The 104,551-nt window shown below is 37.4% G+C and overlaps 1 protein-coding gene and 1 long non-coding RNA gene across 6 annotated transcripts; one reads left to right on the forward strand and one right to left on the reverse strand.

Moving 5' to 3' along the window:
* Positions 1–3,419: 3,419 nt before the first annotated feature.
* Positions 3,420–29,002, forward strand: LOC141962428 (uncharacterized). 4 transcript variants are annotated; one of them, XR_012633945.1, is made up of 9 exons: positions 3,420–3,624; positions 4,927–4,992; positions 9,316–9,465; positions 11,929–12,187; positions 17,382–17,603; positions 18,732–18,841; positions 21,320–21,540; positions 22,713–22,874; positions 28,724–29,002. It is a non-coding gene; the product is annotated as an uncharacterized LOC141962428 (long non-coding RNA). The 4 variants fall into 4 exon arrangements; XR_012633943.1 differs by lacking the exon at positions 28,724–29,002 and having other exon boundaries at positions 22,713–24,080; XR_012633947.1 differs by lacking the exon at positions 28,724–29,002 and having other exon boundaries at positions 22,748–24,080.
* Positions 29,003–29,490: 488 nt separating this feature from the next.
* Positions 29,491–95,779, reverse strand: CALCRL (calcitonin receptor like receptor). Of its 2 annotated transcripts, XM_074910563.1 has the most exons (14): positions 95,574–95,779; positions 94,904–95,046; positions 60,409–60,508; positions 59,226–59,370; positions 58,261–58,371; positions 57,214–57,326; positions 54,622–54,713; positions 48,889–49,015; positions 47,163–47,316; positions 45,894–45,954; positions 45,705–45,771; positions 39,683–39,901; positions 39,296–39,337; positions 29,491–33,171 (listed from the first exon to the last, which is right to left on the reverse strand). In XM_074910563.1, the coding sequence occupies exons 3-14, from the start codon at positions 60,457–60,459 to the stop codon at positions 32,950–32,952; spliced, it is 1,404 nt and encodes a 467-aa protein (XP_074766664.1). In that variant the 5' UTR covers positions 60,460–60,508; positions 94,904–95,046; positions 95,574–95,779; the 3' UTR covers positions 29,491–32,949. The 2 variants fall into 2 exon arrangements, with proteins under 2 accessions (XP_074766664.1, XP_074766663.1); XM_074910562.1 differs by lacking the exon at positions 94,904–95,046.
* Between the last annotated feature and the right edge of the window lie 8,772 nt (positions 95,780–104,551).

Raw genomic sequence — 104,551 nt, forward strand, 5'->3', positions numbered from 1 at the left:
AAACCAGACAACTTGAATATACATATCATTTGCACATGTCAAGACAATTTCAAGGCAGTTCCATGCCTACAAAATAAAAGTATAATACTTTACTAAATTCAACGCCCTCTATTTTTATGCTTAATGTATAAAATAATGTTGTTCATGGCATGAAATAATTTGCTGTTGTGCTTGACTTGCACATTTTAAATACTTTTCTCACTACTCTGCCTTTTTTACTGTTTTTCAATTCAGCTGACTTTATCACCTACAATTCATAACACTTTTGTCTGAAGGAACTTTCCTTGCTTTAGAGACAATGGCAATTGTTTCGTATTAATTCTAACTTTTAAACAAAGCCAAAGGGTAGCCTTTCTGCTATCAAAATATTATCAGTACATTTATGGTATGTGGTAGGAAAGCTTCAGGCTTAATCTGAAGCTATATTCTGCAGGATTATGGATGTGTATATGCACACCAAACTTAATCCTACTGGAAATAAAAAAAACCCAAGAGCAAGTCCTCACATCTGTACATCTGTCCATTTAGCTCAAAGCAAAAATTTGCATTGATATTTCTGAGAAGATATAAAGTATTTAGCTTGTATTTTTCCCTTTTAATATTAGCTATATGTGTAAGGGTTAGACTGCATTTGGGGATAGTTTTGCCTAAGAACTAAGTCCTCAAAGTGGACTCTAGACATAAGGATAATTTACCATTAAATAATTGGCTATAACAATCAATCAGCTATCATCTTATTCCACCATGTGAAACATATTCTTTTTACTCAAAAAGAGGAGGTAGAGACATGCTAGCTGCTGTAAAAGGTGAAGCTGAAAGGAAGAGATGCTTATTTGAATTCCCATGACTGAAGGAGAGACTTGATTGCTATACTAATTCTGTATTTGATCACCCCCATATTTCCCTCATTGAAAATGGGAGTTGCAGTATCACATTTTGCAGGACTCCAATCTTGTTAGTGTATGTTAGACAATGTTCTGAATCTGATGACTGAATCAAATGTCAAAAGGTAGAGGACAAACATTTAATTTCTGATTCCTAATTGGGTTTAGGAGATCACTGCATTGGAAGCAAACAGGAAGCTGCTCTGAACTGTGAATGTTCTGGAGTTACAAAAATATTTTTGATTGCGTCAATGCACAAACTGCTGTGGTTTCACCAGCAAAAGTAAGTGTTTAATATGTCAGTTTGAAATTTTAATTACTTCATTTCATGCAGTTCTTCCACAGGATTCATTAGGCCTTTGTGAGCTTAGCCTTAATCCTTTGTATAACTCCAGAAAATTGAAGAGATTTATTGTTTAGTTTTCCTTCCAAGTAACCATACTGTCCTAAAAAGGCAAAGATGTCATATGATGGGTATTTTATTCCAGGGATAGATACAATTCAGGACAATGGAGGACTTCACTTTTAAATAATGCCTTGAATAGATTCCCCTGCTTCCTCTGTCTCCTCCCACCACAATCCTTTTATATGCTGATAAATATTATTTTTTTAAATGGCAAAGAAACGATAACATTCTTGATCATTATTTGGGTTGCTCCTGGCTTTATAATGCATTAACATCACCTCTTCATCCCCAATCAGATCCTAAATTTCTGCCCCCCTCTTGTTATTTCTGATTCTAAGTAACTTATTGTTTATTCAGAATGCAGAGACTTCCATTAAGATGTCACAATTGTCATGTATTTTGAGGCACACCAGTTTTCAGATATTTTGTCAAATAGATAAAATGTATGTGGCTGGCTAACACTCAGTTGCAAAGCAATGGAAAAGTTCTTTGCTTTTGTTTATAAAGTTTTTTGTTTTGGCAGGTTCCTCACTTATATGTAAAGGCCCTGTAGTGTTCACTGATGATCTCACAAGTGACATATGTCTCATCCTATTGCCCATATTTTCTTGTTTTACTTCATCAGTTATGTCATTCGTTGACGCTTTTCCTATTGCATTCTCATAACTTTTCTTATCTCTTTCCACATTTGTTTCCTTGTGGCATTGCCTCATTCAGTGCATTACACCCCTCAAGTTCCTTGACAGCTTCTTAGATTAATTTATTTTTTTCTTTTATGTAAAGGTTTTGTTTAGCCTTTGATTTATCTTCCTCTTGTGCCAGTTGCTTTCCTGCAATTTCAGTTGTACCGTGCTCTTTCAGTGGCGAAATCTGGCCCAGAGAAAATATTAGGTACTACTCCACTGCTTTGGCTTTTATGGTTAATAGTATGTCAATTGTAAGAAAAGCTGTTGTTTACACCTATCCCCTGAGCAAGGATTTAATGTTTAATAAAGATCTAATTGGAACTTCCATTAATTTTAATAGGATTTCCCACTGGGAATGTTAGCCCCAGAAGACACTAGTATTTTTAATGTGCTCATTCTAGTGTTTCTTACAGTTACGGACAGGATCCGTAGTGGAAATATGTTAACAGGAAACAGGACTCCCATATATCCATAGTAAGTCTTGAGGGGTCCATAATCCTTTGCAGGTTCTCAGTATAGTCAGGAAGGTCTTATCTAGGGTTCACATGAAGCAGAAGTAGACATGCTCTGAAGAAAACCAATAACAAAGACAATTCTGAGAACCTGTTCTTGAGTGAATTTGACTCTAGGTTTATTATTAATATTTGTAAATATGAAGGAATAGAAAGGAGTGCCTGAATGAGAACTGTTGTTAGGAAAAGCAAAACTCACTGCAGAATAGGAAAAAAACCAACTAAGGAACTAAAACAGACTAAGAAACAAAGAGTAAGCAGGTGCAGACCTTGAAAAAAGGAAAGAGTGAAGTTTATGTAAACATTTTAAAATTTAAAAATTTTCTTCCTTATTGTTCTAAGGAACCAGAATATAATTTGCACTGATCTGCTCACCTCCTCTTTGATGTTTCTAACTGCCAAGTTGCAACTGGCAGCAATTCATTTTCAGTGATGAGAGGGTCATTTTCTTCTGAGTTTGAATTGTCTTCTTTTTCTTTGCTTACCTCTTACATGGGTCTCTACTTCTTCCCTGTTTGGTTCAGTAAGAATTTAGGAACTATGTATTGCAGATTTTAGTCTTAATAAAGTAATAGTGTGGTGAATATTTTCATTGTTATCAGTAAAACAAGCAATCATTTAGAAAACCCAAACAAAATCCAAGCCACAGGGGGGCTAGACATATATAGTAAGAAAATGCTTTTTCCATGAAGAATTTATATTTTGAAGGGACGCAATAATAAGAGAAATGTCATTATCTCATTTAAGAATGTGGGATAAAGACCAGAGCAATGAAGTGACTTGCCTAATGGTTTAGGTCTGAGCTAGGAATAGAATCCAGACTGCCTGAATCCCCAGGCAGGGCATTAAAACAGATTACCCTTCTCTCCTCTGAGGGCTGCCTGTTTAACAGCCTGGATTTGATGAAGTATGCACTGTATATTTTGCTTAATGAATTGTGGTTTATCATAATGGGGGTCTTTTCTTTTTTTTTAAAGAATTAATGTTGTAACTCATTAATAGTAAAGTATTTATGGGTTCAATGTGTCACTTCTGGAATGATACTTCTTCCCAATAAAAGGACTGTATCCTGTCACGGTGTTTATTTTTCAAGGAATAAGTACCAGAAAATGCTGCACGGGAGGTTCTTTTCTGTGGTAAGTCATTGCTTTAATTCTGAGAGCGTCTTGTGGAGGTGAGGAGCTGTGAGGTAGGAAGGCAAATCCTCACTTTTCTTTAAAGGAAGCAAATTACCCTGGTTTTGGAGGATTATAAATTTATTTTCCTAAGGCCTACTGACTTCCAACAGAGAGTTCATCTGCATGGGAGCTAAACCTTTTGGGGCAGGAGCTCTCATTTTGTGCTTGCACAGCACTAAGTGCAGCAAAATTCTGGAGTGCTGTAGCAATAAAAATGTGGGATAATAGTAATTCACTGGGAAGAACACTGAGTAGACTATAAAATATATGAAGCTAATATATCCTTTCAAGGACGTTATATCGAAAGAGAGAAATCCTTTCTGCTACTACTGAGTTCAGGAACTTTCTGTATTTGTTATCAGGACACATGCCATTCAAAAAATAGCTTTGTGCAAAGGGCTACCTCTGTTCTCGTTCACTGGGATAGTTTTCCCTGGATTCATTCCTGAGTTTGCTTTCAGTTGCTTCTAATTCCCATTTTAACAGTTATGTCTGAGTGACCCAGCACTGCAAAGCAACTTCTGTTGAAATATGTTTTTTCTCCACTATCATGTAAAAACTTTTAGATGTAGGGAAGTTTTCAGGCTCCAATATGAAACCACAAAACTTGTCTGCTCCCTTACTGGAGTTTGCTCCAAGGCGTTATGAACCTAAGACTAACTTCTACCAATATGGAAGCTGAATTTACCTGTCTTTGTTTTTGTGCAATTTTATGTCAGTCTTTTAGAGGAAGCATTAATTTCCTCATTTTGAAATATTTTAGCAGAAAGAGCCCTTATAATAAGTGATGTGAACGAGTAATAATTGATAATGGATTTCTACCTCTGTGTATCAAAATCAGCAATGTAGTGACTTCTTTCAGAATCTTTAAAATTAGAAGAAATCTGGAGTTTCTTTGCTTTAAAAACAAAACAAAAACCTCCCACCTAAATATCCTAAATATTTGTACTCTTTTTTTTTTAATAAGACAGGAAAAAGAGTTCTGTTTATCGTTTGCTTGCTGTGACCATGTTTGTCTGATATAAAATATTAAACACTGAATTATTTCTTGGAACTACATTCTTAATTACACAGTTCTTTTTGTCTTTAAGAAAAAATCCCACATCAAAACAAATAACATTGAACAAGTCAGGCATTAGTTTACTGTCTAAGCATACCAAGGTAGCAAACTGATTTTTCAACATACCAGGATATGTAAGGAAGCTCTTATCACTGCCATCTATACCTAAATCTGGTTTTGAATGTTTAATTTTTTCTTAGGAATCTGATTCATCAGTTGTTCTCAGCCAAGCACCACCTGACTGAACATTGTATGTGCATATGAAGGTGGGTTCAACTTTGAACGTTATAAATGGATTTTATATATGACTGAAAAGGTTTTACTTACACCATGAAGATAATGAAGAGTAGAGATTTTTTGTGTGTTATTTGATGTTGCTGCAATGAAACAATCTACTTAAAACATACTTCTGGCCATCCCTTGTGATGTTGGTTGGCACTGAGAGAAGAGAGATCATCCTGTAACAGCAGAAGTTTCACTGTTTAGTTGGATACTTGGTTGTGTAACAGCAGAATTTTTGGTGTTTAGTTGGATACTTGTTTGTGGAACCAACAAAAAACCAGATGTGGAACAAGGTTCTCAACCAGCTCATAGAAGGGAGAAGGCAATCAAGCTATTAAAGCCAAGTCCTTGATGTGCTGGCCAATTTGTCCTCATGCACTGGAGAGGGAGGATGTGGGATATTTCTTTGAAGAACAGGTGTAAAGACTATTTTGCAAACCACTCTCTGTGGTCTTCCTAATGGCATTAGCCAGAGAGCCACTGGTGAGGAACCCTCCCTCATGAATGGAGACTATATAGAAATTAGACCATATTAGAAACCTACTTGCAGTAGTTGAATTTTGATGAAGTTGATATGTGAGTCCAATTTCTCCCCTATCCCACCAGCTCTTTCTTAAAGAGGCCTTCTCTACTGGTCAAGAATAAGTATTTTAATTGTTTAGGATTATTCATTAAAACCTTGTATTTGTTTATATGAACTGAAAAATTGTAAAAATGAGTAAAGACATTTACAGGTATAATTTCTTTTTTTTTCCAGACATGCCTTGAATATTACTCTCTTGAGCAGACAAAATTACTCTGCAAATTTTTGTAACTCCTTTGCATTTTTTTTTTCTTTTTCACTCAACATATGGCCCCATTCTAGCTGCTTTATTTTTTCATTGTTAAAAATAGACTTTCTACTGCAACATTTTTTTAGTTCTAATTAAGTCTTATAAAAATTAATTTGTTACAAACTGTACATATGTGATTTCATTGCAAGATAGAAACATAGATTAATTTGCAGTATAGGAAATGTAGGTTAAACCACTCATGATATTAAAGTTTGCTGATAACTCTTCTTATAAAATTGTATTTTCTCCTCCATATATCATTATAAAACTCTGATTTTGGTGATTTATTTTCTTTTTTTTAGATGTCTGCCTCAGTAAAATTTCATTTAAAAATACAGCCAAAATATTTTAGACATTTCCAAGGAGTTGGAAAGATGTGCTGAATTCCAGAAGAGTTTTAAATGTCTCCACTGAGTTTGAAATCTCTCCAGAGATAGTTGCTAATATTGAGGAAACATTAGGTGTTGGGTTTTTTTTTCACGAATCAATGAGGTTTCAATAGATGCCAAAGCATGGTTTTTACTGAGTTGATATTTTAACAATTGACTAATTACCCTGCATGCCTTCTTTGTAGCATATCCAACTTGAAACCTTGTTATTTTACATTTCCATTATGGTTGCACACATAGTCCTCAGCTGATTTGTAAGTGTGCTGTGCTGAATATAGTACAAGCACCAACAATCATTGTCTGCTGCAAAGAGTCATGAAATTCCGAAAGTATGTCCTGACCCTCTTAAAAAAACAGACCTTTTCACAGCACCTCAGAGAGAGACCCCTTAAATTATGATACTTAAAACTACTTGCAATACCATTAAAGAAATCACAGGGGTTAAATTATTCCTGTTCTTTCAGTTTTTGGTAATAAGAGACCTCATGGATTCTGTACTTATTTCTTTAAGTACTATATTTATGGCAGTCGTGATCAAAACTTCAGGGTTTATATCAGTCTTTCCAAGTTATATTAACTTCATGTGCATATTACTACCTAACATGAGCAGGAGGAATCATCTTTGACTTTTTTTTTTTTTTTTTTAAACATTTGTTTTCAGCAGCATATGAATTTGTATGAATTTAGAAGCAATTTAAAAATTTTTCACGTCATCTTTAAGAAAAGTTAAAAGTCTCCTGGGATATACACAACTCATGCAGTGGGACACTGAGCTGCTGCTGTAAAAGATAAAGAACTGGAGAAATCAAAACAGTCAGGCAAATACTGTCTCATACTGGCAAAGATTGAATTGCAGTATGTTGGTGGTTTTGTCCACAATATTTGTGATTAAATTCTTATCCTGATGTAAATTAGATAACAGCGATGAAGCTACACTGACCCAAACCAGCTGTAAAGCTTTTGGTGATTTCCATAAATTATGCCCTGGCTTCCAAGCACTCCTGTTTTTACTTTAAAAAATCAAAGCCCAACCAGTGACTTTTGGCTGTTCTGAGACATGGCATCATAAACTCTTGTCACTCCCAAAACATTTTACACTCAGCAGAGAGGTGAAGTGTATTGACTGAAGTATACAGAGCAGCTTACAACACATTCATTAGAGATCTAGGATCTGTTCTCTCTTTGATTACGAAATAGAAGTATTCATACATGTATGGAAACTCTTTTCATGATTTTTGCAAAGTGGAACCATTTCAACGGGCAAAATTTACACCTACTCAAAGGATAATATTCCAAGAGCTCTGTACATTTCTTACAAGTGGAAAATAGCTTGAGATTTATCAAGGTATAATAGATTATAGCAGAAAGAAGCAGGGATTTGTTGCTAAAAAGTTGGGTCATCTGTGATCAGAGAAGGATTTCATTAGGGAGAAGCATTTATGTATCTGTGTTGTTTTACCGAAGTTATATTATGAAACTGGAGTAACAGTTGCTGCAAACATCAGGATTGTAGCAAAAAAGGTTTTAAAACATAAACGAATTATAATTTAAAGAGTAAAAAAAAAAAGAATTAAAGTAATTGAGTACATTTGTATTTTTTAAAAAAGTGTGTGTTGGCAATATTTCATAAATATGAATGATAACTATATAAATAATAAGATGGATAAGCCTAATTTAATTGAATTTTGTCTTTTACTGTTATCCTAGTAGTAGTTCATGTTTTTTGATCTTCAGCATTTTTGATTCAATATAATATAATCTTTTCCATACTAAGAAACAATCATTTTACAAATAATTTTGTTGCTGGAGTCAATAGGATTAATCATTTTAAGGATGTGCTCTATAAAGACTTTCAAAATTGCACCCTTTGGCTTGCACTTTGTGTGACTAGGGAGCTCTCTTATCTTCCCTTTAAAGAACAGTGCCGGCTTCTATTAATTTGCCGGGAAACCACTGTTCAAAAACCTAATGCATGTAGTAAGTAAACAAGGAAATGTTAAGAAAACAGAAAAATGTTTGTAGAACTGCCAAGTTATTTTAAGCTTTGGAAATGATCTCATAATATGGAAAACTAAAAAGGAATGTAAATGACTTATTTAGTAAAAAGTGAAAAATGACAGAAGTTGAACTGGTATAATTTTTCTTCCTGATAGAATTTCCAATGTTTTTGATGAATGATTCAAAGGAAATTGTTGTGCTTGTCACTTAAAACCATAAGCAATTATCAATTCTCTGATTTTTGGAGATTATGTTGTTAGCAATTTTCTCATTCTGGTGTATCAGTATGTCTGACAATGGGTAATGCAAACAGAGCAATACAAGAAATAACCTATTGTAAGGTTTTTTGTGTGTATTTCAGAGCATAACTCCTGTCCCCACTCTCAAATAATATAATCTTTAACTGCAATCTCTTGTTTAACGCTGGGGATTGTTCCAGACAAACCCCATCTTTTCTTCCTTCCAGTATTTGCAGCCATTTTCATCAGCCACCCTGACAGACAGCAGACAGATTACTCATCTGAGTCCTATTCTCCCTCCATCTACAGTAACTAATTAAACAGTAAATTAACACATATATTAATGTATGATATGCCTTGGTAACAGTGAATGAGGTCCTGTAATTATTCTTTGTACTTCTGTTCTTCTTGTACTTATTTTTTATTCATTGGATCACTTATTAACTAAGATTATAAATTCTTCTTTGATTGTTATCAGAAAAAAAATTATTTGATCTGGGGAATTTATTGTTTAATAAAGCAGGATAATACTCAGGAGAATCAGTGAAAAGAATCTCTTTTTCCTGAGAGTAATATGTTGGACAGTTTTGAATTTCCAAAAACATAAGTATCATCTGGTTCCTGGGAAAAAAAATCTTGAGGTGTTATAAATTTCTTCTTCAGCAAACAGGCAAAGTTTAAACAAAATAGAAGTGCTTTTGACAAAGCAAAATGAGTTCCAAAGTTATATTGCAAAATATAAGTGCATGTTATTAATATAACAATTCTGCTTTTAAAGCAAATAGTGAAACGATAGTTTAGAAATCATGTTTTTTCACAGTCTTCCTGGCTTCTCTTTTTTTCTACAGCTGGATTCCAGTTGGTTAAGTATTTGATATCAAGCTCATTTCTAAATAAATTCTGAAGAGCATCTTGGAAATTATCAGATGCTGGAAGATCAATCTCAGATGCCCTGAATAAATGACAAAAAGCTTGAGTTTGATGCTTCTGAAATACAGGTATTGGCTGATAGAGCAGAATTACATTACCATATCAAAATATTCCAGGTTAATTTTTCAAAGACAAAAATGATATCACATAAAATTATATTTTCCTGTCTAAGTAGGATAGCAAATGAAAATTCACTTTGGCTTTTGTTCGATTATACATATGTCTTGGGAATAATTTAACTTAAGTACTTGACCTTTAAAAATCTGGAATTCAGTTGCTAAAAAGTCTATTTAGCAAACTCTACTGTCTCTTGTCAAAAAATGGGCTGGGAGTTTTATATGGCACATAAAGCTCTATTTTTACAATGGATAACTTGGTGAGTTTCCCATCAAGTCACTATCAGCCTGTGAACATTCAGTAGTTCTATCCACAGGAAGGTTACAACCAGGGACAGAGTTTTGTAACTGATGCTCAGAATTATGTGTACAGTTTGTCATTCTCTGACAGAAATATTCCATGCTTATTTTGGATCTCTTATGACATAATGAGCACTACATATATTATAATCAAATCCTTCAGAATCAACATGCAGATATAACAGGGTGGACGTAAAGGCATAAACTCTGGCCTCACAACATGTCAGCTGGTAAGATCAGCTGATCAGTAAATTTGATCCAAAGCTTTTAAAGGCACTTTCCTGAACATTTCAAAGCAACCTATTTTTGCATTGACATTGTATATCAAAGAAGCTATTTCAGTGTGATTCATATCCTGGTGTTTATAAACACTGTGATAATTTCTGCACTGAATGATGTTTCCACTAAATGTGGAAGAAATGAGCAATATATGTTCTTAAATATTAACATGTTCCATCTTGAAATTCAATAATTGAGTGTTTACCATTCTGAGATCAGTCTTTGATGACTCTCTCATTAACGTAACTCACCATCATATGGTGCTGTTGCTCTGTACTGCTCTGTTGGTTTCATAGGCTTTGCCAGGTGGTGACTACACCAACCTACGGACAGCTCACTCTTGCTGTCCTAGCCACCCCAGGTCAGTTTGTGCAGAATATGGTCATTTACCATGCCCATCAGTCAGACAGTATCCTTCTTCTCACCTCTTTTTTTTCTAAACTTTTGAATGACACTGTTTTCCATTGTATTTAGCTAACAAGCCTACAGGCTTTTCCCCTAAGGCAAATTATCAATTAATTACTGTTAACTTGAATACAGTAGCAAAAATGAGTTACCTTATTATCAGCTAGAATTTTCTGATTTTCATTATTTTTTTTCAGTTTGGGTTGGGTTGTTTTTTGTTGGGTGGGGTTTCTTTTTGCAGGGGGGAAGCAGTTGGGGTTGGTTTGTTTCTTTGCTTGCTCGTTTTCTGATAAAACTTCAAACTCTGACGTGTAAAGGCAGTGTCTCTCCAGATTCCTACAGCATGTAGTCCTCATCCTTTATGGAGTTTTGAATATTACAGAATAAAAATAAATGGTGATAATAAATAATGTTCTACTCATTTAAGCACCTATTATTACTATTAAGGTGGAGTTAATAGCAGTTTTGTGTGAGAGATCGTTCTGGGTGAAAAAAAACCAACCCTAACAATAAAAACCACATCATCTCTTACTGCAGCCAAATATTTGTAAACTGAAGTTGCTGAGAGCCTAAATGATAACAGTCATCTTGCAAACAGATGGGACAGTCCTGTGTTTGTGAACTTTTGTCCTAGGAAGCAAGAGGGTAAAGGAAAGGAGGAAGGATAAAATAGAAGAAATGCTCAGTAATATTACTTATTGCACAGTATTACCTTGCAATTATTGTTTCCTTCAGGCACATGTGTCTAGTAAATCTCTAAAAATAGTCTCAGAGTAATTCAGATACAGCAGGTAGGTGTCATTTTGAAAATTGTCATTAGATGTTTGTATAGCTGTTGGGTTGTTTCCTTTTCTTAGCCCAGTAAACAGAGTGACAAAGTGGTGTTCTAGACTATTAATGATAAATGGATTAAACTGTGTTCTACAAAGAGAAATTTACACCCTGTACTTTCAACTGAACTGAAAAAATACTTTAAAATTTGAAATAAAGACAGTGCACTTTTTATCTCTTTAAAATCTTCTACTTTGAGTTAAATTAAATTCGTAGGATTTGCGGAGGTGTCAGTGTGGTCTGAAATTTAGGTGAGATGGTAATGTATTTAAGAATGATCACTCTGCTATGTGGTAGTGTTAAGTGCTCCTCTACTTTAAGGAGTGAACTTAGTTGCAGAATATTTTAGTTTTTGATGTTCTAGAATTCTCTATACATCTTGGATGACATTAATGCAGGGTGTTGATATTCATTATTCAGGATTTTTTACATCCTGTTTCATAACTGGCAATGCAACACTGTTTCATACACAGTGAAATTGTTACCACTTTTGAATCTGGTTAGGTAGGAAATATTCTCTACAGAGATTCATACGTGAAATCTCTCAGTGGTTTTGTTCATTACCTTATGCTTTCTGAAATATGCTTTATTATTTTGCAGAATCCTAACATGCTCATCATATCTCCCTCAAACTCCACTGACACTATTCCTCCAACCATTACAAATTGTCCATAGGCTGTCACTATAACTGCTGAGAGACATATCCAGTACGGGTCAGCTGGGAACAACCTGAAATTAGTGCCAACTGTGTAGGTGCTTCTGTATCCACTGCCTCCTGCTGCCAGAACTTGTGGGCTCAGTGTACAGCCCATGATGAGACTGGAAACAAAGGCTTTACCGCTTAAAGTAACCATCAAAAGTAAGTGCTATTTTAGGATAAAGCTTACCGAGTTTGACTCTGGATACTGCTGCCTCGTTCATGGTTCAGTTTCCAGTACCAAACTCAGTGTCTCTGTGTCCATGCACAGTTTGATGTCAGGTCCACTCTACCAAAGAGTATGAATATTTTAGGTTTAAAAATAGTTTTCTGTCTAAAAATTTTTATGCTAGCGAACCAGCTCCTTCATGGTGTATCACTTTAGTAGTTTAGGGAAACACTTGTTTACTAGGGAAAAATTTTTATAAAACCTGTTATTTTACAAGTTGAGGACTTTGGTGACCAATGACCTCTAGCTGTCTTCACTGCAGTCTGATCACTGTGCTTGATGCTGTGGACAGGTTCCTGTAATGTTTGTAATCTCACTAATAAAGCTCTGCATTTACACAGGAAGAATTCCCAACATTTTAGAATGCAACAATGAAATACACTGAGCAATAATGTGATGATGTACTATCACAAACACACATTTGCTTGGAAAGCCATTGCAGTTGTTGCAGCCCCTCTGTGCAGTGTTCTGCTCATGTGGGTACTCTCTTTAAGCACTCCATTACAATCTGGTCACTTGTTCAACAAAGGTAAGTTTAAATTAGTTTAAGCTGTGTACCAGGCTCAGACCTTGAGCCAAAGTGACTGAGGTATGCCTAGAAAGGTCATCATGCCTTTCTTCAGTAGAATTGGGCCAAGGGGGTGGTAGATCTGGTAAAGAACATTTGTAAATCTTATTACTTCCACTTGAGAGGCTATCATCTTCAGTAACACAGAAGTTTTAAAACTAATTTAAGAGTGTTCCCATAAAGGATTGATAGCCTTTAAGCATTAGATTGATTATCAGTCCTATTTGTGTAACTATGCAGAAAGAGAATGCTTCCTAGTCAGCAGAACTTTTGAGAAGGTTTTGAAGTTTATTGCTCTAAATTCAATGAGCATTTTAAAAATGCAACCAAATGTTCTGAATTAAAGTCATAACATTGAAAAAGTAGTTATTATAAAAGTGAAAAAAAGAAAACTACTTTCTCTGGCTTGGTTTCTTATAGAAGACAAAGCACGACTACAAAGGTTCGTTGGCATGATGGCAGAACATGAAAGAAGTTTATTGAGAATGGGAACTACTTATAATAAAACATCAGGAATGGCTTTAATAGAACTTCCAAAATGCTTTTTGAGATGTTTGGAGTTTGCATGTTCTCTCTGATTTCAGGTATATTAAAAAGTCCTACAAACATATTCAGCACTATTTAGCTTTATGTTCTATAGGTATCATCATTTAGCCTGCTTTTAAAATTCTGTGGGAATAGTCTTAATGCTTGTTTCATTGTGAGTTTCAGATGAAAGTTGTGGTTTCTTGGGGTATCTTATAAGTTACATGTTTTTTAAACATATTTTATGAAAATGCAATTTATTACCTGTCAAACCTGAGCAGGACTTCACTTTGGGGAGGAAAACAAAAACAAAGGTTAATGTCGAAGGTATCTTTGACAGTGGTTTGCTGTAAATGGTTTTACCTCTTTGAATGTAGAAATCTGAATGCTACAATAAATTCATAATGTTTTTAGTTGGCTTATACATATTGTTTAGGAGTAATGTAGTAACATAGGTTGTCTTAGCCAGAATAATACTGCACCGGTTGTGACCAGCCAAGATGACTGTGTTATTCAAGCTCTCTCACTTATTTATTTTAGAAAATTAGTTTGGCTGCTTATCAGGAAGTGACTTAAGAAAGGAAGCATAGTAATTCAATTATCAAACACTCCTTTTTCTAACTCTTGTAACAAAATGCATATGAACTCAGTGTAAGAAAAACATTTATTTGCAGCTTCTTGTCTTCAATAACTCATTATGTTGCATGCAGCATGCTTCACCCTAGAAAGTTTATCTGTGATGGGGGAGGCAGGGAATGACAAAATCTAAGAGCACCTAAAATATATCGTTCTGTTGTAGGCAGCGATATTATTTCCAGGTGAAGTAGCTCAGTTATCTGTTTGGATGAAATAACTCCAGCTCTGGGCCTTGTACCCTTTGCTCCTGATTGTCTTGAGACAAGCAATCAGAAAATCTCTAGCTTGGGGACCGTATTGCCCCCAGGGCTGCTCTTGCTTTTTGTCAAACACTGAGTTTGGATTGCTGAAATTGCAATGTGTCCTCTAAAGATTGTTGTTAATACATATTAAGGAACTGAAAAAATGATAAAAATTGGAGAACATTCAGAGCGAGTCACTGTTCAGAGTTCACACTCTCTTTCTGTCAGTGAGAAGGAAAGCAGCCATATAAGAGTAAATTCACAAAAATACATGTCAGGCTGCAGAAGTATCTTAAGAGGAAATCTAGCTTTGGAGAAGGCTTCTGATGTCTATACATTTTGGGGTTTTTTTGCCAGCTTTTACTTTCTTTACTTCACACATACAAATTCACACAAAATAATTATTCATCCTATGAGTTGAAAAAAAACCCCAAACAAACCAGTGCCAGATTCATCTGTGTTTTCATTTTGGTAGACAAGTCATCTTCACTCCACTTTCAGTATTATGCATGGTTTCAACATGCAGCTACCTAACCTCTATGAATAGTGTGACAGATAATAAGTTCATCATATATTGTCGAAGTTGGAAAGAACTCATTATTTTTTCATATCATTTTAAAGTATAGGGACCATCTGGGAGGTTTTGTGACAAAGAACATGTAGCCTTTCGTATATGCTTTCATGCATGGTCAGCAAAGTGTCAGCAAGATTTGTTTAGTGCCCATTCTGCAGGTAACATGACAAAAACTGTAAGCAGAGCCTAGCACTTCTGTGTCCATAGTTGGATAGCTATCATTCTGGGGACAAGTATAAAGAAACAATAATAGGTACTTTGTTGTAGGAGAGAAAAAAAAATCATCCAAAGGGCCATGTTGTATGAACAGACTCAAAATAATTAAATAAGAAAATTAATATTTTCACTTCTTTAAAAAAAATATCATTTGAAAGATAGCTATGTCAGATATTTTGCCAACAGTTAGTACTTTTCTGCACTAATTCAAAGGAGTATGCACAATACAAATTTGTGACTTTTTGGACTCTCCATTGCAGCAGGCTAGAATTTCACAACTTCTTAGCACTTCAGATATGTTTCTGAACACAAGGCAAGTGTAATAGTATAGGGACTTAAAAACCTAAAAGAGGAAAGAGGAGATCATCAGAGAGACTCAGAATAACATTGTAAAGAGGCAGTAACACCAGCCTATAGCTAAACGATAACGTAATTTATGATACTGGATATAATAATCTTGCGAAAGAGGTGAAGGCACAAAGCTTTATAAGTAGGTCAAAGTAAGCATCCTGCCTGCCTCAGCTGACAGAGCATATCAATTCCTTTGGAAGGGTGCCTCTATGGAGAAGTTGTTGCCTAACCTAGCTGCATGAATCAGCAATCTGACACTGCTGCTTTGCAATGGGATGAGAGCTGGACCGAGGTCTTAGTCACTAGTCTGAGTAGTTATGTTACTGGGACAACAAATGTAAAGTGTAAACTTCAGCTGTTCAGAGAACTTTCCAAGAAGAATATTGGCACAGTCCTCCTATGAGTAAAACTGGAGTTTTGCAGCTTGTGCATCACAGACACTAACAAATCTTAGTGCTATTGTGATCAGATAAAGCAAAATATTTGTAATCTTATTGGGTTGGGCTGGGGAAAAGATGTCTGGAGTCATGGAAGGGCCACATTGTTTGAAACTGTCTGAAAGGAAAGAATTTCTATTGCAAAAATTGTCCTGGCAAATTCTTCTCCTTTCCAAGATAGACAGATGAGTGTTTTAGATGCAAAAACATGATTTTCAGATTGAATATAAACCTGAAATGGTTTAAGAATTTTAGTGTACTGACTAAAAGGACAAAGCCAAAATCATCTGTCTCTTTTGAGTGACATCAGAAAACGTGAAACAAATCCACAGTTGTCTTATTTAGCCTAAAATATCAATGCTATGTACAAGATTTTTTAATAAAATCTCATACTATTGCTCAAGGTGGGAAACTCCAGAATGTTATTAAAGATGTTAAGACAGCTTGCTGTTATGTCTTGAAAGGTGTTACATGCCTAGCATTATATATGCTGTTATCAGACTGAGTGCTGTATGAGCTGGGGGAGGTGTTTGTTTAAAGCCATCGAGGTGATGTGTATTTTCCCTAGTACCAGAAATCAGATACATTTAAATAACCTGCTTAATTGCAAGTCTTTGTACCGCATAATGCTAAAATACATGAGAAAAACTATGAAGTAGACATTAGCTGGTTTTCAGCTGAAATGGGACAGGGCACCCACCAGAAGGGATTCATCGACAGTAGATCTGCCTTGTTATATCCAGTGTGTAAACGGAATAGTATGGAAATGCTGGTAATGTGGTTTTATCGCTGAAAGGCCAGTGTTGTGGGAGAACTTTGTAAAGGCAGCTGGGGCTGGAGCTGCAGGCAGTAACATAAACTACTGAGGCATAATTCTTGAGTTCATTCAACACTGCTGTTACAGACTCATCATAAAGCTTAAACAGTGCGTTTGAAGGGAGTTAAGAATAACTAATCTATCCAGAGCTTTTGAAAGATGGCTCTAGAACCTGAACAAAATAGCTGGTAGGAAAGTAGGATTTTGCATTTAGAGCAGATCTGAATATTTATAAGATAGACCTACTCTGCAAGCAGGGATTTAGAAACAGGGATCTGCACCAGCACTTAAAGCACGGGTGAGGAGAATAGCTTTTAGGTTACTGAGTTTGAAATGATATTACACGTTGACAAAAAGAAAATGACGGGGAGAAATAAATCCAAGGTATATTGGCTATAATGACAAGAGAGGAGGGAATATTGGAAATTTCAGCATTTCAGAAGTTTGGGGTTTGTGTTCCATATTTTTTGATGACTGTTACATATTTTGATTTTGTGTTCCGTATTTTATCATAGCCTCTTCAAAATAATGACCTTCTCTCCCGGGAAAATAATTTTTTAGATAATAACTTCAACTTGTTCTAAAAGTAAACAATTATTTCCTTCACTATTTCCTCTATATTTGGAAACTGTCATGCAGTAAATAACTTTTTTTTAAAAATTAAATGGATTAATTTTTTAGAGGGGAGTTTAGTTATTGTATTTCTTCTGGAGTGATGGAAATGGAGTTTAGTCTTTAAAATTTGTTTTATTGCCATTCAGTTTAGATCTTCTATGTGCTAACAAACCACCGCTGATGGAGACCCCAGCAGCAAAATGAACAAACAGCACCAATTCTGCATCCTGTTCCCTATGAAGGGCACTGATTTCCACCAAAGAGTGCAGGCCTGGCATATTTCTGTCAGATTTCTTATATGACATACTTTTCTCATTTGGATGTATCTTGGGCAATGACAAAGGATCATATACTACAAGCTTGCACAGGTAAGGCAGTCTTGAAAATTTCAACGGATTTAATTGCTTAGAGCTTTTTGCTGATTGAAAGCTTGTTGATTAATGCATTAATTTGCTGTTATAGAAAATCATATTGAATGAGCATGACCTAAATTGAGAAAAGAATGGGTTTGTTTCTCTGTCTCCAAGTAGGCTGCCTCTTGGGTGAAGATTATGATGTCAGATATGCTGAAGTATATTGAGTTCAGAAGAGTTGTATGGGAATAAAGCCAAAGTTGCTGGGGAATTGGCTTGAGTATATAGCCTTCTTTAATGCTCTTGCAAACACTGGTTGCAATTTCTGTGCTTTTGTGCATTTGTAAAATACACATACGCTCACACACAGATTTTTAGTGACACAGTTCTTCAAAGTTTAAATGTAAGCTTTCTGCAATGTTTTTTTCATTGTGTCTTTCAGCAAACCCAGATATCTCCACTTCTTTTCTCTAGAAGAATGGTAAACTACTGTAGTACATTATCAATGTCATGACTATTTGCTGAATGGTGGACCATAACAAATATGGAGTTATGTGGCATTGTACAAGAACAATAATTTTTTAGCATAAAATTATTAAAAAAAGATTCTTCAAGGACCTACGATAAGGGATCCTGATTCATAAAGACAAAATGTGCCCTTGAAGTCTTGAAGAGCCTTATTTTTTCTTCCCTGTTAGCTCCTGATGGGATGACTGTGCTTGGAGATTTGCCAGAGTAGATATCCAGAAAAATTATTGACGGTTAAAATGTTTTGTTCCAACATGAATAAAGCAGAATAATGAGAATAAAACCACAAAACCCTCTTTTATTCTGGAGGAACAGTGTCCAAAAGGGGAGTTCTGGAATAGCTGTTGTGGTAAACAGCCAGTGTAGGAAGCACTTGCTGCTGGGTACTGTAGTGGCTTTTTAAAAAAACCTTTATAAGGAAGAACGTTAGATGTTGAAAAGAACATCTTGGCTCTTAGAGCAGAGCCAAGATAAACTCAGAGGAGGCAAGAAAACTAAATAACTAAATATTTAAACAAATGAGGACCAGAATATGTTTGGCTCTGTCCAAATTCTCATGAGAGGTGAAAGTCTCGAAGAGCTCTTCTCATGCAGATGTTCCTATATGTGTTACAGGAAAGAATAAGAGAATAATGCAGCACCAGACAGTGTCAGCTAAAAAGGAAACCTGAACTACTCTGCAGTCAAGATGGCTGGGTGGTCACAGACCTTCACTGAACTGACAGGTAAAAATAGATCTTGTCATAAGTATTTAGCTCTGAGAGTTCATGTCCTGCCTACGGCTTTCTGGAGCTCTGGCAGTTCAGGTGCGCCACTTGCCCTCCCATTGCAGGCTTCATTAGGTCTGAGGCTCACATTTTCTTGGGACTGCAGTCTTCAGAGGCAGTTAAACTATCTGTGGATGAATTGACTTTGAATCTCAAAGCAAAGTGGAATAATTTTAATGACACATAGTTGGAGGAGATATAATATTGTAATTCCCTATCACATGGCCATGTTAAGTATTTACAGATGATGAAGAAAGCTTGCAAAAATAAAATGACAAGTTCAAAACCAGTGGGGAGAAGCAAGATCTATTTTGCTGAATTGTGCTGTCATCACTGAAATGAGAACATGCTGCTCATATCGTCTATTTGTTACTGAGAGGATCTTATGTTCTCCATTTTTAAATGGCTATTTATACTGAAAAGCAATACTATACATCAGGAAAAGTCTGTTTGGCCTTTCTCTGCATTCAGAAGAACATACTGGATCGTATTTCATGTATCTTTAGTATATCCCTTGAGCTGCATTGTTTGAAAAATAGAATATGAAAATGGTGATACAGTAATCTCTACTAGGGTTATCCTTTAAATTTAAACATCACCCTTATGCAATGAAGTTTAATCTTGGACCTGTAATTATCAAGCAGCAGTGCATTATCTGGACTGTTCAGAGTCACACTGGGTCCAGAAAAGGAGATTCTCTACAGGATCCTGTAGATGATTGCAATGAAGCAGCAGTGATAAACACCCTCTAATTTTAACAACAGAGGGGTACCATTTTTGCCAGATACCTCTCTGTTCTTTTCAGATGCACCCTGAAGCCAGATGTACATATATATTGTAATACATCAAAATTTTCAGTGCATTATGGGCCTAGAAAAGGCAATAATTTGGGTATTAGGGTTTTCTGAAAGCACTGTTAATTTGATTTTTTTCATTGTGTATTTTAATGTACTTCAGAGCATATTCTTTCCCTTTGTGGTAATTCATATTCTCCAGTAAATGTAAATTATCTGTGACTTCAAGAAAAGAAAAGAAAATAATCTTTAAGTGAATGTTGCTAAACACCTGTTTAGCCTGTCTATCAGTATGGACAGATGACTATCATACCCTTGATTAGAGGACATGCTCCTACTGTCAGTTTTAAAATCTGGTGGTTTTCCTGCATGTAGGTGATAATAAACTTTCAGAGACTTCAAATAAATGCTTTGAAAGAAATGTATAGGACTTCAAACAAAGATAGTGCGGAACCTATATGAGAATTACAATGAACACAGAGGTTGCCGGGTCAGCTGGTCAAATGCAGTCGAGTGCATTAGTTGAAATCTATGGTCTCAGCGGTTAAGAAGCGGGTGAATGGAACATGCCAAAAAGGTGTTCTGTGTGTAGACTACATAGATGCTACTGATGTGTGAATGTGACACCAATACTTATTCAAGGGTTAGGTGGAAGCAAGCAGAGCAAACTTGATTTTTTAAAATTTATTTAATGACGCAAATCCACATTTATTTAATCCAAACCTATGCTAGTACTGTAGAATTTAATTGGTTACAGTTCAGAGTGAGCCATTGCTAGAATAATAATTTTCGTTATATTCATATATTGTTGTTTTCATCTGCAAGCAAAGGAGACATTATTAAAAAAAAAAAAAGTATTTTCAACCTTTAAAAATATTATGCTCTCCTCTAGACAGTTAGCTTGGTCTAGATTTAAACTCCTTTTCTTAAGTCTGTGGGAACTTTCCCGCTTAGTCTAGAAACAGGGGATATTGTTTAAACTCTGCAGTAAATACTTTCAACAGTAAATACTGATTTAACAGAAATAGGGATGATTTCTTTATCTTGACATCCATTGTAGGGAACTGGGCTGGATGGCTAAGGGGTTCATCATTTAGAATCATTGTAGTTAAAGCCAGATGATATGATATATTATGTTGTGAATAAAAGAAGGAGACAGGGGAGTTAAGGAAGGAAAAGGAAAAGGAGAAGCATGTGTGAAGTTGCTACCCTATCCTTTCTTTTAAGCATATGGGCTGTGCCCAGTGATGCTCAATGAAGAAGCCTCAGGCTTTCTTTAAACTTCTCCTCTCGTCAGCATATGTGTGTGCCTGGAAAGCAAGTGGAGAATGTCTGTAAATAGAGGGATATGCAGGTTTTGTTTATTCTGAATTACAATTCTTCTGCAGTGATAGAAGAGAGACTCTTTTTGGAGTTCTTAAATCACTGACAGTTCGTATCTGTACAAATTTTCTTTTTTTTTTTTGGTAACACTCTATAGGCTTTGCATGCTAATATTGTCTTTGTGTATTTGCAGTATTGCCACTGGCTGGCAGACTGTTCATAGTGTCTATGTACGTTTAGTAATCACATGCTTTATTTTATGCTTCTGCTGGATTAGAAAAATGATGAATTCTTAGATTGTCTGGCTTTCAACTTGCAGCTGCCACTGCATGCAGAAACTGATGGGGATTCCTTCTCCCTTCAGTTGTTTCAACAGCATTAAAAAGGCATAAACAAGGAGTGATTGAGGAGAAGGCCAGAGATTCCACAACACAGCAAGGAGAGTACAGCCAGAAAACCATCTCAGTGTATTCTTCTGTGCAGAAAGGCACAATGCCAGTTATTCCACAGTGCCAGAACAACTTTACTGAGGAAATGCATGTGAGTTAAAGACTCTCTGAGGCTTTGCTTCCTTCATTCCCAAGCCAAGTGTACCTCAATTGAAATAGAAAGTCAGTGAGTGCTAGTGACTGGCCTGCTGCTCTCCTCCTGTGGTCTCAGTGCAGCTGATGGGGTTGGGAAAAGGGTGCTAGGCTGGAGCAGTATTACCCCTGTTCCCAAGAACTTGGGAATAGCTGTTGGAAGGGAAAGTATCTTGCAGGGATGTGGATACCCACTGGGTGCTGGTCTTTGGTGAATACTAAGAAATGAGGGGAGGATTTTATTTGGAAGAATAAAAAAAATCATGCCAATGCTAGTGTAGTACTGAGGTCAGCGGTGGTGGGAAAGAGAGTAAGGTGTAAAGCTCAAAATATTTTGCTAGCATGCACATAAAAAGTGTATTTTACCACTTTAAGTGTGCTTATTTCTAAAAATACACATTGCAGGACTTCTTTTTAAAAAAAAAATCTTTTTTCCATTATATAATGAAATAACATAACTTTATGTAGTACTGTTATAGTCTGCAACAAAAATACATTTCCAGAATTCTGGTGCTAACATGTTTCCATTTTTGCTTTCAATATTTTCTTATTTCTGTGAAAGCTTCCTTAATCAACTTTCTTCATTAAGAATTTCATATATTTCAATTACAGATCATTCTAATCAGCTTTTTAATTACGGCTAGAGCAGGCTATTTACAGCACTCCTGACTGTTATAAACAAGACCCTGTGGGGAAAAATAAGAAGAAAAGAGGTGACTAACTTTAAATGAAAATGAAAAATAGCTACTGTCATCTACTACTCTGAAAAAGAAAGGGAAACATTTTCTATACCTCGTAACAAATACAGACCTGGACTGGAAAATACTCTGTGTCAGAGTCCAAACCTTGAAATTATCTGAAATTAAATTAATTTTACCAGAGGTATTTGCTATGAAGATGTTGAAGTAATTGATATTCTTTCTAAATTCTTGTAGTTAGTCCATTGCATCACCGGGATAAAGTGTATCACAATTACGTTAATTTGAGATGCTTTTCGTAAGAGAGTTGTGAATATGAAAAACAAGGCAGTAGCACTGTACTATATTACAAACCTCAGAATAGAAATACAACTTTATCATGATTTTTCAAGTCATCTGAAATCTCTTGCAGTCAATTTTGTTCTTGTTGCAGATTCTGAAGTATCCATGGTGACTATCTTCCCACAGAATATCGAAAGAGACCTTTGAACAAGGAAACTCCTACTGTCATCATCTGCCTGAAATGTGACGGAAGGAGCCAGTGCTTGAAGGCAGAGTTAGGAGTCTGTTAGGAATGACAAGACGGGAGTCCCTTGTGAGTAACAGAAACAAATTGGGCTATGGACACTATTCTGTGGAATATATGGCCGCAGTTCCTTCCAGGAAACCTAGCCAAAACCACTTTCGAACTCTCTGTTAAATGCACGTATTTGGCTCATATTCAAGGTTAGCTAAGTAAAATGTGATTAAGTATTTGTGGCCCTAGCTCTTCACTGATACTTAAGGTCTTACATCCAGTGGAACTTAGAGGACAAATTCATTGCCATTTGTCTAAGTCTACAAGTATGTGGTATGAAAGGTAAAAAGACTCTGATTTTAGAACTTTCTGTAGCACAATTATAAAAATAGGAACTAAGCAAATACATACTTGTATTCAAGCCTATTTTCTACTTTCATAATCTGTGCATTCCTTACGTATGTATTTGCTGTAGAAGTTTAGGATTCATTCCTAAACTCTGCCCCAAACTCTGGTGTTCTACTGATTAAGGATACCTGTTAAAAGAGCAGGCGTATTTTACTAGTGATAACCAATGTAACAGCGTAATACAGAAAACATGCAGTAAGAAAAAGCAGAATAGTGCACTTAAAGCAGCAAACAGGAAAAAAACAGGGTAATGCATTAAATCATTACTACACGAGAGAGAGAATGGAGATTAAGAAAGATCCGTCACCACCTGCATACTTTACCATCACCCAGCCCCGCAGTGGCTGGGCAGCCCCGGTCACAGCGAGGGTTTGCAGAGCCTGTCCTGGCAAGGGGGAAATCCTACGCGGTGCGTCCACCCGTAGGTGAGGCTGCCAAAGTCGCTGTGAGCGGGTCCAGCTTTATATACCAGAGATCGACAGGCCAGAACAGCCGGCACCTTTGTTTTGAGTGGAAAATTTCTGGTTTCATTCTCCTGTTGGATTCCACCCAAAGCCTGGCCAGGGCTTGGGGGAAACCAAGGGAGTTTCTGACAAGGCCAGATACTTGGGTTCTCAGCCTTGAACAAGGCTAAACAAGGGAAGTTGGAGACATTCTCTCCTCACTACTGACTATATTTTGTCTAAGCTGCTTCTGTCACTAGCGAGTTTACATACTTTGTTAATGATTAGAGACTAAGTTAGCAGCTTCGGCTTGGGGCCTGTTGTTGAGGCTTCAGTACTTCAATGCTTTAGCACTTTTTACATCGCATAAGCGCGTTGTTAGAACTTGGTACAATGCCTACTAGCACAATGATTCTCAGTTATAAAATGTACAGGATTCATCTATAGGTCAACTCTGGCTTGGGCCGGTTGTCCAAGCCTTAGCGCTTCACTCTGGTCACAGGCCCATGGGGACTTCAAACCATTTCTCTACATAAAAGAGTATGCTCTTCCAGGTCAGAGAAAAGGGAACATTGTTACCTTACACTAAGAAACAGGAAGCTTGTGTTCTTGGGCAACTCTAGCTCCTGCAGAACTCCGTTTAGATTGCCTGTATCCCAGGTGACTGCACCTACCATTAAAACTTGCTTTAACCAGACAGCACCAGGGATCCCAGCGCCCGTGCTCACCTCTTTTTCCTTTGTGGCATTTTTTGGTTTGTCACTGATTGTGGAACCTGAATTTCAAGAAAAGCATGATCGTCTTAAATTAAGAATTAACAATAATGTGTAAGCACTTTTTAAAAAAACATGCTTTAGAGGCTTTGATTTTCTGTATTTATATTCTGTTAAATTCAGATAAAACAATGTAGTAAGCTTTATGTGAGTTAGCACTAATCAGAAGATTTCCTCCCTTTGTAACAGTTTTCATTTAGAAAATGATGAGTTTTGTTGAGGGGAAAAAAAACTTTGAAGCGGTCACTAGAATAGTAGTTGTAAATATCTTTATAATTCAATGTGCACATTTTTATTTTGGGTAGTGATAAAACTGAGTTTAATTTAAAAAGCAGTCCTATATGTCATTTTTCTCAAATGAAGCATGATCTCCATGTGGATGGATCCAAATTCTTCATTTAGACAATATGTTTTAAAAGTTATTAAAAATATACAGCTGTGGAATGATAGATTATAATTCTAATTATAAACAGGGCGCTGTCAGCTCTGAACTTCCACTGAGGCTCTTGTTACAGTTTAGAGGCAGGCTCCTGAAAAAGAGAACATTCACTGTGTATAAGCATGAAGTGAGAGGGAAAAAACTTTTGCTTTGTTCATTGATTATTATTTATAGGAGTAGTATATATAAAGATAGACCTTACTCAGGCTTTTCTGTGAGATTTGAAAGAGGTTGGTGTTTTTTATAAGGTTTTTGTGTCCAGACCTGTGTTTATGTGTTAAATGCATTTCATGTGTTATGCTGTGTCAATATAAGAATTATCCTGCTGTTCCTAAAGGGTTTCTAAACTCTATATTAGTTGCTTCTGGCCTGATAGCTAATGTTGTATCTCTACATAATCTTCATAGCAGCCTTCAGCAGCCACATGCCTGTAGGCTGGAATGTGTCTATCGGCACATCCACCTGCTTTCCCCCATCCTCCACTTGCCTATTCTAGTTTCAAGTACGGGTTTGAACACAAATTGTTGCGCCAAACAAAACGTGATATGATGCAGAGTTTTGCATTTAGTTTCAGCTTGTCCTTTCTCAAAAGGTTAATAATGACTCTCAGTGAATAGAGAGCCCTCACTGTAGTCCGGCACTAGCTATGATTACTCTTGCTCATGTTCACTAAGGTTTTAATTTTAACTCTGTTACTTTAATTCTATTAATTTATCTTCACTGTGCAGTAGATCAGTTTGCAGGCTTAGTGTTAACAGTGGGAATTTCTCACTTTGACACGTATTTGCTCTACTAGTTTGTGTCTTCCCTGCACATTTTTTTTTAGAATCCAATAACTATGAAAAGCTAAATCTTTGGATTAGAACTTTTACTTCAGTGGTGACTGCCCTGCCCTGACAAGACTGTGTAAGATATACTAGTAGAGCACTTGTAATATTTTCAAAGGATGTAATCTTCGTATTTTGCAGAGTGGAATGGTATTCTGAGTCAATAGATGATATGAACATTGGTTGGGTTTTTTTGTTTGTTTGTTTTCTATGATATTTGTTTGCATGTCTGAATATGATAAGGCTTCCTGTTCTGTAAGAGCATTTCCTCTTTTAAAATTATGTATAAAATGTAAGAGTTGCTGTTTACTCTTATCTATGGAGGTTAGAATGCTATGTTTTCTTTTTCTTTCAGGAGCAAAATACTGTGTTTAGATGCTTTTAGGCACATATACTCCAATTGCAAATGGTACCGTGGGTATCATTTGTGTTACTTTACTGCTGGGCATAAGGACAAAATGTTGTAGATGGTAACATTTGGATTTGGGGGATTGGCTTTACTTCATTTTCTCTATAGTTATATAAAAGTATAATTGTTAAAGTAATAGATTGAACTCTGTATATGCAGATACAGACTGTATCACTGAGAAGTAGTAAATGGTAGTAGTAGGAACTGATAAATAAACAGTAAGCTATATGCTTAGCTGGAGTAATAGATATAAATTAGTATTAGTAGAGTCTGTAACAATTTCCACTGACTGACATTTGGTTTTAGGAATTAGAGATTGACAAATTAACCTGGAATTACAGGCTCCTGCTCAAAAGTCAGGAGTGGGAGTTGGGAGGATTATGACACAGTGTTAAGATCCCTGTGTATTCAAATATTGCTTAGCTCAATTAGGCAGTCTTATTTTTATTTTTGAGTACATTTCTTTAGCTCAGGATTGCTTATAAACCTTAGCTGAAATGAGATTTCAGAGTGAAGTTGTTTTAAAGCCTCAGGACAATGATTTCTTCCCTTTCCTTCTCCACCCTCAACCACTACCACTCATTCTTTCCTGACATCCAACCTCAAAAAGATTCTGTCTCTCTTAAAGCAAACAGAGGCACAGTTTTAATTATTTTTAAAAGGTTTTAAAAAATACTGCTCTTGCCAAGAAATAAACAGAGCTAGGCTAAACAACTGAGTAAACAACTTCTGTAATTCAGTTTCCACACTATTTTGAGCATTTTTAAAGTCAGTCACCATTCTCTGGTTTGTACATATCTTCCCTTCTAAATTGTGAAGTGACCCTCGCTCTGCTGTCTTCTAGAGTTGTTACAGCTCCATGTGCAATGACAATATATTCTTCTTTCTATTATTGTCTGTCTCCTAAACCCACCACCCCATAAAGTCCTTAAGCTATGTAGTCTTTAATTGTTTTTATAAAAAAGGGTAACCACCCATTTATTTATTCTTCTGAGCATGTATTCACTCTCATGCTTTCTTTTTCCCAAAAGGAAAAAAGTAGCTTTTTTTTTTTCCCAGTACTGCCAAATAGCCAAGGTCCTCCATCATTCCATGTCCTAAGCACAACTTCATCAATTGGACACAGGCTACATCCCAACATTATCACTGGTTAAACCAGTTAATCCATCTTCCAGCTTTTTCACATGGACAATGAGGTATGAATTATTACTACTATGTGTAAAGATCTTGAAAAGCTTTAGATTTAAAACAACAAAAAAAAAAAAGTGCAGTGTACTTACCAGCATTTATGTGCTGGTTTGGTATATTATATACTGAAGGGATTTATGCAACTTAGATGTATATAAAAAAGTAAAAAAGTTGAACTAGTCACCATAGCTTATTCCAGTTATAACTATTTTATCACAGCTCAACAGAACTGAAACTTAATTACCAATTAAGGTAAGATTTCTAGCTGTATTCCTGTCTCTTCTGGGTTATGTTATCACCCATTTGGAAATAAATTACAGGTGTAGGGCCATGGCCGCTCCTAGTCTACAGCAAGGCCGTTAATAGCCTTAAATAGGATTTTTTTTTCCCCCTCAGTTGAAGTTTTTTGTGCTATTTTAGCTTTTAATCTTGTATCAGAAAGAACCTGTAAAGTCATCATATGTGCTCATTTGTAAATCAAATCTCTAAAATGAGGAAATTCAGGTCCAGTGCAGTATTGAACTGCTTTTCATGGCTATAAGCTAGCTAATAACGAAGAACCATGTTTGTTTACCTAAGACTTTTAACAATTCTAGATAGTGATTTCCTGTATGCCTTTTAATAAAAGTTTGCTGAAGGAGAGGTTTGTTGGCACTTCCTGAGCTGTGATCCATACCTTCAGTTCACTCAGACATACAGTCTAGGAGCATCAGTCTGAGATGAAAAACAATGCAGACAGGTTATAGGTTATTCTGAAGTTGTTCTGCCTGATTTTTAGCAGCTGTGGTAGAAAAATCACTGAAATGAGTTACTGTTTCAATTTTTTTTTTTTTTTTTTTATGGTTCACTCTGGAAACAGGTAAGCAGTCCAGTTCTAAAATGTAATGGGATTTGCTCAAATGCATACAAAAAAGGACACCCCAGTTTCAGATGACTAAATTAAACAGAATTCCTGCAGCTCGCACTTGAAAACAGATGCCTGAATTTCATGTGTTGTCACTGTAGGTGGAAGCACACTTAACCCAGTTAGTTAGCTTATGAAACTTAGACCTGCAACAGGGTAAGGAGAGCTGAGGTTGCCAAATGTAACTACAATTATAATGCTTCCCCACTAGAGCTGCTACACCCATGTGGCTAGTGCCCGTGCTGAAGTGCAAGCTGGGTGAGCAGTAACTTCAGTTGTAGATTAAGTACTCATATACTTTGGCATTTCTCTTCCTATATTAGAGTGGTTTGATCATCAGCTGATACCATTCAGAAGATTAGCAATTAATTACATCTCTCAATCTCTTTTAATTCAGATAAGCTTCAGTATTCAAAGAGCAGACTCAAGTCTACAGATAGAAAATATACCTGTCATTCATAGCTTTTGTGCATGCACCATCAACTGTATTGGGGGAGGAATCTCACTCATTTTTTCTATTGCTTTGCTTCTTGTAGGTGTTACAGAACAAAACAGCTTCTGCACAGGTAAGTTTTTTTGGTTGAGATGTTGTTGAACACCATGTTGAGAGGAACTCTATCAAGACTGATGAAATGAAGAAGAGAGACACGCTTCCTGCGAGCTCATGATGGAACAGAAAATTTGGCTTCTTAAGTATTAATAACTTTTTATTAAAAGGCTGATTCAGGAGACAAGAAATAGGAATATAGAGCTTTTGAGTAAATAATCTTAAAATGACTTCTATTAAGTCATCTATGCAAGCTTCTTCCAGAAATGCAATACCACTATGCTTAAAAAAATGTATTAAATAAACACTTAAAAACTGAATAACTGTAAATTTAACACAGTTAATAATTTCACACTTCTGTGAAAGTCTAGTTTAGATTAGCTTTGTGTCCATATTACCGCACAAGAGATTTGAATAAATGTAATATTTTATTGATCACAAACATAATACTTCAGCAATTAAAATGCATGATGATTCATATGAACAAAGTGAAAATAAAGAACAACCAAAAACTAACTTCACATTTTTTTTCCATTTCTTTCTTAGTGTAAGCAATAAATACAATGCTATCGCTTCTATTAATCTTATTTACATAGTACAATACTTGAATGTTGCCTGGTTTCCAGCCCAAATGTTTCATGACGTGAAAACGAGTACATGTTGCAGCATTTCTACAGCCAAATGCTGTAGTAGATCATCACAATGAAAAAAATACATAGCATAAATGCTAACATTAAAAAAACAAACAACTGAGGGGACCCTGTAATGGAGCATTTTATTAATTGAAAACAGTAGCATTGAAAATAAACACTCCCTCTCATATAGAAGACTAACATGCTGGTATTACAGATACCAAATATAAGACAAGTATTTCTGTAGCTCCTGCAGATCAATACAATAAATCCTCACTAAATAACAAAAAAAATAAAGAACAAATCACAACAGATAACTGTTTGCATGTTCAAAGGAGTCTCACAATCCCACCAAATCAGAGTTTACTTCCATCCCAGAGAATACAGATAAGGACTACAACAACAGTCTGTAAAGTAGAATATAAGTCATGAGAAATCAGCATAAGGATCTGATTTTACTTTGTTGTGACAGAAAAACATTTTAAGAGGCAGACCTTTCTCTTGGTTGTGTAGGAACTGAAAAAGGTGAGGTAGGAAGACAAAATAGGGAATTTATATTTTCCAATGCAAAATTGGAAATAGGTTAGTTAATCTCATGAGGAGGGGGACAATGTAGCTCTCCTATTGCCATGTAAACCTCCACAGCCAAAAACATTCCAGGGAAGGTTTAGACTGGATATTAGGAAGCATTTTTTTACAGAACAGGCTGTCAGGTGTTGGAGTGGGCTGCCCAGGGAGGTGGTGGAGTCCCCATCCCTGGAGGGGTTTAAGAGTCGGGACGGCATAGCGCTGAGGGATCTGGTGGAGTTGGGAACGGTCAGTGTGAGGTTAATGGTTGGACTGGATGATCTTCAAGGTCTTTTCCAACCTAGATGATTCTGTGATTTTCTTGCACATCCAGCTAGATGTGTGTTTGTTTTCCAAAGTCAGGACAGATGTGTGCCTAGAAGCATGTCCACCTAGAAGTAGGATGATTTCTGTGGAAAAACAATTTTCCCTCCTAAATTACCATTGCAAGTTTCTCAGAGAGGACAGGGAACAATTAGCAACTAGTGCTTTGCACTACATGATAAAAGTCTATAGGCTACTGAATTTGAACTGCCTAGCTAAGAAGGAAGCTTAATTCAAGATCTAATACTGTATCACACTCTAAACCATCACATATGTTTTAATTACAACCACCCACCAGGTATCATTGAAATAGTTGTCTGATATGCCATAAAGGACTTCTTCAGAGCACTTTTAGATGGATGGATACCTGCCTGGCCACTGATTCTCAGCTATTACTCACTGATTCTGAAAATGGGACTCAAGATAGATTTATATCAATTGATGATCTGGTCCCCCAAAGTGTAAAGCTGCTGTACCAAAGCAGGGATTTTCTGCACCACTAATATTTTCAGAACATTGCACAGATTTCAAGTAACACTACAGAGATCAGCAAGCAGAGTAGTAAATAACCTCTAATCATGTTGTAGCAGATATTGTGACTGTAGTCTTAAAATTTAGGAGACTGTGACACCCGATTGCTGGATTCCACACTATTCAGAATCCAACTGATTTTCAAATCATTCCGATCAACCAGACAGCCTTGCAAAGGACAGAAATCTTGATTTGTGCACTCTATCTGAGATTCTATATTATAAAACTAAAGTATTAATAAAACACTGCCTAAATTCAAACTCCAGACATAAGAACTGTAAAAAACTACAGAAAGGTGCAAGTGGTATGAACTTACCGCATCCGCCTAATGTTTTCCTTCTAAATACAAAGCATTTAAAGTCTTATGAATTCATAACCTATTAAACACTGTAACAGCAAATTAACTAGATGCTAATGAAGCTTACAGAAAGGCTACTTACAAAATTGTTTAAATGTCAAAATCAAGTTGTTCATATACAAAATTAAGTATTTAAAACCAAAGTGGTCTCAGAAAGAACTGTCTTTCATTTTCACTGGTTTACATGCACCAGACACACATTAATTAGCATAATAGTCCATCAAATCCATCATCTACTTTTGTTCTGTTTTGTTTGGGTTTTCCCCACTTATCTGCAAAAGAAACTAATGAAACCTTTTTTCCAATTTTGTGATTTTTAGTAAGAATTTTCTAAACTCATATCATGCCCTCATTCTTGAGCATTTTTGTAATTTCACTTAAGAAAAACTAAATTCTGATTTCTTTAAAGTATAAAGATTTACAAAAACATAAATTTCTATAAAGACGTATTTCTTCAAGACCTTCCTGACAATCTCCTCATTTCCAGCGAGACCTTTATTTACCAGTAGAACCAAAAAAACAACTTATAAAATACTGTTCTAAGCTAGGTAACAGATAAGAGATTCAGAATCAAGCACTCCAAAATAATACTAAAATTCTCAATCAATAATGTTTTGAACCTTTATAAGACAAACTTTATACTAGATTTTCCAAATAATGACAATTACATTAGTCTGCTTGATTAGTCCGAATCTCATACACTGGTTTTAAAGGTAGTATGTCATTTGCACTGTGTTCAGTCTTGCATGCTTTTCTCAGTCAAAAAAAGCCACAAAATTAATCAAAACTTCCCCCCAGGAATGAAGGAATAAATTATGAAGCATAGGGCTAGGAAAATAGTTAAAATGAAACAATATGACTACAGCAAATTCTGTACATGATATTTTCTCAGTTGAGTAAATTCCTTAAGCACACAAGTTCCATCAGCTTGTTATGTATCAGTGTCTAGATTTATGGTTATCCAGGCTACTGCTGTTCCTGGCAGTAAGGTCTCAGTGAGCTTGTCTGAGTTAAAGCCAATAAGAAACTTCCATAAACTTGAGGAGGAGACAACACTCCTGTATATGCAAAAGTAGTTTAAATAAAATTGCTCAAAGCTTGCTGTAAAATAGTACACTGCAGTAGAGAAGTAGAGTATCAGTGTCTCTGCACTGGTGTCTCCGTGCTTGATTTAAAATAGTGGAAAAAACAGACTGGCCAAACAAAACCATCAATATCTTTGACCAAACCAAACCATCAATATTTTTGACTCTTATCTCAGACTATTTCTTGGGCTTTTTTGACAGTCAAATGCTAGACTCAAAATTAACCTGGCCAATCTATTGTTATTATTGCACCTACTTTGACCATTTTCCTTTGTCCTGTTTTAGGTTGAATTAAGACAATACAGTATGGTATTTACACTCTAAAGATTCTATAGGCAAATTAAGTGGCTTCAACACATAACAGTCTTATACAAACTTCCAAGAAAATAAGAAATCCTTCATTGATTCCCTTTGTACAAAAAATTGCCAACTTTGTCTACACAGTAGAAACTGAAGAGGCAAAGTTTGTATCCATATATAAATGCACATATAGATATATATATGTACAGTTGTCCATACTCTATAGATACACAGAAACACAAACATATGTATATATGCAAAAATATACATACGTATGAAAAACATGTTGGTTTAGTTTGTGTCATTCAGGAGAAAAACGTATCCCAAGTTAGGTAAAAATCTTCTGGCCGTGAAGTCATTAAATCAAACTTGGAGTTCGCAAGGGTAAGCACGCGAGCATATGCTGAGCCTCTGGCAGTCAACCATACAGCTTTTCAGTTTTTAAAACAACGCTCTCCATGTCATGGTAGCCCTTCCCATTTAAATGTTCACTGGTGCAGTCGTGATTGTAGCTGTAGCCTTGAACATCGCTGATTGATGACACAGTGTAGGAAGCGGTGCGCATCGCATCCGAGTGGCTGAAGCTGTGCTCAAATTGGATTTTGTACTGATTCCAGTGTCTTCTCAAAACAGCTTGGACCTATGCCAGAAAACAAGAAGAAATACATCTAAACCACTTGGAAAGATATCACTGACATTCTTTGATGTATGAGTGCCATAAATGTGTCTAAGCAAATTAGATAGTAAGGCTCAGAAATCCTGGAAAATGAGAGTACCTACAAGTGATCTGTCACATGAGAGATTCTGCGAGATTTACAATTTAAGTAGCCATTATTCTTTGGCAATTTTAGTGTGCAATAATTCCATTTTACAAGTGTAGTGTCCTAGTTGCTCAGGAAAAGAACAGATTATAGGAGGAGCAATAGCAACATGATTTTCTGCTTTCTCCCATGTGGCCTGAAGTCCAGTGTGGACAGATCAGATTTATAGGTGAAAAAGGACATTTCTATTCAAAAGGCCATGTCCTCGGCAGCTGTAAATTCTTATACTCTCAGCAAACCACAATTTACATTTGCTATGGTTCTGGCACAAGAAAGCCTTTCTTAATTTCTGACTATATCTTAATCAAATGACTAGAAGGACAATTTCCTGAACTTCGTATTTCTACCAGGGTTAAAAATAAAGCTGATAAAATAGCTGAAGGTCCCAGCTGGTTTACATGTCTCCACTGAGAGGATGTTATGTTTATCATAGCCTTCCTCTCCTACAATATGGTTAAACACCTGTGCATACTGGATTGATGAAGTGTCACATTCATTAAATTCACATGGAATTAGTCTTTGAGTGAAAATGCCAAGTGAGGAATGCTAAGAATGGTAATAGCTATTGTTGTTGCTTTTTCAAGAGATCATAAATATTTAATTATCTTTTCAGCCAAACTTTGCACACAAAGTATTCCTGCATTGACTGGCAAGGCACTGACTTTCAAGAAATGCACCCCAAATCACAGGCCTCATTCACAAGCATGACCCTCATTTCACTTTGTTACGTGCAAAAGAACTAAACAGTGAACAGTGATTCCCCCAGTTAAATGTTCGTATTGTGGGTAAATATTTTTAGGATTTTCCATATGTCTTCAGAGGGGTTTTTTGTGTTAGCTTTACATTTCCCTAATACAATGGCTTCTTTTGTTTGATTTTACTGTGGCTTTAATTATGAAAAATAAAAATAAACAGAAGAAAAGGGATGTATTTTTTAGACTTCCTGCAGTCCGGTATCAGAATCATCTGTTTAAAAGGAGAACTTAACATTTCTTAAAATCCTTACAAAGAAAATGTTAAAGGGTAAGGGAAGAAGTATCAACTGATTAACAGAAGAAAGTATTCTAGCGAAAAGGAGATGTTCTTTGACTGTACATAAAACCATTGCAATCCACTCAACATATCTAAACACAAATCTACAAACACTGAAGAGAAATCAAGTGTCTTAATACTTCCGAGTATCTGATCTTATCGCTCTTCATATCAAAATTCTGTATTTCTTCTGAGTCTAAATGGAAAGTTCTTGTTTCATTACAGGAAGCTTTTGATTAATTAATTTCTAACATATAGCCTTAAATCTTCACACAGGTTGAATCCATTTCCTGTAATCCCTCATAAAGCCAAGAGAAGAGGCATATTCAAAAATTCCATCTTTTCTAAGAAGGAAGCTTGGAATTTATTTTTAAATCATATTGATCTATCTGTGCATATCACTAAGCTATGTTCCATTTGTTCGCTTTTCCATAGTGAATTACTTTAGTAAGATTAGTGTTTTATTGTAGACACAATATTATATATTGTAGACACACAAAATTATATATTGAGCAATTTTCACTTTAGACAAGATAGGCTTGAGAGGGGAAAATGCCAGCAACTGCAACTAAATGGCTTAACCAAGGTCACAGAAGTCTTGTTGGCAGAGCTGGGAAATAAACCTGACTTGCCAAATTGCAAAAAAGCCTTACACTCAGGTCCTCTCCCACACTTCCTCCTGGTTCCTTCAGTAACACTTGTTTGTTCGTCTTATTTTAAGTTATTAATAATATTTGTAAAGCAGTCTTACAGCATCTCAGCCTCCATAGCTCAAGAGAGCCATCAGTGCCCCTGCAAGACAAGTGCCTTTGGCCTACTTCGAGGGAAAAAAACCCCAGTCTGTTTAGTTTGCTCTCTGGCCAGTGACAGATTGCTATAAATAGTGTTTCCTGTATGGGCAAACACCGCTTCCTCTGTGCTTGCCTCTGTGCCCATCACGCTCTTGGGGCATTTTTATCTAAGCCATGTATTTCTGGCATTCTTCCCAAAGCCTCCCTGTTACTGCTGATCAGTATTTCACCTCTGTCCTACTACATGTCTTTTCCTGTAGGGTGTTACATGCTTTCATTTCTTATTACTGTCTTTCAGTCTCCTCTAAAATGTTCAATCAATCATTTGTAGAAGATAATGGAAAAAATCAACAAGACACCTAATTTTCAGCACTAATTATACTGTTTAACAACATCCATGAAGTGAAAACAGAACTTTTATCACTCTTTCCTCAGCTTTGGGCAATTGCACAGAGCTGTAAATTCAGCTTCGGAGGAGCAGCACTTTGTTATCTTATTATAAAAAAGGGTATTAAGCAATCCATTTAATGAAAGAAAGTAATGTAATATAATTGTATTTCTTGGTCATTAATAGAGATGCCAGTTCCAGCTGGAAGAGTGTTACTTTCTCACCTTATTAGTTAGTAATAGCCCCTTCGATGAGTTTTCATGAAGGGCTCCTTCCAATCAGCTCTTTAACATAGTAGTAGCTTAATGTTCAATATAGCACAAATTAAACAGCTCAGTAGCCAACAAGGAGGAAAAACCCCCCTAAAATGCAACACAACCTCGCCTACTGATGAAGGGATCATATAATCCTGCAGGCCTGAAACTATAACCTTTACTGCAACATTTCTATAGACCCCTGGAAGGAAAGGCATAAAAAAAACCCAGACTCCACGAACCTTACATGGATAATGTAGGTCATTATTATCACCTGTAATTAATAGCTCAATAGGAATCTTCTCACTGATTTATCAGAGATCTGGGACAAGCTTCTCCTCTGACTGCAGCCTGTGTCACCCCCCCAAGCTGTTCTAGTCCAACTCAAACTGGAAAACATGATGAGGTAGTCGGGAAGGGGGGATGCTAGGACATAAGCAGGATGTGATTGTCCTTAGGGAAGCCCTGGCACAGCAGATCGAGATGAAGGGTTTGCATATACGCCTTTATCTGCAGGAGGTTTGGGACAAACAGCTGCAGTGCCTGTTAGAACAGGATCTGACAGACCATCCCTGGCTGCGCTGCTCAAGAAGCCTGGAGATGTTCCTTGGCTACAGTCAGCAGGACATACCAGCTGCTTTTCTTACATTTCTTACTTTCTTTTCTTTAGAGCTCTCCGCTGGCAGAGCACTCTTATTCCCTTTTTTTGCCAGAGGTGGCCTGCAAGCCACCACTTAAACAGGGTTTGGCTCCTGATACTTCGTATAGAAGACATTAAAAGGTAGAGTAGCAGCTGGGAAATGCTAAGATTTAGACAGAAAGACATGAGTGCTTTTAGTATTTTTCATTGCTAATATCCCACTGATGTAATCTTTGCCCCGCTGTCGGTGTCAAGTCCTGTATCAGTATTCACTTTTGAACATCAGACTTGCTGCAGACACGTGTACCCCCGCTCTCTGATGCCTATCGTCTTGTACAGTCTAATGAGGTGTTGCCATGACAGATGATGATAAAGAAGCATCTTGTACACCACCGCTAAGCCACAGTTGCAGGCTTTGTTCATGCATTGGTATGACAGGAACAGACTCAAATGGCAACAGAATACACGTGTGCCTGCAGGCTCACATGCCGGCAGCGCAATCTTGTAGTACATAAAGAAAACAATATTTTTTTTTTCTGTGCATTTTTCCTAACTACCCTGTCATTCTCCACATGGATTTCCTTACCAATACATTTGTTCATAAAGCAATAAATCCCTTAAACAAGGTGTAATGAAGGTCATTGAAGCACTGAACCCAAAATTGGTTTAAAAAGCATAAATTTCCACTCTACAGAGAGAAAACAGACACATATGTTTAACTGACAAAGTCAAGGCAAGGGTCTAAAAATTAAATGCCTAAATTAATAAATGTTAAAATGGCTAAACCTCCCTTTTAACATTATCCTGATGGCAGCTGTTCAAGAAGTGATTAATCTGTTACCATTTGTGAGAGTTGTGGAAGAGTTTATCTTTTACCACTGATCACCCCATGGCAAATTTGGGATACTGAATTACTGGGATGACTCAGGTTTTCTTTTCTTACACAGCAAAAGAGACCATGTAAAAAATATGTTTGTAACAATGAAATATTAACAGATACAATTCTTACTGATTGTATTATATTTTAAAATTAGGCTTTCACCTTGTTTAAGTAATGAAGTAGCCTCAGAATATGCACAAGGATTAAAAGGCAGAACTGAGCAGTGGGCAATGTTGTTTCATAGAAACTGTAGAGTTTTCAGGTTTTTTTCGCCCCCATTTTGCACTGGAGCAGAACAAATTGTTAGATTTTTTTTTCCAAATACCTGCTTCTAGAAGGCATTCTGAACTATAAAATTTGGAAGGGAAAAAGTATGTGAAATATCAATGCTGAACACGGGCAAGTGATCAAATCAAATCTGGAACACTTAATGATGTGTGCTGCTTTGCATCAAATATATAAGCAGGCACTTGAACCTGAATCTACTTAATGTTAAAGCCAGATCAAAACCACTGCCCTGTGTCTACTAAACTGTGAGAAAGCTTCTCTTCATACTTTCTTCCTCCTTGGCAAAAAAAAAAAAAAAAAAAAAAATCACTGAGACTCACACATTTCCCAAGGAATAAAATTAAACCTTGATACCCCATGGAAGTTTCATTGCAATTCAGTCAGCTTTAGGCTTAGGAAGACAAGGAAGGGCAATCGGCATGAATCAATTCTAGTATTAGCCAAATATTTACCTGTAAATAAATACTACTGTCCAATAAGATTATATAAGCACACTGATACAATTTTATAACATCTGACAAAAGAAATGAAGTGTTCAGTCACATGAAAACAGCTGGTTACTCCCACACATCTCCTTACAGCCATATACTGCAACTGCACTAAATGCAGAACAAACAGATGTGGAGGAATAAGTGTAGGTTTGTAATTGTTCCTCTGCCAAGACTGCTGGAAAAGTACCAATTAGTTTTTTGATGGGGTGTTTTTGTTCATTTGTTGGTTGTTGTTTGGGTTTTTTTGGGGGGAGGGAGCGCAGGAGGGGAAGAGGGAGGTGTTTACAAACAAGAGTCATATTAATAATTTTGTATAGATATTTTTTAGCCTTTATACCACTTTGATCTCTAACACTGTAAGGCCCTGTAAGGGTGCTCCCAAGTACAGCTTGGAGGCCAGAGTTTCTAGATGAAAGTCACTGTGTGCACTCCAGAGTTACTGGATTTATTCAAGACAACAGCAAATCTTGTTATCTTCAACAGAATCAGTACTATATATTGCTGAAATACTGAAATCTTCTAACTTAAGAATAAAGAAGTTTGTTCTTGGAATTGACTGATGATGATTTCTTAAAAGCACACTTCAACACAAATTTCTGACCCAAGGACAATAGGCTATTTTCTGACTTTTGGAATGATATTTTTCAGCTGTGTGAAAAAAAAAAAGTTTTCCAAACTTTTTCCAAACAGCCTAAAATTTTCCCAAAGAGCTGTCATAACACAAAAGTACCCCAGCATGTATGCAATATGCTCTATTCCTGCTGCAGAAAGACCAAATACAGTGATTCTCCAGGATAACAGAAACTATACAGCTTCTAACATAGACAAATATACCTCCTGGGTAGTGAATTACATTTTACTTTTATATGATATTTATTGAGAAGTTATAGCAAAGCGACAAGTGTCTTCAATTCCTTATATAATCAAGAGACATTTATATTGCTCAGCACAAAAAAGTCAGCCCTAAAGAACTTAACAATGCCACGAATGATAGCATAGTCTTTCCCAAGCTCTGCTCTTGGCAGCCAGATTATTTTTCTTTAATTATTTTTTACCTGACAAATTTAGATTTCGAAATTTAAAAAAAATTATTTAAAAAATACCATCTCTTTAATTGCTGAAACGAAACAAAAATATATAAAATAAGAAAAGTATTATAATTAAAAACTGTTACTCTACCTCTCCATTAAAGAAGCAGAAAATTGTAGCCACCAGTAGACCCTGTAAAATAAAAATGAAAACATTCTGCTTTATTTCACATGCATATAGATTTTTCTGGGTTTGAGATAATTGGTTCCTGATAAAATTCAGATAAAAATAACAAAGAAAATGTAGAACGCATCTAAACTGGTGGTTTCTAAAACCACATTACTAAAAAGTATTGGGCCAGCTATCTACCACTATGTTTCTTTCCTTCGGGAAATGAAAATTCAGTGTAATGAGAAAGTTAAAAGACATTTATAAGGTCTTTAAAAAAGAAATTAACGCGGTCATTTCTCTTTCATTTGCTTCACATGCCAACTGCTAGCTAGCTCAACTGAGCAAAACCTGTTTAATGCTACCTACCTGGTAATGCATGAGGATGTGCATCACATAGTCATACACTTCCTCTGCGATCCGGCCTTCTGGTCGCCATGGAAACAGGACAAATTCAATGCCAAGTAGTGGAACCAGAATCAAGGTCGCTCTCACTGCTTTCATGTACAGGTTGGATTCTGCCTTATGGGTGTCCTTCAGCTTGGTTATGAGAACACGAACGATGTTTAGCAGGAAGAAAAGATTCACCTGTTGGAAAAGGATAGGACACTGAAGGTAGTCTGAAAAATAATCTCCCACACTGTTTTGTGATACTGGAAACCAGGCAACTCAAGAAAGCTCACAGTACACTGATAGCATTGTGATTGTACACTAAACAGGAGTTAAAACTCTTTGAAAACACCTTTCAGTAACAGATATGGCTCTAACATCTAATATCTTCATCTATTCCTCTAACTTACTAAGCAAATGTCCATCCAGATAACCTGTCAGTTTTTCAACGTTAACAATCCATGCACCTTTCTTTCTGCCATCACAATGACATACATAGATGAATGATTAGTTTGTAAAAATTATTATGTCTTCTTAGGTTGCTCAAGAAAGAGGATAACACTCTTCCCTCTTTGTATTTAAATATGGTTCTTCAAAAAGCTACTTTTTAATTGTTCAAATATCAATTTAACAAATATATTGAGAAGAAAACAACAGGTTTTAAAAAAATAAAAATAGAATTGCAGGCAAAATGCTGCTGTGACGAGCTGTATACTCATGTAGACAAACAGTGGATTTAACATTCTCAGTGGCCAATGGTTGGATTTTTGAATCATTCATCAGAACTGCAAATGGGGCAAGGACTGAGGTGATGCTCTACATCATTCTCATGCACTACTGAACTTGATTATTTTCATAGCTATTACGGCTTTTCTTGTTAACAGTGGTGTGTATCTGTTCATTCAGTTGCCGCCCCCCAAAAAACCCCAAACTGAAATCAAAACGATGCAGACTATATCTTTCAGTGTGTGACCACTCATTGTAAGCGACCACAAAACTAATACACACACACACAAACATATATGTGTGTATATACATACCCTGTTCTCCAACAGGATGCCAGTAACGAGAGCAACAGCAATGTCAGAGATAATTACACCGTATTTTCATCTATCATGCAATAAGGGCAGCCCCTTATTTCTATCTTTTAAAAGAGACCTTGAGAGCTCAGCCAGTCTCATCACCTTGCCCAAGAGCACAGAGGCAAGACAACACTGCTTAGGGGATCCACTACGGAAGGGAGAGACCTAGAGTCTAGTCCCATCCTCTTCTTCCAGATAATTGTCTGTCCTTGCCAACAACTACTGAGAGACAAAAGGGCAGGCAGGGGAAGAAGCCAGGAGACAGACAACTCCTTTCTAAAGGGACTAGGAATTCCTTGTCCAGGGGGAGGCCTCTGTCTCGCTGTAGGACAAGTGCAAACAGGGAATCCATTTCAGACCACATGTGTCACCATGTCCTCCACAACTCTGGCAGAATTCTTCCGTGTCAGTTGAGATTTTCATGATAAACAGCTGTGTATTGTTATAGCAACAAGGCCCTTGACAGATATGTGATGTTATTTCTATTCAACTGACATGCTATTTAAATATTTTTAACAGGAAACTGTTTTACATAGGAAACTACTGCATGAATTTCTCCTGGAAGTCTCCAGCTACCTTTAAGCTTTGTTTAAGCAACCAAGGGATTTATTTTGATCTTATGCAGTCCACAATCCTCATCCAACTTCCTATAGTACACATAGACAATAAGTCCTTCCTCCAGTTCTAAATTTAATCATTCTCAAATCCATTAGTTCAACATCAACATGTATCAAACACAGAGTTTTCAGCCCTTTTGTGTTTTGGTAGTGTGGCCAATTCCTATAACACTATCTTTGAACGCTAACTGAAGATGAAAGTCGCAGCACCCAAGAGTAAAATACGACCCAGCAAATTATTTCATTTACAACATGCTGAAATGCACTTTTTTTTTTTAATTGTTCCACTTATCCACCTAAACCAAAAAAGCACGAAAATAAGCAAATGAAGAGTTTGCTAATAGTTACTAGGGCAAGCAGAGCAGATCAGTGAGCCAAAGCAGAGGACAGAGAACTATATGAATGTCAGTAAAAGTATGTATCACCAATTTTTGATGTGTATCTCTTCCGTCACAAATACAGTGAGAACAGGATGAACTGAATTCTTAAAGTGATGAAAACAGCTCCTGACTTTAGCAAGGTAGCGAGTAGATTTTTACATTTAAGCAAAACTAGGCCACCGGAACTACTGGCATATATACTATCATCAAACTGACTGTGATGGTTTGCAAAGCCCCGAAGGAGCTACTGTGCTAGCTGCAGTATGAACACGTAGTAAAATACTGGCAGCTCCACAGTGACCTGAAAAGTGAACAGGGCAAATGAACAAAAATGGAAACAAAGGCAGACAAGGCAATTCTAGATAAAAAGAAATGTTGATGCCTATACTGGGAACTTAGCATTTAGGTTCTGCCTTCAGAGTAGCTGTGAACTTAGCTTAGAAGACAACAGGTGCTGCAGGTTTTGATTTAAATTCTCCTCAGGTCCATGATATTTCTACTTCGCTCCATGTTGAGTTTGTACTTAGCAGTATGGTAATCCTTATTAGCATGTAAGTCTAAATTCTATTTACATTCCTCTTTAGGATTATATAAACAGACCATTCTCAGCTCAGTAAAATTATATTCTTAGATACTAGCTGGTAGCCATTGCGTGCTTTTAATAGTTATGCAGCTTCAGATCTTAGCCTGCTTGGGTGGACACCTGTATGTGCTCATGAAAACAAGTTTTATACTTGTCCTGCAGACATTCCTAAGGCTGAGTACACAAATGCTAAGCCTTCAACTTCTAAACTCCTAAACTGTCCTGAGTGCAGCCTGAAGTCATTAAATAGGTCAGGGACAAGGTCAGGAGCTCCTGAACTTCCTTCTAGCACATACTCACTGAGTACACTTACTACTTCTGCTAAAAGAATTGGGATCTATAAAAGACTGTCAGTCTAAGACACTAATACATAACATTTGTATAAGGCAAAATATTAATATAATATTATTTATGTAAATAATGGCATAACTAAACCAAAATCTACTCCTTCAGTGGCACCAATGCAAACTAAATCACTAGTGCACTGGCACACCTGAAATCTACACCGAACTCAATACTGCTTTCACTAAAATTCAAACCCACTGCTTTTTCTTCCTCTCCTCCATTTTGAACAGTATTTGTCTAGTGTAAAAACTAACATCACCCTCTACTGTTTCATTCCCACACTATTTTTTTAATTGTGGTTGCTTAGGCAGTTGTAATTAAGTGGTCAACTGAAGACAATTCCAATCAAAATGCAACCTATGTCTGCTCCCATTTCCAGTTTCTTTGGCAGGGATCTGACCACAGTTATGTAATAACAGGGACCGTAAAAGCAGCATTATTGTTAACTTTATGTAATTGTAGTGTTTTCAGTGATGTACAAGAGTCAAGTTCCCATTGGCTTCTGCCAATTCTCCCTGGCACCCACTTGACGGTCGTCTTCATCCTCTTTGAGATCTTGCTTCTGCAAGTAGAAACAGTGTCTTCTCCCTTGTTATCTAATTTGCAGTTTAATATTGTTGCTTGAACGTCTGCTAAAGCAGGTCATGCTTAGTAAAGTGTGGAAATTGTATCTGGCAAGCAAGCTGCTTAAGCAAATGAGGGTTCTGTTCACAAAGCCTAAACACATGCATTTCATCTAATGTCTTTATCCCTGGCTTGTCTTTTCTGAATTGACAGAAAAAAAAAAATTACTTTTTTTTGTTACCAGAAAGAAAAGCAACTCCTTTAAGGTACTTTCACATCACAGGGAAGATGCGTAGTTGTGTTTATTCTTTGTTATTCCTACATAGTTTTCAAATAAATTTAGTGATTGTACTAAGGCAAGAAAAATGCAAGAGAAACACCTTTAGTCAGCTCATGGAAAATATAGGAATATCAAAGGTAAACATATTTGTAAACTGCAAAGAGAATGGACTCAGATTCTGCCCAAACCAACAAAGCAGAGGTGATTATTATGCCTCCAGTAAAGTCAATGCACATTCTTAGTGTTGCCTTGAATGGAAGGAAGACTTGACAGTTTGGGACTGATCCAGGACATTTGAAATCAGTAGGAGTCTTGCCACTGTTTTCAGTGTGACTTTATGTAGGCCACCTCTGGGAAGGAGAAAATTATCTTATATCCTAAAATGAGGCCATTTCATGGAAGATGGTATAGTCTCATAACTTTTACACAAATTTTTCTGTTGTTATTTAAGCAAGCTCTGACTAATACAAATTATATTTCAGCTTTGAAGAGCTTTACTTCAGTAATATATCTATGAAGAGACACCTGGACAAAGGAAGTAACAAACCACATGGCAATGCAGAAAAACATACATTTTCTGGGTGAAATACAGCACCACTGAAGTGGGCAAAAAAGCCCTATCCCTTTCTGTGAAAACAGGATTTCATCTTCTATGTAAGTTAGAGAGAAGAAAAACTGAAAGGATTTAAAATTGGTTTCAAATTCACAGATTAGAACACTAGTTAAAATGTCTTTACATGAACATATATGGCAAACCTGTCTAACAGGACAAGAGATTATCAGTAATAATTCACACCCCAAGGGCCATGGATCTCAATAATTTCATGGGGCTTGCCTCTGGCCTCCCATGCAGAGGACCTCAGGTGTGTCATGGTAGCAACACAACCTTCAAAAATATAAACGTACCAGCTAATTTCAATGTGAATTAAAATGGGAGTCACAAGAACCACAGAATTTATGCAATGGTCTTCGGAGAGAATTCTCTATGCACAGAATGACCTCCACAAATATTCATTAACAATTTAACAGAAGAGGAAGCTCATGAAGATCAGAAACTGGAATTATTTCCAAAAAGTTACTTGATGTTTTCATTCTTAATGAATTTCCTTGCATGAACTGAAAAGCTGTAAGAGAAGTCAGCAGACATGTATACAATACTTTTGCCAGATCAGCCTGAAGTTTCTGATACAGGTTAACAGGGATGACTGTAATATATAGTCAGCAGCTAATTCCAGTCATGTAGAGAATGCTTCTACACTGCAGCATTCTCTGCATTCTGCATTCATAGATATTAATTATCTAGATAGTTGTGTAGTAGGTACATATTAGTATTTCCTTTTATTATGCACCTATTTCTATCTAGCAATAATCTATTGACTGAATTGCATGGGTTTAATTCAGTCCTAGTATAACTGAAGTACAACATTGATTTTTATACAATGGTTCCTTCAGTTACTTACCTAGAACTTAATGTCTTCAGTAGCAAACATTCCCGCAATAAAGCTGGTGTTAACTTGGAGTGTAAGACAGAACACGGCACTCTAAGAGTCCATGAGGACCCCCCAGCAGAGGACTTGCAATAGCCTGGTGGCCAAAGCCCCACTGCTAGATTAGGACCAGAACAGGGGCAGTCACAGACACTTACAGAACGATTCCCACTGGTTCTTTCCCAAAGGCCTGCTCTAGTTTCTTTCCATCCTGTATTCCCACCCACAGGGAATGTCAGTCCTGACATTCAAGAGCCCTCTTTCTGAACCTCAGTGAGGTCCAGTCTGGGAGCTCTTTGGTCACATTAGCACAGTCACGCTAGGGTCAACCTGGCAAATGGCCTGGGAAGTGAAAAAAGCATTCTTAACTGAAGGAGGGATTTCAACGTGGCCCTCCAGTATTCCAGGTACTTCCTTGTCACTAGCATTTAATCAGACTGATAATCAACACTGAAAAACCCAAGTTTCTCAAAGGACCAGAGGTACAGCTCCTTACTAAGGCCAAGACTTGTATATCTGGTGTGTCTAAGGCACCTAACTGGGTTAAGTGAGAGTCCTGCAAATAGCAGTGACCTCTAAATGTTAGCTTTAGGCTCATACCGACTATATAAGCCCATGAAGAACAGTCAGAAAACAAATTAAAAAAGACTGAAAAATGCCTACCAACAGAGCAGCACAAATAGGGCCGTGGATGATGTATAGCAGATGAGTATCAGAGCTGATCCAACAACTGGAGGAAACAAACAGGAAAAGAAGAAAATATTTGGCATTTTATTATCTTTTGTATTCCTCTTTCCCTCCCCTTTAAAGAAAATACAACAGTTTTGCAAAACAAGTTGAGATGCTACTTACTTGTCATTATAATATAAACTTCTAGCAACAGCATGTATGCAGGCAGGGATCAGTGGAAAACCTGTGAAGAAAAAACAATGTTGTCTTCACATGTAAACCTGGCTAATAACTAAGTAAACTTGCATCTCTTGCAGGAATCTTCTGTATTTTTACCTCATTCAAACTATACACCTGGAGAGTAAATAAAGTAACAGGGACCGATTCCGTTTCTATTCTCAAGATTTCTTTCTGAGGGGGGAGTATGAAAACTTATTCCCACTGTTTTGCCAGGAAATTCTTACCAACATACAGAAAGAATAGGCAAATCAAATTATAACTTTTCAGAATGCAACAATCAATCTTCATTAACACAGATGTTTTTTCAGACTGCAGTCTGCAATAATGCTAAATAGGTAGGCAATATTAAAAAGGTAATCGTATCTATGACCATAGCTTTTGCAGTGTGATTAACAGTACTGACATGTCCTCACTGACACTTGCTGGGTATTCAGAAAACAAGGTCATCTGCAAAACAAAACTCTGGAAATCAGAATTTTAAAAGAATAGGCAAATTAGTTATCTGGGGTCCTTGACACTCTGATGGTACCTATTTTTCAGAAACTGCTGAGCACCTATGATCTTTTAATCACATCTCAGCTGTGTCTGTAGTGGGACAGCTAGTGATCCAGGTACCAAGTCACGTTACAGCTGAATGTGCCAATACACTGAAGCTGAGGAGAAAGCCCTCACTTGCACTTTGTGAATGTGCTGTTGTGCATTATCTGAAATGACCAGGTTTGGCTTGTTAGTTTTGATACTGATATTACTTGAGATCTTCAGCTACAGCTATTCTGTATTTACTTAGTGAACAATACAGGTCAAATGGAACTGCTGGAAAAATAAATCCTTCTGACCCTCCATCCTAGACACGGCGAGACTTCTCTGAAAACAAACATTCATTCCTGAATAAACATCTTTGAGACGAGGAACAATGAATAATTACTTCTTCACGTCTTTTTTGTAATAGGAGACTATTTTCTCTATACAAAGGAGGAGTTGCTTCCTGACTCCAGAAATGCATAATCTCTCTTTCAGTAAAGACAGAGGTACATACAACTTCCTACGTTAATATTTCTAAGGCTGTTAAAACACCACAGACAAAGAAGAGGGATGTGTCATCATTGCTCAAAGATACCAGCTCAGAGAAGCAAAGGTACAGATGTTCAAATTCTCATGAAAGAGAGGAAGAGATGGTATTGGCCTGCAAATACAGAACATGAAATTGCATACCCCAGCCAAGAAGATAATACCACATCAAGTGTTGTTTCTCGGCAAAAACAGCCACCACAATGAGAGTATGCAGGTAAATGCCTTCACACAACATCCAAAAGTAGTTGCAACCCATTAGGTACAGGTAGATGAACTGTGACACTTTGCAGCTAACCTGCAGGAAAAAGCAGAGTAATATATAAATTTTTAAGTTGCAAAAATCTCAGAGATTTGTTTGCAAAATGGGACAAATTAGACAAATTACTGCTGTAATGTTAAAATTATTGTCAAATGTTAATATTCATTCTCTTCTTCACTACAATTACATTTCTTTTTTTAAATAGAATTTTCATGGAATTACAACTCCATACTTTATGGTGACAAAAAAGTTGGTAACTGAGTCTGTATTTTGATTTTTCAAACAATAAGGACCTTGAGATCTTCAAGCACGCATGGCAGAAAGCTGCAACAATATTTTCCCTTATTACAAATATTGCCATATTTCACTGTTCCAATCAATATGGAATTCTTAAATTATATGATGGTAACCACACAAGAAAATGTACTTTGATGAAAGTAGTCCCTTCAATTTTACTGATCGCAACATATAATTACTCCAGAGAATGATTAATGTTTTTTAAATGTTTACAATACTTCCAAATTTAACCTAGTCATGACTGCACTTAGGGTCAGTTGAGAACTTGGGATAGTAGGTTCTGGAATGAAACTCTCTTGTTGGCATATATTTGTATTTAGCTTCATTCAAAAGATATTCTTCAGTTGAAATGTTATAACTTATTGTGAAGACTAAAATGTGAGGTTGTGAAAAAGAGCAATAGTTAACTTGCAGATTTGGATACAGTAGATTTTTTTTTTTCTTCCCCTCCTGAAATTGCTGTGTTTTGTTGATCTATTTCTGGCACTTGGCTTAAAACAAACCAAAAAAATTAATATTGTTTTACCATGTTCTGCTACCTAACTCACTTGATGATGATTATCAGCAGTTATCTGAAGCCTGTTTTCCAGCACTCTGATGAGCTTTTAACAGGAGAAAGAGAATTTATCTTTTTACTATTCAGATTCAGCTTCTGGAGTTTTGCCATAACTTTCACAGAATTTAAATTTATTATCCAGGTCTAAATTAAAATAAAGCCATAGTCAGGCATTTGTTTGTTTGTGTATTTCATTTTCAGGGTCTTCTGTTGCTATAACTCCTAGCCTTTCGGGAGAAGCTACAGATTCACACTTACCCCAGTGTTATCAGGAAATGAGAGAGAGAAAAATCAGACCCAAACGGACAGCTTTTTTACTAGCTTTTTACTTTTTTTACTGCTTTTTACTTTTTTTACTAGCTTTATCTTCCTACACACACACACACAAAAGAAATAATTCTTCTCCTTTCAACTGTTTCTGCCTTTCCTTGGTGAATTCAACTGTCATAACCTCACTGACATCATCTAGAATACACTACTTTCTTGCAGTTGTTTCAGTGAGAAAGTGATTTGTAGAAATTCAGAAGAGCAGTTCAGTATGCTCCGTCTCTTAGGGTGTTATTACTATTTCAAAACCTCAAATGCGAAATGCCCAAAACATTGTTAGACAGACATACTACGTAACATGGATACATCATTACAGAACATTTTAACCTCGCTACATACAACATTTCATCAACTATTCATGTCTCATCCACGTTGCTGAAGTTTTACACATAAAAATCAACAAGGCTGCCAAACATACTTTCACTTACTGGATTAGTTGCAACTAACTCCTGATTGTTGGCAACTGCAGTCAGTGAAATTATTGTTACAACAGAGTTGCAAACAAAAGAGAAAAATAGATTTTTATGCAGGGTAATCCTTTGGCAACTCAAGCTCCTAGAAAAGAGAAACAAGAACAAATGAATACATGGGGGGACAACTATGTGTACCTGAGAACAACTCTGAAATACTAGAGCTCTTTATTTTCCTAAGAAGTCTTACATCAACCCTTCAGTTCCAGTCCAAATTTAATAGAATGATGTGAAAGGTAACACCTTCCCTTAACCGCCAAAAGGAGGCAAAGCAAGTACATTCCGTTCCAATATGTTTACAGTGAAGGACCTGCTTTGTAGTGGTTATCCAAAAAAGATTTAAATAGCAATAATATAATATGTTTCAGAGATTTATACCTTTCTTTTTGTTAGTACCTGAAGAATTTCCCAATTAACTATCATATCTGATCTTCAAGAAGTTGTCTTAGCCTTCATTTCCATTTACCCAAACCTGTTAAGATTTTGAGGATAATTCTCTTTCACTCACATTCTTGTCATTTTTCCTCCTTAATCCTATAGCTAGAGAAATACTCAAATAAGTAATGCAAATCTTGTCTTGACCTTTGTATATAACTAAGTTATAAACAGTATATAGGATACAATTATAAAATGCAATATATAACTGTATTTAATTGTGTCAGTTTTCAAGGTTTGCTTTTAATATTGCCACAAAATTAAAGATTAAAATATCTGTGTAAGGGCTTTTTTTTTTTTTTTTTTTTTTAAACAGAGGTCCAATATCCAATAAATTTAAACAATGCTAGAAGTTGAACGTAATCGGAGCAAAATTCTGTTTATCTGCCTTTCTAGAGAAAGCAGGTCTAACTTAGTGCCATTTTAAGAGGCAGGGATGCTTCTCATTCAAGTTTTTCCAAAGAAATTCAGCTTTACAGACAAACACAAAAGTAGAAAGCCTATATGTATGTATATACAATTCAGACCATTGGGATATTAACGCTCAGAATTCCCAACAGAACAAGTAACATCCATTTTGTTAAGAAAGCAGACGGTCACTTTACAAAGCTGGGTAAAAATGATCCTTTTAGATTTAAGGTAGGGGATGTGCAGCACAGTTGAGCAAACTGATTTGATCACAGCCATACAGCACATCCGTACCTGCAGGCAGGAATGGAGCACAATTTTGCAGAATGAGCATTGCTCAAGGAAACTTCTCCCACATGCAAAGAGAAGTGATAAAGAATGCGGTACTGTGGTCATGCTCAGGAAACGCTCTTTGGTTACTTCGGAGAAGAGAGTGAAGCCTCTGCTGTAAAAAGCCTGTGCCTTACAACTGCACTCACCTACCTTCATTTAATAGCCAGCACTAACAGAGTGCAGTCGACCGGCAAAGTGAAATGACTCACTGGAGGAGGAAAAATCTATCACTTACACATGCAAGTGCTCTTCATTGCTAAGAGAAATCAGCAACACATTGACAAGGTCAGCAGGGGGCAAGTCTAAATTGTCACACGGGGGAAAAAAAAAAATAAAATCAAGTGTTCTAGCTTTTTCTAATGGCATGTCTAGAAGAAGAGATAAAGTATGGCCAGTAATGCTTAATTTTCAATTTGGGAGGGCAGAAAGCAGAAAAAAAATTGTATTTCAGAGGAATACAGATACAGAATAGTCACAAAAGCTGGAGGAATATACTGAAAACTGTTGAGAACGTGACAGATGAAACAAGAAACAAAATGACCTCACTGAACAAGAGAGAGTCAAGAGACTGTCTATAGGGGACACTGCACTTCTTGGCTGCATTCTTTGCAACTATCACAAGAAGAGCATATGAAGCACCCCACAGATACACAGAGTAAGTTAACAGGTTCAGGTATTCACACCGTGAATCAAGTAGAGTTCCTGCAAGTCAAGCCTTGGAGCCCTGAGACATTCTAAGCCTTACAGTCAGTAAATATGGGGGAAGGAAACGACTCTAGAAACCAGTGCTGCTGTGCACCACAAGGAACTACCTACCCTACATGAACCTCTGTCTGCCAAGTGTTGTTTGCCTGAAGAAAACAGAAAAGAAAGTGTCCAAATACAAAACACAGGTTTGAATACGAATTAAGTAAAAAAGTATATTCCATTGGGCTTTTTAAAATTTTTTTTTGTCTTTTATTTTAATGCCCAAAACACATAAAGCCTTGATTATTATAATATGCAGTTTTTTATGTTCTTTGAAAATGTATTTTTATATGGGTTTTTTTGTTTTTGTTTTTTTTTTTTTTCCTGTATGATTTATATATGAAAGGAGAGGCAACACTAGATTCCAGCTAAGACCTTTGTGTAAACAGGTCCTGAAGAACTGTGGAATTCGGTCTGCTTATTGTTAAGATTCAATGCACAGGCAAGGAAAAGCACGTACAGCTAATGGGGCCATCTCTCAGGGTCATCCAGCAGCTGTTCCTGTTGAATATTCAAACACACCCATCCACACCCACCTCCACCCATGCATAAAAGAATTGAAAAGATCACCGGACAAGAAACAAGAAAGCAAGACTGATGACATTTAAAAATGAAGACTGCTTTTTTTCTTAAGCTTCCCCACCCTCTTTCTTCTGTTACCCTTCCTATATTCCCTTTTCTGCTGTTTTCCTTAATGACATAATATCCTTTAATCACTTAATTCTCATCATTATGATCTAAGAACATTTGAATGACCTACCCCTGGATTAAACCATGGGCAGTAAAATAAAAACAGACCTCCTGCTAAATTACCTATTTCCCTTCCTATTTTGACTCCTCTACGTCTCGAACATTAGAGAAAAATTCATTTCTCCAGTATTTCTCCAAAAGAAAGAAGGTAACATTTTTCAAAAGTCCCCAGGTGTGTTTGAGATCTGACTTTTTTAAGGTATTCAAATACTGCAAAATTCAACCAGTGAGCTCCACATATGCACCTAATGGCAATTATCTGTTCAGCTGAAATTAACCTAAAGTGACTTAGAAACCTCCTCTCTACTAATCCATGATTCAGCTGTTTGCCCACTCTTTAAGCATAGTGTTGGCATCCTCTGTGAGTGCTGTCATAATGCTTGATCAACAACTCCTTTATTTCAGGTGGGGTTTTTTAATTTGTTTGTTTCAGGGTTTAAGTTGGGGGGCATCTTTCAAATTATAGCTCCCCTTTCTCTGAATTCTTTTCTTTTAAAGTTTTCTCTTGCCTTGTTTTCCTTTCTTTATGAAAACCATAGAAGTGTTTTAATGGAAGATTTATAATAAACACATGTATGATCTAGAGGATATAACAGAACGAGAAAGCAAAGCCACTGCAAGAAGTTATTTTTATGTTTCATAGATGAATTTACAGAGGGGAAGATTGGAGTTCAAGTTTATAGCCCATTTTATGCTATTAAACCAAAAACTCCACTTGGGGAACACAAGTCACAAATCACACAAGCATTTCCAATCAGACAATTTTCTAAAGAAAAAACAGAATTTCAAATGAAAAAATAAAATGCACAAAACCATTTCAATCTTAAAAAAATTATTTCATTCAAAACCCAATTATTTGATATTTGAAAAGCTGAAGATATTTGAAAAAAACCTGTCATTTTTCCTACAGAGGAAAGTATCACCTTTCTAGTCAAACATAAAGTTATTCTAATGGTCAGCAATCCAGCAAATATCATCTGGAAATGATCAATCGACTATAAGAATAAATTTTTTGGAAACATGAGAAATTCAAAGGCACCCACACACAATAGCAAAAAAAAAAAAAAAAAAAAAAAAAGTCCACCTGTTAAAGCTATGAATAATCACACAAGCTTCAGCCGATACATAATACATCCTGGTATTAATCTAGATCCTTAAATACCCTTCTAGTACTAAAAATACTTTAGAGGAACTGTACATCCCAAGAGAACAGCTTGTAGAGAACTTTCTTTAGCTTCCTTTAAATTTTGTAATTTCCTTTTATATCCCAACATAACCACAGTCTATAAGATGCGGTTTGCTGGTCTGGATTAATTCCATGTGGTTCTCAGAGGACAGATGATCCTTCTACCAGAGGGAGAAAAAAATCCCTGGAGGGTTAGACAAACGCGACATAGTTGTAATAGTAGCAAAGCAGATCACCTGCTTTTGCAGTAAGTGCCACAAGCCAAGATGAAATTGGCTTGTTTTCATATTATAGTACAGAAAAATCATGCTTTACTGTCTCTGAACTTTTAAAATAATATTGTATTCCTAATATTTTTGTTTTCTCCTGAGAAGTCTATGTCAAAGCATTTTTCCTGTCACATTAAATATGTAGTCTGTTAAACGTTTTGTGACATTTACAGTAACAGTATAGCCCTTTCTTATGCAAAATCAAGCTTCTTATAAGGACTTAGAGCCATTTCACATACTGATTTTGTGGAGGGAAAGTGAATTTGGAAATGGTAAGCACTGTTTTTATAGGTCAAATGCAGATAAATTAAAATGCACAAAAGTTTTGGTTTGTCCTCATGAAAAGAAGTCAGAAAAAGCTGAAAAGTCATCCTCAATATAGGATTTCATAAAGAGAGGCTACAAAGTTGAAACACATTGGTTTGTTGGGGATCTGTGAAAATATTATCCCAGAACCTGGGGAAATAATGCATATCTAAATTGGAAACACTGTATTCAGCCAGAGGGGACTAAAAAGGCTAAATATTTTATTAGATATCTGCTTCCCCTACCTAATCAAGGTCCAGAGCATGAGAAAAGCAAAATCTGAGCTAGCCTCACAGTTGCTGTCGTACGTTTTATTCATATTTAAATGTTAGGAGAAAATAGAAGATGGAGTGACACAGTAGGGTATAGTGGTAAGACTGCAGAGCAGATCTATATTATCCAATGAAAACTGATACTGAAATGATTAAACTAGTGCCAGTTAGCAAGGAAAGCCTACACTGTGCAGTGCAGCATTTGGCAGAGATAACTCACGTCTCTCAGCTCTGCTCATGTGGCAATCACTCCTGGTTTCACTTTTCTACTAAACCTCATCAACACCTTCAAGAAAAAAGTCTTTCATTGGAAAGAAAAATAAGATCACAAAATCTGAAGTACTAATTTAAAAGACCTGTGCATTATATTGCAAGCTGTTGTGATAGTGGTGATACTGCTCAAACTTCCTTTCATGAAGGTAACATAATAACTGTTAGAGGATATGACATAACTGTAATAGACATAATATGGTGCATAAAATAAACAGGATTATTTTTATTATTTCCATTCCTATTGTAGCTCTTAGCCTTACTTTCTTTACAGTTTATCGTATTTTGTGGCTGCCTACTTTGGAGTGTCACTGTACCTATCATATGTTATCAATATTTTTGTTTCCATTTGCTCTTTAGTTGGGTTGATGCTTGGCATAACCACACCGTAACTTATAAAAAAACAACCAGGAAAAAAAAACCCAACCAAAAAACCCACAAAAACTCCAAGCCCCCAAAAAACAAATGAAAATTTTCCCATTTCTTATTTTCAACATATTCTACAATTTTTGATTTGCAGATTTGGGATTTTAGGTTTATTTTCTCAGAAACCTACAATTTTATTACAATATAATGTTCAATGTCAAACCAATTTACCAACTTTCTTTACCTTCTTCTTCCCTCTACCTTCATTGGGATGACTGGTGGTTCAAAGTATTGAACCTAGGATTGTTGTAACTACTGATACTTGGTAAAGGCTTTTAAATATACTTACTTAAAATAAAAGAATATGCCAAGGGAAATCAGAAGTGATGCAATTGAAAGACCATGTCCAATGATGGCCAAGTAATACAAGTTCAGAGCAGTCTGCAATACAAGAACAAAAGCAAGCACCTGTGATGCACACAGAACTATTGTTGATAAAGCACATACTTTTACATCTCTTCTGCATGTAAAAGGACTATAATAGGATTATATAATGATGAGCCAAGTCTAAAATCCTGCAAATCAACATCTTACTGAAATCAGTAAGACACACAGCACATTTGTTGAAATCGTCACTACAAAGAAGAGCCTTTCACTTTCACAATAAAGCATAACTATTCGGATATCATAGGAAAAATTAGATCATACATACAAATGCTGTATGTAAAAACTGCATGTATCTTCTGAACGTTATTTCAATTTAAGACAAACTGTAGCTTGCTACATACATTGACTTTTGAAAAGATTCCAGGTAAAGTTGTGAGATGAGACAAGGGTACCTCTTTGTACATGCCAGAATTTTTCCAATTATAATTCTTTCTAAAAATGAGATAATTAAAAAAAAAAAAAAAAAAAGGCAAGCAATGCGATAGGTTTAAAAATAAACATTTGGAAAAATTTGGAAGTGAGAAAAAATGAGGTTTACCTCTGAAACGCTGAAGTTTGGCTGCATATATATAATGACAGCCTTTCTATAACAGGTTGATATCCCATATCACCACCTTTCAGTGACCAGTTGAGACAAAGGTGCATGTTAACAATTTAGAAGATTTCCACCCAATTTAGAACTGGCACGAAACAGCAGTACGGCAGAGACTGCTGGTGAGGGCAGCAACAATAAGAACTGAACAATGGACAACAATCACATCTATTGTGCATTATCTAACCCGCCTTCCAAAAAACCCAAAAAGATAACATTGTTTAATATAACAACACATACAACTGTAGCAAGCAATAAGGTTTTCTTCAGAGCTATTATTTCATTTAAACAATAGCTTCTGATGCATGACAGTTGAAATACACTGGCAAAACAGCCTGAGGGAAACTAGCTCATTATTCATAAAGGACGACCTGCATGGATCTGCTCCTGCCTAAATAATATTCTCTCAGTTTCCAGACAAATATTAGGAAGAATCAATGAATTATAGCATCTCTGATAGCAGCATTAAACTGCTATTAGCTTATTCAATGTCGCATGATTTGAGAAAAAGCAATACAAAAATGCCTTGTTCTCATCTATTACCACCTTTTCTCAATATGTTTTCTATGTAAATACCTTAAAGCAGTCTTGACAGCAATGATGGAGTCAGCTGGGATCTCTACCAGATGTCAGTATTCTCGACACAATCTGCTATTACTGAGCTTTTTTTCCATGAGGTCTAAATTAATTTACAGTCTACTCTGACCTGTATTTTATATTCTCAGTTCTTGGGCACTTACAGTGTCAACTTACTGCTTCTTCCCATGACTGAATGTTTTATAAAGCATATTAGCGGACATACGGGCGGAGGGGAGGCAGGGCAAACTATGCAATTTTGCCCATTATATCTTCACACATCAGAGTATCTTGAAAAGAGGGCGTTTGGAGGTTTACCAAACTTTTTTATTTTATTTTTCTTTTTCTAAATCTCTTAATGTATGAGCATCTTCAAAATAAACTGAAGTCTATAGAAATACCATCTATACATATATCCACATCCATACGTGTGTGCATAGTCTACTTTTAATGTAGAGAAAACAACTCTCTCAAAGCATTTTGCTGCCTGACCTGAGATAATTTTGTATGCTTGTAAAATTTCACTTAAATAAACTTGAAGTATAGGTTTTCTATTCATGTAAGCAGCTTAATATCTCAGAAGCTGAAAAAATGGCACTTGGGAGCCAGGACACAATACATACACAGGAAAAGGGTCACAAGAAAAAACAAAACCTGTCTAACACTTCTCATTTACTTCCCTTTGGCCTCCAAAGATCCTGTGGTAAATCTGCTCAACTAGAGCTTGCCTACACTTCTGCAAAAAAGAGAAGATTATCTCTGCTTTTCACACTGGGGAAGAAAAAAACCAAAACAAACCCCCAAACATCTGAACTCTACTTAGAACTGCCTTGAAGATGCATTAATCTCAAGTAAAACTTTGGTTGTACACCTGCTGAAAATCTGTCGCTACGAGTTAACTGGATAAACCTATGCACTCAGCACATCTTCCAGAGATGTGCAAACCTCCTGCAATTCTGCTAAACTTGGACCCTACTTCAAAACTGCAAAGCAAAATGTAAAGGTATGCTCTTACAAGGCATGCACTTTGCCTACCAGTAGACGACTGTGGATCACCTAGACAAGTATTAGTAGCTACACATTTAAAATAACCATAAACAAAAATATTATCATATTATTCAAGCAGTTGAAATCAGCTGTAAAAAACAAAGCAGTTGGTTTGGGTTCTTCCGAGTCTGTTTTGCCCAATTTATCCTTTTTATTCAACGTGCTTTCTTTTGACATATGGATGTTGCATCAACTCTAGTGCCATTCAAGTTTTGAAACTTGTGAATTTTTTCAGATCAGTTTCTTGACACTGGTAACATGCATACATTCCTCTCCTACCTTCACTTTTTCATGTGTATAGATATTACACTGGGTATAGTTTGTCCACGTCCTGTTGCTTTCTGGATGTCTAAACCAATTACCGCTTGAATCACAGATCTTCGTAACTTTTTCTACAGTCAGAGTAGATGGAAAGAAAAACAGAAACCACAACAGTCAGCAGTGAAGTTCTACTTCCTGATGCCTAGTATTTAAGAAGAAAACTTGGCAAACAAATGACAGTTTTATTAATATGACTAGAGAGACATTGCTTGTTGTTATGAATTCTGAGAAATTTGAGGCCATTGCTTTTGCTTGGCAAGGGCAACTGATGATGTGTTTTTCTTAAGAAAACAAATAGACTTCCCACCTCCAATCCAGTAAGTATCAAAATATATCAAACTGTTAAGAGAACTACCAGATGAAGTGACAAGAATATTTAAATGGCTTGTTTAACATCCAAGATCTAAACTGAAGTCTGACATCCTATCACTGTAAATTAGGATTGGACAGGCAGTAAAACTTCAATAGAGAAACTGCTCAAGAACCAAACTGGAAAATTTCTGGGACCACATAATGATTTCTATTGTCAAATAGAGGCATGAAAGGACCCTGGGAAATACCTAATGCATCAGAAACAGACAGGAGTGGATGTCTATGATATTTTCCACATGCTCACAGATGCAAAGTTTAACCTACAGAAACAGGAAAAGATTCATTTGTGGGAGAAACTCTTGTTGACTTCAAATACTAAAATGAGGTAAAAGAATGTTATATTTCTGCTTGTCTGTCAGAAAAAAAAGCTCATCTAAGAGGAAAAAAATGTGATCTAACTTCAATTTCTATTTCCCAATCTACAGAATCCCTCAAGGACATATTTCAGAAAAGAAAATAAGTAAACTTGCCAGTTTTCTGTGTGATAAAGGGAAAATGTAAATAACGGGTTTGGAGTTTTAGTCACTAATTCTGGAGCATTAGTGACTTGAATGGAGCAAACAGGAAGTATTAAGCATGCAAAATCTCATTTTCTTGAGAAATGCAGTGACGCAGAAGCTCATGCACACTTACCTGATGGGTTGAAATCCTGAAAGTAGTCAGGACAACGCTGTACTGACACAGTTCCAGCAGCAACATCACTCCAGCACAACCAGCCATCCCATGTCCTGTTACAGTAGGGACCTGCAAACAAGTAGAGACCAGATAATAAAATAACAACCCTTCTTTCATAACAGTCTTTCAAAAGCAAGATGTAGGACTGCCGAAGCTAAGTTTCTCACTTGCAGCAATGAGTAAAAAAGACAATAAAACATAAGATTGAAGTAGTAGTTAATTAAAACTCCACTTAGTGAACTAGTTCCTTATATGTACATTTCTTTGAACACATTTTAAAATCCATCATCATTCAGCTTGAAATGGTCTATCTCTACAGTATCCATTTCTGACCTCCATACATTCAGTTCCTCCAAAGAATCATTTCAGAAGAGAAAAAAACGCATTGTAAAAGAATGCCATTACCTCTTCTTGCCTCAAAAAGCCATTCAGTTTTTCCAGAAGTTATAAAGTCAGAAACAGTGAATACAGTGACAGGTGGAGTTACTGAGGTTAGCTCTGAATGAGTTACCAGAAAAATCATTAATGACACTAAACACAACCCTCAGAGGAGGGAACTTATGTGTATCAAGATACTTTCAATTTTTAAAGGCAGATGTGACCAGGGACACAGTGGTATTATAATATCATGACACGAAAAAGTGGTAAGACTAATCAATCATCATATTTGAATCTATTTAAATCAACATTTTCTTATCAGAAATGGAAGCTCTGTGTTATGTAAGATGTGGTGCTATGGGCAGGTAATTTATCTTCAAGAATCCCAAAGTGATGTTTCTAAAAAATTGTACAAATATAGTTACAGCCTGAAAAACAATTTCTACCAATACAAGAAATGAATATATCTAAAGGATCCTGAATTACTGTAATTATATCTGTTGACCATTTGCCTTCTTAAAACATTATAAGAATATAATCTCTACCTTCTTTCCTATGAATAGGATCTTGCATAATTTTCTGGTAGCATTCATACTGTGCTGTCATAATTTTATTCCGTGTAACACTCAGTTGAGTGAAGTCCTCCGTCATATTCTGGTGCCCTTCAGATGGTATAGCAGTGGCAAAAAACTAAGAAGAAAAAGACTTTTTTTTTAGCAAGTCATGTACAAACTCCAGTATAAACATCTTAAACTTCAATCTTTTTAAATATTATATTTTAAATATTATTTTACTGAAGGAAAATTATCTTCAAATCTTATTACTGACAATATGATTTTGTGTTTTTCTGGTTAATTTAGCAATTCTTTTTACTAATGAATCTTTACAAATATCTCCTGAACAAGCATGGGGGAGTAACAATCTGCAAGATTTGCAAATAATGGAAAAATGCATAAAAAGCACTGAGACAGTCAGAAGCATATAAACAGCTTTTGCAAAATCCAGTAAAATATACTTAAGTTACATTAGTCTAAAAGGCACTTGAATCAGGCCCAAAACGATCCTTTAGGAAAAGATATGAAAAGGGTCTTTCCATACACCATATGAGTCAAAGCTTTTGGCTTGTTTAGAGCTACTTGGTTTCTCTATAGTCTTTTGAACCATAAAGTCAACCCTCAGTATACAAAAAAAGTGTTCAAAAGACATGACATCCACTTTTATATTTATAAAAAATAATAATTTAAAACCCCCAAGACCTTAAGAAAGTGGATCTTGATCAAAATCTGAACATTGCATTTTTTAAAAAAATAAATATTTTATGGGAAGCTACTAAACTTCATGGAAAAACAAAGCTACAGATTGAAATACTGTACCACTGTCATACAAGGGGTGAAATCAAAAGTTTGGAGGATGTCCTCTGAATCTGAGTTAGATGCCTCCTCCGGTCTTCCTGAGGTATGCATAGTACTGTTTATATGTCACTTGTCAACTGTTACTATAAAGTTCTCTGATAGCAAAGGATATGCTGGGTTCAGCAGAGGTAAATACAATTTGTGTTCCTTTACCACAGGAATTTAAAGGAGAACAGAGGTAGATAAAGATCCTGCTCTGCAGAAACTACATTTGAACGCAAAATTAGTTGTTTCTGCATTTCCATAGTAATACTTTTTATGGTATTCTGTACACACTTGTTAAAACTGTGATTTAAAAAAACCCTGTAAGACTCACCATAGTAACTGATAAGAACAACAGCAAAAACGTGATCCAGTTTTTTGTCATTTTTATATCCGGTGCAGTGAATTTTATATTGTGGTTGAATGAACTCAAACTGCAATGGAAAAAAAGTAGGAAGAAATTTAGCAATTCATGAAGGCCAAAACTGAAAAAAAAAAAAAAAAAAAAAAGACTTCATATTTTCTTTCTGAATTAAATCATGGTTTTCATTCCTAATCAATGGAGGCTCTCTCAATTTTTATTCATGCATAGTGATGCCATGTGATATACATGCAGATGTACAATATGACGTGAAAAAACTGCACTCAATTCACCAGCAGTGAATTATAGTAGTGGGGTTTTTCCTGCACAGCTGACTTCATTGCCTCAACTAAGATCAATTCTCCAGAGGGTTTGTCTGAGTCAGGTAGCTGGTATGAACTCTAACACATATGTGGCAACTAGCCCTGAGATACGAGTTTATGCTTTGACATCTCTGCCTTTGGGCAACCACAGCAAACTGCAGTTCAGTTCCCTCTCCAGTAGACTCGAGACACACAGACACACACACACAGAGTTCTTTCCTATTCTCTTCATACCAGCTAACTTTTGATTTTGCCATTTCTGGAAGAACTGATCTAGTAAGTAGCCACTTTATCTTGAAGTTATAACTTTGCAAGGATGATAATGGCAATGCAAGAATTAATTTGGAGCTGTAAAATAGTTCCTGTATCTGCAGTAGCTGTGAACTGGTTTCTTTATCTGTAGTTTTAAAAAAACCCAGAACTTCCCAGAACAGCTATAATCATCTTACAGTGCAGACTGTTCTTGGAATTGATTCTTTAAGTGTAAAATGCACCTAAAACTTATTTATTAAGCACCTAGACCGTCTATAAAGCATAACCCTGCTGTGACAACTCCCTCAAAAGAAGGGAAATGTTTAAGAAATTTCTCATACTGTATTTCACTGTGTCCTCAAGTATCCTGATAAGATCACAAAGCTGAGCCTGGGATTGTGATAAGAGCTTCTCTTCTGATTGCATGGTAGCAAAAGACCTCTCCTCAAAAGACCTCCAATGATCAAAGGCCTCGGAAGCCTGCCATGTGAGGAAAGGCTCAGAGAACTCTCTTTGTTCAGCCTGGAAAAAAGAAGGCTTAGAGAAGACTTTATCACAATGTTCCAGTATTTAAAGGGTGGCTACAAAGATGGAGACTCCCTTTTTACAAGGGGTCACATGGAAAAGACAAGTGATAATGGGTACAAGTTACTCCTGGGGAGATTCCAATTGGACACGAGGAAAACTTTTCACAATGAGAACAATCAGCCACTGGAATAATCTCCCCAGGGAAGAGGTGGATTCCCCAACACTGGACACTTTTAAGATCCAGCTGGACAGTGTGCTGGGCCATCCTGTCTAGACCATGCTTTTGCCAAGAAAGGTTGGACCAGATGATCCTTGAGGTCCCTTCCAACATGGTATTCTATGATTCTATGATTGTGCTGTTGGGAGCAGAGTACCTACATGCCAGACTGCCTCCTGACCCAAGCCACACTCTCCCTTGGATCACACTCGCTCTTGTCTTTGAAAGTTTCCCTTAGCCAGCGGTCCTGTTCTACAAGAGACTGGTGGATGACAAACTGATAGTACATTGACCAGCCGAGGTAATTTTACAAAAAGACCATCCCTTAAAAAATCCCTGTCCTATTTGCAAAAAGCAAACATTCTATATATCTTTTCTGCTTTTACGCTAAGACTGTGTCCTCTTAACGCAACTATAATAAAATAAACAACATTTTGTAGGATATACTGACTACAAAAGATGTTTATTGTACAGCTTGATGTAAATACAAGAAATGTGTTGTAACATCAGTTACTGCTGTGCCTGTTTATCCCAGACTAAAACTGTATCTGTAATCTTTCCTCTATTTTTACCATTGACATACAATCCTCTAACACCGATTGCTGGAAATCGCACAGGTAATTCAGTGAGACACCAAAATTCAAAAATGCTGTTCTGAAAACCCTTAAAACACTAACAGGAAGACCAGTTGGCATACATGAAATATACTCTTGGTCTGAGCTAGTACTTCTCTAGAAAATCCACGTGTGATGAGAACTATAGTGAATAGATAATTGTAAAACACACTGTTAACTAAAGAAAAAAATCTAAATATCTGTGTGTAGTGACTAACAACTGGCTGAAAACCAAATACAAATTGAGATATCTAAATTAGCAAAGAGGCAACAGGACTTCAATTCTACATGATAACTAGGGGCAAGGGAGATTAATTCAAACCTCTCACAAGTTTCATTTATTTATAGTTGTGTCTGTTTACCTAGGAAGGGAAAAAACCCCACTGGCTTTCTAAGGAAATGGGAATTAATTAATTGGTTGTAAAGTAATTGAGTAATCTCTCTGCAAAGTATGCTAAAGCACATCTGCACAGGGATAAAACCCATTAATGATGTGCACAGGACAAGCAAAGAGACCAGTCAAGTAGAACATACCAATCATGATTTAGTGTATGTTTTTCTATATATGCATACAAGAGTTCAAATAATTTTCCCTATAATAGCAGCAAAAATCCTTATGCTAAAACAAATGTTGGATGGCAAATTTAAAATGCATATTCAAATATTGCTCTCTCTTAGCCTTGTTTTTTATTTATCTAAAAGATACAATATCATATAAACAAAGGCAGAATTTATCTGCTTTGATTCACAGTCCATGATTATTTCTGCTTCACAATATTAAAAGTCACCCTTTAGTTTGGTTCCTTTAATGGTGGAAATCTTTTCATATCTAGTGGTTTTGTAAACACTTCCTATCAACTACTGCAGTATCCACTGCTAAAATATTAATTCTTCCCAGGAGATAAACGATTAAGTCAAGTCTATAATTCACTCTATGCTTTTCACTCATTTCTCACAGTTGCTAACTGCAAAAAAATTTATAAAGAAGAAAATCCTTTTTCTAAACATCATTACTTTTGGACTTTTTGGACAAAATGCAGGATGAATGTCATTGAGATGCCTATTTGGACTTTAGGAAAGCATTTCTTCCATCACTACATGAAATAATTCACTCAACATTTACTCCAGTTGTCTTGGACAAGAATTTTCACAGGAAGATTAAAAACTTCAAGAATGAACAGCAATGTAGTCCATTGACTACAAGCAAGCCAGTGCTACTGAGAATGTCACGCTGCTTTTATTAATCATCTTTTCTGGTGAGATGGAAAACAAATATAATTCTCAGAAAGTTCTCTCCCTCTCAGAGCTGTGAGGTATTAGATGCACAAGGAAAAGCAATCACTTAGAGACCTATTCTTAGGTTTCTCTAATTAATAATGCTTCCCAAATTGTTGTTCTGCTGTTGAACATCTTTGACACTTCTACTGTGGGGAAGAGAGGACAACTGTACTGGACTGAGATTGATTTGAGTGTATTGAATATTAGCTTGAGAGAAAAGATGGTGGAAACTTAGACAGAATCCCCGGACTCCACTATGTGACAGTGGGGATCTGAACAAAAGCCTTCAGGACCATGATTCACATGGTAAGTATAGAATGAAACTAAGTCAGTGGACACAACACTACAGCTACCTGCAGCCCTCTGGCTTAAGTAGTTTCCCAGTAAAAGGGAATGTCGGTGGGAAGAGAATGAGGAATTGCAATAGCAAATCAGATCTTCAAAGTCTCATTTTTATTGTTAGTGCATGTTGTACTGAACCCTGGGATAACTTTAAAAAAAAACAAAACAAAACAACATCTGCTGTTTTTCCTTTTTATTACATTCTCTGTTACCTAAATTAATGATACTCCAAAGGCCTATATCGTGTTTGTCACTGATAGCAGTGACATCTACTGAAGAAGGAATTCAAAAGGAACTGCAAGCTGAACTTAGCCAAAATAGTCACTGCTATAGCTTTAACAGATGTTCACAGTTCTCTTCCTCCTGCTTTCTCTACAGAGCCATCCTGCCTCATCAGCTGTTTCCACTTTTAACCTTTTCCCATCCTCCCAAGAATAAATGTCATCCTTGCTGAGTTCCAAACACTTCCCATTTCAATGATACAGCAAAAGGGTTAAAAAAAGTAGTAAGCAAGAAAAATAAGTTTTTGAACTTCAATCACCTGACCACATTTAGTACAAAAGAAGAAAACAGAGGCAGCTTCTACCTTAAGCAGTTGCCTTTAAGTCTGACTTTCAGTCAGAATGCAACTCTGTAGGAGTGGGATAGAAAGGAGTCTACTTATGTCATTGCATGTACAAACATTTTTCACTAATTAGTAATCTTTGATTTGCCCAGGAAAAGAAAAAAAAAAAAAAAAAAGCAAAACTAAGCAACCAAATCCCAAACCATTTTCAGTGTAAATTACATATCTTGCAGTGTATTATAACCTTGCAAGACAAAAGTTAAACATGTGCAAATATAGATGTACAGACTTCCTCTCTGACTGAAAATGGGGGTAAGAATGGCCTATTTTCTTGACCACCCCATCACTCTTGCTGTTGTTCTAGCACTCCCTGATTTTGTTTTTTTGCAATATCTCTTAGAAATAGTTATACATGCTATTTTGTTATTTCTGGTTCTTTTTAGACAGAGGCATACAACTCAAAGTATTTAAAACCCCAGGCAACATTTGGTTGTTTCAGCCCAAGATACAGGCAAAAACAAGTTGGAAAATGCCCAACCCTTCTCAAGTGTTCCTAATTTGAATTGCTGTAGTATACTCTTAGAAAAAAACACAGTAGTCTAAAATGGAGTTACAGATAGAGCCTTCCCATACATCTCCACTCACATAAACTTTCTGGAAACACCCTGTCTCATTCTCTGAACCCACAGCATTGCTCACATGCATGGAGACATTATTAAAAAAAACGCCACACTGAAACATTCCTCCTTCTACCTTTCTTTCCATGAGTTTTTCCTAGGGAGCAGCTGTGGCACAACAGCATTTACTCTTTTCTTGAGGATTAAAATAAAGAAGAAACAGAGTGGCATATCTCATTTTTACTGTTCTGTTACAACAACTTCATCATGCATTAGGTGGTAGTTCAGCTTAGTATGAGAAAGTACTCGCTGTTTATTTCTTGGGCCACATGCTATGCACGCCCCAAGGTCTCAGGTTTATTGCAAGTAGAAAATTAGGTCTAGTTCATAAAGATGTTTCACATCTTTTACTCTCTCTATTAGCATGCGGATTTTTTTTTGTTTGTGCATCACTCCAGTTGCTTGCCAGAGGCCTTGAAGAGATTGCAGAACCATCTGTAGATAAAATTACACAGATTAAATTACTCCTGTGTACTTTTCCCCATTAATAGCTTTTGGCTACCATTCAGCTAAGTTTTGTCTCCTGCACCCAAAAGAAATTACTAGCAGTAATTGACAACACTCTTGGCCAGTTATAATAATACCTAATATCATAAAAACCTATCACAGCATGATGGTGGTGCTAGTTTCTCCCAGGAAGGAGGGATCCCTCACTATTTTGTAACACTTTACTTCTTCTGTTCAGTTCACAGGTTTGGATGACATAAATTATCCTGAGAAGAAACACAGACTATGGAGGTCCACTTAAAAACCAACCCAACCAAAAACCATAAAAAAATAACACCACAACAAAACCCTCTGAATTACAGTTTGGAGAAGGAAACACCCACAAGGTTCTTCCCCTGGAATATTCTGCAATTGCTGCTCTTGGACAACTTTACTCCTCTCCACATAGCAGACTGCAGATCTAAGATGTTTTTGTGTCTTTGTACATCACACCAATTTTGGCTCTTTAAAACAGGATTTCCACTAATAAAAAAAGTAAGAGTTTTTCCTCCTTGCTTTTACATAGACAGGTCTTCTCTTGGCCTCTAGCTTTCAGTGCTTTTCCTGTAAATTATGGAGGGTTTACCCCTCCTTCTCAAATATGATGAACATTCTATTGACTTAAGAACATATGAAAACAGCAGTAGCAAATGTTGCAATTGCATGTGGAAGGCAGGCAAGGACTCAATTAGGGTTATAGTTACAATTCAGCAGGATATCTAACTGTGCCAAATAAATGCATCATATGGAAGTTAAAAATACCAAATCAAAGTCAAATTATTTAGGAGAAGAAACACAATGCTCCACACTTCTAAAATAATTTCACAGGGTTTTCTTGCTTATAGCATTTTATGCCTAAAGTATTTATTATTTTGTCTTCTAAACAGAAACATCTATCAGAGTCTTACAGCATAATTCAGTATAACTTTCTTATTTCTAACTTGAAATGAGAAAAAGCCAGCAGCTACATAAACCAACCTTTACCGCAGAAATCAGTTCCCCAGTAACATACTTCTTTACATCAAAAATATCAAAATAAAAAACCTCAGGGTAATATTTCCCCCTTTACTTACATTTTTAAAATCCTAGAATTTTTTACACTGTCTTACACAGTGATATTAACACCCAAAACGCTTCCCTCTTGAGGAACCAGTTGTTAAATGAAGGCAGCTCAGATTCTGGCAAAGCAAATCTTTACCAACTGACACAGCTTATTCTCAGAGATGCAATTGTGATTTCCAACAGTTTATTAATGCCTCCAGATTTTTCAGTTAGTGCTATTTGATTATCATTCTGTAAGCACTTGTTATGCTTACTTTTACAAGCTTTTCACCCCATAGCCCTAATCCAAACTGTACCTAGATGTCTGAAATCCATCAGCGTAGTTACCTATGTTATTAGGCACAGCTCATCAAGTTCAGTTCAATATTCTGTAAGCCATGGCATTTAAATTCTGTAGCATTAATTCAAGCACAAAGCAACTTAGAAGGAAGGCTGCTCTGCTGAACAAATTTATCTGTAAAAATGCTGGAGTGGCCACTAACACACACCCTGAAAAAGGTTACTACTATAAATGAAGATGACAGCAGAATAATGAATAATTAAATTCCAATAGCCAATTACAATTATTTAGTGCTGGTACTTCTCTTTTTTTTTTTTTTTTTAAATCCATATTAATTTCCTGCTATAGCAATTTAAACATGTAGTTAAAAACATACTCAGCAAACTTTTCTGAAATGGCTCTTCCCCCAAAACAACTGCTATGCTGCGGCAAGGATGTTCCAATTAACATTATTTTAAATAAAATGACTCATGACATTCTCTCTTTTCCATGGATTTCATGCTTTGAAAAAGTTGGAGAGCTCCCACATTCTTATTAGGTATATTTTAATGCCTCATTACCCTTTCCAATATGTATTCCTCATGTGTTCAACAAAAAAAAAAAAAAAAATCCCATAATTGAAACTGGAGCAAGATACAACAGACATACACAGCAAAACTTCATGGTCCAAACCTCAAAATTCATAAGGATGTGTTAGTGATGTGACCACAAACCCAATTACACAGCATAGCAAAGCATCAGAAGTATGCCACTGGAGCTATTGAATCTTCCTGCCTTAGCCCAAATTCTATTGCTTCATTCCAGATGTATATCACTAAAAACAGTGAATGCCTTAAAGATTTTAGGAAAGGCCTTTAGGAACCACTGAAGAGTGTGGGGGCAGCCCTTAAGGACAACAGACATTGACTTCTTTGCTATGACTCTAAGGGAGAGAACAAAGGATCCTAACCACATGCCCCAGTTTAGAGAAAACAAAAACGTTTTCCATCTTGCTTTCCTTAGCATGCACCTGCTGGTACTAATAACAAAAGTGTAACCTGAACAAACAAAAACCAAAAAAAACCCAAAACCCCCACAAAGAAACCCAAAACAAAACCAACACCAAAAACCAGAACAATCCCAACAAAAAAAAAATCACAACAAACCCCCCTCACAAAAAACTAACAAAAACACACACAAAAAACCCCCGAACACACAAACAAAAAAACAAAACAAAACAGAGTAGTTATCTAGATAAAATGAAGAGATACAATTATATCTGGACAACACTCTTGATCATATGGTTTAGTTTTAAGTAGTCCTGCTAGGAGCAGGGAGTTGGCCTCAATGATCCTTGTGTGTCCCTTTCAACTTGACATACTCTATAATCCCATGATCTATGTGAAAAACATGGTATATTCTTCCAAAGAAGATTTCTCCACTTCCAAGAAAAATTACTACTGTTCTGAATTAAAACAGTGGTAAAATGTATTTATTAATTCATCACATAGACTTATATAAAAACCCTTGCTCAGATGTCTGAAGTTTTTCTCCCCAGACACTGCTGCCTAAAGGCTGCAGAGAACTGCTGCTCTGCATATCCCTTTCAGTCAGTGTTTTTATTTGAATGACTGTTTGATGCTGTTTACCAAGCAATGACCCAAAAGAGATCCAAAGGTTTCTTTGTGAAAAAGTTTACAGCATGAAGTAATTTTCTCAACTGGCTGAGTTTTAAAATTTTTTGTTATTTCTTCATTGACACATGCTAATTTTACTAGAACAGTATTGCCACAGTTCAAAGACTTTTCTCAAGGTCAGAACAAGGCAATGGGAATGGGTTAACCAAAAATGCACCAGGACTTTTGTTTTTTTCAGAGCTAACCACTCGAGCTTTTTCTCACTGGCCCCAACCCAGTTCAGCAGTTAAGCATATTCTATGAAATTCACAGGTTTTATATCAGTTTCTTCTAGATTCACATTTAGAAATGTGAATATTTACACACAAATCTACACAAACATGCTCTCATTTAGTTATAAATTCATATAAAGTTTTAAAATACGATTTTTAATGAAATTATTAATTTTTAGGTGGGCCATGCCAGACCAGCAACTCAGAGCGAGATGGGGAGGGAGCAGGTGGCCAGGAAAGGGAACTGCTGATGCCAGCACAAACACAGGGCTGCTGCAGCCACTGCAGCAGAACCGGTGTCCTAACTTTGGGTTCACCATTGGTCAATGACTTGAACAGAACTGATGAACCAAATATAGATAAACTCTCCATGGAAATGTCAGAAGCACTATCGTCTTTTGACTTTGTGTGGGATTTCTTTCCTTTTTTTTTTTTTTCTTTTTTTTTTTCCTTTTTTTTTTAAAAAAAAAACCCCACAACATAATACAGAGAACTAAAATATCCCCAAAGCAGTTGTCTTTTCACTGGCAATAATTTTGGTCTGGCTGGGAATGAAATTTCAGATGTGAAGTTCATGCCAAATATCAACATTTTCTCTCATGGGATATTTCTGATGCATTTACTATTCCAAAAAAGTTCAGGTAAATTTAAGGCAGCTTTAGAAAAATTTAGCTTGTTATTCAAAACAAAATAAACTACCAGATACTTCAAAGCCTTTACTAGGTCAGCCTAAGTCACCACAGTTCAGAACATTTCCTCTTAAATTTAAAAATTCATATGCCAGAAGTCAAAGGTGCAAGATCTGGAATATTTCACCCCTTGATTATTGGACAATACATGTTATACTGTGCTAAATTATCAAAACTACTAATCCGTTCTGTAGCAAAAGCCAAGAACAAGCAGCAGCCAAAACCAGCCTTTTGAATTCTAGTGGTCTGAAGCTTGTCTCCTTTGCTTTTAATTAGCTACAGATATTTCCCATCTTTCCTATGTTTTTTCATCTGTTATATTCCTAAAATGGCATTTTAGCAGCAAATGTTTTAAACTGGGCTCACACAGAGTATGCCAGCCATAAAAGAGCTTGCGAGACTCAAGAAAGTTAAAAACCAGAAGTAGTTAATCTCAACGGTTTGGAAAGAAATTGTCTCCTATATATTTTTTTTAAATCTACAGCTGCATACGGATATATGCACATCTTCTTGAGACCCACACAGACACAAGTCTTGACTTCCAAGACCTCCAAGGGCCTACACTCAGTACAGTGAAGAGCCAAGACTTGCTCTTGAAGTCTTGAGCGACTTCAAACGAGAAAAGAATGGATGGACACAAGCAAAAGATCAAAAAGATTAAAACCACAATAATGTTAAAGCTCTTATCTTTACACTTATAACCAGAGCTTTTCTTTTTATACATAACTCTCCTTCTCACAGACTAGCTGGAGAAATCAACCTAAGCCACAAAGCAGGCAGTGATGAAAGGTTTTTTTTATCTTCTCCCTATATCTCCTTCAAGATATGTACCATCATATTGCTGCAGCCAACGATATTTTACATTAATATCATTTTCCGTCAATCTGAGTGAACATGAACATTGATAAATTGAGGAAAGTATCATCCATCAATGTTTTAAAGTCTTCTAAATAGGAATTCCCTTCAGCCTCATCCACACCCTACCACACCCATGGGAATACTGACATATGCACAACTCTGACACAGACTGAAGCATGCAGGAGTGAAGAAACACTTGTTTTTCTCAAGTTGCTGTCAGTTTAAAAATTAGTTACAGTATCATAGCAATTAACTAACCATCTTAACAAAACAAGAAGAGGAAGGAAACTGCTACCAAGTGACTACACTAACCTCTCTTACGGTATTTGCCCCATGCATTCTTCAGTCTGATTTGAAAGCGTACATGGAGAACACAAAACAACTGGCACCAGTACAAACACGAGTCTCAAACTTTTCTTGTGTTACATACAATCCCTCAAAAGGCACTGATGACTGTTTGGACACCTAAAGCCATATTCAATCAACACAAACAGATTTATGTAGTGATTTTTATCAATTATTCTTGACAATGTGCACCTACTTCTAAAAGAATAATTCCTCTTCTACATGAGGACAGTCTTTTAGTTTGAATATGAAAACTATTTAAGTAGAAATCTTTAGCACCAAATAATACATTTGTATATATTTTCTGAAATACCACGTAGGTAAAATTTCTTCCACCTGAAATTGTATACATCAGTCCTTACCCAAAAGTAAGAAACTAACCCTTTTCTAATTTTCAAATCTGTCCATCAATTGTCTCTTGCAAAGTCTTACTTGGTTTTTCTGAAATATCAGAGATTAACAGTTTCTGAAAACTGGATGGGCCAAGGTCTAACTGGACTAATATTTCAATTAACATCCCATTATATTTTCATGCTGTTAATAGAAAAGTGATTTTGTACCATTGAAAAATTCTACTTACAGAGTTTATGCTGCTGGGAAAGATGTTAAAAGTTTGAAATAGCAAAAGCAGTCGGTGGGTCATCTAGCAATTTAGTCGGCATGCAATTTGTAAACTACACACATATTTGATGGTTGAGCACTGCACTATTTCACATCCTCTGAACGAGAACTGCAAGGACGACCATTACTAGGGTTTCGATATTGTTGCATGAGCATTGCATATTAGTCTTTTTACAATGCACTCCATCTGTTTCACATAGCTGTATGGTAACACTGCAGCAGAATGAAATGTATCATTGCACATTATCACATAAAATCCTCTGCTCTTTGTGAAGCAGAGATTTTACAGACAGTGCCAGCTGCAATCTGTAGGAAGCAGTGTGAATGTTTCCATGAATTCAGTTAAAGATCATATGCTCAGGGTGTGGCCATGGGAAAGACTAGTGTATCTTACACACAGTCCCTAAAGTCCAATTAGTGTTCCTTTAATTACAAACAGACTTTTCCATATCCTTTTGCAGTATTCCACCCTGACTTACCTGAAAGCAAACCAAAATATTAACTACGAACATTCAAAATATTACATAAACTGGACACAAAAATCACTGCCTTGATAAATTCGAGTCTCACTTGGACAAGGTACTTCATGAAGATGAAATATTACATACCAAATGTAATAAAACATTACAAGCACTATAGCTACGGCAGAAGAACGACAATCAGGCACAGCTATTCTGGTTATAAACTATGTATAAATGTTATTTATATGTCATTTACACATTTAAGCACACTATCTCCCCTCCAAATGTAAAAATAATAATAATATAAAGGCAGAAACGTGTCATGGAAAATCTAAGTTAAAGCTTGTAAAAATGGCAAGCAAGTGAAAATTTCCACTGCAAGCATGGAAAATATTTGGTGGCTTTAATATAGGTGTCCATATTTTCTGCACACTCACATCCCACATTTATTTTCCTAGAGAAAAAAAACCCACAGAATTTTCATACTGATTTCACACTCCATTAAAAAAAAAATCTCTGGTGGAAACAAAATGCATGGAATTTGATGGGAAGCTTTGATAAGGATAACATCTACCAAAATTAAGTTAAAACATATTCCATTGAGTTTGTAATTCTGCAGACTGGTTCCTGCCATTGCTCTGCCAGTGTCTCAGGTGCAGCTCCAGTACTCACACGCACTAGCTTTGCTAACTGACTTTTAACAGCAAAGCTTGCACATCAGATGTTCAGGCACTGCTTACTTCAGACTGAGGTACCAAAAGTCACTATGAAAAAAAACCAATCACCTTCCCATGCTTTTTTTGATTCTTTCCTGTACCTTTTAACTTAAACAGACACCTTAAAAGGCTCATCCATTCCATGCACAGGCATTTTATCCAGACAGTCTAGACTTGAAGCCCTTAACCGTTACCCTCTCAAAGCTGTATTTGTGTATCCTGTTCCACAGAGCATGCAAAACTTCAAATCCATCTTGCTGAGAAATTTTGTTCACAGCTGCCTGCTTGGCAGGGATTTGGTTGGGGGGAGGGGAGGGGGGGAGGAGGCGAGAGACAATTTTCCAAGCAATGGGGGAAAACAGTAAAAAACTTTCATCATCAATGGCCTTGACATTGCTGGAGCCAAAGGAAACAACATCACCCAACCGATTCCATGCGAGGGAACCATTCAGAAATAAACAAAAAATCTCCTGCATTTATTTCTATCGAGGTAGCTTATGCCAAGCTTCCTTTGGCGAAATCCAGATTTCTCCTGCATTGGCTTCCTCCTGCTGTTGATAGAGCAGGATATTTGGTGAAACACAGCAAGTAATGAATGTGATATTCTGAATTAATCAGCATATATGGTGGAGAGAGAAGTCTGTTCTCTTCTGAAGCTGTAAGGACAGCTATCTTTTTTTTTTTTTTATTCCAAAGGAACTATCAAATACTTTATTGGTAAGATATGTAACTGGGTCAAGAGCAGACATATCATTTCTGTACTAATTCTTAACTACATGAAAGTCTTGCTGGCAAATGAATTCCATAACAGGTACATGTCTTACTGACGCTGTAAGTAATTTTATATAAAGAAAAGTGGTTGGCTATTGCTACAGGTCTACACCACACAAAGAATAGGTGATGTTTCATGAGCTAAGTTCTCATTGCCCTAACATCTCCAGGTTTCTCAAAAGAAATAAAAATTTTCAGGAGTAAAACCTGGTTGGTTTCCTTCCCACCTAGTAAATAAATTTCCCTTTCTCAGTAGAGTATTAGACAACAACTACTGCACTAGCATATTTTATAACTGCTCAATGATGAGTTAGTGTACAAAAAAAAAAATTTTTTTAAAAAAAAATCACAAAATCATCTTTATACTTCACTTTCTTTTGCAATATCCCAAATCTTTACTGACTGTGCACTGCTAAACAGTTGTTGCACATCGTTCTAAAACTAATGGCATTTTAATGATGGCATTAATTATTCTGGATATCATATAAACATTTTATAGACTAGGAGGCAAAGTACTTTTTGCTTTGTCTAAGAGAGGTATAAAATAGATTAGATACAGACCCCAGTCAAGAGGGACACTGACAACTTTAGCTATATTTGGTTTGTCCTATTCTAAAAGACATCATCTCCCAGACATAAATTCAGTAAGATGTTGAGATACCAGTAAGCATCATTTGCACTACCAGTCTAAGTAAATTAATTCTCATGTCGTTGCTATCAGACAACTTCTAGCTCTGAAGTCATTATCCACCCTCAGGCAGCCTCATTACACCACTTTACAAGGCTAAAGGCAAGGGAAATAAACCTCTGATTTTAGGGAACAGAGAACCTTAAATCTGAAGTGGCCATCACTGAGAGATCTGAACTCTGAACCTCACTTGGCTGGTCATCTCTGAGGGTCAGACATTACAAGAAGGATGACCCTAAAACATCTGTTGAAAATCAGACTACCAAACTGATGGGAAATTCAGACTAGTCCAAATGCAGGAGCCAAATCAGCTACTGAAACTATATAGTGCTACCAACTGTAGAATGATTACACTGTGAAGAAAATGGTTCAGTTCTAAAAATCAAGAAACAAGTAATAAAACCCCTTCAATGTAGTTTTTCCTTTAAGGATACAGAGAAGCACCAAGAATGAACATAAAGGGAAGATGAGAGTAAGATAATTAAAAATACTGATCTTGAATCAAAGAGCTGACAGTCAGTCGCTATCAAGGAAGACAGTAAGGGTTTTGTGAAAGAATTCTTAAGCAATGTCTGGCTCTTAAAGACATACCTATTGTCAGAGGTATTTTAACCAGCTTAAACGTCTGACAGACAGTGCTGAAAAATCTAAGTGTCTTTCAACTGCTAATTCTTTGCAGGAGACAATACCAAAGTGTAGTGTTTAGAATCAGTCTAATTTGGTTTACTGTTTTTGAGAGGCCTACAAAAACCTACAGGTAAATTTTGAAGGATATAAGAAATAACCCCCTGATGTGTCCAAGAAAAAGAAATACACAGAATTTAAGTGATTTGCCTATCACCACATTTCGTGTTGTGTCACATCTTAGGTTTAAATATTCACTCAGCAATTAACAATGGATTTACCATTCGTTTCTGTAGGGATTGTCAAAGGTACTGCAAAATGAGAGTAAAAGTCCTTGGGCTAACTAAGAGAAAACCCAGACAAATGAAAACTCAGGAAAATATAACACAATATTTCTGCTAATAAATTATCAGTAATTTATTTTCTACATCAATATTTCATCTGTAACTGTACTTACCTTTTCATAAGATGGTATCAGACCAAAAATCTGTTCTCAGACATTAATGTCTGTGGTATTGCTAGGGACACTTCAGATGCTGAGTTTAAAGGAACATTTCCTAAAACAAATTCCCAGTATTAAAAGTTACTTGAGTGAAACAACCTACCTTAATATTAACTTTGCACTTAAGAAACACAAAGTAGGCTCTTCCTGTACAGTGAAGAGAACATATAATCATCACCTAAAGTGACCTCCTCCACCCAGCTCTATCTCTTTCTAATCTCTCGCTACCTATTTCAAGCACTCACCCTACAGATTGAGTTGTATATGGTAGCATTGTGGATGTGAGTTTTTTCAGCCATCTTAATAATGACTGACATGATGTGGCCCAATAACCAAACAAATATACTATACCCTCATATTGTGTACTACTTGCAATTTTCAATGGATAACTCAAGAGTACCTACTTTGTAGTAAAGTATAATGAAACACTAGCGTTGTGTTCCACTAAATAAGTTACCTGCAAGCATTAATAAAGGTGACTTAATACCTGATTTTAACGATCTGGCAAACAAGTCATTTTCGTGATTTCTTCATTTCTCCCCTAAAGCCTTAAGAAGAATTAGAAATCTATTCCTAGACGCATAATCACAAAGGCATCACAGCTGTTAATCAAGCCATCATGACCAATGAGAATCCTGAATGCACCTCCACAGCACCCCAGACAGAATAAAAGCACCTGAAATACATTGTTTTAAATACTTCTTGATTTTTAAATTAATCACCTCATGACAGCAGCCAAACTAATTTTCTCATTATTATTGTTATAAATTATACAAATATAGTGTCAAAATGAACTACAGTGAATAAGTAGTCTGACCTGTTAAAAATGTGTCAGAGGACAAGAACATCAAGAAAGGACAGGAACCATAAGAAAATTATTACTTTAAAAAGGATATATTCCTAGATTAAAAATACAAAAAATATTACAATGTAAAATAGAATACAATTTACATTAAAATAGCATGCATAATATATGTAAGAGCTTGATATCCATGTTACACCACAGGAGATTCAAAAACCAGAATCTGATAATTATCATTACTGAATATCAATTTTTAAAAGCTGCAGACATAAAATTCAAGTCTTTGTTTAGATTTTAAGCGCGCTCTCAGACTAAAAGTGATTTTGAACAACTCTACAGTCCTTTTAGTCCGGGAAATTTATTCAGTGGTCGGAATACACCAAGGATTTCTGCACTCAGAGCAAAACAATAGAACTGAAAGGGTGTTAAGTTCAGGAGCTAATTATAGCTTTTTAAGTACCAGCACCAATAACAATTTTACTGTCCAAAAAATACCCTGGGGACATTCACAACACGTGCTGGTGCAGTGGAAAACGGACCTGCCTAGCTAAGGATGATCATCCTTTCATTTTTAACTGATCTTTTACAATAGCAAAAGGTGAACACCACGTATGAATATTTCAGAAAATGCAAAACCATTAGAAATAAAACCACTGTCTCTCATTTTGATTTTTCTAGAAAATGCCAGTAGCAGAATCAGTCCCTAAGTATTAAGTCCATTCGTATCACGATTGCAACTTGCAAACACACAGATGGCACCACCTACATCCTGCACCTTTCCAGTGCTGCTCCTCACATGTATAGGTAGTGAGAAAGATCAAGACCAAAGGCTAAATTCACTTGCCCGACCACAGGCTCCTCGTGCCCTTTGAGATGCCCTGAGGCTGTACGAGACATTTGCCAAGCCTGGCCGCAGTGTCCCTGGGGCATCCTGTGTGGAGGCAGCCAGGCCTGGTGGGCTTCCCAGGCAGCAGCAGATGCTTGAGTACTGGGTAACCACATCCCATCCCAAACATGGAACACTGCAAATCCTTCCCCTATTAACGGCTTCTCTATAAACAACTTAGCTGAAGGAGCTGGAAGAGAAAAAAAAACCAAAAAACATACCAAACCCACACCACGAAAACAAAATGAAAAATTGATGAAGAATAAAAAAAATACACAGCCTGTTTATGTTTTGGGTTTCCTAGCAGTTTCACTAGTCACTAAGTCATGACACATGACATGCCCAGAGTAGAATCAAACAACTCAAAAAAAAAGAAGGTCATGTGAAAAGGGGGTCACACTTAAAGACTGGACCACCTCCAAAGACTGCAAAGAAGGGGCAAATTGGTAAGCAAAATTTTCAGAGAAAGCCAAAGAAGAGGCAGAAGACCACTAAGAAGATTTTGGGTGAGATCCCAACAAAGAGCTGAAACATCATTGCGGCATGGCTGTCAGAACCCAGCAGACAGCTGGAGGAACGCTGCAAACGCAACATGTGCGGTTTTCCAGCAACTGTAATCTATTACAGTCACTAGGGCAGATGAGTATTGTCCGCTGTGTTTAATTTGTCCTGTTTACACAGGCTTTTTTTTTTTTTTTTTTTATAAACAACGTATACCCAAAACATGGACAAATGCAGAAATACAGAGTCATTTTTGCAGGAAACAGCTCCTCCCAGAGTTTAAGTGACCAAAAGATTCAAATGATCGTGAAGTACAGAGAGGAGGTGAAGGAAGGTGTGGTATCCTTTCACAACAAAGATTATTTTTACTTAAGGATCACTGTCTGTTGAGCTTAGACACTTGCTTCTGTGATTGTAATTGACACTGCTGGGCTTTGCCAAACAGTCCTAAAAAAGGCAGCTCTGAAGGTATAATCTTATAAAAGCAGTACACCAGCACCCTTCTCCACTTTTCAAAAGAGCTCAAAAGAAATATATCTTTTAGACACAATATTTTATGAAGAAATATGTATTTAAGAAGTGCCATGCTTTGCTGAAATAAGATCAGGCTGTAAATATAGATAGTCCCTTGGACAATTTGTAAGTTCTCTCGGATAATGTATTTTTACCACGTAAAAAAGAGCTGAAAGAACCAAACAGATCTACCATGAAAAGAAAAAAAAAAAAAAAAAAAAGCATCCGCATTGCTGCATTAGGTCTAAGTTTTGCTCAAGGTCTCTTCCATGGACCTTTGGTGACTGTTCAGCTGGAAATTAAGGGCCCAAGAGAATTTTTTTTTTTTTAAAGCAGTAAGGGATATCCTGAGTCTCAGCCAGCAGCCTAACAATGCAGCTTCCAACAGCCAAAACTGTGCAAATTGTGTTAGGAACATCACTCATTACTACACTGTGTGCTTATGGAGTCTTCATATAACTGTATTTTAACTATTAAAAGTGTTTTATTTCTGAAAGATGCTATGCTTTTAATAGGTTCCTACTCTATATAAATCAAACTTTTTATTTCTCACTATATTCAGGTAGTCAGCTTTGAAAGCTGTACTGTGTAATTCTAATGTATTTCTTGGGAACAAAAAATCAGGCTGTGAAAAATCTATCCTATACTTCACTTTCATATCATTTGCATCTCACACCTGACCAGTATAATACGGAATTTTCTTTATTATAACATGTTCTAGGAGAAAAAAAAAATTTAAACCCCCCAAACTAAACTGAAATTTTAAAAAACCCTGTTTTATATTAAATTCTCATAGCAAAACTATGTATCTTCACTCTTTTCTACCATAAAATACCTCAAGTGCTTTTCTCTAAGCAACATCCTTTTTCTCCTAACAGGACTGTGACATAGGTGGAGCTGATCACTGTGGGATTGTATTTGCTTCTTGGCAAAAGTTGTTATGATGTACTTGCTGCTACATCCTAAGGTTTGTTAGCACTCCCTGTCCTAGCTGCATCTACCACATCCCATAGGGATAACTAAGGCATTATTGCAGAAAGCTATCATCTGAGCTATGGATTTCAGAATTTTATTCTTCAGAGCCACGCTTTTGAGGAATTAGCTGCATTCCAAGGGATGCAATGCTTCAGTAACTTTCAGTGTTATTTGCACATTATTTCTTGTTTGTACTAAAAAACATGGAAGTAAGAAAGCAGAACTTCTTAAGTTGTAAAAATCTACAATTTCTAAAGGCAAGTCTTAACACTCTTAGCACACTTTATCTCCCATGCAACTGTTAAAGAGCTATGAGCTGTGTAGAACTGTGAAAATCTGTTTCTAAATCCTGTCATTTTTTGATACATCCGACAGTTAATTTGGATTGGGGTCTTTTGATTTAACTGCAGAGACAGACTTGTTGAGACAACTACAAATGTGAGTCTTCACACATTTATCATTCTCTCTGTGCTACTTCTGTCCTCACAGCTAGATCTGACATTGGGAATTGACTACTTAATGTAATTTCTTCAGTGTTACTCCCTTTAAGTGCTTCTGTGGCTTGTCAGCTATCTTGGCCCAGGAGATGCCTGTGTGTGATCATGACTCTTCTCTGAAAAGCTTCTTCATTACTGGAACTGTGATTTCATTTCTTCTGTTCTTCTCCATGCTCCTTGGCCCTTACGCCATCATGAGAAAAAACAGTCACTGAAATGTAACTGCCATGTTGAGGGGGTCAGAAATTATTCAAATGCAGAATGCTTTATGCTCACACTGTTAATCTAATTCTCTTCCCATGTTATGTAGAAGAAGCAAGCCTAGAGCAGCTGGTGAGTACTGATCCTATCCTCCATAATGCTAGATGCTCAAATGGTCTTTGTGCACACGTTTCATGACCATTCTTGGAGAACTGAAGTTGTAGTCATAACAAGCATACTGCCTAACTGGCAAACATGAATTTTGTCACTATGACAAATACCATTTATGAGCAAGTAAAGTTTAGAAAAGTAAAAAAGAGAATTAGGGAGCTGTTGTTGATCAAGGCTTTAAACAAAACACAAGCATGCCTTCCTTTCTGTGCTAATTCTAGGAGGAGAAGGAAGTCAACACAATTAATGGCTGATAATTATAAAAATACTGTGTTACTTTATATAGCCCAGCATATAGCTTGCATAAACACTAAAGATCTTTCATTCAACTGCTTTCAGTCACTGGCTTTTTTATAAGTCTGGATAATATTATACTATCTTTGTTAGCTAAATTTATAGTTAGATAAAGGTACATGAGTTTCAGAGGAGTAAGTAGTTCCCAAGACTATCAAGGAGAAATTAATTTTTCTTTATGCAAAGCACTGCAAAAATAAATTCAGTTTCTTAAGGTGAAACGTTTTTTTCATTTCAGGAAGCACCATGCACAGGGTACAGACAGAAGTCAAAAGAAGGGATATTAAAGCTCACTTGCCTAGGTTTTATTCAAGATGGGAAACCCTCCATTTTGAGTCTAAAGGTTCCAGTTCAATTATACCTGTGAAACAGCATTAACTATTCTAAAATAAATGCAAAGCATGAATTGCATTACAAAAATATAGTATCCCTGTGATATTCCGATCCTTGAAAACAACATGTCACTGCTAACAAATCAGAAACATCTGTTTTCACAACATTAATTGGCTTTATGAGCAATTTGTTGTGGGCCAAGCTTTTAATACCTTAAGAAAAATAAATCATCAGGATTGGAGAGAAGGTGATGGTGGGAAAGAGGAAGCTCAATCCCAGTATGTGTAAACAAACTTGTGCATTTTCTTTAGTTTACTGGAGATGTGGCATGTTTGTCAGTTTTACAACATTTCCTAAACTACAGCTAGAGGTGCAAGGTACAAATACGTATAGAACATGATATGAATATATGGTATGATTATATATAGACTGTCAGCACCTTGAAACTGCTTAAACCAGAAAATTTCTGGTCCTTGTGTTATAAAAGTTAGAAAAGATGGCCAGTTAGAATTTGTAAAAACTAAGCTACGTTCTCAGGTGCCATAGCCAGGAGCCAATTCACAAATTAAGAGCAAAGGAAAACAAAATCAAGTTTATGAGCAAGTATAAGCACATACCTAAACCATCTCAGACTTGAGAACAGGCTATTAGTAGCAAGTTCTCTCTGACCTGACTTATTTTGGAGGCACGTGGTTTCCATTATGATGTTTTTATTGAAGCAGATCTGCACATTAAGTGGACAGAAAAATTCTGTACAAATTTATACTAGGTGGGGTGGGAGGGTGCTGAGGCTGAAGCCCAAGGATGAGGAATTGAAGAGCAAATTCAATTTATCAAATAAGTAGCAGCATAGTTGGATAAGCTACATAGCCTTCTGTATACTCAATGCTCTTCCAAGCACAAGCAAGTTCCTCCATATTATGAACAGAGTGCACACAGGCATAGTCATTTAATAAGTACAATTTTGAAACTAAACTCATTAATGTTCACTGAATTGAGGGTGATACAAAGATGCTAGCACAGGTCTGCTCAGTGCAAATAACACCAACAGTCTATCAAGAGCTGGATTTCCCCCTCCTTATTCACAATGAATATATTTTCATAAGTCTCTCACCTAATAGAGGAATCTTATGAACATTATTCCTATATGCATATATTTCCTCAGAGCAGCTGCAACTGTACGGAGGTGCTAGAGAAGTACATTTTCCCCAGGAAAATACATGTAACTAAATTCTATTAAATTCTAAAAGAGCACCCTAATACATTCTGTAGTCCTAAATTGTGCTGATCAATGATTTTTGCCTCACATTCACCACAAAGAGTTTTTCCTCCTAAAATTCAAATTAATTTAAGCTTATGTGATCATCAAACTGTATTTTAGGAGACTATGAATCTAATATGGACTAATATCATAAATAAAATTTAAACCACACATATCTTACTATTTTACCTGTTACAGAATCAAGGAACTATAAATAGGAGTCACCACTGCATAATATATATTTGTCCATATAGGTAATGTATGTCAAATGTGTTTTTCTTTGAATGATTATGTTTACCAATTCATATCAGTGAAAGATGAGAAACATTTCCAGTGAGCTCAATCCTACTTCCCTGAGAAAAAAAAAAAAAAACAACAAAAAACAAACCAAACAATAACAAGAAACAGCACCAGCTGCTTGGCAGGACTCTGCTAGAATGATAACATGGTCTCTGAGTGTTCTTGTTCAAGAAATGGAATTAATTACTGGTGAATGCTAACACAGCAATAGCACTGACGACTGCATTACCTATACTGTCTAGCAAACAATGTGTTTGCTCATGGTGGCCACTGCTTTAATACAGAGCTTTTCCAAAATTATTTTTCATGTATTGTACTTCTAGAGTAATATATGAACAAAGTGGTCAACTGTGTCTAAATCTATGAGATGTTTACATTTAGCAAAGATTTGTTGGTAAGAAGAATTTGATATAGCAATAGCACGCAGACTCATTATTAAATCTACCTGAAACTAAACACAGAAAAAACATTTTCTTAAATAATATCTATCCGCTAACTTGGGTTAATCTTCAGTAGTCATAATTAGAAAATTAGTATGAACAGGTTCTATAGTTCATTCTGCAAAATTTTCATCACCCTACACTTTAACAGATTGTTGTTCATAAAAAATGACACTTATTTCTAATAATGAATGTAGAATGATCAATCTGAATAAAAAAACCTAAGAGAAGGGGACAAAGGAAGTTCTTACACACCTGAGAAGGCAAGAATAAAAGCAAAGAGCTAGAGTTATGCAAAAATCTTTACATGAAAAGTGACAAAGGAAAAACTGCAACCAAAAAAAACCCCAAGACAAACCAAAACAAACCCAATAAAACCCCACACCAAAAAACTCAACCACAAGCTCTGCTGTAATTGTGTGATTGTATAAATATCTACACTTTTTTGGATAATGTTCCAGATTTGTTGGTCTGGAAATTTGGACAGGAATCTCATGAGAACAGGCTTTCTGATGATATTTTAGATACTCCCAGGTTATAAGCCTGCCAGAAATAATGCAAGAGCAGCCTTTTTCCATAGTATTTTGGTACTTTGATTCCAACTCCAGCAAAAGAGTAGGAACTGCAGAGGCGTGTGAACTTTAAAGAGAGAGTGATCAGTAATAAAACTCTCTTTCCCCATTCCTCACCAATGTGCAATACGTTAGAGCATGAATTTTGGGGAAGACACAAGAGGACTCTGATGTAATTTGAAACACTTCAACCTTTTCTAGTTTTGAAAAAAGTATTAGTTGGTGCTATTTAAAACAAACACCTGACAGGAGTCACAACTTTGTTCAGTGTGTTACCAACTGGTTTTCTAATAAAGATCAAGGATTTCTGTCTTGAGCACAGTGTTGTGACTTCATACACAGGATTCCTGCAGCTTACAGATATAGCTGGTAAATAAAACAGGATGTTGCAAAGGTTACCTTCCTCACAGAAAACAAGGAAAATAGTTAATTCGTTGAAAGACTGTGAAAAGGGATCTTCTATTGCTAATAATGATACATGCTGCTACATTTTGGAAGTTAAAAAAAAAACAACAAACAAACCAACAACTCTTATTTTGTGTTAGTTGTCCCTTAACACTGGCTACAATAATAGTTACATTCCTGCAAAGGATCACATAACTAGAATTTCCATATGCGTATCTTGCGCTTCTTTGAAAGAGATGCAACTTAGGAACAGGTGTTTTGATAGCCATGCTCTCACGCAATCAGGATAAAGTCAGTCAAAAGCTATACTGGGGAAACAAAGTTTCTGGCTCAACCGCCCTTTGTATTATCCATATAGGTTTGTTGAGCAAGGATTATTCTATGCTTTGTTTTATTACAACATATACACCCAGGTTATATGGGGAAAACACAGTAAGTTCTTCCAGAGGGTTGCAGAGAAGTAGGAATCCTTCTCCTAAAGATCTGGGGATACAGACAGCTTTGGAAAGACTCTCAGAGCACAGAAAAGATATAAAGCAAAGATATATTTGGTTGCTCCACAGAGACTATGCTAGATGAAAAGAGAGTCAATAGGATCACATGGAACACAAAGGAAATGAGAATGAAAATAATTACACTTGATTTTTTTTTTTTTTTTTCTGTTTTTAGCTAGCAAACAAGGTCTAGATACTGGCATATTCACAGGCACAACACTGTTTTCTCTTTGAAAGCTAAGGTTCTCTAACAGAGGGGCAGGAAAGGCAGTCGAATCTCTTCAAACAGACAGCAGTTGCTTGATAACTTGGTGACCTTCCTGTTAAGCCCAAAGGGCCACAAACACATAGAATCCATATGACCCGTGACATCTTCAAACAGTGGAAGTTGTTAACCAAGTGCCCAATGTCAGGAAACAACTGTCTGTCTGTGACAAGCTGAGTTCATCCCTCTCTATGGGACTGGAACTAATTTATTTTCTAATAGAGTATGCTTACAATCTCGAGAGAGAGTCAAGAGAAAAGATTTTCGCAATGAGCTGCAGGTTACCCCACTGGAAACCCAGCCGATTAAAAAAAACTATCACATGAAATACTTTTGACTTGTTCAACGCTATAAGCATTTCAGTGCTCGCTTTAAAAAGTTACAAATGGATTCTGGAAATCCGCATGTATTTCTTGGAGCTATTTTAGTTCAAAAACTGCTTACATACATGCACATAAGAACATGTGGTGTTTTAGGACAAATACATTAACTATTGTGCTGTAGTTAATGTGACACAAATACTGTTGACTTGCATTAATTAGTTGCTTTATTTTTACATTAAGCAGTGCATGCTCCCCTTTCTATACCAAGAGATATATTAATGATCTTTATTAAATGGATAAAAATTACATTAGGTGTGGAAAATAATTACTGAGCACCCTCTATGTCTCACCTTTCAAAAGGAGTGGTTGTGTGTACCCAGTGGACAAAAGACATTTTCTCCAACACATACTTTCTCTTCAGTACTTTCTTGCTGGTCCCTAGTTTTTTTTTTCCCCCCACTTACAACTCCCTTTAAATTGTTGCTGGTTTTGCACACCTTGTTTTGTTCTCTGTGTATCATCCGTACAGTTTCACTGAGTATATAGAAATATGGGATATACTAGTGACTTCAAGGATTTTGTAGAATTGAAGACTCAAATGCCAAATGGAGTCAGAGGGCTGAAGAAAAACAGTTGGTCTCTAACACTTCCAGTGAGCCATTTGTCAAACTGGACAAAAACTGTACAATTTGGAAAAGCTTTTGATGAGTAGCATTAACTCAAATCTCATCCGCTGACACTTCATGACAGTTAATATGTTTCTTAATCTGCAAGAACAAGACTCACATGTATATTCCTGTAGTGGCTGATTCCCCCATCCCCCTTGTCCCTGCATGTGAAAGAAGGCAGCACTGAGACATGCTGTAGGATATTCAGCTGCCAGACTTCCTCCTCACAGTTCTGCTAACCTCAATACTGACCTACAGTACCCTTAGTTTTCCATTCCTTAGGCTCTATTACACAAATATAGCCCAGTATTCAAAATTAGGCTGTTTATTCCAAGAACACAAACAAGACTATGTCTAAGAAAATTATGTGTCTTGATTAAGGATTGGGACATTTTCATACAATGCTGAAAACATATGCAGTTTTCACCAGCATCCCAAATCCCTGTGGATTGGTTTCTAGTCTATTCTACTAACTCCTGGATCTCAAACCCGAATTCAGGTCTTCCCAAATTTGACTGAATCCTCTTCCTTGAACTCCTTATTTCACATTAGCTGAAAACTTTCTTAAATGTTAGCAATTGTGCTCATTAGTGGGTGTCCTTTAGTTAGAAAACCATTAATTTAATCACAAAAACAGTCCACAGCTGCTTCAGAGGCCCACTAGGTGCTATTTCTTATCCTCACCTTTTACATCAAATTGACCCTTTGGATTCCAAGCGTTGGAAATTATGGAAAAAATACTCTGTATGTCAAAAAGCAGCACTGTGAAAAAGCCATTTTCTTTTTCAAACTTCAAAAGCAATTTTTTTTTTTTTTTAAATGACCTGTCAAGACTTTCAAATTCAACAGCCCATCATAAGCTTCCATGACTTAATTTTGCTAAGTATGCTAGAGCTAATTTGTAGTTTGGTAGTGAAAAATTTCCTGGCTCTTTTTCTCATTACTGTTGATGATAAATAAATAGTGAATAGTTACAAAATACATAAATTTATTATAAATATTGTAAAGCAGCTTTCCACAGAACTATTAGATGAAGTTTATATTTCATCAAATTGAACTCTGTTAGAAAACAGTCAGTTTGTAGCCTTACAACACTAATAATAGGGTGCTGACAAATGAAGCAAGCTGGTAAATATGAAGCTTGTTCATAACAAGATTGCACAAGAAAATATACTGTAATGACCCTGTCTTGAACATCCTGTAATAGCCCATTGTTCCTCTCTATTACTCTCATTCAGCAATTTTTCTTAATAGCGGATGCAGGGCAGCAAAGGAACCAATGTAATGTGGGACTGCACGTGCACAAATCAGGGCACGTAACAGAGGTGAGAAAAAGACCCTGGCACACCTAGAGAAGTTTTGAGTGGGCTGTGAACTGGATGTGAAGCCTTACAAAACAACCCCACATCTTTGCATAACTTGAATAAGACAAATAAAAATATTTACCTATAAATGCCTGAAGGATTTGTAAACACTGAGAAGACAGAAGAATCATTTTACCTGTGAAGGGCAACAAATGACAAGAATGGGAATGAAAAAGGAAAAATCAGAGGTTTAAATTCTGAGATATGATGGAGTCTTACAGTCAGTACATTTAAAGTTAGCATGATAGCAGAAATAGGAAGAATCCTTCCCTTGCACAGATGAAGAAGAGATGTGGTAATAATCACCTTCCATGTGTGACAACTAAATGTTTCACCTTCACTCTGTATGACAAATAATGAACTAACATATCACTGCAGCTACTGGTATTTTAACTAGATCATGTACTGAAACCCAACATCTGCTTTTGTTGATAAATTAAAATACCGAATAGACAATTAATTTAGCAACCCTACTCTGAATTCATGTCATACACATAACTCCAGATACAGATTTCTCACCATCTAAAGGAATCTTTCAGTTTAGCCAACTGACTATGTATGTAAAGAAATGGCTTTTGACTGACCACAGGATACCTGACTCAGTTTTGTCTCTGCAATCAGAAGGTCATGCTAAAGACAACATCGTTCCATCTACTGATTTGTTCACAGTTTACTTGCCTATGGGAAATATATTTTGAGGTTCAGATCTTTTTTCTTTGTGCATTTGTCATTCCTTCCATCATTTTATCTTCCTTGCTTCTCTGCTTCCAGACTTCATGCTTTTAATGTTAATTAGTATTTAAGGAAGAAGCAGTTGGACAACTGTCCAGTTTAACAACTGTAAATGTTTAAAAATATAAAAACTTGGAAATCTAGGAAACACAATGGCTAAAGAAATTGTAAAAATAAAATAAAATAAACAAAACCTTTGGTTTAAGAAGTCCCACATTCCTCCATGGTATAATGCTATTTTTGAAGACTTTGGTTTGGCAAATGTGTATCCCCTGATGAAGCTGAGTTATCACAGATAACTGTCTATCACGCCAGTCTGTCTTCATTTAACAAAACATCTTTCAACAATATCTTTTCTCCCCTTGTCTAGTCTGACTTAGAAAACTTACTGCAATCAGTCCCACCCATCTGCTTTGAATCTGGGCTCTTTTGATGCCAACTTCACCCTAACCTTACACACTTAATCTTACGGATGGCAGTGTACACTGACATGCTCTGGTGCCCCAGTGCCCCTGCACAGAGAGCGCAAGTATTTTGCCATCCTTCCAACAAACCTGAATTACTGCCATGTCCTTCACTGAGCTGTAATGTGACTCTAGGAAAAGCTTAGCATGTCAGCAGACTATTTTATCTCTGTAGCTCTAAATAAAAAGTGTCCAGTTAAAATATTCTACCCTTGGATCTCACACATAGTTTTTAGAAGAGGGATCTCCTCTAGAGAAGAAACTCTACTTGTACAATCTCTTCTGAAATAACTGGGGGGGGGGGGGGGGGGGGAGGAAAAAAACCCCTAGGCCCAGCAGCTACCCCAGTGGTTCATGCTAAAATCTTAAAAACATCTGAATGATGTTTTTATATCTAGTTTCATAGAAACCCCCAAAATTCTGAGAGAGTGCATCCACCATGAGGTGTAAAGGGGCATAAAGCTCTTGTAAAACCATGCTGTAGCCTCCATAATCAATCCAAGAATGACATTATCAAGATTTGAGGGCTGCTCAGATCACCTCCTTTAGTCAGAAATTAAGCATTTCCAGTACAAGAAACTAAACATAAATTTAAATTAATATAAATGAATAACCAATTATTTTACTCAAGACAGAACTGTTCTTCCAATTACAACCATTACTCTTGATTTATATAAAACCTATATTGTGATAGCAAATAGAAATGAACAAATTTTATATTTCTACTTTACTCACTGTTGTGTAATTTGTGTCAATGTTAATTACACTTATGACATAACACACAGAATATGACAGAAGGGATGCAATCTTTCAGATCTCCCTTAGTAAAAACTGATGGAGTATGAGATTCCCCAGCTCCATGGGGTAAAGAGAACACTGCAATAGCAGTTTAACTTGATGGGAGTTCTTACTCTATTTTGCGTATTGGTTTGGAAAGATAGTCTTCTCTGGGATTCTAATTTTCCCTGTTTGTTTTCAGCAGAAAGGCTTTTATTTCCTGATGCACATACATGATTAACCGATTAGAAACATTTTTTTTAAAAATCTCTCTTTAGACACTTCTTCCAAAACAGAGAAAGGAAAAAAAAAAATAAAAAAAAAAAATCAACAAACCAAAACCCAAAGAACAAAAGAAACAACAGAACACACACACACACACCACCCCCCCCCAACCCCACACTATCACTGGCATGCACATAACCACAAGAAAGGCTACAATTTAGTTCAGTGTTTAAGTGCCCACTTAGTGTTAAGCATGTGCTTTTTCCGATTGCTGCTAGCTATGTAGAAAAAAACCCACAATCCTGGTGGCCTTCCTTCAATGTTATGATGCAATAAACGAAACGTTTAATAAGAAATGAAGAACGCAGAATGGTGGCCATGCAGAGAGTACTTGCATAGCACTCAGGAAAGAGCCTTAATTTTGGCTTTCCTGAACTTGTTTAAACTAACTTTTTCCCGACTAAATACTAAATCAATTTATAAGAGGTTACCGATCTTGATGCTCTGTTACGGTACACACATCTGTTGTTCCTCTTTAAGGAGGATGACTATGAATTTCAATATATAGTCATTTATGGAAAGGGTTCTCACCCCCACCTTCCCCTTCCAAGAAACTAGATGTGTGAACACCAGACATTTCTCTCTGAGAGGAAGGATAAGGCAGAGGTTAATTTCATCCGCCTGAACCAGTGTAGGATAAGCTTTTAGAAATATTGTCAAGCCACATTCTTAATGCCTGGCAAAGTGACTCATTCAGAGTCATCACAGGAAAGGAAGTTGAATTAAAAAACGGAACAGGATGGAGGCTTAAACAGGAGAAAGAAGTGAGAGAAAGGAAACTGGATTGTTCAAAGTGGCCTGAGGTTAAAAGTTCTATAATGAGACGATTTAGAAAAAAAAAAAAAAAAAAAAAGTAAAATATATACATGTAAAATATATATACATACACACATTTATGCATATATAAAAATACATGTATGTCTGCATGTATTTATAAAAACCCACTTCCTTCTATTTGAAAAGAGACTTGTAGTTGTGGACTGCCTTTGAAAGCTACCTGCTGAGGTATTTGTATCAGTACAAGCTGGCATTAACATGGTTCAGGAAATAAACAAGAATCCCTTCTAGAAACCCCCAAATTTTTAACAATTATGCTCCAATTCCACACAATATGGAACCCACAGAATATGGAGTTATACACTCATGTACAATTCCACCAGAATGCAACAAGCACATTGTTATACCATGCTCTGAAGTAACACTCTGTGCAATAAACAAGACTTTTTTTTCTACTTTTTTTCCCAAAAAGCACAGCTTGTACTTTCTTGTACTAACAGCTCAGGGCAACGTGAAAAATTTTCTCCAAATATTGTTTACTGTGAAACCCATCATGTCACCTATCATGTCAAAAATATCACGATAGCCACCTATCATGTCAATTTTAGCTAATTCAAACAGAAAACAATATGTAAACAGTTTCATTAAATATGTTCACTGGCCAGCGGCCCACTGCAGAGCACCTCCTTGGATTCATCATAACTGAAAACACATTACTTGTGCAACTAGAATTTCCATTGACAAAAAGAATAATTTTGGTTCCCAGAGAAGATGACAAAAGCATTTCTAATATCATAAAGGCAATATTTAACTGTTTCCCAGCTCTTTATGTTTCAAAACTGACACCTGTGAGTAAAACTTCTCATTGTATACTCTTAATACTAACTATTGTGTCAGTTTTCATGTTCAAAGGGATACACGGAAAGACAAATACACCCACTCTATCATGTAATTAAAAAATGAAAGTTAATAATTAAGAAGGCATGCATGGGAAAAAATTATCCTGGAAAAATGTATTAGAATAAATACTTTTAAATTTTACATGTCCTCTCCCAAACAAATTTATCTCAGTTTGTCAAATATTCCTTATTTAATCCCCAGAGTGACACCTGCTGGATTTCCCTAACAGGAACAAAAGAGCCAATATCCCCATTATACAGAACATTTCAGGATAATCATTGCAAAAATGTGGCCTTTTAGTAATCAAAGGTTACACAGTATCATTTTTTTTGGATCCATTTAGGGCAGTAAATACATACATAGATGCAACCACAGAGGAAAGAAGTATGATGTCCGAAGCTCTTGTTCATTTTTGAAATGTGTATTTTAAAATTTCTGTCCAGGAAGGATTATATATTGGGAGACAAACTATATTAATTTATTATAATATTAATACGAAAAATATTTTAAAGCCTAAAACAACTGAGTTTTGTTATAACAAATTTGTTCTCAGTACATCTTTTGCTTTATTTTAATGAAGCTCTATCAGCATTAGCAAATTTAAAATAATACTAAGCTTATTAAAATTAATTACCAAGATTTTACCACTGTAATGGGGAAGGAAAAAAGTGAGGGAAAAATCTAAATGGTCATACAAAGAGAGATACTTTATGCCCATACGAGCATCAAGGTTGTGCAGCTTCCAAGCTGAGAATTATCAAAGAATATGTGGAAAAGATGATATAGATTTTAGGAACTAAAAATATATTCAGCTTAAACACAGCTGATGGCATACAACAGTATATGAGGTAGCTGCTTTGAACATAATAAATAGTTTTAAGAAAATCACTAATGACTGCGTTTCGCTCCCTGTCCTTGGTGTTATATGAGAAGTCAGACTGGTACAGGCTTCATTAAACAAAACTGTGTCACTAATTTTGTTTAGAATATTTTTTAAATAAGGCCTGCATGATCCAGGCATAAATCCAGAAATACAACATTGGTTTATTTTTCTAAAATTCAATTAGCATCTTAACGGTCAGCTACAGCTTAATAGTGGCCAAAACTGTCAGAAAAGTCTTGGGTGACATCTATGCTATAATTAAAAGGTAACAGCTTCAGAGACACATGCAAATTTACACCAGTTGAGAATCTGTTTTCTCTTCTTGAAGCGAGTACACTGATTCTCTCATGGAAAGTCTTTTTTAAATGCATTACATTCAGTTAAGTGCATTTCAAATGCATCTTTCCAAGGAAAAGCAACTCTAAATAAATCACTTCTGTTCTTTTGGACAGCGTATACTGCAGCAGTGATTGAAAGTGTTTGCACAGAACTGGGACAGAAAAAGAATGGCTTTGCTGGGAAAATGTAAACAGTATAAGCAAGCTTGGGAGGCTAAGGCAGATACGCATGAGAGAGAACCGTGAAGCCAAGACTTAGAAAATGCAAAAGTTTAGCCTTCCAGTTTTGCCCAGATTCTAAAACAGGAAAAAAAGAAAAAGTGTTTCTAAAAACAAATGGAAACAAAAAAAAATGTAACGGCTCCAATGGAAAAAAAATTTGTAAGAAGATCTTATATTGTACTACACTGGCTGTGGAATTCTCCCTTAAGGTAACAGGTAAGTAAATAGGCTAATTTCTGCTGCTCTTTGTGCAAGCGCATTACACTGAAAACATCAGAATTGCCAATGTGAGTACAAAAAAGAAAAAAAATGTGCAGTGCACAGCCATGGAAAGCTTTCTCCTTTTTCCTTTAAATATTAAAAGGAAACAAGATTCAAATGTGTTCAATTTAAAATATTAACATACATGACTCACAGTTTTCTAAACAAAGGGTGAGGTTTAGGACTAATTTACTTCAAAAATCTCTTTTAAAACGTACATGTTCTCTCTTTAGTTGATACATTAGGAATAATAAAAGTCAGCATGATACCAACCCGCATATACTGTACATATGTACATAGAAATATTATATATATTATTACATGTCTAATACACATAAACACATACACAAAAACACTTCCAGATTTATTTTACTGATTAAAAGTTATTTGTTTGTCAACTCACATCTGTTTTGGTAATAGAAGTATTCATTCCTTCCTTGACACAGTGGTATCAAAGATATAGTTAATTCCAGAGCTCTGACAATCTGCTACACCAAAGACTGAAAATATGTCCCAGTAACAGAACAGTTACACGAGCAACTAAGAGACTGCTTTCTATAAGTGTAAAGCTTAACCAAGGAAACTACTACATATGAAACCCAATGACATAGCTACACATGCTTTTAGAACAGGGGTGACTGTAACACTGAGGTAATGCCAATATTGTGTACATGCCCTATAGGAGTGACAGCTAATCAGAAGCACAAAAGGAATTTTGCTAGATCAAGAACACTGTAAACACATTGGGAGCAGATGGGAACTACTTCTTAAAGAGAAATTATATTTTGTATTCCTAACGGTAGACTTGGACTTCTCACTGGAGAAATTCCTTCAAACGCTTTCATAAATAGCCTATGTTGTGTTCAGTATTTACTATAGAAGTGACGAGATACACACTTTTTAAATATTGCCGTAACCATGTTAGTATTAAAAACATACTGATAGCAATAGTTTCTTCCACATGGCTGTGGACCAGTTCGAATCTTTTATTGGTATGATTTGGTGGACTCCTGTGGGCTCAATCCTACCCAGCTCTTGCACATGCTAGGAATGCTATTCAAAGCAGCTGAATAACTCGAACACAGAGAATATAGAACTACATTAGTAATTATATTGGTGGCAAAGGAAATGTATTAGTGTGCTTTCTTCCTTCAGTTCTGTTCTTAATTGTATCCTAGTCTAAATCTGGATTGCAATGCCCAGACAGCCCACAGAGCAATACTGTGTTCCGGAGTAGGTCTCTTTATTCAGACATTAGTTGCCAAGAATGAGACACGCAGGTTTGTGTTTAACTTGAGCATTCAAATAGAAGTTATCAAAATAATGAAGTAATAGAATAATAGAAAATCATAAAGTAATAGAAGTTATCAGAAGACGGCTGCCAACAGACTTCAGAATTCAAGAGACTGGATGGGTGATGCATGTATAATTCCTTCAACAGAAAAATGCATTTATGATATCTTGCCCTTTGACAGTCAGTGGGAAAATTCCCACTGGCTCTCAGTGGGCCAGTATTTCAAAGAGTTGTGTTGTATCAGGAAAAGCCTATTCAAAGGGACAAACACTACATTTCTTAATCCAGAGCAAGACTCCAACTGATCAGGAATTCAGAGTACAATAACATTTGAAGTTGACAGTACATATATCATGCAATTCTTGAACTTGCAGTGCATGTCATGTATTCAGGTACTTAGTTTTGTCCACTAATAGTGCAGTCACACTGTTCTACATCACTATCCTGCCAGTGTCTTTTCTTAATCTGCAAATAATGTAGATTCTGGCATTAAACCTGCAAATACATATGTACCTGACACTTCCTATGTGGGCAGTCCCACCACAACCTAAACCAGTTACTTGAGAAGAGCATAAAATAAGAATCTAAATCATATAGCTGAAATACTTCTGAAGACAGTTGTTCCTACTGCACTGATCATTAAAACAACATCAACACTTTTTATCTGGTGTCACCTTGTTCGATTTAGTGTCACCAAGTGCCTTTTGTGCTGAGGACTTTGAAGTCGGATAAAGACGTTGGACTATATGCAGCGAAGCCCGTGAGAGTTTGAGCAGACTTACAAAAGTAAATACCGCGAAAATACAGATCACTGTTTTTCATTGTGAATTTCAGACAGTATTGCAGCATGTGTACTTTGAAAGAGCACACATGGGTTTAGATCTGGTCTTATTCATATTTATCCAGATCTAGTGTGACCGTTGAAAGGACCTCAGATTCAGCACAACAGTCAGGCTTTTAGCACATCACTGATCTGAACGGGTTTAAACTTATTAGTGCAAATTAATTACAATATCGCCAGTATGTACAATATGACTGGAAAGACTCTGCATTGGCACAACTGTAAGAGCAGCAAACTCTGGCCCCAGGATACCTGGCATAAATTTATGAAGGTAGAGAGCAAAAAACCTCAGCTATTATTATTACTTAAATCTCGGCCCCTATAAAACGTACGGATGACTAAATGAATCATTGTAGATCATATCCAAGCGTGATTTATAGGCTATACTTTTTCTTAACTATCCCTTTGGAAACAAGATTTCTTCTCCTGATTCTACAGACCCATTGCTCCCACACAAAAGCAAATGCCTAGAGGTAGCACTCTCATGCAACCGTATTTGTAAAAACGGGGGATATCGCATCTGTTTTGGAAAACTGAAGAAGTGGCAAGACTCTTAACCGTCTCTCAGCTGATACTGTCACAGGATCACACACTTTCCGCCGTTCAATAGTTTCTCAAGGAAATGAAATAGCAGCCAATTACCTTTCAATAAATCAGTTCGGCGTTTGCGGGAAAAATGTCAAACAGTAACAGCCCGGCACGCGTAGGAGCTTCAAACTCGAGCTTTTTCTCAAGGAAACAGAAAGTCCAAACAAACCAGAAGCTTTATCTTTTTAGTTGTGGAACTGCAATACAAAACCTAACTATGAACTAAATCAAGTATGACCTCTTCCCGGTACAATAGAGTCAATGAGATTAAAGGAATACTCGGTAAGAAAATCTACACCACTTTGTCACCTAATTCAGCCTCTCTTGGAAGAGCTCCAGTTGTACTGAATTAGTCTTAAGGACCCTTTTCAAACCAATGAGCCGCTAATTCTCTCCAGATGCAACGACAGGAATTTGGTTAGCAAATATGAGGGGTTTGAGACAGAATCCTTTATGTGCCGATTAGGGTATTTTTACCTCCCTTTCTATTTATCGGTGATTATTCCTCGAAGGTATATAACAACAACACCAGCTATAAAATCAACTCAACGTTTCGCTCACTAAAAACAAACGAAGCTTTCCCTCAGGCATACCCCCTTCTCCCTGCAGGTTACATCCCCCACGCCGGGGTTAAGGCACACACGCCTATGACTCGCCGTGCTCCCGGAGGGCACGAAACCAACCCGCCGCTCTCCGGTGAGAGCACGCGGCAGCCCGGACTCACCACGCCGAGCCGTGCGGGAGCGCTTTCGGAGCCACCGGGCTGCTTTCCCTCGCCGGCGAGAGCGGCAGGAGATGCCGCGTTCCCTGGTGCCTCGCCTCGCTCCCTGCCGCCTCCCAAGACTCGTGGGCCGGCCGGAGCGCAGCGGTGCCCCGACCCCGCCGCCGGGCGAGCGCCGCGGCCGCGCCTGCTGCTGCCGGGCGAGCGGAGCGCCGCGGCGGGCAGCGCCGGCAGCTCCCGGGCGGGCGGGCGGCACGGCAGCGCTTCCTGTTACATCACCCCGACCCCGCCTGCAGCCGCCCCGAAGTTACTTTTCGTTCTCAAAGGGCTGGTCCCGGGGCAGCCGGGCTCCGCCGGCGCTCCCCGGCGGGAGCGGGGCCGCCCGCGGCCGGCGGCGGGTCCTGCGCGGGGCGGGCTGCCCGCGCCTCGCCCCCGGTCCCTGCCGCTCGGCCGCCCCGGGTAGGGGCTAACGCGCCGAAACGGGTCGGGAAAGGCGCGGAGGGGACCACGGGACCTGTCTGTTCACGGACCGAGCCACCGAGATGCCTCCGCCTCCCCCTCGAACCAGACCCCGAGAAATAAATGAGAGGCAAACAGTGCGCGGGAGCTGCGTGACTGACCTGGCCCGCCTCTGCCAGGAACCGCGGGGGCCGCGCTGTGTCCCGTCCTGGCAGTGCTGAAAAGCTCTACAGGGAAACACTTCCATGCCTCAAATGCATCCTGCTGCATTCCTCAAATGTAAAACTGCATTAAAGGTCAGAATCCAAGTCTCAAAATCAAGCAAGTGCGTAATTTAAAATGCCACTTTGCTTTATACCCACGAAAAAAACAACAAAAAAACCCCAACAACAACAACAAAACCCCCAAACAACCCCACACCACCAAAACTCACCTGTAAATAAGTCTTTGAAATATCAAGGGTAGAAAAAAGGCAGCGGGAACATTACTGCTGCTGCACAGATCTCTAGGCTGCATTTCTTTAATGATTAGAAAACACAAGTATGAGCTGCCTGCTTTGAAAACTGCCATAACTGAAGACAAGGCAAAATTAACGTCTGTCTTTCTACAAGAATTCTGTATCAGGACCTAAAATGTGTCTTAGAGCGTTTGTCACTTGTACAGCTGGTGCCTGTGCTACAGAATCTCTGCTCTCCAGCTCAACAGACAGTTGCTGTGTGCACATGACAATAGTATGCTGAACAAACGTGGAGTTCATGGAGCGTTGAGCTCAAATAACACTAACACCTGTAACACCAGTGCTCCTTATGGAAGTCCCTAAGGACCTCCCAAAGGTCATGGTTTTGTAAGTGCTCATTAAAATGATAACCATTAAATTTGTTCACGAAACAAGATGAAGTATTCTGCCTGCTTTTCACTAGCTGTTGCTCATCCACTCTTCTTACCAGCAGAAACATTTGTAGAACATGTTGTGAACTGGATGAGTGAATTCATCTGGCCATTGAAGAATCTTTTCCTCAAAAATGAAATCAGCAAAAAGCCCAAAACTAAGGAAAAAACCAAAAAAAAAAAAAAAAACAAACAAAAAAAACCCAACAACAAACAAACCAACCCCAAGCCAGGGTCAGGAAAAATTGGAAGAGGGAAAGGGGGCAGGAATACTCTAAATCCATACAGCCACTGGATAATAAGAATTGTGAAATCACACTCTAGGGTCACTAAAAGAACAGTCATATGACTTTAATACTCATTTGGCACTTGCACGTGTTGGTGTTTCTAGGATCTTACATCAACAGGAGAATGTCTGAGTTTTATAATCAGTGAACAACTAAGAACTGGCACTCTAAACCTCTAGGCAATGTAAACAGATACAACCCGGGGATTAGCTCTGATTCTGAACAGTGACAGAAATTAACTTCCCTGAAATAAACGGTGTCACCTGAGGTAGGGGAATTTCATCAGAAGTGAGCCTGGCTGCATTATTTTAGACCAATTAGGTCTAGGCTGCAGTCTACAACAGGGTTATGTTGTACACTGTAACCTACAAAATAACCCATGTATTCCAGCCAAGCACACATGTTCAAGACAGACATTTGAATTAACAGGAAGATTTATTACATAGGCCGCGTTTGTTTTGGCATGTCAAATTCAGTGGAGTTTTGTGGGGTTTGTTTTTTTTATTTTGGTTCAGAAGTCTTATGTTCTACTTATTTAGCTGTCATTGGAACTTTCTGACTCTACAGGTATTTGAGACATCTCAGCTGGTGCAGTTTGCACTTCAGAGACGCAGAGGGGCCCCACAGTACCTCAGCTACCCCTGGTCTGGCCGAAAGGCCCCGGAATGACAGCCCCAAGGGGGTCTACACGAGCACGACTAACTGTACTTTACCCAAAGAAGGCTTAAAACCACGTGAAGAAATAAAGCCAATTCCACCACTTACCACCATTTTGATCTGATCTGAAAAGTTCACGGGTACGTACGGTTTTGCAAACAATGAAACTACTCATGGTCGGCTGGGAGAACATCTCTCTCCAGCACTGCCGCTGTGACAAATGCCCCCCACCCCGCGGGGTAGGCTGTTTTTTCCCCAATTTTCCTTGCGGACAGACGGAGCAGCGCAGCGCAGCACCGGCGGGCCGTGGGCGGTCCATGGGCGGGCCGTGGGGCCCCCACGGCGTGGCGCGGCGCGGCGCTGCCACCTGGCGCCCGGTGGCCGGGCTGCGCCCACCCGCGCCCCGCGGCAGCCCCTGGGCCGCGGCCCCGCTCCCAGCGGCGTCTGCACCCCGCCGGGCCGAGGAATCGGGCACGTCGGGGGGGTCTCGTCCCTGTGTCTCTCTGCAGAGACCTGGACAGGCTGGAGCCGTGGGCTGAGCCCAACTGGAGGAGTTTCCATAAGGGCAAATGCCGGGGGCTGCCCTTGGGCCACAACAACCCCCAGCAGCGCTACAGGCTTGGGGAGGAGTGGCTGGAGAGCTGCCAGTCAGAGAGGGACCTGGGGGGTGATTGACAGCCGGCTGAACAGGAGCCAGCAGTGTGCCCAGGGGGCCAAGAAGGCCAATGGCATCCTGGCTTGTGTCAGCAATAGCGTGGCCAGCAGGGACAGGGAAGGGATCTCACCCCTGTACTCGGCACTGGTGAGGCCGCACCTCGATGACTGGGTTCAGTTTTGGGCCCCTCACTACAGAAAGGACATTGAGTGACTCGAGCGTGTCCAGAGAAGGGCAACGGAGCTGGTGCAGGGTCTGGAGCACAGGTCGTACGGGGAGCGGCTGAGGGAACTGGGGGGGTTTAGTCTGGAGAAGAGGAGGCTGAGGGGAGACCTCATCGCCCTCTACAGCTCCCTGAAAGGAGGGTGCAGAGAGCTGGGCATGAGTCTCTGGAACCAAGTAACAAGTGACAGGACAAGAGGGAATGGCCTCAAGTTGTGCCAGGGAAGGTTTAGACTGGATGTCAGGAAGCATTTCTTTCCAGAACGGGCTGTTAGGCGTTGGAATGGGCTGCCCAGGGAGGTGGTGGAGTCCCCATCCCTGGAGGGGTTTAAGAGTCGGGCTGACATAGTGCTGAGGGAACTGGTGTAGTTGGGAACAGTCAGTGAGAGGCTAATGGTTGGATTAGTTTCAACCTTGATGACTCTATGATTCTGCGTGTCAGGTCCCCATGAGGCAGGGTGCCTACCTTGCCCGTGGTCAGGGACAGAGCAGTCATGTCAAAAAACTCCTTGACAAGTGTCTGTTAGGACCTGGACTGGGAGCCCAGGAAATCGTAAAGGTTCCGTGATCCCCTCGGGTTAAGTTAAGGTGAAGCGACACCAGATGACCAGATAAAATGTTTTACTTGCAGTAGAAACAGCTTAAACTTGGAAAAGGATAGTAAGCAATGTGATCTCTTGTAAATCAACAAGAAAGAAAAGAAGAAAGGAAAGAAAAGAAAAAGAAAGGGGAGAAAGAGAGTCCGGATCACCACTCCAGGTTCCAGCATTGTCTCAGATCTGGTAATCTTGGGTGGTGGGTGCACACACAGCAAATTTTTCTGTTGCCCTTTAAGTTCATCTTATCAGCTGATTAGCATACTAGACCAAGAGAGGCAGGTATTCCATGAAATCATTTCCATGAGAGATGAGGAAAAGGTGGAGCATGGGTTCTGTGCATGCATTGAGAGGGAACGGGGTGCCCCATCCACCATGTCCAGTTGAGTTGGTGGTCATGCTTTTGTCTCCATGTCCCACTTCCCCCCTTATTTTTTCCTCAGTTTTTGCTTAGGTCCCCCTGGTGTTGGCTATCTCTCTTATCAGTCTTTTAACCCGAACATCTGGTTTCACTCAGCCCACGTTTCCCCCCTTTGAGGCTTATCTAAGGAGTTTGGCAATACAACATCAAGGGAGTGGGGACGTGCATCCTTCAATACACTGTGCTTCCTTAGGTTGCATTCCTTCGACTAATCACAAAGGCTTTTCCTTGAGGTTTTCTATGTCGATGAATGTTTGAGGCATTAATCCCTTCAGTTCCTTAGAGTGACTCCCAATGTGACAATGCTACATGTTCAAAAGAGATTATGGCATAAGCAAAACCAAGGAAACTCCTCTCATGTGTTGCCTATGAATAAAATATTAGGCGTTCATGTTCATTTGTGCATATAAATGTGTATTTCACTTTACTTGAACATGGTTCTTTCTCAACAGAAGATACCACTGAAAGCAACGGGTTATGAATCATAATCCTGAGGTCCATTTTAATATGTTTGAAAGGTAGAATCTAGAAAGATGAAGATTTTCTCAAACATCACAAAGTTCAACAAGGCCAAGTGTGAGGTCCTGCACATGTGTCAGGGCAATCCCAAGCACGGATACAGGCTGGGCAAGGAGTGGGTTGAGAGAAGCCCTGAGGAGAAGGACTTGAGGGTACTGGTGGATGGAAAACTACCTGTGAGCCAGCAATGTGCTCTCACAGTCCAGAAAGCCAACTGTGTCCTGGGCTGCACCAAGAGAAGTGTGGCCAGCAGGGCGAGGGAGGGGATTCTCCCCCTCTACTCTGCTCCTGTGAGACCCCACCTGCAGTGCTGTGTCCAGCTCTGGGGCACCCAGCACATAGACCTGCTCAAGCAGGTCCAGAGGAGACCATGAAGATGATCAGGGGACTGGAGCACCTCCCCTGTGAGGACAGGCTGAGAGAGTTGGGGGTGTTCAGCCTGGAGAAGAGAAGGCTCTGGGGAGACTGTAGAGCAGTCTTCCAGTGCTGAAAGGGGCTACAGGAAAGGTGGGGAGGGACTCTGCATCACAGAGTGAAGGGTCAGGATGAGGGGTAACAGTTTTAGACTGACGGAGGGTAGATTTAGATTAGATCTAAGGAAGAAATTCTTCCCTGTGAGGGTGGTGAGGCCCTGGCACAGGTTGCCCAGAGCAGCTGTGGCTGCCCCCTCCCTGGCAGTGTTCCAGGCCAGGTTGGACAGGGCTGTGAGCAACCTGGGCTAGTGGAAGGTGTCCTTGCCCGTGGCAGGGGGGTGGAGCTAGATGATCTTTAAGGTCCCTGCCAACCCAAACCTTTCTATCATTCTATGAAAATGCAAATAAATCTATCAGCTTTGAAATTGTAGATGGATTGGAGTTGCAGGGAGAAATGCTGCCTCAAATGAACTGGAAAGAAAAGACATGCAGGGAATAGAAAGTAAAAAGGAGAAAAAGGAGGGCTTACTAGTAAAAAATGTGAGGAAAAAAGAATGAATAAAAAGAGTTTAAATTATTTCTCAAAGACATTTTGCTTCCTCATCTGTATGGACAAAGGGCACATATCAAGTTTCTGCAGGTCAGATGATATGTGGAAACTCATCAAACCTCTGTAAAATTGCCTCGGCTTGTTGGCTCCCATCATACAAAGTGGGTGAAATTTCATGGCACCCTGCATATTTTCTCCAAAGCAACCAGGGGGGATGCTGGAAAGAAATGACTGGATGAAAGGACTCCAGTTAATTGGAAATGTACAGTCACTGTAATACCTTAGCGCAGCTTCATTTTCTGACCTCTGTACCATTCTGCCATCTGATTCCCTATCTTTTCCCTGTGTTGTGGCTCAATTATCTCACCTTCTACATCCACCCTTTAAGTATCTTTGAGAAATGTACAGATCTTTTTTCTTATTCTGGCATTTAGCTGTTCTGCAGATATTGGAGACACAGGAACACAAAGAGGTGAATGAAGGAGAAGGGCACAAAAGAACCTTCTTGTGGAGTTGATGAAAATCAGATCAGCTCACACTGCAGTCTGGACTTTTTATGGGAAAAAATAATTCAATGCACTGTAGAGTTATACAAAAACAAGACAGAAAGGCAGCTGGGTAACGTATGGTGGCCAAACCTAGTACACACACTAAGAAGAGCATGCACTCTCAGATCAAATCTCTGATTATAATCAGAGCAGTTTTTATACAGTCTCCAAAATTCCAGTCTTTTTTCTCTTCCACTAAACGAGCCTAAAAGATTAATCACTTTGTAATGTTTTCTTAGTCAGTTGAAATAGAGGTACTGTTGAGATGCTGTAACTATAAGGTCTTTTTCTGTCTCAGCAATGATAGAAGAGATCCCTCAATGGATCACTTATTAAATCACTGTTACTGCAAAGTAAATAAGCAAAAAGTTTCTTTAGTATAATGTAAGTACGGGGTGGGAGAGCATGGGGGAGTACCTGTATGTCCTGTCCTAGCTACAGCGGTTCTGGAAAAATACTGCACAGTCCTGGTGAGCAACTGAGCACCCTCAGTGAGGAGACCCTGTTAACGTGCAGGAGAGCTCAGCAAGCAGGAGACTTAGAATGAGCAGCAGCCACACAGCCAGAGTTCTGCGGGGACAGAAAGAACGATTATTCCTGCGCTTCAGGGTGGATTTTGTAGGTTTTGAATCCAAGCAGAGCAGGGACAAGTTGCTGGGCCAAGAGGAAGCCTGAAGGAGAGATAATGCTATGAAATGACACAGGGATCATAAGTCAATCTGTGTATAAACAAATGCATCTATTCTTTCCTATCTTTTATATCTATTGTCTCATCCAGAATATTCTGTTTTAGAAAGTTCATCATTCTAATTTATGATCTCATAAAACTTAGAGTTTACAAATCCTTGTTAGTGTTCTTGGTGGGACTGCTTAAGAAACACCATGGGCAAACTCCCTTCCTCCCAGCCCCTGCAAGGCTCCAATCCCAGCCCCATCACAACTGAAAACACCACCAGGTTTTGAGCTGCAGTCACAGCTGGGCAGAGGACACTCATCGCCTCAGCTCTGTCCACATCACCTTTATTTGGGCTTGAAGCTGAGGAAAAACCCTTCTTAAAGAGCCATTGCCACCAATAACGCAGATTTGTATAAACATTGGAGTTATCTGAATGTTGCACTCCTGCTGCTGAAGAATGAGTTTCATTCTCCTTCACAAGAAAGCTCAAGAAGATGTTCTAGCTTAATGGGAATCGTGGTCAGATATCTCAGAATCATGCCAGGGAATACTGCGTTTCTTTGTAAAAGGATTTTAACTTGGTATATAGGATAGTACTGCCCATCTGTCAGACGTTAGTGACAGACTGTGGCTGTTGCAAATGTATTACCTATCCAGCACTTAACACATTTTTTTGCTTTAATCTGAAACCGTAAATCCGGAATGTCCTCACTGAGTCACTGAGCTGTTGGAGAAGCCAGTTGCACATACCTCAGTTCTGTCTCCACTCTGAAGTACATCACACAATCTAGCAATTATGCAAGTTTTAATACTAGCCATCCGTGGGAAATTATCATGACTAAGAAAGGAACGTTAGATATTTTTGTATCTTCACTATACAGTTTAGACAAGAAAAGGTGCAGATGCCTGTGCACTCACCTACATTCCTGGCCAGGCAGACACAAGCCAGTGTCAGTGCAGAAGCAGGTTAACTGTGGCTTTAGCAGGGTGTTCAGCCCCCTGGCAGGTCCTGCCTCTCCCATATCTTGTGTACCTAAAGCAACCAACTGCTCTCAGAGGCCACACACCCTACTGTGCTGAGGCAGTTGCTATGCTACAAGTGGAAAGGCCTGGGAGCAGTGCAAACCATGGGCTCTCCACTTGTCTGCAGTGACAAATTCCAACTGGTCCAAGTATTTAACCTACTGCTCTGCTCCTGTGCAGTGCAGCTCATAGCTACAGACTTGACTCATAGTGCCTGGAGTACAGATGAGAGTAAGATCAATAAAAATGATGGAAAAAAACCCCAACAAAACCAAGGGAAGATATCAAACTGTAACTGAAACTAGCAGATAATGACACACCAAATTAATTCTGTGTGGAGAACTGGTGTTACTAGTTTTCAGCAGTCTGTGGAGTTTATAAGTTTCCTGTCAAACTGCACTTGTCTGATGTGTATAGTTATTGCATTGTAAGTCTGTGGTGCTCATACATTTTATGTGATAAGACTCTACATAAATATTTTCTGGTGTACATTTCAGTTCCATGAGCATTTTTCAAATCAGACTTAATAGACCCTAGATTAAGAGAGTCATGAAAGGATTTAAGTTTCAGAAAAGAGATTTGGAGAGAATTTCTATGACTTTTACTCACCCGCTCACTCAGATATTTAGAATGCATAAATACGTTCATTTTCAGCAGTAAAGTTTAGCCTCCTCGTGGAGTTAGTCCAAAGATCATCAGGCACACAAAACATGGGTTTTCTGAAATCACACATGTGATTCATAGTGCCCAGGCAAAGGCAGATTAGGCCAACAGATCATTTATTATTCTGTCACTGCTGTCCTTGCTCCTTGCTGTAGTGCCTGAGCCCCTTACATCTATTTCAACTATTTACTTCTACACCATCTCTCACAGACAGCAGTGTAACAATCTGAGCAGTTTTGAGCATAAAGACAAAACACGTGATACATTAAAAAAAGATTTACAGCATCAAAGAAGATAGGGAAGTGTTTCAAAAATATCCTGCTATCTTTTGTTTCATGGGCAGCAAGGTTCTCCTAAAAACCTTAAGAGGAAACCAACTACCTCTTTGATTGTTGTTGTTCTGT

The sequence above is a fragment of the Athene noctua genome, chromosome 7, assembly GCF_965140245.1.
Source record: "Athene noctua chromosome 7, bAthNoc1.hap1.1, whole genome shotgun sequence".
NCBI classification, from domain to species: Eukaryota; Metazoa; Chordata; class Aves; order Strigiformes; family Strigidae; genus Athene; species Athene noctua.

Bases quoted from the DNA above. Each gene is read 5' to 3' on its own strand.
- CALCRL (XM_074910562.1), bottom strand. From the start codon at position 60,459: ATGACAAAAAACTGGATCACGTTTTTGCTGTTGTTCTTATCAGTTACT. The intron at 47,317-48,888 runs GTAAGTGAAAGT...TTTTTCCTGCAG, and splicing joins AGTTAGTTGCAACTAATCCA to GTTAGCTGCAAAGTGTCACA. The intron at 45,955-47,162 runs GTATGCAATTTC...TTTTCTTCACAG, and splicing joins GTATTATCTTCTTGGCTGGG to GTTTTCCACTGATCCCTGCC.